Raw genomic sequence first — 122500 nt, 5'->3', positions numbered from 1 at the left:
TTAATATAATATTCAATACTACGACTACTCCCAATAATTATGATATTATACAATTCTATTTTCATATATGAGGAGTGGATTGCTGCATTTTACACTTACATGTAGATATCCCAGCTCCAACCATACAGATAATGTTCTTACCTGTTGATAGAAAGATATATCAACTATTTGACAGTTTAAAACATCTGACTATAAGACTTGAAATGATAACACAAAATAGTAGCGCTATTTGCACAGCAGCAAAGTGTTCATGAAGCTAATTTTCAAATCAATTTGTTAATGAATAGACTGTACATTCAAAATTAAGTCTTTTAAGAGCAAAAGATTAAACATTTAACTCTGAAAGTTAGGACCTCATCTGAGCAGAAACTCACATTTGCCACTCAGTATGTAGCGAGCAACTGAGTCCAGGGTTAACTCATCCAAGACTTTATCTCCAGGACTAAGGCCAAGTGTTCGCGAGAAAAGACTGCGCAAAAAATCCACTGAAAAAGAAGTATATCTTTAGCTAAAATTGCATGATTTTATGGACAGTATTTTTTTATGCATGACTTTTTAAGTACAGTGTTTGTCACATACTCTCAGTATCTCCTGAAGCGTCACCCTCGTCACTGCTATCATCTGACTGACCCTGCAGAAATATGTATATACATTTAAAATCATTTTATAAAATGCAGCTTACTGTGGTGAAAGTGTGACATATGAGCAATATTTAAACTTATATCATGTTCATGTCTTACATGTTCAGCTTTACATATAGATGTGTATTTTGTGTGAGCAAAAACTACTATGAGAACAAACAAACAAAAAAAAAAACTAGAAAAACGGTAAGGTATATATTTGAATGAAAATTTTACAATGATGTTGATGCAACCCTGCTGAAAAATCCAGCTTAAACCAGCCTAGGCTGGTTGGCTGGTTTTAGCTGGTCGACCAGGCTGGTTTTAGAGGGGTTTTGGCCATTTCCAGGCTGGTTTCCAGCCATTTCCAGCCTGGTCTTAGCTGGTCAGGCTGGAAAATGACCAGCTAAATCCAGCTAAAACCAGCTTGACCAGCCTGGTTTAAGCTGGACATAGCTGGTTTCGGCTGGGCTCCCAGCCTGGCTAGGCTGGTTAAGCTGGTTTTAGCTGGTCATCTCCCAGCCTGACCAGCTAAGACCAGGCTGGAAATGGCTGGAAACCAGCCTGGAAATGGCCAAAACCCCTCTAAAACCAGCCTGGTCGACAAGCTAAAACCAGCCTAGGCTGGTTTATTCAGTAGGGAAGGCAAAGGTGCAGGTACAAAATGAATTATTAGCATTGAAATATTATAGTACATGCCAACTAGGCTAATGTATCGTTCCCAGTGATGCTTTAGACAAGTGGTCCTCAAACTGTGGGGCTTCCTTCTAGTGGTACGCGGATAAATCAAATATGTCATATGTACATGCTATATTTAAATAAATTATCAAAAATGATTCATAAATGAATATGATGACATAAAGCCTATGGCTGATTCCAGCGTTATGGATGTGACATTTGCAGTAAAAATTCAAAACATAAATTCGCAGAGAGAGTATACGTTAACATTATATTGAATCATCTGTTTATATTTTCCAAAACAACTAACCACAGAGTTATGGGATCAAAAAAATTCAATCTGTGAACATTTTTATACTTTAAATGAGGAAAATAAACTAGCGTTATGGATGTGACAAAAAAAGTTGCGAGTTTACAGTATACAACATATTTCGTAGAAATTCTGTGAATTAAACTGCACAACCCAAAATAAATAATGCTCAACAAAAGGATAAGAGTTGGCTCTTTATAGAACAAAACTGATTGATTTTATTTTATTTTGACATTTTTGCATTTTTGAGGGAAAAGCTTTGTTATGGATGTGACACTTTTTCGTTATGGATGTAACGGATGTGATTTTGCCATTTGTGTGACTTTGGACAATCAAATATAATAGTTTGAAAACATTGACAGAGACATTTTTAAGTATTTTCAAAGTACTGTAAAACACTTGCCTGCGCAAAAAATGTAGAAACGGTTTCGCTATTTTGGTGAAAACATTTTTCTTTTCATGGCAAGGTTGACATTTTCATGGAATTGCTCCTATATTTATGAGGTCCAGGCATTTCCAGGTGCTGATAAACTAGGAGTTTTTTTTATTACTTTTTAGGAACAGTAACTTACCATTTTTAACCTTTAAAAGCACATTTTAATCTAAATGTTCTTAATAATAGGAATTATTATGCCTCGTTTTTTTAACTGTATAGACCTTTAGCTGCCTAATTGACCTAATATACTGTATTCCAATACTGCTCATTATGGTGGTACTTGCAAAGACAACAATTTTCTGAGGTGGTACTTGGAAAAACGTTTGAGAACCACTGCTTTTGTACCGTTTAAATGCGGTCGTGTCAATGGCCCATTTCCTGCTTGTTGTCATACTATTTCATAACTGCAATAAGAGACAATTCAGTCATAACCAAATGTAAACACAGTTGTCTGTTTGTCAATACGTGGATCTTTTTGGATTTCCTTAAGCTAAAGTAAAAATCTAAAACAGGAAACGCCTTAGGACTTGTTATTGTTTACATCCCTGGTCTAAACATGAATGAGCGACGTTACGTTCATTTTTGTGAGCTATTAAAATATTTTAAAATCTTTATTTACCTCGAGACCTGGTGTGTCAGCCTCCTCTTCTTCCCTTTTAGAAACCTCTAAAGGACACAAAAAAGGCTTGTCGAAGTATGTGATGTCTTAATTACATGCATCAATCACTAACAGCAAAAACTTCCGATAAATACTTAACGTTAGCTTTACTTATTTGCTAAAGGCTAACTGAGTCTGAAAACACCCATAACTTATACAGAAAGGCATAACGTTAATCACATTACCTTCAGACATCTACCCTCTTTAAAACTATAAGCCAGCTAAAAATACCAAAAGAAACACTTGAAGTTGAGATGGCACCACTGTTTTATTAAAGGGACGATAGCTCTTGTGAGTCGCTGATATTTCTTTGGGCGGCTCATGCTGATAAGTGGTAAACGACATATATGTGATATTGTTTTATTCCTCGAGGGGGCGCATGGAGGCTCACAAAGCCGACTGCTGTAAATGCTTTTTATAATTTAATTCAATTCATCTTTATTTCTGTATTTGTTTACTATGTAAATTGTGTCAAAACATTAAAGTTATAGTAAACTGAAACTGGGTCAGTCCAGTTTTCAGATTTGAAGTTCAGTTGAGTTCAGTAATTCTGGTTTAATTTTCACTGAAAGTCCAAACACTGAAGAGCAAATCCATCGATGTATCGAACAGAAAAAATATTTAAGTGAAGTTCTACTTATTAAGTGATTATTATACTAAAAACATCAATAAAATAATAATTAAGTAATACTGTTTTTTATAGACACGCATTTACTTTTTTGTGTTTTAACAAGACATAACAATGGATAACATCATGTACAATAATAAACAAGAAAAATCATATATAAATAAATAAAAATAATACTAAAAGATAATAAAAAACAGGAGAGGCTAAAAAAAATTCCTCATAAAATGTAAGTTTTTACACTTTTTTTGCTGAAAACATTTTGTAAAGTACCCAGTAAAATAAATGAATTGCTTATAAATTATGTTATTTGTCATGGGAAAAGTAACAAATTATATTCACACATAAACGCATTTACTTTATTGTTTTTATTTCGTCTTTTGTCCTTAAGACAATAAAAAATGACGTAACGACTTGATTATTTGAAAAGTAAATGCAAAATAGGTTGTAAACTCCTACCTGACCACGAAAAACATCTGAGAAGCCTGTCCCCGCCCAATTTGGATTTTGTGAAGATGCCTCATTTTTAATCCCTGCAATGTTTCTCCGTAATTTGTTGATAATATTCCGGGTGGAAACAGACTTTAATATTCGTTCCAAAATCGCGTCTAGATCGTATAACTTTATCAGAAACCATACATTTTAAGTTTAATTTGACAAGTAAATGAATAAATAAATTACCTTACATTGTACCTTCTCAGATTTCTTGATCCACCTTTCCTGTGCATGTGTCTCACTGTTTCTAACACTTAGACCTAATACTCACACCTCATAAAACGGATTATAGGATTTACTCCACCTAACTAATCTGACTTGACACCTGTTTTATTTTCCTTTTCTTTTTTATGGTACTTATATCATGTGCCGTGTCATTCTTATTCTGTGCCATTCCTAACTGTTCCTTTATCATTTCAGTTATTAAACTATAAAAAAAACTGTATTGGTCCAGCTCAGGATATTACGGTTTAGTATTTTTCTACAGAATTTTTTCACATTTTACACAGGCCAAATGTCCACCCTGTTACTGAACATTCTCGTATCTTTTAAAAGGTGTTTAAAATAAACAGTTACTGTAATTTTAAACATTATAAGAGCTAAAATGTCCATCACTTTACCCTGCAATAGTATTTTTAAAAGGTATTACTAGATTTATCTAAAAAAAAAAAAAAAAAAAGACTTATGGTTAGGGCCAAACAAAATCTGCTGACTTCTCTGCGCAGAATTGTGTAAAAAATCTGTGGATTTATGCGGAATGATTTCGGGAGTATCGTAGCTAAAAACTTGATATGTGAAATAAAAAATAATACCTTTTTAACCTTAATGTTTACAATGCAAATTTATCTAAATCTACTTATTTGGTAAACAAAGCACTATATAATATATCTTATAATGTCTAGACAGAAAATATGACTTTACAAATTGTATAAAAAAATATGAACATTTCCATATTAGTCGATAACATTATTGAAATTAATTTTAAAAATCTGAATATAAATTTACACACATTTACTCAAGTAAAAAATAGACTCAGTGATGAGCTAAAAATCTGCGGAAATCTATTTCAGTTACTATTAAAAGAAACTGCAATGCAATTAAATCCTGTTTTTAAGTGGCTTAATTTTGTTAGTTTAGTTTAGTTTTTTGGATGCAAGTAACCAGAAAAACGTGTAATATATGTTGATTAACAGGGTGGACACAAAGCCCCAGTCCCAATTCTACCCTTACCCCTCATTTTTTTATCACTAAGTTTTTAATTTTAAATAAATTTGCAATAATTTCAAAAACTCTTTTTTTACATTGTCGTTGTGTGTATTGTGTGTAAAATTTTGAGGAAATAAATTGAATCCATTTTGCAATAAGGCTGTAACATAAAAAAATGTGGAAAAAGTGAAGCGCTATGAATACTTACGCACTGTACAGTACATGACCTGGGACATGGCAATTCAGCTGCATGCATTGAAATACAGTACAGTACAATACAATTAACTGAGGAAATATTTTCAACTTAATTTAAGTTTTATCATTTTGTCCTATGGTGGATAAAGATAATCCTTTAAGACATGCTTTAAGAATTTTTTTAAATTGCATTTTTAAATATTCTGCATATAATACCTAGGACACACAAATGGCACTGAATAGTAGGAATGACCCTGCCACCAAAATCTCATAAAAGTAAAACAAATAAAATTTCACATTACAACACAAACTTTTATTGTGTTTGTCTCAAAACATTATATAATCTATATCTACAATAAAATTTGCAACAATCATGCACATAACATTCAGAACAACCCTTTGTTAAAATGGCAGAACAGTTGTTTGATGCTACATAAGCCTCCATTATGAACGTCTCAGCCCACTCTGTGTGGAAGCATCATCAATGTCTGTTGGCTCTTGTCTTTCTGGCTGGATCATGCCCTGCTCACTTTCAACTCCAATGACCTGACAGTGAGGTAGCATTTCCTCCAACAGTATCCGGACCAGACCTGGACACTGAAGTCGAGGAAGTCCAGAAATGTCCAGCCGTTTTAGTTTTCTGGGTGGAAAAGGAATACAATTTGATAGCTCAACAAATCTGCATATTTAAAACATTAAAAAAGTTTGTTGCTTTATGAATTGCATATGTGGGTATTGTGTATTTTTTATGCTTTCTTTATGTTTTTTATTAGTTTATGCTTTGACAGTAAGCTAATAATTGCAAATTTAGGGTAATTAGTTAATGGTATCACCACAAGTGCCTCCATTTAATTTCATAGGGCGTCTTCAGTGTCTAAGACTGAAGATCAACACATTTGAATTCTGATTCTGAAATCCAAAGACACAATGTGATCAGGGGCTGACTGGCCATTTTGCAATTCTGGCAAATGCCAGAAGGGCTGAACAGGGCCAGAGTGGTACTCTTTTTCCGCCCTAGAGTTTCAAGCCTCAGACCGGCCCACCTCAGTTTATGACTGACTATTAAAACAAGGTCATTTCCAATTCAGTTTCTAATTACACTATCACGTCTTTTTTTGAGAAAACAGCTGCTTTAGAACTTTAAATGTTCAACAACCCTAATGCCGAGTTCAGACTGCATGATTTTCAAAGTAATCGTGTCACAGATGTTTTCACACAGCATGACTATCTGGGCTAGGGTTTCGTCGCTGCTTTGTTTACACTGCAAGATTGATCTGTGACAAGGACTTTCACATTGCATGACTTTACTATAGGAAGAATCGCCGACAAGTTAGTCCAAACTACGTCTCACAGCCAAAAACACGTAGTATGTCTTTTGTTATTAACTACATAATGAGAAAGAAGCCTTTAATGGGGTAGAAAATGTCCATATTTGCTCACCTGGGTTTAAAGGGAAATAGCCATTTCTCCTTAACGTTGATAATAAACTAATTTCTTTATGTATAAACGGTCAAACAGAAACGGTTGCTCCTGAGTCCTGTCAAACCTGCACTAGTTTTTCCTCCATTTTGTGGGTCCAAATAAACAGAAAAAGGGCGCTTTTAACTTCTCCCCCAGCCTCCAGCTGGCCTGCAGCAGGTATACACACACACACACAAGTGAAAGCTGCTCTCTCATTGGCTGTAGGCGATCGCCAATGTTATTTTCAGTCAAAACTCAATTCACACGGTATGATTTGAATCGCCGACAGCTCCAGATATTTAGCAAGCCAAATATCTCGCAGGCATCGGCGACTCATCGGCGATTCTCTCAGGTCGCGTCTTTGATAGTTCATACTGTGTGATTGTCACTCACGTGCACGAGCAGCGATTTGCCTGTGATTTCAGGCATTTGTCGGCGATTTCTCAAAACCTGTCGGCGAGCCAAAATCAGGGCTAAAATCACGCAGTCTGAACTAGGCATAACAGTATTATATGTCTTAACAAAATAAAATAATGAAATCAATAAAAATGAAAAAAAAAAATAATAATAATAACATACTCAGACGAGGATCAAACCCAGATCGGCGGCATCGTAATCTAATGTGCTAACCACTGGACCACAACACTTGTAAATTGAGAAATGGCTCATCTGAGTTATATCATCATTAACCTGCAGGCTGGTTATATATACAAAGAGCAGAGCTGCGGTAAAATAATGAATAAGAAGACTGTGGTCAAGTAAATAAATAAATTAATTTAAAAAAGTGTGACTGCTGAGAGCAACAGATTCTGGAGCTAGGGACACCGGCCCTTGCGGCCAAAAAAACAGACCGGCCCACCGAGAATTCTCCCGGTCCTCCCGATTAGCCAATCCGGGCCTGGGGCCGAACCATTTTTTAAATGTGGGCCGGTCAGTTTAAAAATGTATTTTTTTTTTAATGTATTGTTTTTACATGCTGACAGCTTTTATCTCTTGAAAGATGTGAATATTATGATGATGATGATAATAATAGTAATAATAATAAGTTTTAATAATTTGGCCCAATCGGCGACAGCCAGCTGTTTTCGAGATGGGCCGACCCAATCAGAGGTTACGTAAACGTAATCAATATCTGGCAAGAATAAGCTTTTTTTGAGATTCGCCTCGCCTTGACTGCGTTGTAGGTGAGCAGGCGGCTGAAGTAAGAGGAGGGCTCAAAAAATACATCAGAAGTCTATCGGACACTGTCGGCGCCACTGGCCTAGTGGTTAGTGCGTCGACACATAGCACTGAGGTGCTCGCAGCGACCCGAGTTCTATTCCCGTCTCGAGGTCCCTTGCTTATCCTTCCCATCTCTGCACCCCACGCTTTCCTGTCTATATCTCCACTGTCCTATCAATAAAGGTGAAAACCCCTAAAAAATTATTAAAAAAAAAAGAAGTCGGTCAGACACTTCCCAAATTTCGCTGTTTTGCCACCTGGAAACCTCACCAGTAACGGAGATTGTGGTCAGGTTTTTTTCTTTCTTTTTTTTTTTTTAATCACAGGTAAATGACCTCAAGAAAAAATTACTATGGTAATTTATGGTAAATATTATAGTGTTTTTGAACATTTTCTTCAGTATTGGGTTATGTTTATTGTTGTGATACCATAGCAACTATAGAATTTAAATAGCCTATTCACCTTATTCTCAGCTGACGAGCGGGCGCTGCCATTTGAATCTTTTTGTCTCGCGACTTCCGGTCACATTCACTTCCATTCATTTTTTGACGTTAACAACTGTTGGTTACGCTGCTTGATGTTGCAATTTAATATTTTCTTATTATATTATGCTACTTGGTCTGTATAGTCATGCAAACATTTGTTTGTAGAGTAAGTAGTTTGGCCATTTTCTGCCGTTTATTATTCCTAGTCATTTCTCCCATAGGCGACTGAATCTGAAGTTCTAAGACAATCGCGAAAACAGGCGCACTTCCGCATTTTAGAATAAGGTCAATAGAATTTAAAAGGCTGCATTTAAAATGTAGATCTGTATATTCAACAGTGAGCCTAAATGTTAATAAATAAACAGCTTTTACAGCAAGAAAGGCTTCAAGAAATCTCATTTGGCTACATTATAAAGTAAGTAGCTAAACAGGCGGCTGCAGTAAGAGGAGGGCTCAAAAAATACATCAGAAGTCGGTCGGACACTGTCGGCGCCAGTGGCCTAGTGGTTAGTGCGTCGACACATAGCACTGAGGTGCTCGCAGCGACCCGAGTTCTATTCCCGTCTCGAGGTCCTTTGCTGATCCTTCCCATCTCTGCTCCCCACGCTTTCCTGTCTATATCTCCACTGTCCTATCAATAAAGGTGAAAACCCCTAAAAAATTATAAAAAAAAAAAAAAGAAGTCGGTCAGACACTTCCCAAATTTCGCTGTTTTGCCACCTGGAAACCTCACCAGTAACGGAGATTGTGGTCAGGTTTTTTTCTTTCTTTTTTTTTTTTTTAATCACAGGTAAATGACCTCAAGAAAAAATTACTATGGTAATTTATGGTAAATATTATAGTGTTTTTGAACATTTTCTTCAGTATTGGGTTATGTTTATTGTTGTGATACCATAGCAACTATAGAATTTAAATAGCCTATTCACCTTATTCTCAGCTGACGAGCGGGCGCTGCCATTTGAATCTTTTTGTCTCGCGACTTCCGGTCACATTCACTTCCATTCATTTTTTGACGTTAACAACTGCTCGTTACGCTGCTTGATGTTGCAATTTAATATTTTCTTATTATATTATGCTACTTGGTCTGTGTAGTCATGCAAACATTTGTTTGTTGAGCAAGTAGTTTGGCCATTTTCTGCCGTTTATTATTCCTAGTCATTTCTCCCATAGGCGACTGAATCTGAAGTTCTAAGACAATCGCGAAAACAGGCGCACTTCCGCATTTTAGAATAAGGTCAATAGAATTTAAAAGGCTGCATTTAAAATGTAGATCTGTATATTCAACAGTGAGCCTAAATGTTAATAAATAAACAGCTTTTATAGCAAGAAAGGCTTCAAGAAATCTCATTTGGCTACATTATAAAGTAAGTAGCTAAACAGGCGGCTGCAGTAAGAGGAGGGCTCAAAAAATACATCAGAAGTCGGTCGGACACTGTCGGCCCCAGTGGCCTAGTGGTTAGTGCGTCGACACATAGCACTGAGGTGCTCGCAGCGACCCGAGTTCTATTCCCGTCTCGAGGTCCTTTGCTGATCCTTCCCATCTCTGCTCCCCACGCTTTCCTGTCTATATCTCGACTGTCCTATCAAATAAAGGTGAAAACCCCTAAACAATTATTTTAAAAAATAATTAAAATAAACAGAAGTCGGTCGGACACTTCCCAAATTTCGCCGTTTTGCCACCTGGAAACCTCACCAGTGACGGAGATCGTGGTCAGATTTTTTTCTTTCTTTTTTTTTTTTTTTTAAATCACAGGTAAATGACCTCAAGAAAAAATTACTATGGTAATTTATGGTAAATATTATAGTGTTTTTGAACATTTTCTTCAGTATTGGGTTATGTTTATTGTTGTGATACCATAGCAACTATAGAATTTAAATAGCCTATAGAATTTAAAAGGCTGCATTTAAAATGTAAATCTGTATAAATCAACAGTGAGCCTAAATGTTAATAAATAAACAGCTTTTACAGCAAGAAAGGCTTCAAGAAATCTCATTTGGCTACATTATAAAGTAAGCAGCTAAATAGCAAGATGCTTTTGAGTGATAGGTCATGTTGTGCTAGTAATGTTCCTAGAATTTGGCATTTTATTGAATAAGTGGTCCGTTTCTATAATAAATGTAGACTTTCTATAGAGTGCATTAGAAGGTATAAAGGGACAGCAAACGGACTCACAGATAGTTTTTTATTATGTATACATTTTGTTATAAATGGGTTGTTTTTGTTCCAGTCACATACATTAAATGTTTAATATGGCACTGCCTATATTATTTCACCATCTGTACACCAATATAAGTAGTGAATGTGCGTGGGTGGGGCTGTGTCGGTGTGGTAATGTGGGCTGGTGTGGCTACAGGCCCAGGGCTTAAATTTTTGAGTCCAGAAATTTTTTCAGTCCACCCCTGACTGTGATGTATGCATGCAAATGGTCAATACACATGTGGTTCACCTGAGGTTCTGTAATGCAGCGAGCCCTCCTACAGTCACATGAGTGCAGTCAGACAGGTCTAATTCCACCAGACTGTCTCTAAAGACGTGAAGACGAGCAAGGAACCAGTCGTCCACTTCCGGACATCCTCGTAAGGAGAGAGTTTTCAGTTTATTCTGGGATACTGAGAAAAGAGAATTTGTTTGTATGAGTGAGGAAATAAATAATAAAGCACAATGATAGTTCATCAGTGGCACCTGTGAGATCCCACCTATTATTTTTGTTTTGAATATAGCTAATATTAGATTTCAGTGGGAACGGATCACAATTCTGAACAGACCCGTATGTGCATGAGAAGCAGAGAAATGGCACATGCAATGTGATTAAACATGATACTTTATGAAAAAAAAGAGTACATTTATACAAAACAAAAGGTGATTACTAAGGTTGCCGAGTCCATTAAGGTTTATTAGGGTGCCACTCAGATCCACTTCTTCAATTTGTCCATGAGGGGACCTCATAAAGCTGAACATTCCTGTTGAGTCTGGACGAAACCATTGAGACTGGCCAGCAAATCTATAGAGACAGAGTTGGGCAATTGAAATATTTTGTGGTCTACTTACACCTTTTAGGAAGACCAGTAGATAGTAAAATGTAGAGGTATTAGTATTTATAATAGTTAGACACTGTAGGACCCTGACTTGTATATTGATTTTGTTAATACAAACATGAATTGAATATATATATGTAGAAACACTTTTTTCAAATGTATAAAGCAATTGTTTATATATATATATATACAGTTAAAGTCAGAATTATTAGCCCCCCTGTTTATTTTTTTCCCCAATATCTGTTTAACTGAGAGAAGTTTTTTTTCAGCACATTTCTAAACATAATAGTTTTAATAACTCATCTCTAATAACTGATTGATTTTATCTTTGCCATGATGACAGTAAATAATATTTTACTGGATATTTTTCGAGACACTTGAAGTTACATTTAAAGGCTTAACTAGGGTAATTAGGTTAACTAGGCAGGTTAGGGTAATTATGCAAGTTATTGTTTAACGATAGTTTGTTCTGTAGACTATCGAAAACAAATTAGCTTAAAGGGGCTAATAATTTTATCCTTAAAATGGCTTTTAAAAATTTTAAAACTGCTTCTGTTCTAGCCGAAATAAAACAAATAAGACTTTCTCCAGAAGAAAAAATATTATCAGGCATACTGTGAAAATTTACTTGCTCTTAAATATCATTTGGGAAATATTAAAATAAGAAAAAAAAAAGGGGGGCTAATAATTTTGACTTTAACTGTGTGTGTGTGTATATATATATATATATATATATATATATATATATATATATATATATATATATATATATATATATATATATATATATATATACATATATACACACACACACACACACATACATACATACATACATACATATATACATACATTCCGTTTTATTTACTATTTCTACCCCAAATAAATAACGATAAAAGGTTAAGTGAATCTAGTTTTTTTTTAAACTGTTTTCATTATTATGACATCAGGATTAAGTGTATAACTGACATTTAAGGCTATATGTTTTAAATTAACTTAAATTAGCTTAAAAATGTGTATTTAATAAAAGATCACTGTACGTATTCTAAAATAAATGAACAGACACAAGTAAATAAACAGAAGAAATAAATAAAAATAAGAATCACATCATTGAGCCATACCTGAAGCTCCCTTTGATAGCCAGGATGTAATATGCAGCTCCTATTTGAGCACCATACCTCTTTTGCACATAACCAAAATACCTACAAAAAAAAAAGACTTTCAGTCAAAAGTTCAAATAAATAAAAAATAACATAGTTGTTTGTTTTAATAAAGACTAATATATATATATATATATATATATATATATATATATATATATATATATATATATATATATATATATATATATATACACACATACACATACACACACACACATATATACACATATACATATACATATACACACATATACATATATATATATATATATATATATATATATATATATATATATATATATATATATATATATATATATATATATATATATATATATATATATATATATATATATATATATATATTAAGGTCAATAAGTATTTGATCACCCTGTGATTTTTCTATATCCTCTACTAAGAAATCATGGAAGGGTCTAGAATTTTGGGTCTAGAAGGGTCTAGAATTTTTCCCGAAGGGTCTGGAAAAAGTGCATTTCCACTTTCAGAGACAGAATCTAAAAATAAAAATCCAGAAATCATGTTGGATCATTTTGTAACAACTTATTTGTAAATCACTATGTCAAATAAGTATTTGATCCCTTGCTTTTCAGCCAGATTTCTTACCCTCAAAGACCTGTTATTTTGCTTTTAAATAGTCCAGCTACACTCTGCTCATGACTTTAATTTAGTAGCCCCTGTTTGAGGTCATTAGCTGTCATAAAGACACCTGTACACCCCACAATCAGTCAAATGTCTAAGGAGCAACATGGGCAAAACCAAAGACCTGTATAAAGACACAGGAGCCAAAATTTTAGACCTTCACAAAGCTGGAAAGGGCTACGGGGTAACTGCCAAGCAGCTTGGTGAGAAAAGAACAACTGTCGGGGCAATTGTCAGAAAGTCGCAGATGCTAATGATGACTGTCAATGTTCCTCGGACTGAGGCCCCACGAAAGATCTCTACTCAAGGGGTATCAATAATGCTAAGAATGGTCAAGAATCAGCCCAAAACTACACGGAAGGCGCTGGTCAATGCTGTGTTGAGAGCTGGAACCACCGTTTCTAAGGCAACTATCAGTAATACATTCAGACGTCATGGTTTAAAATCATGCATCGCAAGGAAGGTCCCCCTGCTTAAGTCAACCCATGTCAAGGCCCGTCTGAAGTTGCCAGGGACCATCTGGATAATCCAGAGGAGTCATGGGAGAAAGTCCTGTGGTCAGATGAGACCAGAATAACTTTTTGGTCTTTACTTTATTTGCCATGTTTGGAGGAAGAAGAATTGTGTGTTTCATCCCAATAATATGCTCTGGGGGTGTTTTTCTGCACAGGGGACAAGACGACTGCACTGTATAAAGGAGAAGATGAACAGGACTATGTATTGTGAGATATTGGGCAAAAACTTCTTCCTGAGTCAGAGCATTAAAGAATGGTTGTGGCTGGGTCTTCCAACATGACAATAACCCAAAGCACACAGCCATGAAAACCAAAGAGTGGCTTTGTAAGAAGAATATTAAGGTTCTGTAATGACCTAGCCAGTCTCCAGACCTAAATCCAATAGAAAATCTTTGGAGGGAGCTGAAACTCTGTGTTGCTCAGCAACAGCCCCAAAACCTGACAGATCTAGAGAAGATCTGTATAGAGGAGTGGGCCAAAATCCCTCCTGCAGTGTGTGCAAACCTGGTGAAGAACTACAGGAACCATTTGACCTCTGTAATTGTTGACAAAGGCTTCTGTACCAAATATAAAGCATTTTGACTCAAGTCAAATTTTTATTTTTAGATTCTGTAGATTAAATTCTAGACCCCTCCATGATTTCTAAGTAGGATATATATATATATATATATATATATATATATATATATATATATATAACATTTATTGCATATAAAACATTTAGCCTGCTGCCAATGGCCTTAATTAATGTATCTGGCAATACACAAAATAAACAAACTTCTCTGATGACAAATACAAATGCACTTACTTATTCTGGAACTTGACCACTTTTGTCTTCCACCACTCTTTCAAATATAAAAAGCTCTCCACATCATAGAAATAGTGATCAAGTTTTAGTAAGAGCCTGGTGAAGACAGATGGTGTTGCACCAGAACGCAAACCCCTCCTTACAGTAACAGCACAGTTGTGTGCTAAACATCTCCTCATGGCATGCCGCTTTTGAAAGAGACAGATTAAAATATATAATTTGTAAAGGATATGGAATACAGAACCTTATTAACCTTTTAAAAAATATAGATTTGCAAGTGAAACCTAGATTATTGAGCAAAGAAATGTAAAACTAATGCAAACCACAAAAAAAAAGAAGAGAAAATTAAGTTTAGATAAAAGAAATTTTTCAAACAAAAATAAAGAACTGCATTTTAAAGAAAAGCTAAACTAAACTATTTGCAATTTCATACATGTACAGTATATATATATATATATATATATATATATATATATATATATATATATATATATATATATATATATATATATATATATATATATATATATATTTACAGTTGACGAATTATTAGCCCCTCTTTGATTTTTTTTTTTATTCTTTTGAAAATATTTCCCTAATGATGTTTAATAGATTCAGGAAATGTTTACACTACTAATGTCTGATAATGTTTTTTTTTCTTTTGGAGAAAGTCTTATTTGTTTTATTTCAGCTAGAATAAAAGCAGTTTTTAATTTTTTGCCTCTTTAAGCTATATATTTTTTTCCATAATCTACAGAACAAACCATCGTTAAACAATAACTTGCCTAATTCCCCTAACCTAGTTAACCTAATTAACCTAGTTACGCCTTTAAATGTCACTTTAAGCTGTATAGAAGTGTCTTGAAAAATATCTAGTCAAATATTATTTACTGTCATCATAGAAAAGATAAAATAAACTAGTTATTTCATATAACAACAATCCCAGATTAAATTTAGTCTTTCATAGTATATGAAACCGTAGTGCTAATTTCCCAAGACACTACATCTATACCTTAATCATGGCTATATGGTATTATGCAGATCATATCAGATGATAGGGTATAGTCATCTTTACAGTAACTAAATACATGCCGTAGAATTTTTTAACTGCCATATTAATTTTCTATGAAAATTACCAAAGAACACTTAACAATCAGCTTAATTTAATTCGTGACCATTTATCTGAATTTTATTCATTTTCAGCCCAACTAAATTGTCTTAAAAACTCATTTATTTGTTGCATTTGATGATATGTGTACAGGTACACACAATTGAAAAAATCCCAGTAGTTATTTACACTTGGGATTCACTACATTCCAAAAATATATTTTTTAACTGTTATTATAATGACGTAACAAACGCGCATTTCTATCCCGTTAAAGTCAAATTCTGAAATCGAGTATTTCTGTAATAAGACGAACGATTATAAATTATATTTTAGTAGATTATATCAGGAGCGTTGAACTCACCACCAAGGGGGCTGCCATTTTTGTTTTCTATGGCAGCTGCGAAGGTACAAACCAAAGAGCTCGTAAACTCTATGCTCGTAAAGCTATTTTTGCACAACACATGCACATTGTTTTGACCAGCAGATGTCAGCAGATGTCACGTTTGGTGAATCGAATGATTTTTCTGTTTCTCTCGTGACGATGTAGAGAAAACTATCACAGTAGCCTATGTGTGTAAGTATAGTAACAATATTATTAATGTGTAAATGTGTTTACAACCCCCATTTGTAAGATGCGTGAAAAAACACTCTTCTAAATGAGAAAGTTCAATGTAATTTATAGAAAACTATAAATAATGTGTAAACAGGCATTCTGGCATTCATTGATTGTTAGTTTTTAAATAATGTGTAGCTAGTGATATTTTATAGTGCTATGTGAAAAAGGTAACCTACTTTGCCAGCAGTATATTTATGCATAATGAGTTCTGTATTGAATTAACAACTAATGTTTTGGGCTTTAATGAAATCCATGCAGCATTTTTTATAAATTATACATACAATAATTTACAGTCACATTAACGTTAAAAATTTATGCATACAGGAATGATTTTCATATTAAAAGTATTTCACCACAAACTATTTCCTACACATAATTATCCTAAAAAATATGCTAACATGCTGCTTACGCACTGATAAACCATTTATTCACTTCTGACCGGACTGCAGCTCTGCCTCTTCATTTCTTTGGTTCTTGTTACTTGGCTGAGCCATTTATTATTATTTTTTTTTCAAAGTTTACTCTCCATTTTAAGTTTTAATCCATTGGCACTGTCTCGGTTGGTGCACAAGGGTGAATCACATATTTCAACAATGAATTTGTCAAATCAAATCATATTGTAACTCTGTCGGGGGACCCAAAAACATGACAAAGCCAACAATGTTTACGGAGATCTGATTTTTATTTTTATTTTTATAAACTTCAGTTAGTGCAAAATGCAGCTGCCAGAGTTCTTACCAGGTCAAGAAAATATGACCATATCACCACTTATTTATCCTCCTTTCACTCGCTGCCTGTTAAGTTTCGTATTGATTATAAAATACTGCTTCTTACCTTCATTCATTTTCATGTCGGCTTAGTCCCTTTATTATCCTGGGGTCGCCACAGCGGAATGAACCGCCAACTTATCCAGCACGTTTTTACGTAGTGGATGCCATTCCAGCAGCAACCCATCTCTGGGAAACACACACACACACACACACACACATACACTACGGACAATTTAGCCTACCCAATTCACCTGTACCACCTCTTTGGACTGTAGGGGAAACGGGAGCACCCAGAGGAAACGCAGGAAGAACATGCAAACTCCACACAGAAATGCCAACTGAGCCGAATTTAAACCAGCGACCCAGCGACTTACTGCGCCACTCTGTCGCCTGCTTCTTACCTATAAAGCTTAAACAATTCTAGCTCCTGTTTATCTAACCAACCTTCGGTCTCGCTATAATCCAACTTGCGCTTTAAAATATCAAAATCGTCTAGTAGTACCCAATATAGCAAAGTCTACTAAAGGAGGTCAAGCCTTCTCGTATATGGCACCTAAACTCTGGAACAGCCTTCCTAATAATGTCCAAGGCGCAGACAAACACTCTCAGTTTAAAATTAGATCAAAGTCCTATCTCTTAAGTAAAGCATACACACAATGCATCACATAACCATAGGTTACATGAGTGTGCTCCGTACAGGTGAGTGGGCTTGACAAACCACCTGTAGGACACACTCTTACTGTCTCAATACACCAGGCACTTTGTTAGAAATACTTATATGTTTTAGATGGTTCTTGCTATGTTTGTTCATATTTTTTTTAATAGCACTTCATTTTTACATTGTGATTGATATCTCTTGTTTAAATACATAATAAACAGCAGCTACGCTAATATTTTCTGTCCTCTAATTTCAACTCTGGACGCCCATCCTGAGGCCTCTAGAAATTGTGCAGCACCGTTGTTGGGATCCAAGACCTGCAAAGAGATGATGCCAAGCATCAAAGATTTATCAAAGACAACACATACACTGAAAACACAAATACACTTTATTAAACATGCACACATGAACATCACCTACATGCTACAGGTTAACAATGTCTAAATATAATGACTTTAACTGTTAAAAGTTTTTAGTTATAGTTAACTATTAAAGTTATTAGTAACTAATAAAATTATGGTGACTAATTTTTACAAATTGGCAATGCGGTGGTGCACTATGTAGTGCTGCCGCCTCACACCAAGAAGGTCGCTGGTCCGAGCCTTGGCTGGTTCAGTTGGCATTTATTTGTGGAGTTTGCATGTTCGCATGGATTTCCTCCAGGTACTCCGGTTTCCCCCACAAGACCAAAAACATGCAGTACAGGTGAATTGGGTAAAAAAAAAATAATTATCTGTAGTGTATGTGTGTGAATGAGAGTGTATGGGTGATTCCCAGTGATTTCCTAGTTAGAGCCGTAAAAAGAATTAAACCGCTCATCTCTCGAGTGCTCGGGTTTGAGTCATTCTGTCACGTGAACGACTTAAGAACCAGAAGACTTGAAAGGTGAACTAATTATCATGGCTCCTATCAGCTCAGACTGTGCACTTTGGTTGAGATTATATGCGGCTGTCAGTGTAACGTGATTGAACCACTGACATTTGAAGACATGAAGAGGTGAGCTGAGCAAAGAGACAACAATACCCTCATAGACAAAAGAGCAGGTAAACATTGAGTTATTATTTTCCCCTTCTTATAGTATTCTATTTATGACTTATTTGTCGTGTGATCAACCTTTTGGGCTAGTTGTAGATGTGTTTGGAAGCAATTCGTAACATTTTAATGATATTTTTGCAAATTAAACCAAATGACTCGAAAAAAAAGATTTGTTCATCTCGATGAACGAGACTCAAAGATCCGAGTCAATAAAATGATCCGAACTTCCCATCACTATTGAGCGTCTTACATTCAGAGAAATCGTTTATGTTCACACAACATTACACATCAACTAAAGTTTAAAATATGATATTGTAGTTGACCACCGCTTTAAAACAACTGAAATACTGTCACATTAAGATATTGTCACGGTTACAGCAATCTTATCAACCGTTCACAAGGTAAACCTATGAGGGTGAGCGATTTCACACATAATTTGTACTGGGGAACATCAGAAAGTGAGTGATCTTACACACAGTTCATCAGGTTAACAACAGATCTCCAGGTAAACACCAGAATAGCTTAGTCCCTTGCCTTATTCAGTTGTTTATGCATCCAAAGGTGAAATGCAGACATCCATGGAAGAAAAGAAGTTGAAGAAGGAGCGAAGGTGAAGTGAACCATCTGACTTCGATACCGGCCGATGAGTGAGAGGATAAGGTGGGTTCTTATAGTGTACGGTGATTGTGGGTGCAGGTGATTACCATGCTGGTGATTGTTCACGGGATTGGTGAGAGGGGGTTGGTGAGGGAGAGAAGCTGCAGGAACGAGCCGTGGGTATGACAGATATATAATCAATCAGAAAGTTCTTCAGACCAGGGGCCTCATGTATCAACGCTACGTATGCGCAAAAACTTTGCGTACGCCAGGTTTCACACAGAATCGCTCACATTTGGATTTACTAAATGAACGTGGGAATGTGCGCAGCTCCACGCCAGCTTCATGGCACACACATTTTTTGTGCGTGTCTGTTTTATTTCCATTGGCGACTCCTAGAGGCAGTTGTGTTAAATTGCACTCTACAAAGTGTCTTTGAGGCTTGCAATGGCAGCTGTATGAGACAGGTTCATCTAGCAGGTATATAAGGTTTCCATACCATACAGTTGACCAGCCAAACATTAAAGCGCAATTTGCAGCGGTCGCCGTTTTTCCCAATGTAATCTGAGCTATCTACTGCACACACATTGCTATAAAGACACCATCTGTAGATGAATTTGCATGCGTGAATCAGAAACATTTCCATTCAATAAATGTGCAAATAAAATATGATGCACAAACTTATTAATGATTCTTACTTGTCTTTCTCGTGATAAATAGTAGGCAAAATCTGATATGTAGCTGGGAAAAAAAGAAGAATGAGTTCATCAGACGCTGAATTCGAACCGAGTTTATGCTTGAATGTGTCAAAACATGTTGACATGCGTTCTACCAGCTGCACCACTGAGAGTGTTAAGGGTACTACAACATTTTACACATTTACATCGCACAATTTATTTTTTAAATCTACACAGTGCGATGTTCAGACCCAACTGTGTTAACCGCATCAGCTAAACTCTCCCCACTCTATTTTTTTCTTTTGTTGTTAATTCCGGAGGACAAACTTGCAAATGACACCATTTTTCTCTGGTCTTTCTCCGAAAGCAGCACCTCCAAATTACATTCTGTTCAAAGTTTCTCTTTTTGCTTGCTTTTGCCGTTGCTTTTTCGTTTGGTTTTGCCAAAGTAGAGTCATTAGCATATTCATACGGGGGAGGAGGCAGGGAGGGGTTTTGCGCTCATGCATGTTGCGCTCAGTTTCACGTTCATTCGGATGTACAAAGAATATGCGTGTGATTCGGCGAACGCAGTGTTTCATACATCTGAATTTTTTTCTGCGTACGCACATTTACAGCTTTGTGCGTACGCAATGTTTTAGTAAGATTTCCACGCAAGTCTTCGTACATGAGGCCCCTGAAGTTCACAAGTTAAACAGTTCAAGAAAACAGAGTGATTCTTGTTCCGAGTTCAGACTGCATGATTTTCAAAGTAGTCGTGTCACAGATGTTTTCACACTGCCTGACTATCTGGGCTAGGGTTTTGTCGCTGCTTTGTTTACACTGCAAGATGGAACGGCCAAAAACACATAGTATATCTTTTGTTATTAACTACATAACGAGAAAGAAGCCTTTAATGGGGTAGAAAATGTACATATTTGCTCACCTGGGTTTGAAGGGAAATAGCAATTTCTCCTCAACTTTCCTTTTTAACTTTCTGCATGAAACGTCAAACAGACACGGGTGCTCCTGTCAAACCTCCATTCGTTTTTCATCCATTTCTTTGATCCAAATAAACTGAAAATGAGCGCTTTTAACTTCTCCCCCCGCCTCCCGCTGGCCTGCAGGTACACACACACAAGTGAATGCTGCTCTCTCATTGGCTGTAGGCGATCGCCAATGTTATTTTCAGTCAAAACTCATTTCACACGGCATGACTTGAATCGCCGACAGCTCCCAATAGTTAGCAGGCCAAATATCTCACAGGCATCGACGACTCATCTGCGATTCTCTCAGGTCGCATCTTTGATAGTTCACACTGTGCGATTGTCATTCACGTGCACGGGCACCAATTTGCCTGTGATTTCAGGCATTAGTCGACGATTTCTCAAAGCCTGTCGGCGATTAAAAATCGGGGCTAAAATCATGCAGTATGAACTCGGCATTAGAAAGAACCAGAAGGCCAATGTGTTTCTGCTCCTCGGGTTGTGAGGCTATAAATAGCAGATTAAATTGAGAAAACATGAATTGCTGCACTCATTACCTTCCACCTGATCCACATGATGAGTCTACAGTAAACACTGTGAATGAAAAGAAACAGTTCAACTGTACAAACAATGCATTTTTCCCTAGCTTATGAGGGTAGTCAGGATACATTGTTGTAAACTTTGAACGAACAGCAATAAATGTCACGGTCATTGTCTGTCGTCATGGAAAGTTTTCATGCACATTTCCCAAACCACTTGTCACTACATTAGTTCAACAATAAATCTGTACATAGATAACTCTGGAACTTTTTAACAGTGCAGCAAGATGATAATCATAACAAGAGTTGAAGCTGAATCCATCTGTGATTATATGTTTGGCTTTATGGTTGTGCTTGCGTGCTCACAAAAGTCACGTTAATTATTCTTTCTGTCCAATATAGGCAATGTTAAATGATACTGACATCTAAAAAAGGTGGTCTGTGCAGATACTCAGATGTTTTTGTATGGTTTTAAACAAGAAGCTTGGTTAATTGTGCTGAAAAGCAATAGTAAGATACTTGCAGATTATAAAATATTTGTTTAAAAAAGACAGTATAAAGTAAAGATACATTTAAAATACAATCTTTAAATGGACCCAAATGAGTGTCTTTGGCCTCTCTGTACTAAGATATAAAAGTTGTTTTAATTTTGTTGTTTTAATAGTTATTGTTTAGATCATGGCTGCTCAACCCTGTTTCTGGCGATGGACCTTCCGGCAGATTTCAGCTTCAACCCTGATCAAACACAGCTGAACCAATTAATTAGGACTTGAACAGCACTTGATAATTACAGGCAGGTGTGTTTGATTTGGGTTGCAACTGAAATCTGCAAGAAGGTCGATCTCCAGCAACAGGGTTGAGCACCCCTGGTTTAGATACATCGGTAACACTTACAATAACAGTACATGAATAATGATGTGTTAATATGTAAACTAAACATTACTTTATTATGAATTAATGATGTGTTAATGCATGCGCTTATCATGAACTAACTTGAACTCATGTTGTAGTTAATGTGTGAATAACGGCTACCTTAAATACTTGTTAATAGGGTATATGCGATGCATGCTAATAGGACACTTAATTTGCCAGTAACCTGGGTTAAGCGCTTCCGGCGAACTGTATGCCAGTGCAAAAACCGGCACGTTTAAGGTCTGTTTTCTTTAAAAATCAGCGATATCCACTGGCTGAGTGATATCTGATATAAAGTAGGTCTCAGAATGTACAAGAAGCACTGTATTAAATTACATTTCCCCCCGCCATGTCTTTATAATATGAGCATTTATTTTACCCTAGTATATTGAATGGAGCTTCTGCGCTAGCCTGCCAATTCTGAAGGGCGCATGAGAGTAAACGGCTTTTGGTCTCGTTTTACTCTTGAGCAACTAAATGAATGCCAAAGTTTATTTAACTGAATGTATTTTAATGACATTACAACATCAATGCTGTAAAAAATGTATACAATGGAAAAAAGTTCACAAAAACAGGTCACCGGAAGTTTATCTGTATGGGAAAAACTCTAGCTCGGCATATACCCTATACATGACTGTAGAGGTGAAACCTCTGGATTGTTCTGATAGTCCTTGAAACCTGGAGACTCAGGTAAGAGAGTAAAGGGCTCGGAGAGTTTCATCCAAAAATAGCTTTAATGAGTGGGTATATTAGTACAGGTTACCCATTGTTGGTATAGGTACAGAGGGGAGGTGAGTGGGTGTGTGTGTGGTCTGGAACATAAAATAGGGCAAATTAAAAATCATTAAAATATTACAAGTTTACCAGTTAACTAACAACAGTCAAACATATCCATTCAGATTACAACAAAATAACAATCTTCAAATATATGAATACATTCACTGTCAAACTGTTGTTTCTAGAATTGACTCTAAATTGCACCATCAATCAAAATATATACAATAATCCAACAAAGAAACATGATGTAGCATAAATAGTTTGAAGTAGCATATTAGCTTCCCAACACAGATTAACACAGATTAAGTGGATGAATCTGTGTGGATTTTTGTCAATCGATAAAATTGGTTGGGTTTAGGGAAGGAGGAGGATGGGTCAGTCGATTGGTCGGCTGGCCAGTCGGTAATTCAGTCAGTCAGACAGACGGTTGGTCGACAGCAGCCTGTGGTGTGTTTACGTGAGAACAGTGAGCGCGAACAGCACTCGCGAGAAAAATTTGAGATATGGAAAAGCACACATAGCTGTCACGGATGGCAAGGAGGACCCAAATGCAGAATTGACAAGAGAACACAAGGTTTATTTTCAGGAGGTAAACAAGGCTATGCAGGAGGACAGTCAATAAAGCAGGACGATTTCAGGAGAACAGGCTGGTGAGGGGAGAAGACTCAGGACTTCAGGATGATACAGAGGGAAGTGTCTTAAGAGGGTAACACAGGCTGGTCAGGAAAGGGGAATTCCAAATTTCAGGCCAAGCAGTCAAAAGGTAGCTAGCCGAACCTCTGGTTAGGGACAAGGGTGGCAAACAGATCGCTCATCAAGGGAAGGGGATCCACAACCAGCGATGACTCAGGAGGGAAGTGAGACAAGCAACACAACAGGACTAGACGGCTGGGGAAACTAAAAAGAAGAGCAAGCAAAAAACAAACTAGAACTAAGTAAATATGAGAAATAATTAAGAGGGGAAATAAGAGCTCAAAAAACAAAATGAAGCAAATAAGGAACTAAATGAAACTACTGAAACTTAAACAAAAGGCTTAAAGAAATAAGCTATAACTAGAAATAAAACAGAAAGCAAAACACAGAAACAAAACAGGAAAAAAAAATAAAATAAATAAATTAACCAAATCAAAAGGATAAATTAATTCAAGATAAATATCAAAAAGACTTGTACAAGATTAGACAAAGGAAACAAAACTAGACTATATGGAAAAAAACCTCTATCATGCACTAAACAAGATAAGCTAGACAAGCACACGAAAGATAGTATGACGAACCGGCAAAGACAAGTGGAAAATGAACTCAATATAAAGGGAGTAGATAGCACAAGGAACAGGTGAACATAATTAGACAAACAAGGACTAAACAACGGGGCAAGGCATAGGAAAACAAGGAGGCAGGACAAGAGGAGCACATGGCCAACACAACAAAAGAGACAACCATGTGCTAATACACAAAACAAACAAAGAGACATTAAACACAGACAGGAGTGACAGGGCTGTAAGGGCTGGATCCTGACAATAGCGGCCTCTCGTGGATTCCCGAAAACAAAAACTGCAAAAATACGCACCTCCCCGGCCGTATTTGGCTGTCTTTAGAAACATCCGCTGGACTATGTTTTCAGAAAGAGCCTGGGTTGCTTTAGAAACACTGCTCAGTATTATAGAATTCTAAAGAGGAACATACATGCATAGTGCATTATGCGAAAATCAATTGAATGCAGTGATATCTGACAGTTTTATGAGTTAGTAAATTCCAAAGTAATCCCGGGATATTCCAAGACATGGTAATGGAAGTCATCGCTTATATTGCTCTTAAAACCACTCTCTTTCTTTCACTCTCTTGCTTGCTCTATATCATAAAAGCTAAGTAATATACAGCTGTGAATGTTTGCTACATACAGGTTCTTCTTCAGCTCTAGGAAACCAGGTCGCCTAGTCATGTGTGTGAATTATAAATCCTAGTCCACTTTATTATCTATTTATTACTTATTATCCCTAATGGCTATGTCATGTATGACATATCATACAGTGTTCAGTCCGTTTATCCTCCTGATTGGTCAGATAGATCATTTTAAAATGATCTAGAGCTTCTGAGCGACTCGGCTTGACTCAAACACTACTCTCACACAATACGAGATATGACCAAATAAGTTCTTACAACATCAGAAACTGCAAAGTGTACACCGCCCTTTTAAGACAATTAAGTGATTATTTGAATGTTGATTGAGCATTAATGATGAAACACAAAAACTTCAGACACAGACAAAATAGCAACATTAAATTGTAACATTAGGAAATAAAACATTAAGTTGCCAGGGCTCTGCCACCATGGTTGTGTTCTTACCTATTTTGGTGGCAAAGCTTGGACACTGCTTTGGTTTTGTCCTTGTCAGAGAGTCTTTTGGTGCAGTTGTGCAGATCAGTGTTTTGTTATCTCTTGAAATCTATTTGATGGTTTATTTTGCCCACCTGCTTTCCTTGTTGCCAGCCTGATTTTTGTTTTGATTATCAGCGATTTAGGGGTTGCAGATCGCTAAACGACTACAAATCCACCAATTTAGACTACAAGATCCAGTCATGCACCCAGGCCCGGCCCTAACCAATTTGGCAAGATTTTAGGTGGCGCCACTGTCACATCTCAGTAAATTCCACTGCTAGTGTATAATCATATGAAACTAAATAGCTATTTGATCGACTACTACAAGCTTGGAAAACGTCAGATAAATTTGTCAATGCAATTAACGTAATTGCTGAATAGATCTAATATTGACACATTTGCTTGAGGAAGGAATGATAGGGGTAGTTACATTTCTATTACTAATTTCTATAACATCTATGCCCTTCCATAACATTAGGTGACGTTAAAACTAACAGATAGCACTATTTAGCTATTAGCTATTTGTTGATTAGCAATCTGTTAGCGTTGGAATGTAAAAAATATGGGACAACAAATAGCTTCAAATGATCGCAAACATTAGAAAACATTGACAATAAAAATAAAAAGTTTAGCCTATTTAAATCAATGGCCTATACAGAAATTAAACAAGACTATATAATCTATTTTACTTTTAATTGTATTTGCATATTGATTAAAGTTACTATAGGTATTTAGTGAAGAGCAGCAAATAAATCTCATTGTGATTTGATCGATAACAGAGGTGTTAATGTAAGAATACACAGATCTATAATGAAAGCATTCGACTACTTTAGTAACTGTTTGTGCTCATTTAAGAAAAATTAGTTGTGTTTGAAATAAAAAAACGCAGAACAGAGCCAAAAAAAAAAAAAAAGACAGAAAAAAAGAAGCACTTTTCCGACGGTCCCTTACTGAGAGCTCTCCCGGCTAAATGCATATTGCGAGGGCTTAACCGGAGCGGTGGTCGAGCGAAAAATGAAGAAAAATGTTGAGCGAGAAAAAAGAGAAAAAGCTGTGAAACATAAGCAGCTTTGTCTTTTTGTAGGAAATACACTTTAGATCTTTTTAGGGTAAGAGGTTTTTGAGTTATTGCCGTCTATCACTGAATGTGTCAGATATATCGAAAACAAAACCTACTTAACCGCGCTCATTTCTGGCGCCCCCCTGGATGTACAGCACCCTTAGCATTTGCCTATACTGCCCATGCCACTGCCGGCCCTGCATGCACCAGACACACTCACACCGGTTCCTAATTCTGACTGATTGCATACACACAGCCGGAGGATTGTCAAAGACTGATTACATGGATTATTTAGGCAACACACACATCTTAGGGCTGAGTCTTGTTTATCTGTCTAAACATTATGACACGTTTACCTTGCCTTGTCCTGCCGTGTACCGATCTTTGTTTGTTTGTTTGTTTACGTTGCCTGCTGCCTGCTTGTATTGACCATTCGTCTGTTATTCAACCATGACTCTGGATGTCCTGTGTACCTCTGTTTGCCCTTGTGTTGACCGTTACTTGCCTGACCATTCTCAATAAACCTGGATCCTCAGCTCCTTTGCCAACGTCTCCAATGTGACAATTTCCTTCTTTATTTGTTCTTCATCTCTGTCCTTTGTTGGTCCATTCCCCATTATACCTTTCCACATTTAGTTCCTGCTCCTCCTTTAAGCACTAATAACAAGTGTGCTATTAGTTCTGTTTTTCCTAACACGGTGGTTTATGTTTATTTTTGTTTCTTTCATAATGAATATTCTCTTTTATTTTATTTGGGTTCTACAACTTCTGGGTTCTTCTTGGGTTCTCACAATCTCAGAAGAAGATCATAATTAACTCCATGAATCATTTATTACTAACCTGCTTGATTTTATTTCTGTCAGACGTCTACAAAGTCAAAAAGTGAAATCTACAAAGTATACTTTTGCTAGACCAGGGCTGTGTCCAAAATCGCATACTTCCATACCATATAGCAGAGGTTCTCAACTGGTTTGGCTATGGGACCCACATTTTTACATGGTCGTCAAGCCGCGACCCAAATTTTTAGGAACTATAATACAATTTTAGAAATTATACTTCATTTGTATTTATTTGTTAACATAAACAAGTAGTGACAGATACATCATAAGAACATCACCAAGATTAGTTTTTGCTGTGATTTAACAAAATGGATCAAATTATAGAAATATTACAAAGTAAAAACGACAAACACTGTTAATAATAAACTGCTAATAAAACATGTTTTCTGGTTTCTAAATGTTGTTTTAATTTAGAAGATTTCATGCTCTATGAGAGCACCTCACTACATATGACACTGAAGCTTTAAGTCTTTTGTGTCGTCAATATATATCTCCATACTTTCCATATTCGGGGTCGTACTTGCGCTTCGACATATTTGTTGCTATAATTAAATGAAATTTCACATGTCAAACGGTAGGGTTGTCGCGCACGCATTTCAAAATAAAAGTCAGGTATAAGCAAAATAAGTAAAAAATTCAACCCGGGCTCATTGTGGAAACGTAGCCCCGTGGACGTTTCTGCGGACCGCGATTTACATCTCGGGAGGTACGTATTCGAGCGTTTTTTGTTTTCGTGGATCCGCGAGAGGCCGCTGTGCGCGCTTTTTCGCGTCTCGGGCGCCTCTCGGGAGCGCGCGGCGTTCGCACCCGCGGCGTTTTCGCCCGCGCCGTTCTCGTGCGAAAAGCCGCGAAATAAAAAAAAAAAAAACAAAAGCCCTCGTCTTCGATTTCGACCGCGTTTTCGGATCCCGCCGCGTTCTCGCCCTTATTTTTCGGATTCCATTTTTCGTCTTACCTGATTTTCGGAACCGCTGTTCCCCGGATTCGATCCCGGTCGTCGTCCACCACGGCCGGCTTCAGCTCCTCCTCCGGGGCCTCCGTTCCGCCGACGCAACGCTGTGAGCTAAGCGGACAAACTGATTGCATCGGGAAAGCCCTCCACTCTGAGGCGAGCCGTCGGCCGGCAAGCGCGAAGAGGAGGGGCGGAGCGGCGCCACACCGCCCCGCAGCGTTCGCTCGAAAAAACCAAACGCGGCCTTTACGTACCTCTGGCCACGTAAATCGAGGTCTCCAGAAACGTCCGCGGGGCTACGTTTCCAGAATGAGCTTGGGTTGAAAAAAATTTACTTTTGTTGTTTTGTTTTTTTTTTTGACCACACACTCCGCGACTCACTGAAAATGTTCCCGCGACCCACTTTTAGGTCGAGACCCACCAGTTGAGAAACACTGCCATATAGTACACTCTACACTCTACAACAACTCACAAATGAATATAGAGTTTTTAGTCATGTCACTTTCTCACCATGTTTATAGTAAGATCTTAATATACTTTGGTTCCAAAGCATATTGTTCTCCATTATGAATAAATCTCAGCCTTTCTGGGATAAAGTATTCATTGTTGGACAATGTAAGTAAATACTGTCAGTAGAATACAGAATACTGAACCAAGCCAGGAGTCAAGACCGGCTTAAAAAGTGCAGGCTGCATGTGGCAGGATTACATAATCGTGTGTGTGTGTGTGTTAGACTGGGGGTTACTCTTGTCAGGAGAGCCTGTGTGTCCTTTCTGCTACCACTGTCACTGTGACTATATTGAGGCTGAGGGCTTTGTAGATGGTGACGTGGATGTGACCGGGGTCTTGGCATACCCCCTGCACGCTGTGGTTCTGCTCTGCATGTGTTGGCAGGGTTGCAGGCCAAACATGGCCACAGCGCAGTGTCGTGCGTTAGTGTTTCTGCCAAGCTGCCAGAGTGGGGGAAGTGTAGTGTGTGTGAGGCACAAGTGGCTGGTGCATGTACACTTGATTGGCATTTACAGTACCAGTTTAATCACCCCTCATCTCATTGATTTCCTATTTTTAATTGAAATATTAATATATGTATATATATATATATATATATATATATATATATATATATATATATATATATATATATATATATATATATATATATATATATATATATACACACACACACACATACATATATATATATATATATATATATATATATATATATATATATATATATATGTATGTGTGTGTGTGTGTGTGTATATATATATATATATATACACATACATATATATATATATATATATATATATATATATATATATATATATATATATATATATATATATATATATATATATATATATATTCAGTGCATACGGAAAGTATTGTGCTTGAATTTTCCACATTTTTTTGCTACAGCCTTATTCCAAAATTAATCAAATGAATCTATTTGTCACCGACTCGGTCCCAGTCATTCCCCTCGCTGGCCAGCAGAGGTCATCCTCACAGGACTATTAGCATTACATCATCCTCAGACACTGATTGCAACACTTCTGATGCACATCACACTGATCACCCACACACACACATATAAGCAGTCCAAACACTCACTCCAGTGCGAAGTCTTGTTCTACCTTGCTGACATTTCTGTGCGTGCCTTATCCTTGCCTGATCTCCTCGTTATATCCCGGACTGTCCCTTGAACTTGCCTTGCCTGCCGCCTGCCTTGAACCATGCCTTGCATATCGACTTTGATCCACGCCGCCTGCCCCTGACCCATCCCTGCTTTCACAATCCTTGATTGCCAGCCGCCAGCCTATCGACCCAGTATTACTACATTTGATGTGAGTTCGCACACTAGTGCATACTGTGTACTTGTTATTAAACTGTGTTTAATAAACATACTGCAAATGGATCATTGGATCACACAACACCCCATTATGACAATGTGAAAAATATTTTTTGAAATTGTTGCAAATTTATTAAAAACAAAAACCTGAGCATTTTCATATACAGAAGTATTCACTTTCGTGAAGCTCTAAATTGAGCTCAGGTACATTCTGTTTCCACTGATCATTCTTCAGATGTTTCAGCAGCTTAACTGGAGTTCATTCAGTTGATTGGACATGATTTGAAAAGGCATACACCTGAATAAATAAGGACTCAGGGTTGACAGTGCATGTCAAATCAAACCAAGCTTGAAGAAAAAGGAGTGGCCTGTAGACCTCTGAGACAGGATTGTCTCAAGGCACAAGGCTGGGGAAGGTTAGCGAAACATTCTGCTGCTCTGAAAGTTTCATTGAGCACAGTGGCCTCCATCATCCGTAAGTGGAAGATGTTTGGAATCACCAGGACTCTTCCTAGAGCTAGCTGGCCATCTAAGCTGAGTGATCGGGGGAGAAGGGCCTTAGCCAGGGAGGTGATCAATAACCTGATTGTCACTCGGTCTGAGCCTCAGCGTTCTTCTATGGAGAGAGGAAAACCTTACAGAAGGACAACCATCTGTGCAGCAATCCATCAATCAGGCCTGCATGGTAGAGTGGCCAGACGGAAGCCACTCCCTGCCTAAAATTTGCCAACAGGCATCTGAAGGACTCTCAGACCATAAAAAACAAAATCTCTGGTCAGATAAGACTAAACGTTACATTTGGAGAAAATCAGGCACCGCTTATCAAAAGGCTAATACCATCCTTACAGTGAACCATGGTGGTAGCAGCATCATACTGTGGGGATGTTTTTCAGCAGCAGGAACTGGAAGACTAGTCAGGATAGAGGGAAAGATGAATGCAGCAATGTACAGAGACATCCTGAATGAAAACCTGCTTCAGAGTGCTCTTGACCTTAGACTGGGGTGACGGTTCATCTTCCAGCAGGGCAATGACTCAAAGCACACCACCAAAATATCAATAGAGTGGCTTTACAACAACTCTGTGAATGTCTTTGAGTGGCCCAGCCAGAGCCCAGACCTAAATCCTGTTGAACATCTCTGGAGAGATCTGAAAATGGCTGTACACCTTCGCTTTCCATTCAACCTGATACAATTTGAGAGGTACTGCCATGAGAAATGGGCAAAAATTCCCAAAGACAGGTGTGCCAAGCTTGTGGCATCATATTTAAAAAGACTTGAGGCTTTAATTGCTGCCAAAGGTGCATCAACAACGTATTGAGCAAAGGCTGTAAATACTTCTGTGTCATAACTGTGTTTGTCCACCAGATGCCACTGTAGTTCACCAGCAACCCCCAGCGGACTACAGTGGCTTTAGAACTACATTTCCATACATTCTTTCGCGCACACACCCGGTCTGTCATCTACACTGATTTACAATCACAGCTGTCTCCGTTCTCCATTGATTACCTGGACTTTATATTCAGTCATTCATCCTCTGTTTGTCAGTTGGTCGTTGTCCTTGTTGGTATGTTGTTCTTGAGCTTGAGCTTGAGCTTGAGCTTGAGCTTGAGCTTGAGCTTGAGCTTGAGCTTGATCTTGCTCTTGTATCTTGTCTTAGTGTTAAAGTCTAGTTCAAGTTTAATCCATTTGAGTTGCTCGTTTGTTTGTTTATTTTGTTAATTTGTTACTTTGATTTTTGGATTTTGTCACTGTTGCTGCACTTTCACATTAAAGATCTGCACTTGGATTCTACACCCGTTTTTGTTCCTGTTTCAATCCTGAAATGTGACACTTCTGTACATGTGATGTTTCAGATTTTTTTTATTTGTAATAAATTTGCAATTTCAAAAAATCTTTTTTCACATTGTCATTATGGGGTATTGTGTGAAGGATTTTAAGGAATGAATTTAGTCCATTTTGGAATAAAGCTGTAGCTTAAAAACTGGAAAAATTGAAGCGCTATGAATGGATGCACTGTACTACTATAGAATACTAAAGTGTATAGTACAATGTATCTATAGGATTAAATATCTATTTAATCAAAAAAAGTACCCATCCAGAAGGGTGGGTTCCACCTGTCATTCACTTAAAATTCACCAACAGCAAACCACCTCGAGGACAAAATCAAACTCTGCCCTCCTTTTGTTTAATGTTAGATATTTAGCTCTGGTTTGACAATAGAGTGAAAAGACTATGGTAAATCTCATTTCAATTTTACTCCAAGGTGCATTGTAAGACAAAGCAATTTAAAATATAAAAAATAAAAAAGCAGCATCAAATTGCATCCTTATAGAGAAAACAATGAATGGTTTAAAACAGGATAAAATGACAGAGAAAGCAGATGAAACGATCATAAATGAAGACCATATGTATGACATACAGTTACCTACATTTTTTTTCCATATCTGTCTCGTATGAGGTCCTATTTTAGTTAAGTTAGACAGCTGTCTATGGCAGAAGGCAGTGAGGCATATCTGGTTTTGGAACAGAGCCATTAAAATCCATTCTGCGGCTGTGTAGTCTTTCTTGTCTCCTCTTAATGTTCCTCTAATTGTAGTTTTATGCTTGCCACCAAATTTTAATCATGTATGATTTGATGATTCTCGTTCTCATAATTTATGCCGTTTACTATCATTCATCACTCTCTTTGTTGTCTCTAGAGAACATTTCTTTTGTGATATGTGTTATGAAACAGGGGTTAGGATACTATATCACAGTTTAGAGCGAAACAGCCAGAAAATCAATGTTTTTTTCTTTAGAAGAATGTCATTATTGGCTTTCTTTTAGTAATCGGGTTTATATTATTAACATTAATGACACGGATCCGATATATTGATACATGTGTTTGCTTTCGGGCGCCACAATGGTTCAGTGGTTAACAACATCGCCTCAAAAAGAAGGCCCCCAGTTTTGATTCCCAGCTGGGAAGAAGAGAAGAACAATAGAAGCAATTGGAATGAGAGTTCAAGTTACTCTAACACATAAGAATAGTAGGGAAAGTATAGATATAAAAGCAAACACAATTTCAGGAACATATTTTTACATTTTTCTCAGTCATTAATTTATTGCATTTCAGTGCATGCGGAAAGTATTCATAGCGCTTCACTTTTTCAATTTTTAAGCTACAGCCTTATTCCAAAATGGATTAAATTCATTTATTTCCTCAAATTCTATAAACAATAACCCATAATGACAATAAGAAAAAAAGATTTTTTTGAAATTGTTGCAAATTTATTAAAAATAAAAAAGCTGAAACATCACATGTACATAAGTATTCACAGCCTTTGCTCAATACTTTGTTGATGCACCTTTGGCAGCAATTACAGCCTCAAGTCTTTTTGAATATGATGCCACAAGCTTGGCACACCTGTCTTTGGGAATTCCTGCTCATTCCTCTTTGAAGTACCTCTCAAGCTCTATCAGGTTGGTTTGGAGGCGTCGGTGTACAGCCATTTTCAAATCTCTCTAGAGATGTTCTATAGGATTTAGGTCTGGGCTCTGGCTGGGCCACTCAAGGACATTCGCTAAGTTGTTGTAAAGCCAATCCATTGATATTTTGGTGGTGTGCTTTGGGTCATCGTCCTGCTGGAAGATGAACCGTCGCCCCAGTCTGAGTTCAAAAGCACCAGGTTTTCATTTAGGATGTCTCTGTCTATTGCTGCATTCATCATTCCCTCTATCCTGTCCAGTCTTGCAGTTCTTGCTGCTGAAAAACATCCCCACAGTATGATGCTGCCACCACCATGCTTCACTGTAGGGATGGTATTAGCCTTTTGACGGTGTCTGATTTTCTCCACACGTAACGCCTGGCATTCACTCCAAAGTGTTCAATTTTAGTCTCATCAGACCAGAGAATTTTGTTTGGTCTGAAAATCCCTTAGATACCTTTTGGCAAATTTCAGGCAGGGAGTGGCTTTCTTTCTGGGCCAGGCACGTGCACACATAGGGCTCAACCTGTGTAGTGCACATGCCCTTTTTAGTCTTGGATAGAAAGTGCCCTTCCAAAATGGTCAAAGGTGCCCCTGTGACACCCCCCCTCCTATCGTCCTTCAGTAGGCGCACGACAACACCGCTCTTGAGTACGCGCGCCTCCCTTCCCCTTATAGTACGCGCGTGACAACACCACTGATCAGAACATGCGCGACAACACCGCTCTTCAGTACGCACGCGACAACAAACCCCCCCCCCACCACCCCCCCCCCCCCCTATTCAAAAAATTTATCCTGCACATGCCCTTTTGACAGTCTCTGCCAGGTCTGGCCACTCTACCATCAGCTTAGATGGCCGGCCAGCTCTAGGAAGAGTCCTAGTGGTATTAAACTTCTTTGACTTATGATGATGGAGGCCACTGTCCTCATTAGAACTTTCAGAGCAGCAGATTTTTTTTCTGTAACCTTCCCCAGCCTTGTGCCTCAAGACAATCCTATCTCGGAGGTCTACAGACAATTCTTTTGTCTTCATGCTTGGTTTGTGCTTTGACATGCACTGTCAACCCTGGGAGCTTATATAGACAGGAGTATGACCTTTTCAAATCATGTCCAATCAACTGAATTTACCACAGGTGAACTCCAATCAAGCTGCTGAAACATCTCAAGAATGATCAGTAGAAACCTTATGTACCTGAGCTCAGTTTAGAAATGTACGGCTGTCAATACTTCTGTACATGTGATTTTTCAGGTTTTTTATTTTTAATAAATTTGCAACATTTTCAAAAACTCTTTTTTCACATTGTCATTATGGGGTTTTGTGTTTAAAATTTTAAGAAAATAAATTAATTTAATCTATTTTGGAATAAGGCTGTAACATAAAAAAGTGGAAAAAGTGAAGCACTATCAATACTTACTGGAAGCATTGTAAACTTATGAGAGAGAAGAATGCTTTAAAAAGCACATCATAATGTTGGTTATTATACAATGTAGTGTTTATTGAGTAATTCTGCTTTTTTCAGTATTTCAGATGAATGATTATGTTCATAAATAATCAAAGGTGATTACAGTGACATTTACTCTCACTGTGGGAGATCAGATGATGTATGCGGCTGCAGGTGGTGATGCTAATATTCTTGACATAGCATGTAGGCGGAGTTTGCCATGATCTCTGCTCGTCTCTTAGGAAGTGACGCTCTTTCTCACCCATCTGTCCACACAATAATCCCTGTAGCGCTTAGTGATATTACTGCCTGGCTTATCGCCGTGGCAACAGGCCCTCAATCCCAATTTTAAAACCACGTGACTGCGGGCAGTAAAGGGGGTTTAGATGACACACACACATACAATAAAAGAAAATGGGCACACACTACCTAATGTCACATATACAAATCCATGACTCACATACAGTGCATGGTGCAAACAGTATTTTGTTTTTGCAGGAATGCAGTTTTTATGTTGTCATGACAGTTTGTTAGCTTTTCCAATAATAATTCTCAATATAATTATTGTTACTGCTATGACCACTGCTGTTAAGAAGCTGTTGATGTTGATGAACTCATTAATGCAGCTATTAACCCATTGGAAACTGCAGCTTTTCAAGCAGTTACATTATTAACTTGAAACCAAGTTCAAAATTATTAAGTTGAAACCAAAAGTATGAAACCACTAAATCAGTAGTGAAAATATTTCTCTTATTCCATTTTGCATGCATTGTTGTTAGCTGAACTGTACAATTTCATAATATATTAGACTTTAGGATAGCATATTGAGGTACAATCAACATTAAACTTCATTCATGTAAATTCAACATTTAGAAATGCAATTTTAAGATCAACATTTTATTTATTCACATTAGTTACTGCAGTGTGAACATATGCATATTTTCATTTCATAACGATAACAAAATTAATGAATGCTTTAATTAGGGATGTCCAGATCCAATAACGTGATCGGAAATCTGGCCTGATCATGCAGTTTCAGGGTGCTTTTACACCTAGACTTTTGTTTTGGAACCTGGCGTGTCTCCCCAGTTAGCACGATTCGTTTGGCATATGTGAATTCAGCAATCAAGCTCGCATCCGCTTCAAATCAATCGGCCCGAGATCGCCTGAATGAGGTGGTCTTGGATCGATTGAAATGAACTCTGGAGCGGATCAATTGTAGTGCGAAAGCAATACGATTCGAACCAGGATATATCACAGAGTATAATGGGATAATAGGCATATATATATATATATATATATATATATATATATATATATATATATATATATATATATATATATATATATATATACACACAGTTGAAGTCAGAATTATTAGCCCCCCTTTGAATTTTCTTTTCTTATTTAAATATTTCCCAAATAAGTTTAACAGAGCAAGGACATTTTCAAAGTATGTCTGATAATATTTTTTCTTCTAAAGAAAGTCTTATTTGTTTTATTTCGGCTTGAATAAAAGCAGTTTTTAATTTTTTAAAAACCGTTTTAAGGTCAAAATTATTAGCCCCTTTAAGCTATACTTTTTTCGATTGTCTACAGAACAAACCATCGTTATACAACAACTTGCCTAATTACCCTAACCTGCCTAGTTAACCTAATTAACCTAGTTAAGCCTTTATATGTCACTTAAATGGCCCTACTGTTTAGAAGTGTCTTGAAAAATATCTAGTCAAATAGTCCTTACTGTCATCATGGCAAAGATAAAAATAAATCGGTTTTTAGAAATGCGTTATTAAAACTATTTTGTTTAAAAATGTGTTTAAAAAAATCTTCTCTTCGTTAAACAGACATTGGGAAAAAAAATACATACATACATACATACATACATACATATATATATATATATATTTACATACAGTTGAAGTCAGAATTATTAGCCCCCCTGAATTATTAGCGCCCCTGTTTATTTTTTTTCACCAATTTCTGTTTACAACAATGTTGTAACAATTTTAATCCCTGTTCCGGAACCTATTCCTGTATACTATATATATATATATATATATATATATATATATATATATATATATATATATATATATATATATATATATATATATATATATATATATATATATATATATATATATATATATATATATATATATATATATATATATATATATATATATATATATATATATATATACATATATATATATATACATTCTCATTATTTTTTAACACATCTAGAGTTATGCGGTGGCACAGAGTTAGACCTTTTTCTTGACTTCGCACAGAAACAGCAATGTGTGTGGCATGACATTACTTTGTTGGAGAGACGCTATTGGTTAAATGCCAGCGAAGTAGAACACAGAAGCTTAAAGCGGAAAGCGCGAGTTTCTCTGCGATCTGGAGGTATCAGTTTATAAAGCCAACAGGCTAGTGCAGAAAATTCCATTGAAAAAAAAAAGGTAAAATAAACTGTCATATTTTAAGGAAATGGCGGGGGTAAAAAGAATTTAATGCAGTGCTTCTTGTCCAATTTGAGACCCACTTCATATTGTATACTGTATCTAACAGGCAGTGAAGATTGCTGATTTGTATAAAAATCTGATCTTAAATGTGACAATTTTGTAATAGAATCACAGAATTTACCAGAAGCCCTAGGGCTGCATGGCTGAAAGTTTAAAGTCCGTGACCGTATCGAAAGACATTATTTGTGCTTTACATGTGTGGGTGGTTTTATGATGTGCGTCAAAATGCTAAATTATTTCGTTTAACTCTTTCCCTTGAGTTTTATGGCAATCCGTGTTTTAGGTGTATTACGGTAGGGGAAGCCCTGACACATGTCCTATGTGTGACTATGTCAGATGCTCCGGGGAGTGAAATCTGAGAGAAAGTAAGATTGTGGACAAAAATAAAAGTTATACAACCTTCCTTTGGCTGAATCCCTACTGTTTCAAATCTTCTCTTGACAAAGAGACCAAAATAAAGACCTTTATTTTTATGATTTATGTGATTGTTTCAGATTGGACACCTAACATGGTAGGCTACCTAATATGGTAAATACATATAATTTTTTTTACATTAATATACATTTTTAATCGTAAAATTGTCCACAAATTTCTGGGAGTTACTGCCACAAAATCTGTCATTTTTATTGCCAAAAAAAAATCACAAAAAAAATTTAAAACTAGGGCCTCAGAATAACATCTCTCTCATATTATTTACTGCGTGTTGTTCTTTTGCTGCTTTTGTAAGTCAATTAGCATAAAAGCATTTGGCAAATGATTCATTCATTTAAATGTAAAATCTGACCTTTTGTACAATTTTTTCTTGTACCTTTCCTGAACTTAGAGTTCTAAGGTTATATAAAGCACACTGAACAAATATTAAATGGAAATGCAGGACTGGAATAAGAGACTACTCTACGTAGGCAGCAATTATGGCACACAGAAATATGAAGAAAGGACGAGTGACATCAATAGACACTGGCATTTGCATTATGCTAAGCAAACGGCTAAATACAATAGCCTAATATAGAAAATATAGTCTCCCAGTGTGGCCAAATGTTTAGCTGCCTGGTCTTCAAATAATGAGTTCAGACCATTAATGCATTTGAATTACCTCTCAAGTGAACAGTTTTTTTTTTTTTTTTCCAAAATACTGAGTCATATGCTCATAACATCATACCTCCACTTTACGCCTGTTTCACACCGCAAGCGTCAGCGGCGCGTGAGCAGAGCGTGAGCAGCGCGTATGTCGAGCAGTAGCAGCACGCAGGCGTTTGCCTTTCACACCAGCTGCGTCTGCAGCGCGCAGCTCTTCGGCAGCTGCTGCTGAGATCAACCTATCTCTGTCTATTCTATCTAGTTACCCCTCTATATACAAATACACTTTTTAAACTTTTCATCTGTACCAAGGCCCCTCCTATGCTGTTTCATTAACCTGCAAATGTTTATTTTACAAACTTTATAGATCAAATAGTACTGTATGCTTCTAAAGCTAACTTATATGAGAATTGTCTACAGTCAGAAGACAATCGTCTGTGATATCATGTCATTTGTTTTTTGATTATCAGGTTGCTGTAGACCTAGTTATAATCATATTTATACAATATAGTTATAATGATATTTATACATGATCAAACTAGTGTTAATTTCTCCGCTTCAGTGATGTCCAGCGGCAGAATAACAGCTCGTTAATTCATGCTCGTGCAGATGATGAGACGGACAAAAGTAATTAATGCATGCCATTCTTTTACTTATTTTCGTGTTGTCAGATTCACAGTGCAAACAGCTCCCGGTAGGAATAATTCGAGTGAACATAAAACAAAGCCGATTAAAACTTTCTTGCTCTGCTAGCTGCACAGAACACAGCGAGCTCACATAATCCAGCATGCGTGTCGAACAACACTACCCACAATACACTTCGCTATGGACTACAAATCCCATAAATATTCCATTTCCCCTCTCCTACAACACTAGTGTGCAACTTAAGCAAAACTGATACTAAAATTGTTTTACATTTGGTTTTGTAGTTTGGGCCTAAATAAATGTTTGTTGCCGTTTTTAATCGTTTTAAGTTCATTTGAATGACTATATATAAACCATTTGACATTATTAACGCATTTATTGGGTAAAATTGTTAGTTTTTACTGTCATTCAATGTGTTTTGGTCATTCTCAATGCACTGTCACTTTAATTGAGCGTGAGCAGCGCGTCAAAAATAGACCCAGCGCTAAAACTATCGCTGCACTGCTGCTTTGGCGACGTTCACGCTTTGCTCTGACGCGCTGCTGCTGCGTGCGGTATGAAAGCTCTAATCTGTTAACATGGACGCCGAAAACACACGCGCTGCTCACGCTCTGCTCACGCGCCGCTGACGCTTGCGGTGTGAAACAGGCGTCAGGCTTATTAAAATCATCTTGAATATTTTTTTTCTTTACATGTCATTAAAAATCTTACAAAATCAGTTTGTCATGTGATCATGCTGTTCATACAAACTGAAAGGTTTAGCCAATTAGTCCAACGACAATGTCTACTGGTGGATGAAGGTTCACTACGTGTTCGGTCTTTCCAGTGAACAATGTTAAATTACTTTTAATTTAACTCATATCTGACTCAAATTTGAATATGAATGTAACAACGGGGAGTGACACTGACAACAGAAGGTAGGATCCAAATGCAGGTTTATTCAAAGTCAGGCAAGCGATGGTCAACTAGGGATGGCTGACGTGAAACTGACGTTTCGACACAGTATCCCAAAGCGCAAGTGTTTCGAAACACTGCACCGAAGCATGATCCGAAACACCCAGGTCACGTGACTAAAATGTTTTGAAACACTTGGTCACGTGACAAAAGCGATTCAAAGCATCGATCATTTCAGAGGCGTTTCAAGACCCGGAGAATCTGCATTTGACTGGCATGATCTTTATTATGACTCTGTCTTGTATGGCCTAGTAGACCCTGCATGTGCACATTGGTACTGTATGTCATATTTGTTTTGGGTTCGAATCTCGACTAGTACAAATACTCCAAAATCATGATTTTATGTATTTTAATCATGTTCCTGTTTATGGTGTAGCCTAGATAGGATACAGCTGCGGATATGCCATCAATTTAGCATCATTTTTGTAACACTGTAAAACAATAATTCATATTTTTACAGTACTGTGATGGGTTTAGGTTTTGGATAGACGTTAATAAAATACAATTTGAAATTTAATTATTAATATAGATAATTATTGTTAACTTCTGGCCACAACTGTATCTGATCTAGTAACAACCCTGTTTTATGAACAAAACAATACAAATTTATTTACAAGGTGTTTATTCATATGTCAGAGCAATGTTGAAACAAAACGATACAATAACAAAGCATTACCAACTGGTATTAAAGCGTTTCAAAACAACTGTGTCAGTCTGGATTCGAACCCATTATTCCCACATGGTAGTCACAAACTCTAACCGCTCGACTAAACCATTTGATTATTTAAGGCTACAAAGTGGAGTTTAATACCTCAGTTTGCTCAACTGTTCTTTGCTGAAGCTGTTTCAGTGAAATACAAATAAAATGACCACTAGGTGTCACCGTAGAGTGGTGTTTCGAAGCTTCAACACATTTGCTTCGATAGTTTCAGTGTTTCACGAAGCCTCGCTTTGCCCACCACTATGGTCAACACAGGTGCAAACACATCTATACAGGCAGTCCAGAATCCTTGTCAAACACAGGCGAGAGGTCAGAAGGCAGGCGGCTAAACAGGAGAACTGGATAAACAAGGCTAAGATCAAAACACGGGAAAACAAGACTAGGATAACGCGTTGTAATGTCACCTTACAGATAAACAAGACTCGGCAACATGTGTGTGGAACAAAGGGGTATAAATAGTCCAAATAATCATTGTGTGAGTGGCTTCAGCTGTGAGAGTGCAATCAGTGTGGATCTGGAACCGGTTGTGTGTGTGTGGCATGACTGGGTGTTGTAGTCAATAACATGGCAGATATGTAGTTCAATGAGTGTGAATGTTTGTGTGTGAATGTTTACCCGCGACATCTGGTGGTTGTTCGCTGGTGAACATGACAATGAAGTGGTTTATAATATTAATATATTTATCCTAGTTTTATCTGACTCAATCATAAAACATTAAGATTATTTCAATGTCTAGTTTAAATGAATGTTTGAAGTGTTAGCCGGCAGCTAGCTCTCTGCAACTCTCACATGGTCGCCCACTGAAGCTAAGCAGGGCTGCACCCGGTCAGTACCTGGATGGGAGACCACATGGGAAAGCTAGGTTGCTGCTGAAAGTGGTGTTAGTGAGGCCAGCAGGGGGCGCCCAACCTGCGATCTGTGTGGATCCTAATGCCCCAGTATAGTGACAGGAACACTATACTGCTCAGTGATGAAATGTTAAACCGAGGTCCCGACTCTCTGTGGTTCTCGTTAAAAATCCCAGGATGTCCTTCGAAAAGAGTATGGCATCCCTGGCATCCTGGCCAAATCTTCCCACTGGCCTCTGTCCATCATGGCCTCCTTACCATCCCCATATTCAATTGGCTTCATCACTGTCTCCTCTCCACCAATCAGCTGGTGTGTGGTGTGCGGTCTGGCGCAAAATGGCTGCTGTCGCGTCATCCAGGTGGATGCTGTACACTGGTGGTGGATGAGGAGATTCCCCCCATTGTGTAAAGCGCTTTGAGTGCCCAGAAATGCGCTATATAAATGTATGGAATTATTATTATTAACATTATTTTATAGTTTTAACTCATTCACAACACTAATTCATTGAAGTTTCTATGTTGTTCACAGTTACACATCGATCACTCTTGACTATCAGTCAGAGGTAAGATTGACTAATACCTTAAATGGCAGCTCCCGCTTGCTCGATCTAAAGTAGGTTGATTAGTCCCCTTAGATGTGCACCCTTGAAATAAAAGCAATATCCTTTCTAATCAGACATCTTGACCATTAATATAATAACTGTCGACTATTGTTTTTCTATATTAATTTTGGTCCAGTCACAATTCATAGTTTCCCATGTACACTTAATTAGAATGACAATTACAGTTAATCAAGAGTGATGTACCCTATCTAGGATAGCCGTACAACACTTTGTTATCTTAGACGGAAAGACTCCTTTTCCACCTAAGTACATGCAACTAATATCAAGCGTTAGTCAGATTTCTACAGCTAATGTGCCCAATGCTTCATCTTAACTGAACTTAAGTCCATCACTAATGAGGAGACAACAAAATCTATTTAAAATAAATAGGAATAAAGAGTTGCCATGATATGTTCAAACATAACAATTTAATAGTCAGGTAAATATGTATTATGCCAATTATACAGTCAATTTGTAAACAAATCAATACATTAAATTCTCAAAGATATATGACTTCAAAATATGCATGATCTGGTTGCAGAATTGCCCTGAGCTTCTTGACGCTTTTTCTTATGCCGAGTTCAGAATGAATGCATGATTTTAGCCCCGATTTTGACTCGACGACAGGTTTTAAGAAATCACAGACAAATGGCTGAATTTACAAGCGAATCAGTAATCGTTCATGCGAGTAACAATAACAGTGTAAACTATCAAAGACGCAATCTGAGAGAATCGCCAATGAGTCGCCGATGCCTGTGAAATATTTGGCATACTGTTTTGCGATTCAAATCATCCCGTGTGAAATTAGTTTTGACTAAAAATAACATCGGCGATCACCTACAGCCAGTAGCTATGTTTCAATCCACCTATTTTATGCACATTTGCAAAAAAAACAGTTGATGGAAACACCATGATGCGCATAAATTTTGAAAATGCGCATAAAAAACGTATGCGCCTAACTGGGTAGGATAAACTTTTTATTCGATAAGAAAATATGCGCATAAACTGAGATGGAAACACTTTTACCGCATAAACTCCAGCATGCGCATTAAAAAAGGTCATGTGATTTTGTTAAAAGAGATCATGTGATGCTTAAAATGTGTGTGAATGGATAAAACGTCAGGCTGAGCACATTATAAAACATCTGAAATGTTGTTTTGGTAATTATAAAACACCTTAAAATTTCAGTATTAATGTTATTATATTATTAATGACCTCCAGAATCAAGAGCGCCTGTGCTCCGCGTCTGACACCTTCAAACGCCACTGCGCACTCACTGCTTGTCAGGATTGTCTTCTGAGGCGCATTCATTTAGAAAAGATTGATGCAGCTTCTCCTACTGCAGCAAATGCAGTTTTTACTGTTGATATTTGGCACCAGTTAATCAGGAAGTGACGATTTTGTTCGCTTTGACTCGTTGGATGGAAACGATGCTTCATTCGCACAACTTTTATGCAATAATCCAGTTTTGCGCATAAAGTTTTATTCGCATTTTTGGTTGGAAACATAGCTAGTGAGAGAGCAGCATTCACTAGTACGGGTACCTGCAGGCGAGCGGGAGGTTGGGGGAGAGGTTAAAAGCAGTCATTTTCAGTTTATTTGGACCCAAGAATTGGGGGGAAACCAATGACTGTAAAAAATATGGACGACGCGACAGCCCTTTTTCCCATTGAACGCCTTGAGGGCAAAACGCCTGCTTGACGGGCACAAACTGTCGCAAAAGACTGCTGAAATTGGAGCCAGACATGCGCAGAAGGATTGTCTGATGGAGCCAGAGGAGGAGCCGCGAAAATAAGCAGAGTCGAGCTTCCAACCAAACGCTTTATGTAAAATCAACTACGCCCCCCGAACTTCTCAGCATGCGTTTGCTGTCATATAAACACAAATGGATGTAATAACGTAAACAAATATGAGGGTTTTATATATTCAATCGCGCCAGCTCCAGGCCGCAACACATAACTTACTCGCGGAGTCGCGGGCTGATTCCGGCTCGCATGCGGCAGCGCCTGCTCGCTCGGCCGCCGCATCTGGCTCGATTGACTCGGGCTGGAATTGGGTAGTGAGTCCAGGCATCCGGAGTAGGTCCAGCAGAGGTAACATTAGTCAGTCTGAGCTCTAAGAGATAAGTCTCCGGCAGGCGAGAATCTAGCCGGAACTGTGTTTTGCTATCTGGGTGGCTAGGCGTGTATCAGCAAACTAATAAAGCCCGAAAAAAGCCCTGAACTTAGCGAATAAACAGTGTTCCACCAGGAACATGTATGTCAGAAACTATAGTTTACTGCTGAACTCATTTTGTCATGGTAAAATAACACAGAAATCGAATAATAACATTTCAGTCTACTTCAGTCTCCTGCTGAAGCTCAGACGCCGCGCTTTGAGAAACTGTCAATCACAGCTGTCAATCACGATGACACGCCCAGCATTAAATTACTGCTAAAAACAAACTGTTTACAAAAATGAAGATCTGCACCTATTTCAGCACAATAACCAGTGCCTTAATCAACCAGAACCATCTTTCGGGACATTTTATTGCAAGTGTAATATTTTTTTTTATTTGGGCTCAAGTCTCCTTCATTAACACGGAGGAGGCGGGCTTTATGACTTGTACTGCAGCCAGCCCCCAGGGGGCGATCTAACGGCCGAAACCTTCACTCAAACGTAGGCTTGCGGCACACTTGGGGGAAACACTTGAGTAAATTTGGCAGGAGCACTCATGTCTGTTTGACGTGTCATCTGAGCAATACCACAATAAAAGTTGAGGGGAAATTGCCAGGTGAGCAAATATGTACATTTTCTACCCCATTAAAGGCTTCTTTCTCATTATGTAGTTAATAACAAAAGAAATACTACATGTTTTTGGTTGTGAGACGTAGTTTGGACAAAATTGTTGTGATTCCTTCTGTTGTAAAGTCTTGCAGTGTGAAAGCCCCTGTCGCTAATCCATCTTGCAGTGTAAACAAAACAGCGACCAAACGCTAGCCCAGATAGTCATGCAGTGTGAAAACATCTGTGAAAGTAGAATTTTCATCTACTTTGAAAATCATGCAGTCTGAACGCAGCATTAGTCAACCCATAGTAAAATGTTCTCCTAGTGGGGGTGTCTGAAACAACATTGAGAACACACCTGCTGTGGGAATCAAGAGGTAATTTAGAAAAGAAAAAAAAACCCTGACAAATGACACCCCTTTTGTAGTGGGTCAGAGATTTCTAAACTTTCAAGTGTTCACCTAGATTACGCCTATTTCTGTGAGAACGAGACCGTTGTATCAGTGAGACATTTCATATGATATCAAACATGATGGAAAAAGTCTTGCATTGACTCAGAACATTCATACTTTGAGATGACCATTCTTTGTCTTTGTTTATTGAGTTGGATGAAGAGGAGTGTGGGTGAAGGCAGGGCCGGAGCAAGCTGAACTGCCGCTCTAGGCAGAGGACGATCACGCCGCCCTCAATCCCTATGTGAAAACGAAAGTGACCGGTTATGAAAATGAAATGAGGTGTCGCGGACCTCTTTTTCGGCGCACTATGCACGGATATAACTGAGGATGCGCGGGTGCTGAGGGAGGGAGGGAGGAAGGTGTCGCGGACACCGCGCTCTCTATTCTGCCGCCCTATGCGCGGATATAACTGAGGATGCACGGGTGCTGAGGGAGGGAGGGAGGAAAGTGTCGCGGACACCGCGCTCTCTATTCTGCCGCCCTATGCGCGGATATAACTGAGGATGCGCGGGTGTCGCGGACCTCAATTCTGCCGCCCTATGCGCGGATATAACTGAGGACACGCGGGTGCTGATGGAGGTGTCGCGGACGCCGCCCTCTCTATACTGCCACCCTAGGCGGCCGCCTAGGTCTCCTCTATGGACGCGCCGGCCCTGGGTGAAGGAAAGGGAGTGCGGGACAATGACCTTTCCCTCATTCTTGTTCCATGGTGTGTAGAGGCAATTGTCTCTGTGTTTATACAATAGACTGTAAGAGATATGGAAATAGTATCCGTGACATCACTCATAGGTTTCTGAAGAGTGCAAGTGAAGCAACAAGTAGGCATAGCCAACCATCGCCATTTTGTTCGCACCCACCTAGGGTGACCAAACAAGGGCAAAGAGGTGGAGCGTGAGCAGAGCTATACAAACACCTGCTAGCATTTTAAATAGACGGGTTTTTCTTTGGGAGGAGCTAATACTACATTACCTGCGACTTGTTTGTGTTCTGACCACATGTGCTTTGTTGTACGCTATATCACTAAAGTGTTTAGTCTTTTTTTAAAAATTGTTGTAAAACATTGAGCCACTAAACATTGTTCTTATGACATTTTTCTACAGGAGGAAAACGCAAATTACTTCCAGATACTTCAAATATAGTCAGTGTTAATAAATACAAGGCTGTTTATGAAATCCAGGCATAACACTGTGACATTTCAGATGACTGTTTTATAGCCTACAGCTAATCAATCTGTCAGATTCTGGAGTGCATTACAGGTCTAAAAAAATTATAAATGATAAATGATCTGAAGTAAAACAAATACATTTACAGAAATGATACGGGCCAGAGTGGGACTCCTTTTCAGCCATGGAGTTTCAAGCCTTAGACCGGCCCACCTCAGTTCACGACTGATCATACTAAAATAAGGTCATTTCAATTCAGTTTCTAATGACACTATCATGTCTTTTTCAGGTACACAGCTACTTTATAACTTCAAGGGCCCTATTATACACCCGGCGCAATGTGGTGCAAGGAGCGGCGCAATACTTGTTTGCTAGTTTCAGCTTGGCGCAAGAGTCGTTTTGAGGCGTTGCGCTACGCTGTTCAAATAGCAAATGCATTTGCGCTCATATGTGCGCCCACAGGCGTTCTTACACACTGCTTAATACACACAAAAGAACAATAGGCAAATTTATTTACATATGAAGAAAATTAAACATTAAGGATATATATAGGATATAATAAGAATAGATATAGAATATAAATATAAAGGATTAAAATATTACAAAACATTATTTTCTAGCCTGCATTAATATGAAAAACCACTGCTTTTATGTCTTCTTCTCAGGAGGCTTTTTCAGTTCATTCATAACAATTTGCTTTTGTATAATGTTATTATTATTAGCAGTATTATTTATTATATCCATATTTATATTTGTTTTATTAAAAACAAGCTTAGATTTGCCCACCTGTCTGGTTTTAGACTATATGGGGCACAGCATGTGTTTTAGGATATAACTCAGGTTTTTGACCACACTTCGTTATTATTATTCATTTATTAGTTTGCTGGAAATTAGAACTGAATTTAGAAATAGTTTTGAAACTAATATTTGCGCTTAACAAACGCAATTAATTATTTATAGACTAATTGATGTCTGTGCATAAAGGTTTCCCTATCCAGGAGCGAAAGTGAAAGTAGTTCCATTATCTCTCATTCTCACGCAGTTGATGCTCTGTTTAACTGTTTTCTGTTAAAAAAAAAAAAACTGTTAACTGTTTGCTAGTAAAATGCTCAGTTTTCCACTTTCTCACTTTACGTCCTGTAAATAGCGAATGCGCTTATGGCAGCTGGCTCTTAAAGGGAATGGGAGATGAGACTCTAAATGGTTTATTCTCAAAACACACCTATAACTCATTAAGAAAATAAACTCAACCCTTTTAGACCATGCGCCGCAAAGCGGATTTTCCTGTACTTAAATTAGCAAATGTGCATTCTGACACGCCCTAAAAGCTTTTGCGCCCTGAGTTTTGCGCTCTGCGCATGGACCATCAAAATAGAGCCCCAAATATTTTTCATAAATACGAGAACCTTAAAGCGTAGCTAAATCTCCAACACTATTCTTTAAAACATCACAATGTCCTTTCCTGCAATATCTGTATATATATTCTGTGCAAAATTCTTTATAGATATCTAGTCCTTTGAAACGGTGGTCACACAAAAAATAAAAATAAAATATGTACACCTACATAAGTAACAGTATGATATGTCTTAACACTAAAAATAATTTTAAAAATATTTAGTTGAGGTTTGAACTCAGGCCGGCGTCTCGTAACTCAATGTGCTGACCACAATGGCACTATTATGCTACTGTGTTTGGATTAAAAAATAAGTATTGCATTATCTACAAGACTCTTTTAACCACAGTATTACTTTCTATTAATGGCTTAAACTTTTTCTCCCATTTTAAGATTTTTGATCAAGCTATGTCAGATTTATTAATGTAGTGAATCATCTGATTTTCATTGAGCAGGTGTAATTTTCATAAATGATATTATTCAAATTCCTGTGTTCACTAAGGTGCCGCTGTCATCCTTAACCTGCAGGCTGCATTCTGCTCACGGGGCTCTTATCACGTGGGGCCCCTTGTCTGTGAGCACAATTAAGTGCATACAACATACTGTATTATCTGATACTTGTAGAATATAATTCCAAAAGGCAACTGACTGTGTAAATCCACATAAAACAGAACAAAATATGATGTATATGCCGAGTTCAGCGGCTTATCAGCCGGAATCAGCTTAGGTGATGTGATGGCAACCAACGAGACCTAGCTGTCACTCATGTGACCACCCCCTAATTATGCAGACTTAATAAAAATTCATTCATTTTCTTGTCGGCTTAGTACCTTTATTAATCCAGGGTCGCCACAGCGGAATGAACCGCCAACTTATACAGCAAGTTTTTACACAGCAGATGCCCTTCCAGCCGCAATAATCACACACACACTATAGACAATTTAGCCTACCCAATTCACCTTTACCACATGTCTTTGGACTGTGGGGGAAACCGGAGCACCCGGAGGAAACCCACACGAACGCAGGGAGAACATGCAAACTCCATACAGAACTGAGCCGAGGCTCGAACCAGCGACCCAGCGACCTTCTTGCTGTGAGGCGAACGTGCTACCCACTGCGCCACTACGTCGCCTCAATAAAACTTAATAAAAATTAAATGGATGAGTTATAAAAAATTCACCCCCTTACAGTTGTCATGAAAGGTAATATTACCTATATGTCCTAAAACCTTTATCTTTTATGCCAGGCTGTAAACATGTTTTTATCAGCTGTAAAATTGGCCAATTTACCATTGCAGTCAGAAATCATCTGGATTTCCTGGAGCCAGCCCCCAAAGGTGAGTCAATGAATTGCAGTTTTAATTACTTCCATATTGGCTTCCTGAGGGAGAGGACGAGGTTGCCGCTTGGTTTATACACATTGTTTGTATCGTCCATATGTGAAAGCATCAATGTATCCAGTGGCGTAGCGGACGAACCCGCAGGGCACTCACCGCGAGGGGGCCCCGCGTGATTAGGGGGCCCCACGTCGACGCGATTTTCAATAATTGAAAATCCAGGAACCGCAATAATCAAACTCTTGGGAACAACTGTGGTCGGAACCAAAGTTCACAGGTCTGTGTTCTCTGAACTCATCTCAAGCGGTGGACTACTTCATTCTGATTGTTTGCCGCCGAACCGCGTTATAGCCAATGAAGACGCGCCGCTGTTTCTCGCCGCCGGTTCTCGTTAAAAAATGAATGACTTCTGGCTACTTTGACGCTCTCGCCGCTTTCGTTTTGTGATCGCTCCTCAGTTTGTGAAGGATTTCCCGCGTTGTCGCTCCACCCCGCCTCCTTTCCCCGCTCCTCAATTTGTGACATAGATATATACACTAGATATCGCATAGGGACCCTGAGCATGCATCTATAGCTCCGCCACATTGGTACAGTGCTCCCAGGACAAGTGTCATTCAATCACACTAGTCAAGAGAGTGTTATTACGTGAAGATGCGGGACTTTAGCGCTGTCTACGGGTGTAGAAACGAGCAAACAAAGAAAACAAAGCAAAACGCAGAACATTTCATAGGTAAGATTAAGTTTTTTACGTTTTTGTATGTTCTGAAATTTGTGCTAAACAGGTAACGTTATGATGATAATTTAGTCACTTGCATTCATCATAAGGCAAAGTAGCTCCAACTCGCATTAAACACTCGGCTTATGCTAGTTTTGTTGAATAAAATCAGCAAACAATGCAAAAGAAATATGACAGCGAGATGCTGCGATGCCAGAAACTTGTATCATTGTCGGCTAAGGGAACGAGTCGTTCATAACGGAGATTCATTCACAAACAAATCGCTCCCTCCGTCAGTATGAGAAGTGAAAGCAGGAGAGGAGGTGTGTTTCAGGACACGGATTAGATCAAATTTAACAGGGAGGGTGAATAGTACATTTCTTAACACACAAACACAAGCTTTTTGTCAGGAATCCCTGTGCGAAATTATAATTTTCATAATTAAAAAATAAATAAATTGCATACTAACAGCCAGGAAAACTCCCCCCCCCCACTGGGGGCCCCGTCGGTGATCCCTGCAGGGGGGCCTCCGCATTTTGCGCTACGCCACTGAATGTATCTGAGATTTCTTAAATCTTAAAAAACATAACATCTAATCGTCAAAAGCCAGATCGGTTGATTTTTTTATACTGTACATACAAGAACACACTAAAAGACAGAGTTCATTCAAGGTGTTTAATTAAGTCATTGCACACAATCCACAAGTCAGAAACATATAGAAAGAAACCTTCAAAAAAGGTCAGTTACAAAATCGAAATCTGTGTTCCAAACAACAGACTTCCTTGTGGAAATTCGAAACAAGTAAGAATCATTCACTTGGATTCAATCCAGCAAAAAACTATCAAAGAAATCGAAACAGGGCAAAGAGACATAGTGGCATTTGTAGACTTGACGACTGATGTACAGCTGTCAGAAGAATCCATATTACAGTTACGCATTTAGCAGCACCTGTTTGATATTTCTGGAACATCACATTTGGGAACAGCACACTGATTTGAACAAAATTGTGCGTTGACCTTTATCTATCATTGCCACACACAAAATAAGATCAAATGAGATAAAAAAAAAAAAATCAGATTTAAAAAAACGTAATAAACCCTAATCAGTGCACACATTCTAGCCCATTTTAATTAGATAAAGTAAGCAGACTGTTTATTTTGCGCTGGATTAAAAGGTTGCACTTTGACCTCATTAATATGTATAATCTCTGAAGGACGTGGCTGAAACATTCAACCACAGGTAACAGTGTTCGCCACATAGAGTGGAGCAACGATGTATAGGCAAGTATCTGCTAAATATGACTCTTTTAATGACTAAAGAGCTGCTGACGATCTTTAGAAAAATGTAAATAAGTGGACTCGCATTGCATTAACAATGAATAACCAATCTTACACTGTAAAACCCAACAGTCAACTTTATCAAATCAAATGAGTGTAGTTAACTCAAAATGTACTGATAGTTAATTCTAATCATTTGAAAAGAGTTTTGAACTCTGTGTTGAAAGTAATGAGTTAATAAATACCACAACTTAAATGGAGTAAGTTCACAGTACGCAAATAGATTTGTTTTTTTTAACTTAAATAGTTTGTTGCAGTCGGTTTCCTCAAATGGTTTGAGTTGTCTTAACTTATTGGGATTTACAGTACTCAGTTGGTTTAAGTTTCTTCATTTATTAGGTTTTACTATGCTCAAATTACTTCATTTACTCAAATGAACTAAGTTCACAGTACTCATTAGGATCAGTTTTTTAACTTAAATTGTTTTTTGCAATGGCTTTGCTCAAATTGTTTGAGTTACCTTAACTTTTTGGGTTTTACAGTGTAGGTTTGCAACTGCTGCAATTATATTATCAAACCAGCTATCATGTCTTTGTCTATAGAAAAAAGTTTGTGTTAATATATTAAAGATGATCTGAAAGGGTTTATTGAAGGATTCGTGCACTCTAAAATCTCAGATTGGACAGATTGCCCACGTTGTTGTGCTTAGTTTACTGCTTACAACGTCTGGCGGGGGAAAACATGAGCCTGATTTCTCATTCTTTAGAAGTGCATGCACATTTGGTTTTGTCTTTTCTTCATGTAGATCAACCCTCAACTACAATAGTTGAAGGCAGATCATAGAAGAAGCATCACATGAATGTAATACTATATATATATATATATATATATATATATATATATATATATATATATATATATATATATATATATATATATATATAGTATTATAATGTAATATAATATAATATAATGATACAGACAATTCATTTCAGGTAGTTCATGTAGTTTTGAAACTTTTTAGACTTTTTACTTTTACAAATGACTACCTAGGGGCACTGTTGATGCAAATTAAGGGAATAGCTCACCCAGAAATGACAATTGTGCCATCATTTACCCACCCTTGACTTTTTAAAACCCTTTTTGAGTTTCTTTCTTCTATTGAACACAAAAGACAACATTTTGAGTATCGCTAGTTGCTGGCACCCATTGACTTTCATAGTATTTTTTCCTTCTATGGAATTTTATGGTTCCTACACTGCAAAATGATTTTCTTATTTAGATTTTTTGTCTTGTTTCTAGTCCAAATATCTACAAAGTCTTAAATCAAGAGGAATTTTCTAGCAAATTTTTTTTTTTTTTTTTTTTTTTGGGGTGTTGGGGGTGTGGACTTAATTCCTTCAAGAACAGTTATGTTTCCTGTGTTTTTTTTTTGTTGTTGTTTTTTTTGTGGGAATGAAAAACAGTTAACATGGTTAACAGGTAGGTGCAAAGCTATAAAAGCTTCCACTTGAAGCTTTCTTTTGTCACATGTTTTGATATTGAAAGTGACATAAAGGAGAATGTGTCTGAGACAGGATAATCTTGAGGAGGACCCTGATTATGAGGCATCCTCCTCAGATGAGAATGACACTCCTAGTATTGAACCTGCTGTCTTCAAACCACAGGCAGACACATTACCTTCCCAAAATGGAAAATTGTCATGGTCCCGCTCACCACTTGAACAACAGGGTAGACTTAGTCATGCTAATGTCATCTAAATGGTTCCAGGGCCCACCAGATATGCTGTCAGTCATGTTCAAGACATAAAATCAGCATTTCAGCTTTTCATTACACCATCAATTAAACATTATATACTTGAAATGACAAACTTAGAGGGGAGGAGGGTCTATGGGGACAGCTCGAAAAACTTTGGTGACATTTTCAAGCCTACATTGGGTTGCTCATTTTGGCAGGAGTGTACAAGTCCAAAGGAGAAGCAAAACCAAGCCTTTGGAATGCTGACACTGAACAGTCAATATTTTCGGCAACCATGTCTCTGAAGACATGTTTTCTCATATATCATACACTTTGATGACAAAGAATCAAGGACAAATGTGAGCATGACAAACTCGCAGCAATACAGATGTATTTAAGTGGGTCCAGCGATTGCCCTTTGTTTGAATATTATTTCTGAAAACAAGACAATTTGTTTTGCTTGCCTAGAAAATGCTTCTTGATGCAAATTTTTTATTTTTTTTTAGATATTTGGACTAGAAACAAGACAAAAAATATAAGTAAGAAAAGCTTTTTTTTGCAGTCCAACAACTGGTGTTCTTTAGGATATCTTCTTTTGTGTTAATAAAAAAGAAAAGAAGCGCATAAAGGCTCAAAACCACACAAGAAAGAAAGAAAACTGTGAGGTAATTTTCACTTTTGGGTGAACTATATCTTTAATGCATCCCAGCAGGCAAACAACATCATAAGACGTTCAAATTAGGTTAGATTAAGGTCATGACATCAGGTGACCGAAATTCAATGTCTACCAAGCATCTAAGGACAACGTTATTTTGACATCCAATAACAACGTTAAATTACGTTGATATTTGGTTGATTTTAGGTTGTGTTGGAAAGTAACCAAAATCTAAAGTCCGGTAGATGTCATTGTAGTAACGTCCGCACAACATCAAGGTTTAACATGATCAGATGTTGATATTTGGTTGATTTTAGGTTGTGTTGGAAAGTGACCAAAATCCAACATCCGATAGATGTCATAACGGTAAGGTCCACACAACGTCAATGTGTAACATGATTAGACGTTGATATTTGGTTGATTTTAGGTTAATTTTAGGTTGGACGTAGGACATTAACATCAGCCTGACATTGTGTTTTAACATCAACCAAATTTTCATTTCCGAACAACATCCAGCGTTCTCACAATGTTGGGGTACGTCAATATGACGTCATGTTGACATCCTGTGCCTGCAGGGATGAGACAATTCAGTTTTCCATATTCTAAATAACAGTAAGCAAGGAGGCAAAGCTTAGCAAAAGGTCCACTGTATTTAAACAGTTACTTATGCATCATGTTTTCAAGGTTAATTGAAATCACAAATTGCAATGGTTTGAAATGTATTTTCAGCTCTGCAATAAAGTTTCCCTGTAGACAGAATGGACCCTGATTTCTCTTGCTGCTCTATCTCTCTCTGTATATAAATATTGATTTTAGGATTGATGCTTTTTGCGCAGCTCCTGAGTCATGGTGGCATGTGTTGATGTGATTTGTCCTCTGATGGTACAGGTACAAGGGATTGATGATTCGCCTGCCCTTTTGCGTATGCCAAATGCTAATCCAGTGTTTATATGGCTGTCTAAGCAGCTGGGAGTGATTAGGAGCTGCAACTCTTCTTATTCCTGAGAGATTAGTACGGCTTGTGTGGCGGGTGTCAAACAGGAGTTGTAATTGGTTAAAGCTGCCCTTAACTTTAGTCCCAAACTAATTTCGTACTGCCATTTTATTTTACAAAAAAATGAAGATTATTAGCCCTAGATAAGGTTAAATGTAAAATAAATGGCTTCTCTGAGCTGTTTGGAAATATAGCAGTGTTTATTCAGCAAAGGACATCAGATTAAAAATGCATCTCAATTAATTGTCCGTGCCGAAATGAGGGATTGGTCATGAGCCAAGGCAGCCAAAGCTTTAGAAGACAACCAGGGTTTGCAATGGAAAAGTATGGCCGGGACACAGGCTCCGGTGACAGTGGGTGCTGTGATTTTTGGCAGACACTCAGAGAGCATTCTGGGACATTTGATGATCATTCAAAAGGGATTAGGATGAGATTAGAATGATTCTTTTTTCCTGAGCTAAAGGAATGAACTTCACTCTGTTTTATTCATTACTTAATATGTAAATCTGGGTAGAATGATTGCTGTAAAAACCTTTTGGCACTGCCAGGAGAGATTCGACTGAAATTATTTTCCTGCGTTGTATACACCCCCCCTAAAAAACAGATTGTAAGAAATGTACTACTTGTATGAAACAATTCTCAATTTATGAGTTGCTTTATAACTCTACAAAACATGGGCAAAACATTCAGCTGAATACTGAATAATATTCGAAGAACCCTTGAAAAATGCTGTCACCTGAGACATTTCCCCCCACATGCATTGGTCCACTGTGTTCTCTGGGTATTTAATTGCCATTATGATTTGATGAAATATCAGCAGTTAACAAATTAGATATGATGGACTACACAGCACAATCCACTAAGTAAAATTGACTAAGTTCAGAGGGAATTTAGTTCATCTTTAAATAAGGGCAAACAGGTTGGTAACAAGTAAAGCTGCTGTTTGTGGAGTTGCTTATTGATCCTCTGCTGAGATTTTGAGAGATTCAATATATTATATTTCAGCAGATTTCATCTAAGGTTGCAACTGAAGTCTGTTGTAGTTTTGTGTTTCCCTTCTGTGTTTCTGTTTATCAATAGCACTTGTTCATCTTCATCAGTGCTCAATCATCACCTATTTCATCCTTTCATTGTCTCATTACCTTGAGTAGCTTGAACCAATTTAGAAAGGAACCAAATACTTGATGGATTTAAATCCGCCCCAGCATGGATCAACATTTATCCTTTTTCTTATTACTTTATTAATACGATTGATTGAATTATGAATTAAGTTTACACATTGCTTAATATAAGAATGTTCAGTGCTTTTGCCTGACTCTATTTTCAGGAGCCACCAAATTAGGTCAGAGGTCAGACCTCGAGTAGAACTGAAGGGCTTGATGATTAAAAACACTTATACAACTGTTTTCCTATTTGTATTGCTATGTGTTAATACTGTCTAAAGTGATTTTGATATTATAATTACGTGTTAATTTTGCTTTGTTAATTGTGTGTAGTAAGAATATGGCAGCCTTAATGCTGTTATTACCAGTTTTGAACTAGTTTGGTAAGAAAGGTGAGAGTACGAAGAAACAACCTTAGGTTTTTATAACAGATTGTCCCTTGCCTGTGTATATGCATCCGATGGGTCAGTTCTACTGGTCTGAGACCAGCTCTTAACTGTCTACTGGCGACCTGACCCAAGCCTCCTGTCGCCATCCCTAGCTGGACTCAGATACGACCCCGCATTGACGTACATATTTAGAATTGTCTATCTTTGCCATGACCAATCGTAACGCCTTGTTCACACCAGACGAGGAAGAAGAGTCAACCGTGAGTGTTTTACACGTTAAGTCAATGCAAAGGTATGACTAGTCATCCTGCGGTGTGATACGCGCGACTGAGGCAGCGCAAATGATGCGATTTACACTAATGAAGTACGAGTTGAGTGTTGTGCATTTGCGTAAAATGCTCAAGTTTGAAAATCGGAACTACACCGGACTTTCGCACTGCATCCAATCAGGAGCTTGCTCTTGTTAGGGGCGTGATTATGATGTAGCGCCTGTTGTTGGTGTCCCGGGGGAAAATCCTCCTGCTGCACAGACAACAGTTCATCAAACTGGGCTCGGCTCAGTCATGTCATTGCTTGTCTAGAAAACTCTTCTTGATTTAAGAACTTTTAGATATTTGGACTAGAAACAAGACAAAAAATCTCGGTAAGAAAAGCATCTTTTGCAGTGTAGGTGCACCCCTGAATGAATCTTGTAGACTCAGACACGACTCCAAACAAGTTGACGCTGTTTTTCAGCCTTCATAAAGCACATAAACGCAATTATTTTCTCAATAAAATCTATGTTAGCCATTTAGCAATGAAGCTTGAATCACCGGCACAAGCCCTGCCCATCATGCGAATCCGCGCCAGTTGTGAAGTGAGTCTGACGAGCGAATAAAGCGGATCAACTCAAAATGTTCACACGTCTATTTACAAGCGAATATCGCGATGTATCCGTGCGTTCCGCACCTGATGTGAACACAGCATAACAGTTAACAAGAATCACACCCTTTCTGGTCTCGTGTAGATTGTATAATTGTTGTTTATTTTGTGATTGTAAGCAGAGCGGGCAAGAAACTCATTGCGAGTGTTGAAGCTGGCTTTTGCTGCAAACTATCTTCAGTTAACTTGATTTGAATCTCTGACTCTGGCTCTTTGTCATCTGACAGACTGGTCATTCTTTGGGTTCAAACTAAATTATCCCTACAATCTAAACGGAGTAAATTTTACTCAGAGGATTTTGCTGTGTATGGCAGTGGAGTATCATCATAATGTCAATTAAACAAGCAGGTAGATTACTGAAACTTTTTTTTTTTTTTGCTGGCAAAACATTTATTATTATAATTTTATACAAAACTGTCTGGCAGTGACTGTGTTGCATGTGATAATAAAAAACATTTCCCTCATTTCAAAACGTTGTGCTGAAATTGGAGCTTTGCATATATATGTGTAGACTGCAGTCTATGAAGTTCTGAAAACCCTAAAATAATTTGTCAATGGCCCATTAAAGCTTAAAAACCCCCAATTCAGTCTAACCATGCCTTTACTTGTCCCTGCTACTCTGTTTCATAAAAAATTGAGAAAACAAAACCAACAAAAACGTGCATTCCATGTCAGTTATACATGCTTTACAGTAACCGAACAACCCCATCCACTGAAACCCATTTAGTTGCATATAACAGAACTTTGGCAAGAAAAGCCACATTTTCAGTTTAAACTATAACTCTGGTCCCCATGTCATCACCGTTAACCCTCGTATTACAGAACTGTATAAAAGAAAAACACACATATACACAATTCACAAGTTGGAATAAATAATAACACAATAATAATAATAAAAAACAATCCAACATTGTTCTCTTTGTCTATTAATCAAACTTTGATATAGGATTTATAAAAATATACTGAGGAGAAGAGTGGATTAATGCAAGCACATGAAGAAGTTCTCACTTGGGGAAGCAATCTTCATAATCTCTGAACTGCACTTGAAAATGATACGCTTAATTGTAAAAGATGCCCTTTTATGCTGCATAGTTACAGAGGTTATGGTTTTGGTAGTGTCACTGTTCCTTTTTTAAGATCTGAATAAAAGTAACTGGAATTCTCAAACACAGGAGAGTGTACAGTGTAAAAAAAGAGACATGTTCCTAAGAATAGGGGTGCATATTGTTTTTAGCCCACACAATAATGACTATAAACTGGTCCCGATTATTATATCTGCAAAATATATATTTAAACTTTGGTGTCAGGAAAGCCACATGTAGCCACAATGTTATCCCAGTGGCACTATTATACATTAAATAATGCTGAATGCACAGTTAATGCACAACTCACAGAGATGTGAATCATTTATTAATGATTACTAAATCAGCAATAAACATTATATATTATTAAAAGATTAAATGATCTATAAACTGTCAATAGCCAGATGTTTTGAACTGTATTTAATCCCTTATAACATACAGTTGAAGTCAGAATTTGTTTTCTTTTTTTAAATATTTCCCAAATGATGTTTAACAGAGCAAGTAAACTTTCACAGTATGTCTGATAATATTTTTTCTCCTGGAGAAAGACTTATTTGTTTTATTTTGGCTAGAATAAAAGCAGTTTTAAATTTTTTTAAAAACATTTTAAGGTCAAAATTATTAGCCCCTTTAAGCAATTTTTTTCCGATAGTCTACAGAACAAACCATCTTTATGCAATAACTTGCCTAATTACCCTAACCTGCCTAAACATCTAGTCAAATATTATTTACTGTCATCATGGCAAAAATTCAATAAATCAGTTATTTGAAATGAGTTATTAAAGCTATTCTGTTTGAAAAATGTGTTGAAAAAAATCTCCCGTTAAACAGAAATTAGGAGAAAAAATGAACAGGGGGGCTAATAATTCTGACTTTAACTGTATATTATTAACTAAAAGTGAAAATTTGTTGATCAAGGTCAGGGATTTCCGCTGTCCTTTAATTGCTTTAATTAATCATTAGCTAAAGATTTACAAAAGGAAGCATTGTGTTTTGGCTTTACTCATTTAAGCACAGGACTAACTAACTAATTCAGAAGCCATAACCACAATGACACAATTAATACATTATGACTAGGCCCATGCGGAATCTGGGAGCGCAGAAATCCATATATTTCTGCAGATTTGTAGCCCATCATTGACTTTATTTATTTTCTTGTTTAAATTTGTGTAAATTTAAATTTATTCAGTTTTTAAATTAATTTTAGTAATATTATTGAGTAATCTGAAAGTATTTATATGATTTATTTACAATATAGTTTGTAAAGTCATATTTTCTGTGTTTTGGTAGATAGATTATATGACAGACTTGCTTTGTTTACCAAATATATGGATCTAATAAGATTTGCTTTATAAACATTAAAAAAATTCAAAAGGTATTATTTTTTTATTTCATATATTAAGATTTTAGTGACGGAAAATCATTTCGCATGAATCCACAGATTTTTTTTTACAAAATTCTGTAAAGAAATAGCAAAAAAGTCCACAGATTCTGTTTGGGCCTAATTATGACTCATTTCGTTTAAACCAATTTATTGATTACTTAATCCAGAATTATATAGAATGTTCGGTTGTTTGATGCAGTATGAGACATACATTTACTCAGCATTAGCTACAGTAAGCATTATGTAATGCATATTAGTGCACACATATTGTAAAATGTTACCGGCACAATAGACCCTTTTCACATTTCCTTGTTTCTCAGCAGCGGAAGTTGTCATAGCTGGGTAAGCTATTGAGCTCTAAATATATAAATCAATTTAAAACAACACTTTTTGGTCACACTTTATTTTAAGCTACACCATTAACTAAGAACTTTAGCTTAATTAACTACTAATTTGCTGCTTAGTAATAGTTAGAATGGTCATTTTTGAATTCATGTACTGGGTAGACTGTAAAAAAAAAAAATCCATAATTTTTTTATTTATTTCCGGCAGCTGGGGTGCTGAAAAACCCCCCCGTAAAATAATGGTTGTTAAATTACAGAAATTTACTGTAAAAATACCAGATATTAAATTACAGAAATATACCAGAAATGTAAATTTAGGGAAATTTCTGTAATTTAATATCATTTTTTTTACAGTATGTTTCTGTAATTTAACAGCCGTAATGTAACGTTTTTTTACGTAAAATTAAATATATACCGTATATTTAAAAAAATAAACTTTAAAATATATATATATTTTTTTAGAGTGTAGTATTAGGGGTGTAAAACAAGATTGGATAACACTTTATTTTGATAGTCCATATGAGTATTAGACTGTCTGCTTAATACATGTTGATACTGCTCCTTCAACAGACATTTAACTGACTGTAAGAAATGTACATGTCAACTTAACTACAACAACCCAAACCCCAACCTAGCAGTCTACGTATAATCTAATGAGAATTAGTTGGCATGAGGGTGCAATGTAAATTAAATTCAACAAGCAAACCATCAAAATAAAGTGTGACCTAAGATTATACTTCATTAGTATTTATACACAGCAAATATTTTAATAATAGGCAGATAATAACCCAGTAGCTAATAGTTTAATAAACTAAATTTTTATTTGCACAGTTTGAATGGCTTGAACCATGACTTCATCATTGTTGAGGTTCCTAATATACTAGCGAGAAACTTCGTTTATGTACTGATCAATCAAATTTGCCACTTGATGAGATTTAATTCTGGACTGTAAATGTAAGCATAGAATTCCTGGTTCTTATCTCAGAGGCAGCAAGGTTGTGTAAGAAAGGTTTTACGAATCATTTATGAGCTGTTTACATTTGAAGTAAAACAAATCTGGCATTGCGAGCCTCAAACGTGACCTATTTTATACCTCTCATTGAATTTAGATGTGTGAGCAACGATATCCATCCTCAAACTAAATTCTGGCCTGAATCAGAATTGTGGCTAAACTACATGTCATGCTAAACATAAACACACTTTCCAGTGAAAGTATTTTTCTTTTCTAAATCAGGACACATTGTGTTCCTATAAAGGGCCTCTGCAGTTTCCTCTCTTTCTCTCTGCATCTGTGTTTTCTGTGTCTGCGGTACGTCAGCTAGCTGTCCTGTGTTAGCTGCACTGTGTTCTGTCTACACTGGGTTCATGTGCACTTGCAGAGTGGTGTCAGGGCTGTGTAGGCACAAGTACTTTCCATAGTGGGTCTAAGCTAGTGCTAGTGCTTGCTGAATGACGACTCAATGTTATCTGGGTGATTTTGTTAGAGAAGTTACACCCTGCTTTAACCCACACTGTGTAAACAAAGGCACACAGTGGATCACAGCTACATATACATACATACAGTACCTACAAACTTATAATTGATCTTTTTTTTTTTTTCGAAAGGCTCACTTTTCCACCGCTAATGTCCTTCCCAGAGTGAGTTTCTCCTTTTATCCACTCTTCCCATCCCACAAAGTGCAATGCATACATGTATTTTTTCTAAGATTCATCTTTTCTTAATAACAAAGGCATGCCGATAAACACGTGACAAGAAGGAGAAGCTAAGAAAAACACTCTAAATTGTTCATTTTCCTAATAACAAACACTGAACATCAATTTGCATCTCAACAGATACGGCTTTGTAAACATGCCTTTGAAAGATACCATCTGATAGAAATATGACTTATGAAAACGTCACTTTTTTTAGCTACAGGTTTCTCCACCATGCATAAAAATGATCATAACAAACAATATTACCTTTGTCAATCATGATCACCAGAATCGCCATGCTGGTTACCTAACATTTCATTGTTTTTGATTCTGCTTAAAAGTGTGGGCAGCTCCACCAGTTATAATAGCAATAACCAGCTATTAAGCCTCCCTTGGACCAGCATGGAAATTCTTTTCAGCGGAATTGGCTTCCATTCCCAAAAAGAGATTAATATTCTAACTTTGTAACAATCTATCTAAGTAATAATCTGAAATAAACAGTCGTTTAAATCAATGGCACCAATCTTTGCGAGAAAAACAAAACATGTGACTGAAAATGAACACGAAGGAATCTGCAGTCTCGAAATTCTTTCAACTTTGATCACACACATACATATAAACACACATTCGTGCACCACAAGAGGGAGGAATACTTGACTGGAACACATAATCGCGGGTGTCTTGGTGGAAGGGCACACTTTGCGCAAAGGTAATAATCATCTCTTAGGCTTGTACAACAACCAGAAAGAGATTATAAAAAAAAAAGATGTTAATGCTTGTTCAGTCGTGTGTCAAAGTGAGGGTGCCACTGCTGGAACAATGTTTATATGTCACCAGTTGTTTGTTTTAGGCAGATATACTGCCAAGGAGAGCAAACCTAAACAGTACTCTTCTTCTCGCAGTGACTAAGGTTGAGGGAAGTGGGAGAAAAGTAGTCATGGTGTGCTCTCCTTTTCTCATCCTTCCTCTTTCCTCAAGATCCGAGTGTGAGAAAAGAATCCAAGTGCCTTCCCCTTGTCACCCTTGTTCCCAATTAGACACATCACCAACATTTCTTCTCTTTACCACCATACTGTTGTTGTATGCCACAAAGAGGGAGGGAGTGGCTTATGGGAAAGAGTATGGCTATATTGAGCCCACCCCCCCTCTCTCTTCATTTTAAACATTTACACAAGTACCTTAACCAACTTGACATTTCAGCGTTCCACTCTTCAACTCCTTGCGACGCCATATTTGGATGAATGGAGATCAAACATAAGCAGACTCGCTGGACTGGGTCCTGCCCAGGTTTGGCGGTTGTGACAGGTGGGCCATGTCCTTTTTGCGGATCTCACAGATGGACTTCCTGCGGGCTTGGACACCTCGAATGGCAGCTTTGATTTTTCTCCAGCCGAGGTGGTTGAGTTCAGCGAGGTTCAGCACAACGCAGATGCCACTCACTGCAAACATGAACACTAGGAAGACCGTCTTCTCAGTGGGTCGGGATACGTAGCACTCCACTTCCTTCAGGCAGGGGTATCGGTCACACTCGAAGATGCCAGGAACGCTGAAGCCATATAGAAAGTACTGCCCTGCTAAGAAACCTATCTCCAGTGCATTGCGGAACACTACCTGGATTATGTAGAAGCGAGAAATCCCCTCTTGTCGGCGTACCTTTGAACTCTTGCCATGCAAGAGGCCTCTTGGAGCATTTGGGATCTCCTTTACCTCTAAGCAATCAGGTTCATCCTTTCCACCGCCACTTTCAGAGTGCTGCACCAAAATGCCGTTAATGTTGCGTAGTTTACGCGTACCCTCACGACTGTAGTCCTTTTCCATTATTGGGTAGAGGAAGGAGTAGCGGCGGTCACGCTGTTTGGCTGACTGGTGTACTGAATAGGTGATGAAGCACAGGCTTGGTGTACAGACAAGGATAATCTGGAAGACCCAGTATCGGATGTGGGAAATGGGGAAGGCTTTGTCGTAGCAGGCCTGGTTGCAGCCCGGTTGGAGGGTGTTGCAGATAAACATGGTCTGCTCATCCTCATAGACGGTTTCACCAACAATGGCCACGATTAGGATACGGAATATCACCACAACTGTCAGCAAAATCCTGGAGGAGAGAAAGAGAGGGATTAATTTGGCTTGCGATGTGAACAGAGCAAAGCAAAATCCTCAGTTTCTTCCATTGACGTAATTTGTCCCTTATTTAGGCTACCAGCTAATTAGCATCGCAGATGTTCACATTTGCTATTCAAATGTGCGTTTTTCACGTTCAAGAGCAACTTTGCCGATTTAATCAAGAGCTCTAATTGGAAACAGTTCTGCTCTCTCAGGCTCTAATTATAGCATCCTCTGTGCCAGTAAACTCTGTTAACATGGTAATCTGTATTGCTGATACAGTAGCATGTGTCAAAGCTCGTCTTTCTACTGCTTATTAATTTGGTAGTATGATAGCAGTCAAGCCCATTCTCTTCTCTTTCCCATAGCAACAGTTTAGATTTTACACCTCAGTTGTCACTGCAGTTAGGGCTATTTCTGTACCAGTGTTTGATTGAGAGAAAGAGGGATAGGAGAAGGGGGGGTGGACAAAGACAAGGATTACATATGTTCGTAATGTTAGACAGGAGAAGATGACTGTCATAAGACAGCTTTTTATGTAGGGCATTTACATATCCTCTTTTAGGTTCTGTAAATGTGCGCCTGTTGATTGTTTTGAGCATACAGGACAGGGGTCTCAAGCTCAAATTGGCGGGGGGCCATTTCAATGACTGACATTTCATAGAAAGCCCGTTTTAACATTCAAGCACAAGAAAAAAGTGGAAACCTGACATAACTGATGCATCTTAAGTCAACAGACATGACGTTTATATTTCAAGCATTATCTGTCACTCGTGATAAAACAAATCAGCACATTTATTGTGTCACACATCATTCATTCATTCATTTTCTTGTTGGCTTAGTCCCTTTATTAATCCAGGGTCACCACAGCGGAATAAACCGATAACTTATCAGCACGTTTTTACGCAGCGGATGTTCTTCCAGCTGCAGTGTCACACATCAGCTGCTGAAATATATTCAATTCAGCTTTATTTGTATAGCGCTTTTACAGTGTAGATTGTGTCAAAGCAGCTTCACATAAATGGTCATAGTAACTGGATCAGGGTAGTTCAGTTTTTAGTGTTTAAGTTCAGTTCAGTTTAGCTCAGTTCGGTGTGGTTTAAAGTCATTACTGAGAGTCCAAACACTGAAGAGCAAATTCATCGATGCGTTGCTCTACCGATCCTGAACCATGCAAGCTAGAGATGACAGCGGAGAGGGAAAAAAAACTTCACTGATAGGAGAGTGAAGAAAAAAACCTTGAGAGAAACCAGACTCAGTTGGACATGACCATTTTAATTTCTCCGCTGGCCAAAATATATCAAATATATCTGTGGTTGTTGTGTGTATGGCCGAGCGTTAGACACACTCAGTCATCCTTCAACATAATATGCAGGCAAAACTCTAGCTTTTTGTTTATTGTTTGTACATATTGAAGGGCTAGTTAAAATTGCTATGAAAATACAAAAAATAATAGGCATAATAATTATTATTCTGTCCCAACCAATTGTATTGTCCCAATAGCATAAAAACAGCAAAAAGAGACTTTTCAGGCAGTTATTCTTCTCGATATCTTTCTTTTTTTGTAAAACTACATCAAAGAGAGGAAAAGTATGCACATATTCACATTTACGTTAACAAGTTCAGTTCAACTAGCAGTACAATTTTACTAATGCACAAAGTTTTTATGTAAGTCTTTCCTTTTAGGAAAATCTATTAAATGAGACCATTTGAATCGAATATTAGCAAAATTATCATATTTGTTACACCACCAGCATAATTTGTAAGCCATGAAGTGTTTGTACAACAAAACACAAGTGCTATAAAAGTGTTAATAATCAACAGACCCTTGAATATTAACCAAAAATAGAGCTTTAGTAAAAAAAGAGCACTTACGGTCATATTAAAACGCACACAGAATTAAAACGCATGTGAGTTACTATCGAACGTACACTGAGAAAAAATTTAAGAAAAACTAATCTGAATGCAGTACTTTAAATGTCGACTAGGTGGCAGGTCAAAATCACAAGTGGCTAGACACGACTGCACGACAATGATCGTTGTTCAAAATGATATGTTTTGGTGGTCCAAATCTTGTTACATTTTTGACGTCAGTTGCTGGCCAGAGGGAGAAATGGCCTCCAGGCCCGCACTTTGAGACCCGTATTATAGAAGGTAAGTTATAAGGTAAATATTAACCCTGCTGAAAAAAACCCCTTAAACCAGCATAGGCTGGTTGGCTGGTTTTAGCTGGTTGACCAGCCTGGTTTTAGAGTGGTTTTGGCCATTTCCAGGCTGGTTTCCAGCTATTTCCAGCCTGGTCTTAGCTGGTCAGGCTGGGAGATGACCAGCTAAATCCAGCTTGACCAGCCTAACCAGGCTGGGAGCCCAGCTAAAACCAGCTGTGTCCATCTTAAACCAGGTCAAGCTGGTCAAGCTGGTTTTAGCTGGATTTAGCTGGTCATTTTCCAGCCTGACCAGGTAAGACCAGGCTGGAAATGGCCAAAACCCCTCTAAAACCAGGCTGGTCAACCAGCTAAAACCAGCCAACCAGCTTAGGCTGGTTTAAGCCGGAATTTACAGCAGGGAAGTCACACCCCTTTCAAACTTATTTCTTTAGCTTGAAAGATTAGTTAAACCTTGTCTAGTTTATAGACAAATTTGAAGTTATGCACATTGCGGTGGCAGAAAAACAACATTACATGTTATCTATGATGGAAACAGGCAAGACAACCCTCTGAAACCCTCTGACTTGTCATTCTGTTGAATGTCGGAATAGGAATAGCTAAAAAAAAAAAGGGGTTAATTTTTTAACACCACATTGTTGAAGATCCTATTTTATGGTAAACATGTGGTTGTAGGCCATTAAATAGGAAGACCGGGGTGATGAAATAATCTCAAATTTTCAGTTTCAGCATAATCTATTTCATGTTCAAAGAAAGCATTCAAAGGTCACACTTTATTTTGATGGTCCGTTTGTTTGCATCTACAAACCAACTAATTCTCATTAAATTATAAGTAGACTGTTAGGTTGGGGTTAGTGCAAGTTGACATGTACTTGCAAAGTTTCTTATAGTCAGTTAAATGTCTGTTGAACGTCAGTATCAACAGATATTAAGCAGACAGTCTTATTCTCAAATGGATCATCAAAATAAAGTGTTACCTATACAAATTGTTTTATTATTTTCCATCTGTCTGTTTTCGTTACCACACTGCTGTAATAGCACACATTTGATTGCTTTGTGATTGGCAGTACAAGTCAGCTGTTTCCATAATGGAGAGACAAATGAACTGTATACAGTATATAAAGGTTCACAAGGTCATATATTTGAAGTATTGATTTTTTTTCGTTATTCTTTTCTTTAATGAGTTATTGTAGTCAGTCAAGGGAAGTATTGTGCCTAAATGATTAGCACTTTCGCCTCAGAGCCAAAAGGTCGCTGGTTTGAGTCATTGATGGATCTTTTATAAGTGTATAACTTTTTATTAATTTTGAGCATTACAAACTCTAGATGATGGATAATAAAGCCCAAAGTGTCTTATTTCCAAAGAACTGTGAATGTAGACCAAGTTATTCAGCAATTATTAATGTTAATGTAATTATATTGTTAGTTTAGCAAGGTCAGTTTTGTCAAAAAGCCACTGATGGTGAGGGAAAGAGGAACACCGATATAGTCTCAAAAAACGTTTACAGAAATCTTATTTTGCATGCTTTCCTCATCAAATTTGAAATATAAACTCATGAGACAGTTGGCCTTCAAGGCATATTTTTTTAGGGTATTACATAAATGTTTTCCTGTGTTTGTTTGGAAAAACAGATATTGAACACAATGCAGTTTTTTCCTCATGACTTCACAATGTATAACTTTCATGTTTTTGAGCATGAAACTTCTGCAAAGCCCAAAGTGTCTTTTTCCCAATGATACCTAATTTGTAGGGATGTAACTGTATTGTAAATACCGTCATACCGCAATATAAATTTTTTCCGATATTACCGAACTCGCATGACTCAGTAAAACTATAGGTCTTCTGAGAAAATTTTCTCAGGCGAATGAAGCGAACGGGAGGTAGCGAAAACTACAATTCCCATCAGCCCATGCTTGACCATCATCCCTTGCGGTCTGTTGCCGCTACAGATCCAGTAATGCGGAAATGGAGTGTGCAGCTAGAAGCGGGGATGAAAAAGAGCTGTAAAACTCTAAAGCGGGTGTTGTCGCCGCGCGCGTACTGAATAGCGGTGTTGTCGCGCGAGTTCTTATCAGCTGTGTTGTCGCGCCCGTACTGAATAGCGGTGTTGTCGCGCGAGTTCTTATCAGCTGTGTTGTCGCGCGAGTTCTTATCAGCTGTGTTGTCGCGCAAGTTCTTATCAGCTGTGTTGTCGCGCGTGTACTGAATAGCGGTGTTGTCAGCACACTGTTCAGATTGATGCAGACATGAGACCTCTATCTTACTCATGGTTTGTCCTCTCAAGTGGGGGAAAGACAATGCACAACGTTACCCACTGCTGTCAACCTGGGCCAAGTCATATCTCTCTTGTCCCAGAAACCTCAGTCCCAAATGAGAGGGGTTTTTTTTCTGTTGCAGGGGACATTTTAAATACCCAGAGATACCAGCTTTTACCAGATTATATTTATAAGATAATTTTCCTTTAAACCCATCTCTATCTAACTGAGTGAGTGATTAAATGTTGAATGTGATGAGTTTTCAACAATACTAAATTGAAACTTTATTTTTTTACATGGTTTAATATTTTTTTTGTTATTAAAATTGAAGTTCCTGTTTCAAAGCTTACAGATAGATGGCTAATTTGTATGTCATTGACACTTTTGGCACTTTTTTGGAGTATTTTCATAAGTTTTGTTTTTTCCTGTAAATGATTCAATAAATACCGTACCGTGACATTCATACCGAGGTATTACCGTACCGTGAAATTCTGATACCGTTACATCCCTACTAATTTGTGTTTGTAGCTTACTGAGGTCAAGAACTGTTACTATTTAAAGTCAGGTAGATGTAAATCCCCAAAAGTGAGTGCTGGCTAAGGTCACACTGGACTTTTCTCCCCATAGACTTCCATTCATACGCACACAAATACGTCAGACCAGAAACGCAAGGTAATGCATCAAGTTTCGCAGTTTGCCGTGTTGGAAAGTTCAAGCTTGGTGAACTCTGACCTACGAAAATCACATCATATGATTGCGTGAGACCAATCGAGGATCAAAATATTACCTCTCTGGACAGGAATTTAAAACGGACCAATCGCTCACGTTTTTAATGTCTAATCATCGTGTTTAATCCCACGCCTTTTCACAGCACTGTACGACAGCATTTCGCAAGCTCAAACTCTAGTGTGATAACACTAACATTTAACAGGTTAAATATAAAAGAACCGGTGCTGTGGTAATTAATGCTCCCCACCAGATTATGTTACCAACACTCTATTTGTATGGGTTTATGGTAGGGGTAGGGTTTGGGGCTCTTTAGGCCTTAAAATAAATAAAGAGTATCACACTGGTCTTTTGCTGGTAAAACTTTTTGAATAATTGGATATGGTGTCCAGATAATCCATATTCCCAATCAGATTTTAGCAGGAAACAAGTGTATTAGAGTACATTACTTTGGCTGCGCCCACAAAACACATCATCGCTGTTTGCAAACACAATATAGGTCGATTGGGCTGACTTTACAATTTGTCCTTCTGAAGATAACAAATTATTCGATCAGAGACCCTAACCAAACAAGATATTTCAATTTCAATTCAAAGTCATTCAACCAAGCACTGTAGCTTTTCAAAATAATTATTGTTTCAAAGCAGCTTCACAAAAGGTGCACATTATTGCATTACAATCACATTAGGAAAAGTAATTAATGTTAAGTACCGTTAAAGTAATTATTTATAAAGATGAGGCACATAAAACAAAATAAAAACCTCTCACTCAAGGGTGCGTTTCCAAAAACCATCATTAGCCAACTAGGGTCTGAAGTTTCGCTGTTACAAACATAGTTCGTTGATTTGGCCTTTCCCAAATCCATCGTTCCAACAAACATTTGTAAAATGCGTGGCAAACTTGTACATTTCCAACTACACCTCTAGAGCTGTAGTTAGAAGCATAGTTCGTGGCTGCGTTCTATTCCCAGTTATCCCCCTATGCCCTATTCATTTAGAATGTTCCAACATTTAAACTTGGAATGATTAAAAAAAAAAAAAAAAAAAAAAATATATATATATATATATATATATATATATATATATATATATATATATATATATATATATATATATATATTAAAGTCATCACTCTGAGGTGTAATTTGCTTTCTTAGTATTTTTACAGTTTGGCTTTAGCGATCATAATATTGACAATTGCGCTCCCTTTGCAGTGCACTTTGAAAACATTTATGCCATTTTGAACGCAGCCATGGCTCATAACGAAAGCTATTATTTAAAGCGGATTTTAGGTTACGTCTCCAAACCTTCTGAAAACAAAAAAAATACATAGCATACATTAATGCTTTTAATTTACACTAGGCCATTTATTAAGAAATGTATTTGTACGTAGGCCTATATGACATGGGCCTCTTGGTTAGAACATTTCTGCAGTAGTTTGAATGTCAAATTGTACTTAAAAAATAAATAAATACAATAAATAAATAAATAATATCCTACTTAATAACAGTAATAATTATTATTATTTTATTATTAATTTACATATATTTTAATTAATATGCCAAACGATTGCATGTTTTTACCAAAATAACATTGGATTTTTTTTGAACGCGTGTTCATGTAAAACAATATAATTAGCAGAAAAAAATTAAGGGGTTTTTCTCTAAAGAAAAACTGTTACTCCACCCTGTTTAGAGCGTCATTATGGACGTTTTACGTTTTAACTAACATGGTTCAAATGATGGGTCTGCCACAATGAAAACACTCGTCACTAAATTGTTCTTTTTCCAAACGATGCATTGTGTATTGTGTAGCCTACAGAACTAGACTGAGAGACCATGTAAATGCCTTTGAAGGTGTTTTGAGTTAATTAGTTGATTGGAGTGTGGCACCAGGGCTGCGTCCGAAACCTCATACTTCCATATTGTACAGTACGCTAAAATCAGTATGCGAGCCCAGTAGTAAGTCGAAAATCAGTATGCAAGAAGTACCCGGATGACCTACTTCTTCCGGCGAGATTCTGAAGTGAGCATCACATGCAAGCTGCGCTATGAAGTCCCGCAAGAGAATTCATGAACGGAAGTGAATCGATGCAACTGACGCAGGTAGGTCACGTGACCATGACAAAATAGCGGATGTAGTATGTCCGAATTACAATCATACTTCTTACATTCATTCTGTATAAAACATACATTTCTAATAGCCGAGTTGTACATCTTTTTTACAAGATTCGAATGTTCTGAGATACGGAATTTGAGGTTTTTATTAGTTGTCATCAAAATCAAAAGAAATAAACACTTGAAATATACCAGTCTGTGTGGAATGAATGTATATACACACGTTTTATTCATTCATTCATTCATTTTCTTGTCGGCTTAGTCCCTTTATTAATCCGGGGTCGCCACAGCGGAATGAACCGCCAACTTATCCAGCAAGTTTTTTACGCAGCGGATGCCCTTCCAGCTGCAACCCATCTCTGGGAAACATCCACACACACATTGACACACACACACTCATACACTACGGACAATTTAGCCTACCCAATTCACCTGAACCGCATGTCTTTGGACTGTGGGGGAAACCAGAGTACCTGGAGGAAACCCACGCGAACGCAGGGAGAACATGCAAACTCCACACAGAAACGCCAACTGAGCTGAGGATCGAACCAGCGATCCCAGCGACCTTCTTGCTGTGAGGCTAACATTTTGAAGATATTTAAATATATGAACAGCACCTGTACTTCAGTAATGTACTATACATTTTATTCTGTTTATTCTGTTTATTTCTAGGAATCAGAACTAGAAATACTCTAAAAACTTCATTTCATTTTATAAAAAGTACCTTCTTTACATCTTTACTCGTCTTTTGATACAATACACCAGCGGTTCCCAAACTGTGGTACATGTACCTAAAGTAGTACGCAGGCTTCCTTCTAGTGGTACGCGGAGGAATCGCTAAAAAATTCCAGTAAAAAAATAAACACACTTTTAACCCTTTGACGTGTACGATAACAACAATGTGATCAGGAAATTTATTTCAATAGGCTAAACTTATTATTTTATTTTCATTTTTCTAATGTTTGTTGTGTATTCTGTCATTTGAGGTTATTTTCCTCCCCATACTTGTAATGGTTGTTGGGGGCATATCTCGTATTTTTATATCCCAATGTTGACAGGTATAGTTTAATCACTTGCTTCTCTGACACACATAGATTACTCTAATGCGCAGTAAGCAGATCCAATTTCTAATTTAAATATGTAAATCCAACTCATATGTAAAATATAAGATAACGTTTAGATTTCAAAGACAAACAAATAAGACTTATATACATGCAACATATTTCAAAATTTATCAAACAGAGTTATATATGAACATTATGACACTGTATAACCTATAATTAAGAGGTCCAAAAAACATTTGCAGGTTTTGATGAATAGGCTACTTTATGATACTTTACACTTAAGTACAGCAGTTTTCTTTTAACTTTTTAAGAACAGTGCCATTTTTTAAAATCACATTTTAATTTAAATGTTGACATTGTATTTATCTCTTTTTTTTAACCTGTAAGTGTGTTATTGTTAAAACCATTTATTATGTTTAAAGTGGCTGACAATAAAAAATATTCATATTAATAAGAATTAATCTTTAGTTTTGTAGTAAGCTGTAGTTGCTTAATTAGGCCTACTATGTATTTCAATACCAGTCATTATGGTGGTACTTGGAGAGACAATTTTTTCTGAGGTGGTACTTGGTGAAAAAAGTTTGAGAACCACTGCAATACACAGTCTAGATGCATGTAATTTCATTCATTAATTTTCTTGTCGGCTTAGTCCCTTTATTAATCCGGGGTCGCCACAGCGGAATGAACCGCCAACTTATCCAGCAAGTTTTTACGCAGCGGAAGTATCTGGGAAGCATCCACACACACTCACATATTACGGACAATTTAGCCTCACCTGTACCGCATGTCTTTGGACTGTGGGGGAAACCGGAGCACCTGGAGGAAACCCAAGCGAAGGCAGGGAGAACATGCAAACTCCACACAGAAACAGCAACTGAGCTGAGGTTTGAACCAGCGACCTTCTTGCTGTGAGGCGACAGCACTACCTACTGCGCCACTGCCTCGCCCCGCATGTGATTTATTAGATTATTAGATTTATTAGATTTATTTTTTAACAATTCAGTCAAATAAGCAAATGTTTTAAGTGGACTCCTTTTCACTCTGTACATCCAAATTACTATGCTTACCTATATGCACAAAGTAAAAAAGGAAGCTTGATGAAGTACTTAGACATAATCAATAGGAAACAACACTGCCTACTGCATTCATTTACTGTATTTTGGGGGTGTTTTCTGTCCCTGTGGTTGGTGTCACATCAGGTTAGTGAATTGTGTGATTGAAGCCATCGCTTATTGGATTTATGCACTGCGTTCCTGTTCCAGCTGTGAGGTCAAAGAGGCAGCTTTAATCTGCACCCAATCAGCAGCAATGTTTCTTTTTGTCCAGGAGCGGTCTGTGTCGGACAGCGGGTGAAAACGTGCAGCCAAAGAAATTCAAATGTGCATCATTTCTACATTGCAGGTGTGTGATTGTCAACAAAATTTACATTTAAACACTGCCTGTTGTTTCAGACTGAACATTTTTAGTTCTTTGTCTAAGGATTTCATTATTAATAATATTATTCCTTCATTGTCCTTTAGCTTAGTCCCTTTATTAATCAGGGTTCGCCACAGCGGAATAAACCAACTTCTCCAGCATATGTCCAGCAGGCAAAAAACATCATAAGACGCTATTATAAGGTTAGATTTAGGTATTGATGTCAGATGACCACAATTCAATATCTAGCCAGCATCTAAGGACAACGTTATTTCGACGTCCAATAACGACGTCAAATTACGTTGATATTTTGTTGATTTTACGTTGTGTTGGAAAGTGAGCAAAATCCGACCTCTAGATGTCATAGTTGTAAACCCCACATAACGTCAAGGTGTAACATGATTAGACGTTGATATTTGGTTGATTTTAGGTTGATTTCAGGTTGGACGTTGGACATTGACGCCGGCCTGACATTAGGTTCTGACGTCATCCACAACGTTGAGGTGCAACGTCAATATGACATCATTGTTGACGTCCTGTGCCTGCAGGGTGTTTTACGCAGCAGATGCCCTTCCAGCTGCAACCTAGTACTGGGAAATATCCATGCACACTTACATGCACACACATATACACTACGGCCAATTTAGTTGCTTCATTTCAACAATAATGCATGCCTTTGGACTGGTGGGGAAACCGGGGCACCAACACGAACACGGGGAGAACATGCAAACTCCAATTATTATTAATAGTATTATTTATTATTATTATTATTCTCACACTTTATTTTGATGGTCCGTTTGTTGAATTTATGTTACATTGCATCTACATGCCAACTAATTCTCCTTAGATTATAAGCAGACTGTTAGGTTGGGGTTAGGGTTAGTGTAAGTTGACATGTACTTACAAATATTCATATAGTCAGTTAGATGTCTGTTGAAGGAGCAGTATTAACAAATATTAAACAGACAGTTCAGTAATATTCAAATCAAAATAAAGTATTACCTTATTACTATTATTAGGATTAGGATAAACTTTATTTGTCCCCGAGAGGAAATTTATCTGGATGAAATGTCCTCCATTGAATTATTAGGAGCAAATTTCAAAAATCAAATATCTCTGAGGTGTCATTGCAAATATGAATAAATGGTGGTATATTTTATATGTACAAGAGGCCAGAGAACATGAGGTTCTATAGTTTAAATGTAATGTCATCTATTACTCATACTTCACTTGCTCCACAAAAGAGCCCTGCAGGCACAGGACGTCAACATAACGTCATGTTGTCGTTGTACCTCAACGTCATGGGGACGTTGGATTTTGTTTGGAAATTAAAATTGGGTTGACGTCAGAACCCGACATCAATGTCCAACGTCCAACCTAAAATCAACCAAATATCAACATATAATCATGTTACACCTTGATGTTGTTTGGACGTTACCACTATGGCATCTATTAGACACTGAATTTTGATCACTTTCCAACACAACCTAAAATCAACCAAATATCAACATATAATCATGTTACACCTTGATGTTGTTTGGATGTTACCACTATGGCATCTATTAGACACTGAATTTTAATCACTTTCCAACACAACCTAAAATCAACCAGATATCAACGTAATTTGATGTTGTTATTGGACGTCAAAATATCATTGACCTTAGAGGCTGGCTAGACATTGAATTTTGGTCACCTGACGTCATGACCTAAATCTAACCTAATATTAACGTCTTATGATGTTGTGTGCCTGCTAGGAGGATAATAAAAAGTTGGAAAACAGCAACCATAATATTTTTGCTCCAACTATGGAGGCCAATGGCTGATGGTTTTGTGCTCAACAAGAAAAAAATACTCATAAATATTTAGAACCACATAAATAAAGTGAGTAAATGATTGTTGTTATCAATCCTTTTGATTAATAGTCTTGTGTCTTTAAATCCCTCCTCTTAAAAGCACCACTCCTCAAATGTTTACACTAATTAGAAAGTCAAGATAGAAATGACTTAACGCATAACTTGTATGTGATAAATACTAAGCAAAAGGTTTTAAATCAGCTCAGTTGCAGTGTTTCATTGCAGGTTTGCTCAACATTTCATCACATGAATCCAAACCCACCAGTGGCTTTGCTAAGGTGCGCAATTGAGAATATATTCTACGATTTAAACTTCTGCAATTCATTGCAAGCACTGTGCATTTGGTTGGTGTTTGTTGTCTTTATGCGCTTTATGTGTAGGCAGCAAGACTGATCAAAAGAGTCGGCTGAATACTGGGAAATGAAGAAAGGGATAAGCTGCAATTCCCAGCACAGTTTTTCCCTTTCCACGCACAAAGAAACCAGCAACACTGACAACTAAAATTAGATTTTTGTGAATAAAAACTGCCAATGTGGTCAAAATTTCATCAGAGGATAAATTATATAATAGCTTCCAAACGCAAAACCCACAACCTCTAATCTGTACTAAAGCCAATAGAGGGATTCTTGCATTACGAGTTCTTTAATGCCATCCAATAGCTTTAGATTATCTATTTCCCAACCCCCACCTACTCATCACACTTTCGCCTCTCTGTCGCTTCTCTTCTCTTTAAATTTTCCCTCTGTCTGCTTCACCTTCTTACTTTCTCTTTTTCATTTGTTTCTTGTCAATCCAGAAGTTCATTTCAAAAGGCACTAGTCTGAAAAAAATGTACAGTGGTTATTTTCTTCCTCAGTTTCTGTTTAAAGAAGATTTTTCAACACATTTCTAAACATAGTTTCAATAACTCATTTCTAATAACTGATTTATATATCTTTGCCATGAAAACAGTAAATAATATTTGACTATCAGCACCAGTGGTGAACTAGTTAGTGCGTCGACACATGTACTCATGCATTGTTTTTAATTTAATTAATTAATTAGGTAACACTTTACAATAAGATTCATTAGTTAATGCATTTACTAACATGAACTAACTACACTTGTACAGCATTTATTCATTATAATTGAACATTTACTAATGCATTATTAACATTCAAGTCCATGCATGTTAACATCATTCAATGCACCATGAGTTAACATGAACTCACAATGAACAACTGTATTTTCATTAACTAACGTTAACTAACATGAACAAATACTGTAGTAAATGAATTGTTCATTGTATGTTCATGTTAGTAAATGCATTACTTGACATTACCTAATGAACCTTATTGTAAAGTGTGACCATTAATTTATTTTATTTATTTATTTATTTATTTTGAGGGGGAGCTGTGCCCCAGACGAGCTTTGTTTCTAGCAACACCCCTGTTGACAGAAACAGAATTGAACCGATTCAGGTGTGCGTTTGAAACGTCAGAGCTCATCAGAATGGTCCAACCTTAAAGAGCTCCAGACTATTCAAATAAAATAGTCTATTGTTGCACAAAGGTGTGAGCATTTTAGTGACTTTTCCACATGCAACATTATGTATTGTAGATAAACCGTTAATGACGATACTTCCGTTTACGAACTACAGTGGCACCGCCAGTATTTTGGAGCCATAGTATCAGGATGCTACCACAGTACCGATAAACCGTGCAACCCTAGTAGATAAGTGAAGTTAACAACCCAAGCTCATTCTGGAAACGTAGCCCCGCGGACGTTTCTGGAGACCGCGATTTACGTGGCCGGAGGTACGTAAAGGCCGCGTTTGGTTTTTTTTCGAGCGAACGCTGCTGGGCGGTGTGACGTCGCTCCGCCCCTCCTCTTCGCGCTCGCCGGCCGACGGCTCGCCTCCGAGTGGAGGGCTTTCCCGATGCAATCAGTTTGTCCGCTTAGCTCACAGCGTTGCGTCGGCGGAGCGGAGGCCCCGGAGGAGGAGCCAGCCGCGGTGGACGACGACCGGGATCGAGTCCGGGGAACAGCAGCTTCTGGAAATCAGGTAAGACGAAAAACGGAATCCGAAAAATAAGGGCGAGTACGAGGCGGGATCCGAGGCGCCCGCCCAAAACAAAAAAATGCTCGAAATACGTACCTCCCGATGAGCCCGGGTTGGAAGTTAATTTATAAACAAACTTCGAGAGGATCACGTGCTTATGATTGCTCACAGCTGTTCCAACTTTAGCTCATGACTAGTTATCCTATCAGACGATCCTTAACTTACTATAAATAACCAGACTTTTCTCATCTCAATATCTTCGTCTCGAAGAAACCCCCCCCCCCCCCCCCCCCCACACAACCCTACTTTCCCTCCTTTCAAACGGCGACACGGTGGCCGGTGATTAGCGCTGTTGCCTCACAGCAAGAATTCCCCTGGTTTAATTCCCTTCCAAACCAGGCGACATTTCTGTGCGGAGTTTTGCTCGTTTTACCCGTGCTCGCATGGGTTTTCCCCGGGTCCTCTGGTTTCCTCCCACAGTTCAAAAACAAGCACCCTAAACAATTAATCCAAAATATTTTAGCCAAGCTGAGTATACCTTCTCAGCATCCATATCTGACACTTAGCTACAATAAGCGGGGTGGAGTCATCGAGATCTACCTGAGCTCAAACTCCCCTCTCGCCCTGCAACGGAAGGGAGCCCAGGGCTTGAGGATCTTATAAGCTCAGGGCTCTCTCCCGGGACAGCATGCCATTCATTTTCTTGCCGGCTTAGCCCCTTTATTAAACCGGGGTCGCCACAGCGGAATGAACCGCCAACTAATCCAGCAAGTTTTTACGCAGCGGATGCCCTTCCAGCAGCAACCCATCTCTGGGAAACATCCACACACACATTCACACACACACACTCATATACTACGGACAATTTAGCCTACCCATTTCACCTGTACCGCATGTCTTTGGACTGTGGGGGAAACCAGAGCACCCGGAGGAAACCCACACGAAGACAGGGAAAACATGCAAACTCCACACAGAAACACCAGCTGAGCCTCGGTTTGAACCAGCGACCTTCTTGCTGTGAGCCGAAAGCACTACCTACTGCGTAGGTAGCTTTATCATCAATCATCAACTAAGTGTGAGCTCTTGAATTGGTAGTTTACTGAGCTAAAAGTCTTAGTTAACGGTTTGTTAATAGTGTGAATTCTACCTTAGAATAAAATGTGTCCATTAAGGTCACACCATTGTATGATTCATGCAAATGAAACAAGCTGATGTTCGCAAAAATTGGTATAAACAATTTTAACACAAGACAGGAAGATTGCTGGTTCGAGCCTCGGCTGAGTCAGTTCGCATTTCTGTGTGGAGTTTGCATGTTCTCCGCGTGTTCGCGTTGGTTTCCTCCAGGTACTTTGGTTTACCCTACTATAGGTGAATTGAAAGAGCTAAATTGGCCATAGTGTATGTGTGTCAAAGAGTATGTTTGGATGTTTTACAGTTTTTGGTTATGGCTGGAAGGGCATCCACTGTGTAAAACATATGTTGGATAAGTTGGTGGTTCATTCCATTGTGGTGACCCCTGATTAATAAAGGGACTAAACCTAAATGAATGAATGACTAAATTTGAACACATTGAAAAGTCTGCATTATGGAAAATTCCTGATCATGTGTACATTTGCCAAACAATGGTAAAAGGGACTGTGCATTTATATATATATATATATATATATATATATATATATATATATATATATATATATATATATATATATATATATATATACAGTTGAAGTCATAATTATTAGCCCCCTTCAAATTTTTTTCTTCTTTTTCAAATATTTTCCAAACGATGATTAACAGAGCAAAGAAATTTTCACAGTATGTCTGATAATATTTTTTCTTCTGGAGAAAGTCTTATTTGTTTTATTTTGGCTAGAATAAAAGTAGTTATTAATTTTTTAAACACCATTTTAGGGACAAAATTATTAGCCCCTTTAAACTATATTTTTTCTCGATAATCTACAAAACAAACCATCGTTATACAACAACTTGCCTAATTACCCTAATTACCCTAATTAAGCCAGTTAAGCCTGTAAATGTCACTTTAAGCTGTATAGAAGTGTCTTGAAAAATATCTAGTCAAATATTATTTACTGTCATCATGGTAAAGATAAAATAAATCAGTTATTATAGACGAGTTCTTAAAACTATTATGATTAGAAATGTGCTGAAAAAATTTTTCTCTCCGTTAAATAGAAATTGAGGAAAAAATAAATAGGCGGTCTAATAATTCAGAGGGGCTAATAATTCTGACTTCAACTGTATATATATATATATATATATATATATATATATATATATATATATATATATATATATATATATATATATATATATATATATATATATTTATTTTTATTTTTTTTTAAATAATAAAAATAACAAACTATGGTATGAAATGCTTTACATGCTTTAAAATTTCAAGATTAATGCTCTGATGAATCAATACAGTAGATGTGGAGAAAGTACATGCTATTCCCTCTACTCTATCCTCTAATGCCACTGACTGTGTGTGTGCTTTTATAGTAAGGGCTGTGAAGGCTTTTGATTCGTGAGGGAAGAAACCCCCCAAAAAGTCCCCCCTCCGCCCTGTCTATACTACCCACATTATCACTCTGCCTCCCTCTGCCTGTTGCCACGGCAACAACACAGGGCAGAAAGCTGGAGAGAACAAGGGGAAGGCGAGTGAGAGAATGATTTTCTTTTAGTTGTGTGATAAGAACCTGCTATTTTGAGACATTGGGATCTATTCATCTGCTATTTCAGCTCAAGCAGAGTGCTGTTTCACCACCTCAGATAGCAGCAATTACACTGGCATGCTGATTAAGAAATCAGAACAGAGCCGAAAGGCATGAATTTTTTTCTAATGCAATACAGCCTCATGTAGCTTCATTAAAAGAGTGAAAATGGAGACAAAACGAAGAGGACAAATTAAAGCACTGCTGTTGTGTCTGAATTGATGAAACCTGAAAGCTCATGTTCCAGTGCACTTTTACCTTTGGCATTTTCAGATGAGCTGCAGACTATGAAGTTTGACTTGAATCGTTATTCATTTATTTAATTTACTGCTGCTTAATTACTGCATTAATTAATTAATTAATATGCTTAATATTTAATAATCATTTTCCTTCATGCTCATTCAAGCCATAGTATTAAAATGCATATATTATTATTAACCAATTAAACTCTGCTGCTATTTGGGGATTTCCGCCTGGATTTTGCCTACCCAAATTTAAATGCTTCCCAAATCCACATACAGAGGTGTAAATGCAAAAATTTGGTATCATTTTAAAGAAAACCCGTTGAATTTTCATAAAACACTATTGAAAGTGTTTAAAATAGCTGTATATGTCGTCTGTGTTATTATAAACACCTAAAAAAAAGAGGCGCTTTTTGTATTTTTTTTATAAACTCAAATTTGAAAGTGTACCTTTTAGGTTCTGTGTGGTCTAGCGTGCTGTAATTAATTTTGGTGGTTCCTGCACATGTCTGTAATCATAGGAAAAAAGAAAAATGTCTCCACCATAATCTATGCAAAAGTTATTGCATTCCAACTGATGAGAGGTGCTGTACAAGCCACAGGGACCAATCCTTGTTTACATATTTCACTATTCTTTTGTTTGATCAAACATAATTCACTGTGTTTGGACCACATCAGACATATAAAAGGATTACTTATGCACATCACCTCAAAAACAGAGGAGAATGGCCCTTAAGGGCACAGCATAAGGTAAGAGATAACAGCTGTCTGTGCTATCTGGGGCTGCTTATTGATCATGAATGTATTGTTTACATTTCTGCGCCATGGAAACACCATCATTCATTCAACAACTGTTTGACATATGACTATAATTCAGTAAAAAGATTGCTAGAACTGTATGGGCACCAGCAAGAGCTTTCATTTGAGCTATAACTTGTACATGTGTCACATGAAAAAATATGAAAATGAACCAATGTAAAATACCTAGCTCGGGTATCCAAAATACTGTGAATTTAAGTGTAAATAACTTTTTTACAGTAGAATAAAAACTAAAGGGATGCATATGTGCATAAAATATAGATTCTACACTTTCAAACGACACCACTTACGGGGGTCTGGTGCAACGCTAGCCCTTTAAATCTGAAAGCGAAAGTCGATGACATCACGGTACCGGGTCCGCAGAGTTTAAGTGGTTAAAGGAAACTGTATACATACACACTTAGGAAGGATTCATTCATTCATTCATTTATTCATTCAGGGGTCACCACAGCGGAATGAACCGCCAACTTATTCAGCATATGTTCTACACAGCGGATTCCTTTCCAGCTGGGAAACATTCATGCAAACTCATTCACACACATACACTACGGACAATTTAGCTAACTCAATTCACCCACAGCACATGTCTTTGGAGTTATGAGGGAAACCGGAGAACATGGAGGAAACCCATGCGAACACAATGAGAACACCACACAGAACTCCACACAGAAATGCGAACTGACCCAGCCGAGGCTCAAACCAGCGCCTTCTTGTGAGGCGATTTTGCTACCCACTGCGCCCCCATGACACCCTAATTTAAATTTAATAACTTAATCCAGATTTCAGCATGGATTGCCTTCTTAACATCCATCAAGTAAGATGAAAAACAATTTCAAAGCCAGGCTGTTCACTGAACAGTATAATGAATAGGGCATAAAGAAAAAGCAGGTACTAGTTATAGAAAGTCTTTTGCTTATGCAGGTGAGGAAACAAGGAACAAGGACTCAGGAAGTGTACTAAAGGGATCCCGTTTTGTTTGTGCTTTGCTGATTGATAAAACTTTCAGTTTAGATTTTAAACTTCTTGGTCAGATAATTATTTAACAATTACTGAGCTGTCTACTAGTAATGAAACAAAGTATTTTGATTTCTGTCATGTATACAGACGTTACTACACTCACTCACTCACTACTCACTCACTCACTCACTACTCAGTCACTCACTCACTTACTACTCACTCACTCACTCACTACTCACTCACTCACTAACTCACTCACTACTCACTCACTCCTCACTGACTCACTCCCTCACTCACTAATCATTCACTCACTCACTCACTCACTACTCACTCACTCACTCACTACTCACTCACTCACTAACTCACTACTCACTCACTCACTACTCACTCACTCACTAACTCACTCACTACTCACTCCTCACTCACTCACTCCCTCACTCACTCACTAATCATTCACTCACTCACTCACTCACTACTCACTCACTCACTCACTACTCACTCACTCACTAACTCACTACTCACTCACTCACTACTCACTCACTCACTACTCACTCACTCACTCACTCTTCACTCACTCACTCACTCACACACACAATCACTCACTCACTCACTCACTCACTCACTCCTCACTACTCACTCACTCACTACTCACTCACTCACTCACTACTCACTCACTCACTACTCACTCACTCACTAACTCACTCACTACTCACTCACTCCTCACTCACTCACTCCCTCACTCACTCACTCACTAATCATTCACTCACTCACTTACTCACTACTCACTCACTCACTCACTAATCATTCACTCACTCACTCACTCACTACTCACTCACTCACTCACTACTCACTCACTCACTCACTAACTCACTACTCACTCACTCACTACTCACTCACTCACTCACTCCTCACTCACTCACTCACTCACTACTCACTCACTCACTCACTCACTCCTCACTCACTCACTCACTCACACACACAATCACTCACTCACTCACTCACTCACTCACTCACTCACTCACTCACTCCTCACTCACTACTCACTCACTCACTCACTACTCACTCACTCACTCACTCACTACTCACTCACTCACTCACTCACTCCCCACTCACTCACTCACTCACTCACTCACTCACTACTCACTCACTCACACACTCACTCACTCACTCCCCACTCACTCACTCACTCACTCACTCACTCACTAACTCACTACTCACTCACTCACTCACTCACTCACTCACTCACTCACTACTCACTCACTCACACACTCACTCACTCACTCCCCACTCACTCACTCACTCACTCACTAACTCACTACTCACTCACTCACTACTCACTCACTCACTCACTCCTCACTCACTCACTCACTCACTACTCACTCACTCACTCACTCACTACTCACTCACTCACTCACTCCTCACTTCTCACTCACTCACTCACTCACACACACAATCACTCACTCACTCACTCACTCCTCACTCACTACTCACTCACTCACTCACTACTCACTCACTCACTCACTCACTACTCACTCACTCACTCACTCACTCCCCACTCACTCACTCACTCACTCACTCACTCACTACTCACTCACTCACACACTCACTCACTCACTCCCCACTCACTCACTCACTCACTCACTCACTCACTAACTCACTACTCACTCACTCACTCACTCACTCACTCACTCACTCACTACTCACTCACTCACACACTCACTCACTCACTCCCCACTCACTCACTCACTCACTCACTAACTCACTACTCACTCACTCACTACTCACTCACTCACTCACTCCTCACTCACTCACTCACTCACTACTCACTCACTCACTCACTCACTACTCACTCACTCACTCACTCCTCACTTCTCACTCACTCACTCACTCACACACACAATCACTCACTCACTCACTCACTCCTCACTCACTACTCACTCACTCACTCACTACTCACTCACTCACTCACTCACTACTCACTCACTCACTCACTCACTCCCCACTCACTCACTCACTCACTCACTCACTCACTCACTACTCACTCACTCACACACTCACTCACTCACTCCCCACTCACTCACTCACTCACTCACTCACTCACTCACTACTCACTCACTCACTCACTCACACACTCACTCACTCACTCACTCACTCCTCACTCACTCACTACTCACTCACTCACACACTCACTCACTCACTTTTTTTTTTCACTCGCTTTCTGTCATGTATACAGACGTTACTACACTCACTCACTCACTACTCACTCACTCACTACTCACTCACTCACTCACTACTCAGTCACTCACTCACTCCCCACTCACTCACTCCCTCACTCACTCACTCACTCACTCACTACTCACTCACTCACTCACTCACACACTCACTCACTCACTCACTCACTCACTCCTCACTCACTCACTACTCACTCACTCACACACTCACTCACTCACTTTTTTTTTTCACTCGCTTTTTTTTTGGCGAGGCAGTGGCGCAGTAGGTGGTGCTGTCGCCTCACAGCAAGAAGGTCGCTGGGTCGAACCTCGGCTCAGTTGGTGTTTCTCTGTGAAGTTTGCATGTTCTCCCTGTCTTCGCGTGGGTTTCCTCCGGGTGCTCCGGTTTTCCCCACAGTCCTAAGACATGCGGTACAGGTGAATTGGGTTGGCTAAATTGTCCGTAGTGTATGAGTGTGTGTGTGAATGTGTGTGTGGATGTTTCCCAGAGATGGGTTGCGGCTGGAAGGGCATCCGCTGCGTAAAAACCTCCTGGATAAGTTGGCGGTTCATTCCGCTGTGGCGACCCCGGATTAATAAAGGGACTAAGCCGACAAGAAAATTAATGAATGAAAAACGACAAATACTGTTAACAGTGGTTGGTGTAAGGAAAGGTTCAGTTACCATGAACTACACTGAACATTTAATAAAAAATTAACACTGATCCTCTTGAACAGAACCAGCGAATTACAGTAAACTGATTAAAATAATCATAACCATTTTTATAATAATCACCAGTTATTTGCTCTTCTGCTATTGTGTGGGCTTTCTTGGACTTTGCTAAATGGTGAGCTACATAGTACGATGCCTGGAGTGCCTGTACTTGTTTTGAACATGAAGATGTTCGGCACTTTTGTGATGCCCTCAGCTATTGGAGTCGTCTTTGAAAATAGTCCACAGGTTTGTCCTTGCAACCGGGGTGTTTGGTTTCTAAATGTCATTCTAATTCAGAAGGTTTCATGCTCTCTTGTGAGAGCACCTCACCACATATGACACACTGAGGTTTTTTTGTCATCAATATATGTAAATCTATAGTTTACATACTCGGGGTTGTACTTGCGCGTCGACATATTTGTTGCTATAATTAAATGAAATTTCACATGTCAAACGGTACGGTTGTCGCACGTGCATTTAGAAATAAAAGACCGTTATAAGCAAAATAAGTAAAAAATTAAACTGTTGTTGGTTTTTTTGTCCACACACTCCATGACCCACTGGTCGCGACCTACCAGTTGAGAAACACTGCCTTACAGTATAGTATTATTGTTACTATATTACTAATGACCTCCAGAATCAAGAGCGTCTGTGCTCCAAGTCTCACGTACGCCTTCAAACATCCCCCGCCCCCATCCCCGCGTTCACTCCGTGTCAGGACTGCTTTCTGAGATGCAAGCCATTTATTAAATGAAAAAAAGATTGACGCAGCTTCTCCTACCACTGAAAATTCGGTCTTTACTGTTGATATTTGGCGTCAGTTTATCAGGAAGTGACCATATTATTCACTTTGACCCGTTGGATGGAAACGCTGCTTTATTTTCACGTCTTTTACACGATTATCCAGTTTTGCGCATAAAGTTAATTTACATTGCTGGAAACATAGCTATTGACATCCATATTGGGGACAAAAAGAACACTATGGATGTCAAAGGCTTGTACCAACATTTTGTTCAGTAAATCTTCCTTTGTGTTCAACAAGAAAGAAAATCTAGGTTTGGAACAAGTGGATGGTGAGTAAAAAATGACAGAATTGTCTTTTTGTTTTCAAACTATGCCTTTAAAATAGACCTCTGTTATGACTTTTCATTTCATATTCATAGTATTAACTTATATTTAATTTGATATCAAGTCAAACTAATATACAATGAAGCTTAATATTGAATCATGTATTGTTGCATTATTATTTTATTAATTTTTATTAATAATTTATTAATCCGTGGTTGCCACAGCGGAATGAACCACCAACTTATCCAGCATGTTTTTACGCCGCGGATACCCTTCCAGCCGCAACCCATCTCTGGAAAACATTCACACACACTCTACGGACAATTTAGCCTACCCAAATCACCTATACCGCATGTCTTTGGGCTGTGGGGGAAACCGGAGCACCCGGAGGAAACCCACGCGAACGCAGGGAGAAAATGCAAACTCCACACAGAAATGCCAACTGAGCCGAGGTTCGAACCAGCGACCTTCTTGCTGTGAGGTGACAGCACTACCTACTGCGCCAATGTGTCGCCCATTATTATTTATGTAAAAGTAATTATTGTAAAAGTAATGAAGGAAACTGGTCAGCGATATAATGTGCTTTTGCAAAAAAACATGACTTAACCTTACACTTTATTTCAGTTCATTCTAAATCTCAATATTTTGTCCGTAATTTTGTAAATTCTCCAGAATGGGATTAAAACAGATAACACATTGGTAAAGCAGTATTCCATTTGCAGGACTGGGATGTTTGGTACCATGGTTTAATCAAAGAGCCAAGGTGTTTCATCACTGTAGTTCTTTGAGGAACTTCCTTCCACAAACCCATGAGACCCACATGTCCTTATATAGGGAAACAGAAGATGGCTAGTCTCCATATCTCTCCTCTCTTAGCAGAAGGACAGAGGAGAAAGAGAGGAGAGGAAGGTCCCCACGCACACTTTTGTGCCAGTAAAACCATCCGTTTACCCGCACTGACTTCCAAATATCTGACACACACACACACACGCACAAAGCCACAAGTCAGCAACTTGATATTTCCATTGAGTTTCTTGGTTACGTGTATTTTTATTATTTACCCTGTACTCGATAAGATTTTGAATCTACTTTAACTGAGCAATGATATGAACATTTAAAAGGTCTTTATCTGTATTTATGCGAGGCTTTAGTAAATCTTTAAGAGTAATTTTGGCAGTGATTTATATATGTACTGCATAACCTAGATCCCCAATGTTTAGGATGTTTTTCTCTCTCAACCTTTATTGTTAAAAACCTGCTAGTCTTAAAAAGGCATCCCTTCAGGATTACACTGCTTTGCTGATGTATGCTGTGTTTCTGTGTCGCCGAGTGGAATTATACAGGCTTTATGCAAATCTTGCATCTCTTACAGTAAAGTCACATCTTGCTAGACCTTTGCTATGTTAAGCCCTGATCAGATCACACGATTTTGGCAAGATTCCCTTGACGTAGGGTGCCATGGGGATTTGTAAACGACAAATGGGTGTCGTGACACAAGATTCAATCATTTCTTCTTGTGTAATGTGGCATAGTTCACGACAACCGATACCATCCCTGCGACACCTTACGACACCAGAAAGTCTAGCATGTTTAATTTTTCTCGTTTTTCACGATGAGTTTCATCACGTGAGAGACACTGAGCAATAGGAGCACATCATTTCTCGGTTATATCAGCGGGTGCTGCCGTTATTGCGCCAGTCAGGTAGTCAAAAATTAGGCTGCATATTTACTTATGAGTGGGTCTCGGATAAGATCAATCATTGGTTATGCAAACTTGAACTACCTTTTCTAAAATATTAAGGTGTTTTAAGCAATTTTATCTGACAGACTGGCACAAATATGCAGACATCTTAATTCTCACGAGTTTCTGAGTTCTCTCATCCTTCCAACAGAGTTTGATCCTCTGAGGTAATCTGGGAACATGTTCAGTGCTGCGATTATTTTGCAAAAGCATTTCCTGCCTTTTTAGATATGTCATTAAAAGTGAAAACTGTGAATATTTCACTTTCATTTTATTTAGGCTAGATTATTATTTTATTTAAAGGGCACCTATGGTGAAAAATCTACTTTTAAAGCTGTTTGGACATACATGTGTGTAAGTATAGTGTATATACTGTCATATTGGGGTGATATAAACACACCCAGTTTTTTTTTTTTTTTTATTTAACAACATAAAAACGGTGGACCAATTGGAGCGGTTTTCAGATCGACCGCAACTTTACGTAGGAGTGCGCTGCCGCCCACCAATATTGATTGACAGCTGCGCGCATTAACATGTCTCCGTAGTAATGCATTTAATCATATCAACAAGGCAGAACGAGCGAAAAGCAACTGGGAATAAAAGGTCTGTTCAGTTTGCTAGGATCATCAATCATCATCAGACGTGATCAAGAGTGAGTTTTACAAATTTACATGTTTTAAAACAGTGCACGTGTGTAATAAAGTACAGCGATTTACTTCAGATTAACTTCATCAGCACAGCCGCTTGTCTCTCTCACTGTCTCTCTGTGTGTGTGTGTGTCTGTGTGACTGTGCTATGTGTGTGTGTCTGCGTGTCTACACTATGTATGTGTGTGTGTCTGTGCTACGTGTCTGTGCTATGCGTGTGTGTGTGCTGTGTGTGCGTGTATCATTGTTGCAACTCCACAAAAAAATGCATCAAATACTGATTGGTAAAGTTCTTACTAGTATTTCTCACAAACGTTACGTGAGATCTGCTTGCTGAGGCAGCCGAGGGCGGCGATTGAGGCATGCTGCTGACAGGCACGTGGGAACGGTGGGCAGGGATGACTCGCCTTAAAGGCCCAGTGCAAAAAAACAGCAACAACCTTTTCCTAGCTATTATACAGACACTTCAAACAGTCATAATAAATACTCTGATGGGTGTTTTGAGCTGAAACTTTACAGACACATTCTGGGGACACAAAAGACTTATAATAAATATGAAAAAGGGGTAACCTTTGTGCCCTTTAACAAACCAACACAATCTCACGGCAATTCGGTGTCTCTGCTCATAAAGCGGACTTGTTTTGAAGCGATTCACCTCAAATGTTATTCGTTATTCTTGTTTATAGATAATGGACCAGCAAAAGAAACATTAAAATTAAGTTAAAAATTAGAACAAACTTCGTTCCAAAAAAGAATAAGAGTTATATTTTTGTTTGTGCCCTTCCACTACTCAACTATACGGGTGGATGATTTGTTTCGCTCTGTGGAAGATAAGGATCTAATGAATGCTTCACTGTAATTGTATCACAAATCTTAGTTATATATTTAGAAATGTTATAATATGTCAACATTTTAAAGGTTATGTCTTGAGCATCTTGTGCAATTTTCCTTGCTGCTTCTTATGTACTTCGTTTCTCCGTCCCACTCGCAGCAAGTTTAGGTGAGGGAGTGTTTAATATGCAATCCATGGCAGGAAAATATACATTTAGATTTTGAAGAAAAGATCTTTCTATTAAAAAGAAATCTTCAGTTTGATCCTATCCACACTGAAAACAATGCAAGGTTCCACACAATTCCATCATGTTGTCCCAACACAATTCAATTAAGTTAACTTAATCGTTTTTACAAATTTAAGTGGATAGAACATAAAACAATTAAGTTGTCCCCGAAAAAAAACTTAAGAATGTGTTGTTTCAGTTGCTAGTAAAAAAGCGATAACCAAGAAATGGTTGGAAGAGATTCCACCAACAAAGGATGAGTGGATAGCAATTGTAGATAATGGGCCCTATCATAAACCCGGCGCAGTGTGGCGCAACGCAAGGCATAACGCAATAGTCTTTTGGTAGTTTTAGCTTGGCGCAAGAGTTGTTTTGAGGCGTTGTGCTACGCTGTTTAAATAGCAAATGCATTAGCGCTCATATGTGCGCCCATAGGCGTTCTGGTCTAAAAAGGAAGGCGTTCTGAGGCGGACCACTGGCGCATTGCTATTTTGAGAAAATTTAATAGATTTTTCATTAGACCAAAACTAACCCGGTCTAAACTCCGGCGCCTCGCTTACACACTGCTTAATACGCACAAGAGAGCAATAGGCAAATATCTTTATATGAAAAAAATTAAATATTAAGGATATATATATAGGATATAAGAATAGATATAGGATATAAATATAAAGGATTAAAATATTACAAAACATGTTATTTTCTAGCCTACATAAATATGAAAAATCACTGCTTTTATGCCTTCTTCATCTCGGGAGGCTTTTTCAGTTCATTCATAACAATTTGCTTTTGTATAATGTTATTATTATTAGCAGTATTATTTATTATATCCATATTTATATTTGTTTTATTAAAAACAAGCGTAGATTTGCCCACCTGTCAGGTTTTAGACCATATGGGGCAAAGCATGTGTTTTAGGATATAACTTGAGCACATTTTGCTATTATTATTCATTTATTCGTTTGCTGGAAATTAGAACTGAATTTAGAAATAGTTTTGAAACGAATATTTGCGCTTAACAAACAAAAGTATTTATTTATAGGCTAATTGATGTCTGTGCATAAAGGTTTCCCTATCCAAGAGCGAAAGTGAAAGTGATCCCTATCTGTCATTCTCATGCAGTAGATGCTCTGTTTAACAGTTTTCTGTTAAAAAACTGTCAACTGTTAACTGTTTGCTTGTGAAATGCTCATTTTTTCCACTTAGACTTACTTTGCTTCCTGTAAATAGCGAATGCGCTCTTGGCGCTACGCAGCTGACTCTTAAAAGGAATGGGAGATGAGACTCTAATTGGTATAACTCATTAAGAAAATAAAGTCAACCCTTTTAGAACATGCGCCGAAGCGCAAGGCAGATTTCCCGTCCTTAAATTAGCAAAAACGCGTCCTGACACGCCCTGAAAGCATTTGCGCCCTGCGTTTTGCGCTCTGCGCATGGACCGTCAAAATAGAGCCCAATATGTTTGAAATGGAGAAACTCACCTTTTCTTTAAGACTAAACATAGATAACTGTTATAGAAAATTGGTCAAAATGGTTTATATATAAGAAAACAGAAAATATATAATTTGCTAGGAAATGCTTTGCATTGAGTGCGAACCCCCCTCCCCTTATTTATATTTATTTATATTCTTTTATTTGTATTACTTTTTTTCTATATATATATATATATATATATATATATATATATATATATATATATATATATATATATATATATATATATATATATATATATATATATATATATATATATGTATGTATATTATATATGTGAAATGTTTTGTTTGGACCGCACATTACAGATTATAAAAGACTAAACCATATGGACTTTAAGGAAACAATGTTGGTGTTTATGCTTATAATACAGTACCTTTTGCGGGCTGGTTGGGGTGGGGGGCTAATGGGAGAGTAACCTGTACTATAAAAACGACTGTATAAGAAGAATGTAATATTTGTATGTGATGCCTCTGATGATCTGTTTGTTCCGTTATGTTAAAACGAATAAAACAAACAAAAGCGTTAAAAAAAGAATGTGTTGTTTCAACTCATTTACATTTACACAAGGCTTTACATTTAAAGATAGGGATATCCATACTTGACATCTCTGACTTACAGCCAATTGATGGGGTAAATAATTATTTGATTTGTGCAACTTACCGATGCATTTTATTTGTAATGAATATTCCTAAGCAATTAACTGTGTGGATCTCCTTGGGTGAGCCTCAGCATGATCAATGATTATTAGTTTCCTTAAGAGTTTGAAAACGAGACGTTCTTTCATTAAGAAGGAGTTCTAACCATTCGGAAGTATTTTATAGTGTGCATTTTATGACTTTAAGTAGATATGTGTAGTACATGTTGCCATTGTCATCACCCACCAGTATTAGTTGTGTCGTTTTACTGCCATTCACAAATCCTCCACCGATGTACTGTTTATTATAAGTACTCAGTTTCAGATGCCTCTCTGTAATGAAGATAAATGTGTCAGTATCTAATGAGGTTAACAACAATTTATAGATTGTCCAAGGCAGAAGCCCAATATTAAAATGAATCCAATAGGAAGGATGGTTAGGATGGCTGACTTGAATTAGCCGGTAACACTTTACAATAAGGTTCATTAGTTAATGCATTTACTAACATGAACTAATCATGAACAACACTTGTACATCATTTATTAATCATAATTGAACATTTACTAATGTGTTTTTAACATCCAAACTCATGCTTGTTAACATTAGTTAATGCACCGAGAACTCACAATGAACAACTGTATTTTCATTAACTAACGTTAACTAACAGGAACGAATACTGTAGTAAATGTATTGTTCATTGTTTGTTCATGTTAGTAAATGCATTAAGTAACATTAACTAATGAACCTTGTTGTAAAGTGTGACCAATTAGCCAGTGCCTTACAAACTCAATAGTAATTGCTAACTTATCCTTTATTTTTATTTTTTTTTGGTCTTTCATCTCGTTTAATGCTTAAAAAACTAATTGAATGCTTAAGTCTATTTAACTGAATATATTTTGATTACATTACAACATCGATGCTGTAAAAGGAACGTAATGAAATTGAAAATAGTCACGTTAAGCTTTTACTGGAAGATTAGCATTATTGGCTGATAAACACTACTGTGCATATACCCCACTAGAATATAATTTCAATATTGTTTTTAAAAGTCAATGTGCCGTTCAATTTATATATGTTTACGCTCATATGTGCACAAAGAAAATCCCAAAGTAATCTATGAAAATAATTATTAATTAACTGCACAGAAATGACTGAAAAACATTTGCAATAACACCAGCATCTGCTTTAAGAATATATATTGACAAATACTATGGAAGTCAATGGTTACAGGTTTCCATCGTTCTTCAAAATATCTTCTTTCCTGTTTAACAGAAGAAAATGCTTAAAACAAGTCAACGTTAAGAACATTTTTTTTGTGTGTGAAATATCCCTTAAAGTGTCAGCACTTTCTCTATTTAGACTGCTACAGTTTTACAACAGTGCCACATCAACTGCACTCTGCCACACACATATTCACTTCTTAGTATCTAGTGACCTTTAATAGCAATGTCTGAATGAAACCAAATATAGTGATAAGGGTCCATTGGATTGTTACTATGCGAAAATATTTCTGCCAGCCCTCCTACATGTTGGCAACAGACATGAATGTGTAAGCATGTGTGTGCATACTTGTTAAATTACGTATATAGCACAACAGGAGGCTGACGTGCCCCTGAAAGAATGGTTGTCTTGCTAATGTGACATTAGTAAGTGGTGACATACTGTTGGTACAAACGGCTCTCTTGGTGTGAATATGCCTGGGTGATGATTGCGTGTATTTGTTTTGAGTTTCCTTAATATATTGGGTTTTACAGTGCTGTGTTTGTGTTATCGTCATTTATTAGGTTTTACTGTGCTCAAATTGCTTCGTTTACACAAATGGATTAAGCTCACAATACTCAGTAGGATTAGTTGTTGAATCAGTTTCCTTAAATTGTTTGAGTTACCTTAACTTTTTTGGGTTTTATAGCATATTATAAAAACAAAGACAACCTCAATAGCAGATGATGATGATGAAATATATGATATGATATAATGAACCAACAATTTTTTTTACACAAGCAGAGAAGCACATGTGTATGCAGAAGGTTGACATTGTCATTCACACAACTACTTAACACCATCATAAAAAATACAGCAATAAAAATGATTTTAACAACTTTAAATTAAACAATTCTTTAATGTACTCAACTGATGAGAAAAAAAGAAGATGGCAATGGCAAAAAATTATTAGATATTAAACTTGTTCAATCTTGTTAAATCTTGTTCAGCTCCAACTTTGAAGGAAAACTAAATATGTTTAGATGAAAAACCTAAAAACAAGCTGAGGTTAAATTTTTTATTTTAAATTAAAAAGTCCACAGCCAAAACAAACAAACAAACAACAAATAAATACAAATAAATAAATACAAATAAATAAGAATAAATAAATTAATTAATTAATATAAATGAATTAGTATAAATTAGAATAAACAAATAAATAAATAAACAAACAAATAAATAAATAAACAAAGAAATAAATAAAGTGGTTATTCATGAATACCCACATTATTTATTTATTTATTTATTTATTTATTTATTTATTTTGTTTGTTTGTTTGTTTGTTCGTTTGTTCGTTTGTTTGTTTATTCTAATGTATACTAATTTAAAATATAGTAGCTAAGGAAACTTATTGCTGACCAGGTAATATTTTACAGTAACACTTTTAGTATTAGTTAAAATCACTGCCATTTTGTTTTTATAGTGTGCAGTTTTTAGACTGGTTTTGTATTTATTGGTTATTGAAGTGTTTATTTGACAGATGTTCTGTTTCTCAGCCTTCAAGTACATACTTTAGAATAAACGGATTTGCGTATCAGCCTTCAACCTTGCATTGTGGTATATCGGTTTTGACAAGCATCGTGTGTGTCTCTTGTCCTCACACAACCCTTTTATCTTTCTTATTCCATCTTCCACGGAGCAGCTTGAGGTGTCAATGCACACAATTTGCCATCCAAAATTCCCTAGGGTAAACTGCCACACATTTCAGCTTCGAATTGTGGTTGTGAAAAAAGTGCATTGTCGTATTATTATTATTATTACGTTTTTCACAATAATTGTGATTTAATTGCCTTTTACACATTTACTTAGTGATATGGTACCATACATCATCAAGCTGTTTTTACACATTAAACACTGTGAAAGCACACTTCTACAGTGACATCTAAAACTAAAATATGCACAGAGGAATATTCAATTACTGCGCAGCAAATTCAAGGCAGAATTTTTTTTTTACGCAGAACCTAAGGCAGGTCAGGGCTGGCATGGTTTTGTGTCTCAGCAAAGTAACGATGCCACATTAACATAACCAATAATAGCTCAGGCATACAATTTTATCTTCTCATTTGTTGGTTTTAAGAAACCTTAGAAGCAATGCGCTGTTTTAAAGAGCCCCTATTTTCCATTATAAATATTCTATAGTCATATTTTGGTTTTGGGGGTCTCCAACAACAGGCTGATATGCATGCAACATCAAAAAAACTTTCGTTGTCTTAAAATGTGCATTTATTTTTACCTAATTCTCCCAACGACTCCCATATGATTCATTCAGCGATTCATTTATTCCCAAACCCCTCCTTAGCACAAAGCTAATCTGCGCTGATTGGTCTGATGACCAAGTCTATTGTGATTGGTCGACTGCGTTCAGCGCAAATGCCCAGCATGGCTATGAAGTAGCAGAGAGTATGTGAGAGCCCAATGCAGCAATGCAATAAAGCAATGCAGTTGAACATCAGCTTATTACTCTTAACACTAACAGCTAATACCAACGACACACAGTCAGCATTAATCCACACAGTGGCAAAAGTTTAACTATTTTTAAAACTGACCGTGCCACGTGTGTAAGGAACAGCTGACGGTGGCCATTGCAAAGACAAACAGCAGAGGATTGTGAGTTCATAAACGCATTTAAATTGGTAACGCTAAAGGAAGAAGCATGTGTCGCGTTTTTACCTGAGAATTATAGTACAAGCACTGATCTATAATAGATATGTAATTACAAGCCGCGCGGGCCGATTACAACTTAAAACACACAGTTAAACACATATTTTGCAAACAACACTAAACGAGGCAACAATTCTTATTACATTTACATGTTATGATCTGAAGGAAGAAGAAACTGGTCCTAAAGTCTGACAAAGTCCCATACATAACAGTGTCAGGGTTCTGCCACTCTGGTCTTGTAAATTCTTGTTTTGTTGGTCCAGACACTAGCTCTGTCTAGTCCTGTCCTGTTGTGCTCAGCTCAAGTTTTCTTGGGTCGAGCACTTGTTTTGTCGTGTGTGTGTGTCTCTGTATGAGCGGCATTTTTGAGCGTGCATCCCTGCTGAAAACTCCAGCTTAAACCAGCCTAGTCTGGTTGGCTGGTTTTAGCTGGTCAACCAGCCTGGTTTTAGAGGGGTTTTGGCCATTTCAAGCCTGGTTTCCAGCCTGGTCTTAGCTGGTCAGGCTGGAAAATGACCAGCCAAATTCAGCTAAAACCAGCTTGACCAGCCTGGTTTAAGCTGGATATAGCTGGTTTTGGCTGGACTCCCAGTTTGGCTAGGCTGGTCAAGCTGGTTTTAGCTGGTCATCTCCCAGCCTGACCAGCTAAGACCAGGCTGGAAATGGCTGGAAACCAGCCTGGAAGTAGCCAAAACCCCTCTAAAACCAGCCTGGTGGACCAGCTACAACCAGCCAACCAGCTTAGGCTGGTTTAAGCTGGATTTTTCAGCAGGGATGGACTGTGCGCGTCCCCGCTCGATGCGGACGCCTTAGGTCTTTGCGTGTTTGCAGGTGTGCGCTCCCGTCCGGGTGTTTACGTTCATCTGTCTGCAGCGTGGTGTACAATTCCCAGAGTCTTAGTCCAGTTGGTTTCAGTTTCAGTTGGCGCTGGGATGAAACATGCACGCTGCGTGTGTGAGTGCACGGTAAGTGTTTTCATTCATCGTGTACTTGTGTATTGCGTTTAGTCTTCTGTTGATGTTGTGTTTAGCACGTGGTGCATGTTTACATGCACCGTGTGCTTGTGTTGTCATGAACACGCGGTTAATGAGTTCTCTCATTGGCTGCGTGTTCTAGTCTTGTTTTATGTGAGCACATGGGTTGTGTTGTCTCTTTGTGTCATGTGCTCTCCCGTCTATTGTCTAGTCCCACCCTCCATGTTAACCCATCTTTAGTTAATTGTGTTCATATATTTGTATGTTAATTTACTTCTGTTTATATTCCCCTCATGTCTGCTGTCCTGCTAGTTCGTCGTCTGTTTTCCCCTGTGTTCCTGCTCCAGTCCTGTTTTGCCAACCCAGCCTAGTTTGTTTGCCTGTTTGTATCATAGTTATGTTTTCCCCCTCGGGGTGGTTTTTGTTGTCCTTTTTGTTTTATTTTAATTAATAATAAACCATCTTCTGTTACATTTGAGTCCTCGCTCTTTCATCCTTCCTGAACCGTGACAAAAATAGTCTCTGCTGCTCCTACTTTAATTAGCAAACGGCTGACGAGTCCCGCTTTGCAGCGTAGGTTATTGTATCAAAAATCAGAGAAATGACAGGAACAAACACAGCACACGGTTGGCTATACTGTGGTGCTGTTGTGAAAATAAACTTTAACCCTTTATTCCCTACAGCCAAATTTCCATCTGTCAGTAATCGTCATCTTCCCGTCATGATCAGTCCTGTGATCCTCAGTGCTCCGCTAGCGTCTGAAGGGAAATCGCGTTCACATTTTACAGAATCTGGAACTACATATTTGGTGATGTACTGTATCGACGTTGACGAGTTCAAGCAAAAGATCAGAATCCAACTCGATTCATTTATTCGACTCTGAGTCGACTACTTCACTAAAGAATCAACAGTTTTAAACTCGGTGCACTTTCAGATTTAAACCTCAGCTGGATGTTTTCATTTACTCAGTGCTGTGTTCCACACTGCATGAAAGCTCATTTTCAAAAGCCCATAATAGAGGCTCTTAAATGTTGACATGTTTTGATGTTGGCTTGATTTGAATTAAAAGGATAGTTCAACCAAAACTTCTGTAATTATAAAAGAACATATTTTATCTTAAAAGAATAAATAGTAGCTAAATGATTTGTTTAATAGCCTTCTTCAATATGTCTACTGTTGTTTTTGAGAAACAATTTATGTTAGACTTTTGTCTGTTTTAGTAAAGCTACAGCTTTAGTCCTGATGGAAAACAGAATTTTTCTCTTCTGTGTTTGAGTCATACCTAAAAATTCAAAGTTTGTCATCATGTTCTGAAATGCATGTTACTGCAAAGCTGTTAAACATTATTTCTTCTATGGAACATAACATAGATAATAAACATTAGTTTAGTTTCATATAAATGACCAAAAACTAAACATCATTATGAGTCGTGGGCCAATGTTAAATATAGACCATTTCGAGAGATGTAAACAATAACAATGGTCTCAACATATTTTCTGTTTTACATTTTTAATTTCCATAGCTTATGAGAATCCTAAAAGGTCCACATATTGATAAATACCGTCATGACAGCTGTTTTAGTGTTGAGATATGTTTGAATTGCCTCATTACAGTTGTTAAAATAGTTTGACAACAAGCAAGAAATGTTCATGGGCCAATGGCAACACTACATTGAAATTGTCTACACCAAACTATATTACATTAAAGTTGCCCTGGGTAATTTCCTAATATATTTCACAGTATTTAAAAGTAAAGTTGAAAAACTTTACTTTAAATCGTATTAACTAATGCAGCATGACTTTATGACTTTACTTTATTATGATTAAACACGGCTGGTTCTGAATTAATGTGCATGATCCACCAATCAGGCCATTCCTAACCCACTATAAAGAGCCGGGGTTTTTTCACTACAGTCATCTTCGATTTGAAGAATCCCCCCTTCCACCCCTACCTTTTCACCTTTCCCTCCATTAGGCAGCATGGTGGCCCAGTGACTAGCACTGTCGCCTCACAGCAAGAACGTCACCGGTTCTAGTCCTTTAACAGGCCGGTGGTCGTTTCTGTGTGTAGTTTGCATGCTCTTCCCGTGCTTGCGTGGGTTTTCCCCGGGTCCTCCGGTTTCCTCCCACATTCCAAAAACATGCACAACAAGTAAATTGATAAATCTAAATTTTGCAATACAGGTAATCTCATAATGCAGCATATCTTTTAATAGTATTCAATTTTTAGTCATCAGTTCTTTTTAAGGGGCAGTTGTCGAGATCTACCTGAGCTCGAGGCTCCCCTCTCTTCCTCCAAACGGGAGGGAGCCCAGGGCTCTCTCCCGGGACAGCATGCCAAACTTGCTTATATTCAATCATCAACTGTGAACTCTTGAAAAACATAACACTGAAGAGTGGAATTTTAGGCTGGTCATTCTGACATTTTGGGTGTTTAACAGTCTTTGGTTTCATGAATCAATTACTTTTGTTCTAGTCTATGTTTTGGTTAAGCACAAAGTTATGTTTATTTAATGTTATTTAATATTTCCATGTTAAACTTATTAAATGAAATAAAGGTGCAGTGCACCCAGAAATTAAAAACTGGGGGGCAGTTTAATGGTTATTTGTTTTTAATGATTAAATCGAAACATCATAGCACTGAACAGTCTGAAAAAAACTGGTTAATTTGTGTACTTCACAAAATAATTTCTCCATAATAATAATAATAATAATAATAATAATAATATGTATAGTGTGTTTTTCATGGTCATTTGCAGTGCTGTATTTAGATGCACAGTAACTGATTTTTTCCCCATGTACACAGTATGGAAATGTTGAGAATACATTATTATACTGTGAAAACAACAATATATACAGTAACACTGTGCACAGCTTATACAGTATGAAACTGTTGAGAAATGCAGTAAAATACAGTGAAAACAACAGGTATCATTTACAGTGTAGTCAAGCAGAATCTGCCTTTGCCTTGAGTTGCTCATCAAAGTCTCTGCATTGTCCCCTATCCATCAGGTCACAGTATGTACATTTAAGCTAAATCTGATTTAACTTACAATATTTATTTAAAACAATTATTTCAGTCAGCTTTTAACAATAAAACAAACAAACTAAAGGTTACATTAGATTTGAAATGACAATCTCTAAACCATGCACATCATTCTTCCTCTCTTCTTAGATGTCAAATCAACGGTTACCATGGGCCAACTTTTGGCCCTAGTTTGGGCATCTTTGGTTTAAACAATTTTGGTAAAAGTCCCTTTGAATTACATCGTATGGGTTAAAGAAACATCTTTTATGTTCCACAGTGAGCACAGTAAAATAATACATATTTTTGGTTATTGTTTTTTAACAGTTTTCCATAAAAACATTAGAATAATTACATTGTATGGGTTAAAGAAACATCTTTTGGGTGCACTGCACCTTTATTTCATTTAATACGTTTAACATGGAAATATTAAATAACATTTAATGAACATAACTTTGCCTCGCATGGTTCAGGATTGGTAGAGCTACGCATCGATGAATTGCTCTTCAGTGTTTGAACTCTCAGTAATGATTAAATCACACTGAACTGAGCTAAACTGAACTGAACTGAACTTAAACACTAAAACCTGAACCACACTGTTCCAGTTACTATGACCATTTATGTGAAGCTGCTTTGACACAATCTACATTGTAAAAGCGCTATACAAATAAAGCTGAATTGAATTGAATTGAAGCTGAATTTGAATAATTTTTCTTGAGATGTCCTCATTCTCCTAAATCCTTAATTTAAAACCCCTAATCGCCATTCGGCAAAACGTCTGTCTTCACTGTATAATCTTCCTGCAACAGATTGAAGACGATTGTGTCTCCAATATACATTTGTGGTCTCTAATCTGGATGAAATCTGTGTTGATGTTGAGTGGCAAACGGACTGATGATTTGGAAATGTGTGTCAAAACACATCTCCTCTGAGGCTTCGTGTTCTTTCTTTGCACAGAATCGAATACATAAGCAATATAATCCCAGGGCTAAAACTGGTGAAGAGATGAAAACATGGAAAGAGGGCAGAGAGGGGGGACTGGAAAAGCAGGACGGACAACAGCCAACAGCCTGTGGTTCAGGAAGTCACGGTGTGAATCAAGTCACGCATGAGTGTGTGCGAGTGAATAGAGCTGTAATGAATCTGTAAATGAATGAATGATAAAATAAGGATATAAATAAAGGAGGGAAAGATGGCTGTATTGTGTGAAGGACATGCAGAGTGGACAGCCAAATCTAAAAATACAAGCGGATGCACATTGAGAAACACTCATGATGTCCATAAATCTGTGGAGCTATAAATATCCCATTCAAAAGTGAGGATCCCTGTGTGCAGAACAACTAAACTGAGGTGTGTTTCCCAAACAACGACGTAACTTGCAGCTGAACTTTCATAGTATTATGCATCATTTGGGAATCATTTCATAGTATTATGCATCATTTCCCAAAACCCGTCGTTTCTCTGTTGCAGATCCATCATTTGAACCATGTTAGTTGTAACATCAACCGCCCAAAATGATGCTCTAAACGAGGTGGAGTAACTACTTCTTTAGAGAAGAACCCCATCATTTCTTTGTGTAAATTGTAATTTTTTCCACGCACACGCATTAAAAATAATACATTATTAGTTTTGGTAAAAATATGCATTCGCTTTCTATATTAATTGATTGAAATATGTAAATGGAACATGTAGAGCCTGTGTTTCCTTTACAAAAAAAAAAAATATATATATATATATACAGTTGAGGTCAGAATTATTAGTCCCCTGAATTATTAGCCCCCCTGTTTATTTTTCCCCCCAATTTCTGTTTAATGGAGTAAAGATTGTTTCAGCAAATCTATAAGCAAAATAGTTTTAAAAATCAATTTCCAATAACTGATTTATTTTATCTTTGCCATGATGATAGTAAATAATATTTTGCTTGATATTTTTCAAGACACTTCTACACAGCTTAAAGTCACATTTAAAGGTTTAACTAGGTTAATAAGGTGAACTAGGCAGGTTAGGGTAATTAGGCAAGTTATTCTATAACAATGGTTTGTTTTGTAGATTATCTAAAATAAATTGCTTTTATACAGTATTATATGTCTTAACAATAAAAATGAAAAAAAAAAAAATCACTCAGACGAGGATCAAACCCAGATCGATGGCATTGTAACCTAATGTGCTAACCACAGGACCACAATAGCTGTACAATAAGTGGTCACTCATCTGAGTTATATCATCATTAACCTGCAGGCTGCATCATGCCCACAAGGCTGCGAGAAAATAAATAAAAAGAGCAGAGCCGGTAAAATAATGAGTAAGAAGATTGTGGTCAAGTAAATAAATAAATTAATTTAAAAAGTGTGACTGCTGAGAGCAACAGATTCTGGAGCTAGGGACAACGGCCCTCGCGGCCAAAAAGCGGGCCGGCCCACCGGGAATTCTCCCGGTCCTCCCGATTAGCCAATTCGGGCCTGCTCAAGAGTGTAACAACGGGGAGTGACACAGACAACTGGGGTTAGATCCAAAATGCAGGTTTATTCGTTGTCAGGCTAGCAGTGGTCAAAGCAGGTGCAAACGGGTATGTACAGGCAGTCCAGAATCGTAGTCAAACACAGGCAAAAGGTCAGAAGGCAGGCGGCTAAACAGGAGAACAAGGATGATCTAGGCTAGGGTCTAAACACGGAGATACAAGACAAGGAGACCGCGTTGTATTGTCATCAACAGATAAACATGACTCTGCAGAGTGAAAGGGTGATAGTGTGGCTTAAGTAGTGTCTGCAATCAGTCTCTGACAATCCTCAGGTGGTGCGAGTAATCAGTCTAGATGAGGAAGCATGTGTGAGTGTGACCGGAGTGCATGTATGAATATGTAGTCCAGAAATGGCGGAATTGTAGTCCATGGTTATTGTTGGTGAAATCCAGCGATCTTATAGAGTACGATCGCTGATAATCGTGACAAAGAGTAGCAAGTAATGAGTATTATGCTGTAAATAGCTGATGCGTTTACATGTAATTTGTGGATGTGCGTAAACAAAACATTATGTAGTGGATTCAGTTATTGCCCAGCAGGCACACAACGTCATTAGACGTTAATATTAGGTTCGATTTAAGTTGTGATTCAATTCAGTGTCTATTCAGCATCTAAGGACAACGTTATTTTGATGTCCAATAACGATGCCAAATGATGTTGATATTTGGTTGATTTTAGGTTGCGTGAGAAATGGACCAAAATCCAACATCTTAAACCAGCGTCATATTGACATAAAATACTGATATTTTTTTGTCAGGTATAACAACTAAAATCCAAAATCTGATAGACGTCGAAGTGGTAACTTTCACACAGCGTCAAGCTGTAATATTGATATGTAGACGTTGATATTTGGTTGATTTTTTGGTTGGACATTGGCATCAGCCTGACATTGAGTTTTGACAATAGCCTAATTTTTATTTTCAAGCAAAATGCAATGTCCCCACGATGTTGGGCTACAGATTCAATCTGACGTCATGTTGATGTCTTGTGCCTGCTGGGTGGTTAAGGACATTTCTGTCTTCATACAGTGAACATCTGTCATTTTTTCATCAATGACATGCATCTAAACAGTCTGTGTGTAAAGATTTTAGACATCTAGGAAACACTAAATACTTCCAAACACTTTGCTGCAATTATAAATTGACAATCATAATTGACTGGACAGGAATCACTGCAGTGACTGCAGGTTGAAGGAAAGTAGTGGAGTAAAAGTACCAATACAGCACTAAAAATGCACTCGAGAAATTACACATTTTAAAACTACTCGCTAAATTACAACTCCTGAGGAAGAACAGTAGTTTGAGGATTTGTAATATGGTACTTTAAACCACTGATAGCCAGTGCTGTTCTTTAAATGACACATTTACAATTGTATTATTTATTTTTATCTAGTTATTTGGTTTTATGATGGAAAATGCCAATTCCATGGCACTTTTACATTGTCAAAAAGGATCATACTGTACTGTCAAAAGCAAATCTTCTCCACCAAGAGAGGGAATCACACAAAATATTAGTCTGTAATGACCCCAAGAATAATCAGGGGTGCGTTTCTGAAAACCATCGTTAGCCAACTAAGGTCTCAAGTTGTATCGTTACAAACATAGTCCGTCGATTTGATGTGTCCCAATTCGCAAACTGCATTGCAAACTTCGATGCTTCCAACTACACTTCTGGAGCTGTAGTATGAAACATAGTTCCTGGCTTTGTTCTATTCCCACTTATCCCCCCTATGCCCTATTTGTTTAGAACATTCTAACATTTAAACTTGGAATGTTTTTATTTATAAAAGCATTAAAGTCATCATTCGTAGGTGTAATTTGCTTTAACAGCATTTTAAATTTCAGTTTTGGCGATCTTCATGTTTGCAATTGCTCTCCCTTCGCATTGCACTATGAAAACACTGATGTCATTTTGAACACAGCCGTGGCTCATGATGAAAGCTATAGGTGACCTATTATTCAAAAGGGGAATTTATGTTACATCTCCAAAGCTTGTGAAAACAAAAAACACAACATACGTTAATGCTTTTAATTTATAGTAGGTTATTTAAGTGTCTGTACTGTATCTTACATGGGCCTGCTGGTTAGAAAATTTCTGCAGTGGTTTACATTTGTCAAATTGTAAAAGTAGACTTTTCTAAAAAAAATAAAAAATAATATCAATAATAATAATAATAATAATCGTTAACATCACCATCATTAATATTACTATTGAAGTATGATCTTTTCATTTCCTAATAAATAATAAATATTACATTTAATTTCTTAACAAATAGCCTCATAATTTATATGATTTATATATGAGATTAGAATACATGTTATTTTTTGTAAGTGATTTTATGTTAATTTAGAATAGAATAAATAATATTCTTAATAATATTGTTTTTTTTCCAGAGTTTATAATTGAATAATCTTTTTTTTTTACTAGAGTATGCAAGTAGTACACAAAATGTAATCACATACAAAGAGAACAAAACAACAACAAAAACATGAAAACACAATGTGTGAATGCTTGTGCGTGCATGTAAAGGTAACCAGGTGGATAGTCTGAGTACATGCATATGGAGTAATATATATATATATATATTTATATATATATATATATATATATATATATATATATATATATATATATATATATATATATATATATATATATATATATATATATATATATATATATATATTTATATATATATATATATTTTTTTTTTATATATATATGTGTATATATACAGGGACGGACTGGCCATCTGGTAATTCTGGCAAATGCCAGAAGGGCCGGACCATTTTTTAAATGTGGGCCGGTCAGCTATTTTATTATTTATTTTTTATATGTATTGTTTTTACCTGTAGGCAGCTTTTGATGATGGTAATAGTAAGAATAATAATAATAAATGTTAAGCATTGGCCCAATCGGCAACGACCGGCTGGTTTCGAGATGGACCATCCTAATCAGAGGTTACGCGGAATGTAATCAAAATCTGGCATGAATGTCAAACAAACAGTAAGTGCAACACAAGCTAATTGTCAGAGATGGACCATAAAAAAATAAAGGCAGTGCCGAAAAGCTCAAAGAAAGCAAAAAAAAAAAAAAGGCTCTAAAATCAGATATTTCCAAATGCATAAAATGAACTGAACTATTCTTGCAAGGGGGCAGCGCAGTGGCGCAGTGGGTAGCGCTGTCACCTCACCTCATAGGTGAATAGGGTAGGCTTAATTGTTCATAGTGCATGAATGTAAATGTGTGTATAGGGGTTTCCCAGTGATGGGTTGCAGCTTGGAGGGCATCTGCTGCGTAAAACATATACTACATAAGTAAGCGGTTCATTCTGCTGTGGCAATCCCAGGTTAAAAAACGGACAAAGCCAAAACGAAAATGAATGATTTCATATATCAATTTGTTATAAATGGGTTGTTTTTCTTCCAGTCACATACATCAAATGTTTAAATATCTAATACATATGGTACTGCTTATATTATTTTACTATCTGTACACCAATATAAGTAGTGAATGTGCGTGTCCATGGATGGGGCTGTGTCAGTGTAGTAATGTGGGCTGGTGTGGCTACAGTGCCAGGGCTGATTTAAAGTCCCAGTCCGCCCCTGACTTTCCCAGTACTTTAAAATTATAATTAAAAAGTAATGAAACTACTTTTACTAAGATAATACTTGTTAATTTTACAATTCGTTCATTATTAAACATCCATTGTGAGCTGCGGAAGCACAGCCACCTGTCTAATCTTGTGGTTTCTATTTTAAGATATCTTTTGTTGAGTAATAGCTTGTAAATGATTACCCTGTTTAGAACAAATACTAGTCATCCACATTCCCGCACTCTCTTCCCTACATAAGGATTTAATTAAAGCAGTCTCCTAGTACTGCAATATCAATGACACATTAATTATAAAAGTGTTTGTGTGATTCAATTAGCTCAAAGGCTATAAACGTAATTAAAGCATTTGAAAAAACTGAATTTAAACTGGACTGTCATTAGAAAATCTGCTGCCATGATCCTCGCGTTTTGTTGCTGGATACCAATGAAAGTATATATATGTATTATATATTTATTAACTAAGGTGCTCAGAGCAGTTTTTAGCATTTCACTGTGCAGTTGCCAAGGTGTTCTGAATGGTTGCTAGAGAATTGCAAGGCAGTCGCTAGGAAGTTCTGAGTAATTGCTTGGTGGAAAGCGTTCAACAAACCAAAGTATCAGCTTAATATTCTTGATATTTTGCTGCAGTATAAAATACAAATTAAACATTGTATGTGTGTGTGTGTGTGTGTGTGTGTGTGTGTGTGTGTGTGTCCAAACGCTCAGACTTTTTAAGTGTTGATTTGGAAAGGGCATTCTAAAAAGATTCATGTATTTGTCTTGATTTTATTAAGTTTGCAAATACCTTTGAATCCCTTCGCATTAAAGAGATGGTTCACCAAAAATGAATTTTTTTAAATGAAATTTAAATAAATTTATCATTTATTTAAGAATAAGAATGTTTGGGTAGGTGGTGTGATGGCACAGTGGGTAGCGCTGTCATTTCACAGCAAGAAAGTTGCCGGTTCGAGCCTCGGCTGGGTCAGTTGGCATTTCTGTGTGGAGTTTGCATGTTCTTCCCATGTTTGTGTGGGTTTCCTCCAGGTGCTCTGGTTTCCCCCAAAGACATGCGCTATAGGTGAATTGGGTGGGCTAAATTGTCTGTAGCGTGTGAATGAAAGTGTGTGGGTGATTCTGAGTTAGGGGATGTGGCTGGAAGGGCATCCGCTCTGTAGAACATTTGCTGGATAAGTTGGTGGTTCATTCCGCTGTAGCAACCCCTGATTAATAAAGGGACTAAACGCTTTATTATACTTTTGTGTCATGCACACGTGCACCCTTCGCATGGTCGCATAGCTGTGGCTGACGTGCACCTCTCAAAAAATGTAACTACACGTTGCAGCGACACGTAGCGCAAGCTCTGTGATAGGCCGGTTTGGTAGCGCTGACGAGTGGGGGCAAAACTGAGAGCCGTGCAAACCTGATATGGCTGATAATAGTTTTTCTTCTGGAGAAAGTCTTACTTGTTTTATTCCGGCTAGAATAAAAGCAGTTTTTCGATTTTTTAAACACCATTTCATGGCCAATATTATTAGCCCCTTTTAGCTATATATATATTTTTGATAGTCTACTGAACCATCCATCGTTATACAATAACTTGTCCAATTACCCTATCCTGCCTAGTTAACCTAGTTAAGCCTTTAAATGTCACTTTAAGCTGTATAGAAATGTCTTAAAAAATATCTAGTAAAATATTATGTACTGTCATCATGAACATAAACAGAGGGGCTAATAATTCAGGGGGTCTGGCTAATAATTCTGACTTCAACTGTATGCTAGTTCCCTTAACAATTGCTACATGGAAAGGTTGAAAATAAATAACTGAATACAATGGGTAGATGACTAAAATACCACTTCTTAGTTTCTTTCTTACCATATATATATATATATATATATATATATATATATATATATATATATATATATATATATATATATATATATATATATATATATATATACACTGTATATATATATATTCATTTTCAAAGGGGGTGTACTTATTTATGCTAATCACTATATATATATATATATATATATATATATATATATATATATATATATATATATATATATATATAGTGATTAGCATAAATAAGTACACCCCCTTTGAAAATGAATATCTATTTCTCAGTGAATATAGCCAATATATATTGGTTCATCAAATTTGATTTCATTCAGTATGAAAAAAAATAAATAAAAGATTAGGCAAGTTCCCTCCATGTTGAGACAAAACCATTAACCTTTTTGTAACAGCTCATAAACTAACTAATTAACTCACTAACCAAATGACTAACAAAATACATCACCTCTGTGATGCTGAATATGATGAATGAAACAATCCCTTGAGACATACTCTGTTAGGCATAGAGTAATTCACCATTGGCAGCCAAACAGCCTGTGCTCACCGAAGTGTGAGTGTGGAGGCAGCGGCTGGTGAATGAGATCTGATCAAGATAATCATTCATATTCAGCCCAACAGCACCTCTATTAAGCGCGCTAAATGTCTGGCCAGCCAAATCGATGAAATCAGAGCTGACATGTGCAACAAAAACGCACGCCAAATGCAAACCTTTGTTATTGTGAATGGAAGAGAGAGTTACACAAATTGCAGCATCTGTTGCCATGGGATCTGTGCACATTCTGGGTTGTAGCATTGCAATGAACTGCAGATTCAGCAAAACACGACATACTGTATCAGTCTAAAATATGTGCCATCAAATGATTTATTACTCAGTGTAAGCGAATTACCAAAAACCTACACTAAATACTAAGCATTGATGTTTTTTGGATGTCTAATACCATTTTACACACCATGTTGCTGAACAGTCATTGCGTTTGAACTAAATTGAGATGACAGCCTGAGACAAATTAGTGCGTTTCTTAGATTTCAGTACATGACACTGAGAACAAATTGCAGCTGACAGAAAAACAACGAATGAAACCAGCAAATATCACATATAGCTCAAACAAGCACCATTCAACGAGTCTATATAAAATCAGTATTTGTTTGAGGTAAATCTGGCAGATATGGCGGGACATTTGTGTCTGAATCACACGAAAAGAAAAGAGTGTGAAATCATCACCCGAGCAGGCGATGTCACTTGAGGTCTCCCAAGCTTCAGTGGTTCAAACATTGGATCTACTGAAGCTTGAGATCGGCCAATAGGAGCTCACAGTGCCAGCAGGATTAACTAAAAGCTCAGCAGCTAGGTTATTCTTTCTACACCATAACCCACCATTATGTGCCGATAATGCTGGTTTGAGGGACTCACAGGTCTGCACATTGTATATTTCTCCCTACTTTAAAGCACATTGATCTAATTGTCAGTTCATTTTGTTCAGTTAATGTGTGTACCAGATAGGAAATACAAAATATGCAGTTATGTGGTGCCTGAGTGCAGGATTAATAACCACTGCACAACAATTTTTCATAATCTGTCAATTCATGCCATTTTTGAATTCATTTTGAAATACATCTCAGAACAGCATGCACTTTTATTTTGGAGTTCAATTTAAAGAGCCCCTATTATGGGTTTTTGAAAATTATCTTCTATGCAGTGTGTAACACACAGTGAAGTGAAGGCTTAAATATGAAAGTGTACAGTGTTTAAAACAATTGATTCATCTATAAAAGAGTCGACTCATAGTGCTTCATATGAATCATCTTGATAACGAGTCTTTAGCCGTTTCGGCATGATGTTGATACGTAACTTAAGCCCCACCAACTTGTTGCGCACGCAAACTCGGGAAAATTTAAACCTGTGGCCCCGCCCACGAACACTGTAGCAGATCCCGATTGAATCAAGTCATGAAGACGGTGTGTTCAGCTGGATATTATTGGAAGTGTGAGGGAAAATTTGTGTTATTTTCTCTACCCAAAGATGAGGCTGTGAAGAGTCAGTGGTTGAGGTTTATTTTTGCAAAAATACCTCAGCATTATAGCCCCAGCCTTGTGCTGTGTTCCTGTCATTTTTTTGACGAGTGCTTCTGGAATCTACAAGCTTACAACGGGGGACTCGTCTGCCATTTGTTAAAGGAAGGATCAGAAAAGACTATTGATCTGACTTTGTCAGACCCGACCTGACCTAAACTTTATCAGTACAAAGTTCATGGACCAATTTGTTCCTCCACAAGTAGTAGTAAGTGCGATTAAAATGGTTGCCTTCTCGTTTTCTCCAGCTTGCAAATTATGTATTTAATTGTGTTTTGTTACTTGTAACCGCTTGTACTGTATCTGGTTAACTCTTTATATTCTCATATCGCATCTAATGCCATGTTGAAAACGCGTCGTGTGCTGCTTTGGTCACGGATTTAAATGCGTTTGTGAGCTCGCGTTCCACTGCTGTTTGTCAGCTGTTCCTACAGACGTGCGACGGTCAAGTTTCAAATTTGAATCTACAGGAGTTTTCCGGGATAAATAACAAAACGGGAGGGTGGCTGGGGCTCCCGGGGAAAACAGGTATGGCAGGTATGCTCACACATACACTCTGCACCACTTCAATATTGTTCATAAGCCGTGGTGACCATTTCACTCTGTACCGCGATGAACGCTGTCGACCAAACGCAACAGGCTGTCATGGGTCCAATCAGCGAAGATTAGCTTTGCGCTAAGGAGGGGTTTGGAAACAAATGAATCTCTGAACGATTCATATGGGAGTCGCTGGGATAATTAGGTAAAAATAAATACATAATATAAGACAATGAAAGTGTTTTTTAACCTTGCATGTGTATCAGCCTGTTGTTGGAGACCCTTAAAAACAAAATATGACCCTTTTTAATGTATAATAGGGGTTCTTTAAAAATTGTATCATTATCCATGTGAAAATCAATTAGATCAATCAAGTGTAACACTCAAGTTTGGAGGTTTAGACAATAGGGTGGATATAGCATCCACCCTAAAAAAAAAAAAAATCCACCCTAAACCTCAAAGTTAAACAGCCATCACTGGAAGTAAAGAGATACCACATATTTTTAATTTAATTTAACTGCTAAAGCGCTAGCAACAGTTGCATTAATAGTAGTTTCTTCGAAGTAACAGAACTAGATCATTTAATTTATTTTGTATTTCTTACCTTCCGATCATAGTAGAGTGCTGCTGCACAGCGGCCTCCAGGAGGCGCTCTAAAATGGTCCACTCTCCCATGGCTGGGTGCTGAAGACATCCAGGGATCAATAGACACTATAATAGACACCGAGCGATCCTTTAAGTAAACCTCCAAAGATATCTTACAGTCTCCGTGGCTTCTCTTTGAGGTAGTCAACAGGAACTGCAATACTTTGTTCCTAAAAATAGTTCCGCCGATGGCACGAGTACACACGTGCACCCATGTTTTCTCCTTATCTGCCTTCTCAGTCTCTTTTTCTTGGTTTGCTTTCCTTCGTCGGGTCTTCAGTACTTGGACGGCAGTTACATTAAGCAAAATCTTTGAGCTTAGCTTGTCCCTGGATGCCCTGGCATCCTCAAGTGCTTCAACTCCCTGGACTATCTTTTCCAGTTCCTCAGGCAACTCTCCAGCTGCACGCTTTTCCAATCTAAACACGCACACTCGCGGACAAGCTGCACCTAACCCTTTTGTTCACCATTAAACTCACACACTCTGACACACACACACACACACAATCGTCCTCTTCTTGATCTCTCATAATCCACCAGGCACGTTTTCCTGGTGGCGCAGACAATCAGAGCCGCTACACAAACACACTCCACACTGTGGTTTAAGCACAGCCAGTTGCACATCACACACACATTTGGACAGATCACTCAATTGCCACTCGTTCTCTGTACTTCTTCATTCTCGCTTACTAATGTTTCTATCTAGGCTTGGCAAGCAGTCGGCGTTCTCCTGTTTTTCCTCCAGCAACCCAGCTTCAGCGTCTCCCCTGCATTTTCCCCCGTCTCTGTACTCTCTTCCCCTGCACGCTCGCTCTACCTCTCTCTGCCCCTGCTGTCACTATGAGCTGCTTTCTTGCCACACTCTCGTTTTCAGCTTTGCTCTCCCCCCTCCGCTCTGTTCGCCTGCCGTTCTCTCTGTCACTCTTGATAAGTGTGCTGCCTCCCCCATCTCTCCCTCCCTCTCTCTCTCTCACATACACACACACACAAGTGCTCTTGAACTGTTGCACGAGTCTGCTCCATGAAGGGGCTCAAGCCAGTCCCACTCTTTATTTAAATGGTTTGTCTCTGAATTACCCCCTCTTCATTCACCTTTCACTCTACAAGCCTCTTTCCCAGTCTCGTAGGCACCTGGCTTGTGCGTGTGTCCGGAGGATTAGTGGGAGAAATCATCACGCCACCCCTCCTCTCCCTTCCCTCTCATCACAAGCCATACGTCCAACCAAACTCCTCCTTTCATGGCCAATGCCAATCCTGTTTTTGTCAGACTTCTGCAAAGGACGAAAAACAGACATGTTAAACAAATATCCTGTTGAATGGTGGTGATAAAAATAGACAGAGGAGACACAAAAGCAAATCATGTGGAAACTGCTTCAAACACAACAGCTTTAAGTGACACAACATAGCATATTTATTCATTCATTTTCCCTCGACTTAGTCCTTGATTATGAGGGGTTGCCACAGTGGAATGAACTGCCAACTATTCCAGCATATATTTTATGCAGCAGATGCCCTTCCAGCTGCAACCCAGTACTGGATAACACCCATGCACACTCAATCACACACACACACTCATACATTACAGACAATTTAGTTCCTTTAACACACCTGTACCGCATGTCTTCTGTGGGGGAAACCGGAGAACCTGGAGGAAACCCACGAGAGGACGGAGAGATTATGCAAACTTCACACACTGATCCAGCATCCTTCTTGCAGTGAGGCAACAGTGCTAACCACTGAGCCACCATGTCCCCCATAGCATATTTAATGCACCTTTATAATACAGAATAGAAAAACTGTACACCACTCACTGGATCACAATGTACAGGATTAATTCATTAAAGAGCCCATATTACACATGAAACAGGGTCCAACAACAGTATGATACACATGCAAGGTCAAAAAAACACTTTCCTGGTCTTATAATTTGCATTTATTTTTGCCTAATTATCCCAGCGGCTCCCGTATGAATCGTCCAATGATTCATTTGTTCCCAAACCCCTCCTTAGCACGAAGCTAATCTGCGCTGATTGGACCGATGACAGTCTGTTGCGATTGGTCGACACTGACTGCCTTATGCGACAGACAGAGTGAAATGCCCAGCAGCAAATCAACAAAATAGAAGTAGTCACTGTGCATACACGCGCGATAGTGTAAGGCGTGGAGTTTAGCTGCTGGTGGATGAATGTAAATACAGATGATGGACTTGAAAATACTAACGACTAACTATTTTATTGAGCAAAAACTCCCAAGAACTGGCGAGATCTTCTAGCTTGTCACATTCTGCTTTTTTCACAGACACACACATACACACATATTGCCCTCGCCCTCGCGCATGCGTCCACACAAACACACACACACACACATGACCCTCCTCCAGACGACATCGCGCACACACACACACACACACACATAACCCTCCTCCGGACGACAACGCGTGTGCACGCACACACACACACACACACACACATTACCCTCCTCCACGGAGCTCTGTAAACAAAGCGGCTCGCCCCGCGTTTTTAACGTGGCTTTGCACGCGAAATGAGAATATAGCGAGTTGCTATCTCCTGATACAGTATACAGTATTACAAGTAACAAATCACAACTAAATACATTTGCAAGCTAGAGCAAACGAGGCAACAACTTTAATCCCACGTACTTACACTTGAGAAATGGAGGAAGAAACTGATCCATGTCCTGACATGTTCGATCAGTAGTCTTTACTGATCCTTCCTTTAACAAACGAAGTATTCTTTGTAGCATGTAGTTTTCAGAAATTTCCAACTGCTTAAAGCTGGGCTTATGCTGAGGTTTCATCTTTGGGTGGAGACTCAATAATATCCATCTGCAGTGTGACTTCATTCGATCAGCATGTTTGTGTGTGGGTTTCTGTGTTAGAGGGCGGGGCCGCAGGTTTCAAATCTCCCGGGTTTGCGCGTGCACGTGAATAACTTGGTTTCGTTAGTACGTCATGGCAAAACACCTAATGAGTCGTTATCAAGACGACTCGTTTAAAGCACTATGAGTCGACTCTTTTATAGCTGAATCAACCATTTTAAACACTGTACACTTACAGATTTAAGCCTTAGCTGGATATTTCACTTCACTTAGAGCTGTTACACACTACATGGAAGGGCATTTTCAAAAACCTATAATATGGGCTCTTTAAGTATATGTACCTCAGTCTACACTTTTATGAAATGCACAAAATACCTGGCACTTGTTATGTTTCATAACTGCAATGCTATACATGCTATACAACTGCTATACATGCTGCAGGGATAGTTTCATTGCACATTTCAGATGACATGCACTAGAGGGCATTGTGGACATTTTTGCCAATCTCAAATATTTTGGGTACATTTTGCTATAATTTCAGAAACATATCCCCATCCCCTCCTGCAGAAGGACCATTGACCCTCTGGGGTCTGAGAGGGTTAGATACTGAGAAGTGTTGACATATCCTATCCAGGGACAGACGAGTCTTCGCTGAGGCCATCTTCCAGCCTCCACCACGGTGACTGAAGCTCTGCACAAGACTTTTGGCCAGCGGAGAAATTAAAATGGTCGTGCCCAACTGAGTCTGGTTCTCTCAAGGTTTTTTTTCTTCACTCCAATCAGGTGAAATTTTTTTTCCCTCTCCGCTGTCGCCACTGGCTCGCATGGTTCAGGATTGGTAGAGCTACGCATCGATGAATTTGCTCTTCAGTGTTTGAACTCTCAGTAATGATTAAATCACACTGAACTGAGCTAAACTGAACTGAACTGAACTTAAACACTAAAAAAATGAACTACACTGTTCCAGTTACTATGACCATTTATGTGAAGCTGCTTTGACACAATCTACATTGTAAAAGCACTATACAAATAAAGCTGAATTGAATTGAATCCTGACATTTTTTTTCAATTTCTTATAAATTTAATAAAGGCTAAAATCTAATGACACTGTATTTAGCGCAAACTGTGCTACAATGATACAAAAGCAGCATGTATGTATGATGTTTCATTTTTGCTAAAATAAAAATATATATAATAATAGGGATGTGGGTATTTTTTATCACTGAAATACGACTAAAATTCGATAGTAGATATGTAGATACACAGGCTGTGGTGACTAATAAATAAAGGTTAGAATTTTGACCTGAAAATAACTGTTTACTCCAACCCAGGCTCATTCTGAAAACGTAGTCCCGTGGATTTTTCTAGAGACCGCAATATACATTCCGGGAGGTACGTATTTGTGCAGTTTTTGTTTTGCGATCTCGAACGTCGAATGGTGCTCGCGCTGTTCTCGCGTGAACCCACCAGAGGCCGCTGTCGAGTGACCGACTGTCATCTGACTGACTGACTGACTGACTGACTGCTTGAATGATTGTCTGGGTGACCGGCCAATCGCTCGCCCACCTGCCCGCTTGCTTCCCTAAACTCAAGCAACGATTTACAAAAGCCATCCAGAAAAAGAAAAGCCCTCGTCTGATTTTGACCAAGTTTTCGGATTTCACCATATTCTCACCCTGTTATGAACTCGATCACTTTTTGATTCTGTTTCTGTCTTACCTAATTTCTAGAACTGCTCTTCATCGGACTCGAACACACCGTCGTTGCGGTCAGCTCCACGTCTCTACTTTGCCGACGTACATGAGGAGTTAACAAACTGGTTGCGGCAGGAAAGCCCTCCACACAAAGGTAAGCTGTCAGCCAGCGAGCACGAAGAGGGATGGCGTCACACCGCCCCGTAGCGTTCGCTTAAAAAATTTAAATGCAGCCATACGTACCTACGGCTACGTAAATCGCGGTCTTCAGATACGTCCGCTGGACTACGTTTTTTAGAATGAGCTTGGGTTGGTTTACTCAATCACTTTAAACAATATATTGATTTGCATCAGGCAAGAGACTTATTTTGTTAGAAAGATTTTATACCTGTAGAGCACTTGTCACAAATATTGACAATTCTCACACTTAAACAAAAAAGAATCTCACACTCAGGACAGAAAAAGACCAGCCCCTAACACCCCATTCACATGGCGTCAGAGTCAGCGTTTGACAGAGGGCATGTCTAAAGTTCGAACTGCCTCAGCCAATGAAGTAAGTCCGTAATCGCCAACTGTCTGAGCTGGGGTATTTGCATAAAGCAATATGATTGGCTGACACTTCTATTGACGCTTGAAAAGTTTAGAAATTCCCAACTTCTGCAGTGAGCAACCCACAATTCAGTTCGGCAACGCTTGACGTCACCGATTCAAAGTGAATGGGAAGCGGTGTCTTCAGATTATTTACAACTTAGTCCACAATATAAATACAAATATAAACAAATACAATTTAAATATAATCAGGGTTAAAGACTCACAGTGATCTGAACAAAGCCTTGAATATTCACATCCATTAATGCCAAGTATCTGTTCAACTTTTTTCAAGGGCCTTGCTGATGCTTTTGCCATGGATTACTCAGTGATTTTGCTCACCTTCAGCATGCAGAACAATATCGTCCACTATACAGAGCTTAATTATGCTGACAATAACTGTGAGTCTGACACAACTATATCAATATTGTTCTGGTCGGGTCACTTTTAGCATAGCTTATTCATTCATTCATTCATTCATTTTCTTGTCGGCTTAGTCCCTTTATTAATCCGGGGTCACCACAGCGGAATGGACCACCAACTTATCCAGCACATTTTTACACAGCAGATGCCCTTCTAGCCGCAACCCATCTCTGGGAAACATCCACACACACATTCACACACTACGGACAATTTAGCCTACCCAATTCACCTGTACTGCATGTCTTTGGACTGTGGGGGAAACCGGAGCACCCGGAGGAAACCCAAGCGAACGCAGGGAGAACATGCAAACTTCACACAGAAGCGCCAACTGAGCCAAGGCTCGAACCAGCGACCCAGCGATCTTGCTGTGAGGCGACAGCACTACCTACTGCGCCACTGCATCGCCCCCAATTATACTACAAAAACAAAGCAACAATAACAAAAACAGTTCTTCAAATCTTTTTTCTTCTTCTTGAGTTCTGAGCTTCTGAACAAAGCTTCTAGTAAAAAAAGCTTGGAGATAGGGCTCTCCACCAGTCCTATCTTGCTGTACAGCACTTACAAATCCTTCCTTGTTTGGTTAAGTCTTTATTACTCTTCCCATGACCCATAATCCATGAGGAGTATTGTTATCCATGACAATGCCTCCTGTCAAAATGTTTTTAGGCCTTGTCCACCAACCTCTTAGAGGCTTTGCTGTTCTTGTAACAGCGGTAGGTACTTTTTGGTCCACCTCTTCAAGAACAAATCCAAAAATATTGAGCTTGCCTCCTTTTTTTAACGTAACAATCACTTTCTTGAAAAAAGTCCAGGTGCAAGCATATATTTTCCATTCAGTTAGTAGGTGTGTGGGAGTGAGATCTGCCAGGACATTAATGTCATCATATGCCTTAGTGATAGGACAGACATTAAGTATGACTCTTATCTCACACAGGATTGTAGGAAGGCTTTCATGCAGGAATGAACTCAAGAATCAAGAATTTGACTATCTTATTGAGGCGTTCATAAGCAATGCCACGATGTGATACACCTGGAGTGTTGAAGTCATTGCCTCCTTTTAGCAAAGCACCACAAATCTTGCTGTGATCAGTCGCTGCATAAGCTTCTTTCAACTCTTGCACTGCTCTAACCACATTAGTGCCTTTGTCTGACCTTAAAACTGGGGCACACCAAGCCGATGGTCAGTCAGTAGACTGCATTGGGCCATCAGTCAGCATTCATTTTGCTAGTTGGTTTTGGTGTGTCTAAACTGCATATCAATGACAGTTTTAAAACAATGACCCTTGACATACAGTATGTGGACTGGTATCTATGCACTCTCAAATTATAAGCCAGCAAACTGCTCACCTCCAACCAACACCACGCTCCCAGACTAACTGAACAACTTCTATGCTCAATTGATCCTTCGCTAAGCCACACCCAAAAACCGCCACCCACCATTCGTGTCTTGGCAACCGTAGCTGGGGCTCTGTCAAGCTTTCCAGCGAGGGAAACAAGCCAAAGCCATGTGCATATGGATTGTGCGAATCTGACAACCCGTATCCTTAAAGTTTGGACAGGGTGGTGGATTTTTATCCCTTTTCAAAACCTAAAACCCAAGGGGAGACATGTGATTTTCGTGATTTAGAATGCACCACACATTCTCAGTTGGAGACAGGTCTGAATTGATTGTGAACTGGTGGATGCACAATTAGTTTGTCATATTACAAACATGCAATGTCACCTCTTTATCAAGATGCCTTCAATTCTGAAAGTAATTCTCGCCTTTGCCAGATGATTTCAGGGAAGTCCTTTTTTATAAAGATGCCAGAGCATAAATTCTTTGCTTTCTCCAGAACTGCAAGTCTGTCCTTTAGCTATTAAAGTTGAACTTTGCAGACCCGGATCCGTGACGTCATCAACTTTCGCTTAAAGATTTAAAGGGCTAGCGTTGCACCAGACCCCCGTAAGTGGTTTCGTTTGTAAGTGTAGAATCTATATTTTATGCACATATGCATCACTTTGGTTTATATTCTACTGTACAAAAGTTATTTACACTTAAATACACAGTATTTTGGATACCCGAGCTGGGTATTGAACATTGGTTCATTTTCATATGATTCATAAATGACACATGTACAAGTTATAGCTCAAATGAAAGCTATTGCCGGTGCTCATACGGTTCTAGCAATCTTTTTACTGAATTATATTCATATGCCAAACAGTTGTTGAATGAATTGCTGTGCTTCCATGGCACAGAAGAGACAACAATACATTTATGATCAATAAGCAGCCCCAGATAGCACAGACAGCTGTCATCTCTTACCTTATGCTGTGCGCTTTAGGGCCATTCTCCTCTGATTTTGAGGTGATGTGCATAAGTAATCCTTTTATATGTCTGATGTGGTCCAAACACAGTGAATTATGTTTTGATCAAACAAAAGAACAGTGAAATATGAAAACAATGATCGGTCCCTGTGGCTTGTACAGAACCTCTCATCAGATGGAATAAAATAACTTTTGTATAGATTATGGTAAAGACATTTTCTTTTTTCCTGTGCAGGGACATCCAAAATTAATTTCAGCACCCTAGACCACACAGAACCTAAAAGGTACACTTTCAAATTTGAGTTTATAAAAAAAAATAATAAATACAAAAAGCGCCTCTTTTTTAGGTGTTTATCATAACAAACACAGACAACATTTTGACCTTATTCTTCGCAGACAAGCGGGCGCTGCCATTTGAATCTTTTTGGCACGAGACTTCCGGTCTCATTCACTTCCATTCATTTTTAGACATTAAAAACTGCTCGTTTCGCTGTTTGATGTTGCAAACTGATATTTCCTTGTTATATTATTCTACTTGGTCTGTATAGTCATACAAACATTTGTTTGTAGAGCAAGTAGTTTGACCGTTTTTTGCCGTTTATTATTCCTTCTCATTTCTCCCATAGGCGACTGAAACGGATGTTCTAAGACAATCGCGAAAACAGGCGCACTTCGCATTTTAGAATAAGGTTAATACAGATATTTTAAACACCTTCAAAAGTGTTTTATTCAAAGGGTTTTCTTTAAAATGATACCAAATTTTTGCATTTACACCTCTGCATGTGGTTTTGGGAAGCATTTAAATTTGGGTAGGCAAAAATCCAGTCGGAAATCTCAAAATAACAGCAGAGTTTAACTGGTTAAAATCAAATAACTATCGGTCTGGGCTTTTCTAAAGATACTATGGATTTCCCAACTCTGTGAGCCCAATCCAACTTTTTCGGTGATCAAGTTGCAATTTTTCACTGCAAAAATATTCTCATTTTTTTTTTCTGATTCAGACTCTCAACTTGCCTTCCAGATACCCTTTCTTGTTTGAAATTGTGAACAAACCTTTACATTTTGCATCCTCATCTGTTTTTGTTTCCTTACAGTTAGGCAAGTTTTTATAGAAAATGTTAAGATCATAAAGGGATTTTTTAGACTGACCACAAAATCATTTACTGGTTTTGACAGATCATTCAAAAGAGTCAAGAGCTTGACATGACCATGACACTGAGACTACTCTCAAAAAATTCTCTCTCAATACTGGATCCAATCTGTAAATATAGCTGGTTTTCTTTACAGTGACTACAGCTCTCAACATTGAAATGTCTTCTTTGAACAATACTTACGGAGTTAACCAAACAATGGCAGCCTCCGCTCTGTATAGATCACTTACAGAAAGTGGTTGCTTATCAATTGCTTTTCTAACTTTCCTCCTCTTCTCTTTCTCCTCCTTCAGTTCCACAAACAAGCCAAATTATTTTTCTTTCTACTTCCTTAATACAGAATCGATTTGTGCTACAGGAATCAACCAAAGAAGATCTTGTGCTTAAACAACTCAGAAAAAAAGAATCAATGAGCTTAGTGGTTGCAACTTCCACAAGTGTAATGACAATCACCAAGACAAGACATCTCTTTTGACCTCTGGTCCTTTTCTCTCAGGAATTCAATCTTTTCCTGTTGAGAAACTTTTTTTTTCAGATCTGTAAACCGAATCAACACTTTTTTTACAGAAGAGGCAACATTTCCTACCTTACCCCTTACCTTCCCGTACTCCTCTCCTTTCGGATAAGTTGTTAAACCGAGGTCCTGACTCTCTGTGGTCATTAAAAATCCCATGGCACTTCTAGTAAAGAGTAGGGATGTAACCCTGGTGTCCTGGCCAAATTCCCTCCATCGGCCCTTTCTATCATGGACTCCCAATCTTCCCCATTGTGAATTGGCTCTATCACCGTCTCTCCACCTATAACTGGTGTGTGGTGAGCGCACTGGCGCCATTGTCCTGTGGCTGCAGTCGCATCATTCAAGTGGATGCAGTGGTGGTGTGGAGAGACCCCCCCTCATGACTGTGAAGCGCTTTGGGTGTATGGCCATACATGATAAATGCGCTATATAAATACATATTACTTACTTACTTACCTAAGCACATGATGTCTTGCATATTGTGGCCTTAGGAGCTTCTTTGGCAATTGTAACTGAGATGTAAGAAATAAAGCTACTACCTTTGATGCCAATCTTTGGCTGTTTTGTTCTTATTCGTTGTTTATGAAATGTTAGTCTGTAAATGTGTGTCTGTAATATCACCAAAAATTGGATGAGACAAAATTTAGCCTCCAGAAAATTCAACAATATCTACAAAGGTGGCTCTAAAGCCTCGTCGCTCTTGTAGTTCACAGGATGCTGACCTTCATCTCTTCCGTTACTTGTATGGCTTTTGCATTATCACATGCTTCATGTTTGACAAGATATTCAAATTGACCATATTCTGCATTTCAGCCAGAATGTTGCAGCAAACCAATGAATGCAACCATGTCATCTTGATTTGTTTTAAATAGGATATTTTACAGTCATTTATGTCATTAAGCTCATGCTGCCACAGAGTATAAACCACCCACATTACAGCAATAACATTTTCTATAGTGTGTTCTTGTAGTTACAGAAGCTACATCACTTTAAATTCATTTAAAAATATATACACCTTTTCTTTTACACTATTATTTAAACAAAATTATAGTTGTATCCTAATGCTACATATATACAAACACAAACAAGCCACTTTAAGAGTACATAAAATTCAGCATTTTGTAATATAATGTATAATGCACAACATTTTCATAATAACAAGAAACGTATGCAACCATTTCAACAAGCCTATTCTGAGGATCTTTCTGAGGAACACCTGAACACATTTCAAATGATCCAAATTTTGGCTGTTTCAATAGTGTTACAATATATTGCTTTGTCTCTTCAGGACTGAGATCACTGTTAGCCTTGCATAACAGCGATGAAACTGAATCACCAGTATAAAATGTAAACAGCTAAAGCAGTTTCTTGGTCATGCTGAAAATTTAAGTAGAGTTAAATTGTTTGAGGGCGAGGCAGTGGCGCAGTAGGTAGTGCTGTCACCTCACAGCAAGAAGGTCGCTGGTCCAAACCTCGGCACAGTTGGCGTTTCTGTGTGGAGTCTGCATGTTCTCCCTGCCTTCGCGTGGGTTTCCTCCGGGTGCTCCTGTTTCCCCCACAGTCCAAAGAGATGTGGTACAGGTGAATTGGGTTGACTAAATTGTCTGTAGTGTATGAGTGTGTGTGTGTGTGTGCATGTGGATGTTTCCCAGAGATGGGTTGCGGCTGGAAGGGCATCAGCTGCGTAAAAACTTACTGGATAAGTTGGCGG

General features: G+C 37.9%; 3 protein-coding genes and 3 long non-coding RNA genes across 16 annotated transcripts in view; 2 read left to right on the top strand and 4 right to left on the bottom strand.

Annotated features, from left to right (window-relative positions):
• Nucleotides 1-4813, bottom strand: part of sirt2 (sirtuin 2 (silent mating type information regulation 2, homolog) 2 (S. cerevisiae)) — a 23007-nt gene extending 18194 nt beyond the window's left edge. Inside the window, exons 1-6 of one of the 8 annotated variants that reach the window (XM_087282437.1) lie at nt 4021-4105; nt 3787-3935; nt 2664-2710; nt 580-631; nt 375-485; nt 100-141 (exon numbers count right to left, since the gene is read on the bottom strand). In XM_087282437.1, coding sequence (XP_087138563.1) covers nt 100-141; nt 375-485; nt 580 — 154 coding nt within the window. In that variant the 5' untranslated portion in view covers nt 581-631; nt 2664-2710; nt 3787-3935; nt 4021-4105. 8 annotated transcript variants of the gene reach the window in all.
• A 701-nt stretch (nt 4814-5514) lies between these two features.
• dmac2 (distal membrane arm assembly component 2) lies at nt 5515-19401 on the bottom strand. Of its 2 annotated transcripts, none has more exons than XM_087282290.1 (6): nt 19294-19401; nt 14573-14760; nt 12548-12628; nt 11259-11392; nt 10838-11000; nt 5515-5863 (listed from the first exon to the last, which is right to left on the bottom strand). In XM_087282290.1, exons 1-6 carry the CDS (start codon nt 19381-19383, stop codon nt 5668-5670), a joined length of 852 nt encoding a protein of 283 aa, XP_087138416.1. In that variant the 5' UTR covers nt 19384-19401; the 3' UTR covers nt 5515-5667. The 2 variants fall into 2 exon arrangements, with proteins under 2 accessions (XP_087138416.1, NP_001373217.1); NM_001386288.1 differs by lacking the exon at nt 19294-19401 and adding an exon at nt 16042-16105.
• Nucleotides 8941-16072, top strand: LOC147833573 (uncharacterized). Of its 2 annotated transcripts, none has more exons than XR_015508999.1 (4): nt 8941-9404; nt 9507-9676; nt 10324-11504; nt 15279-16072. It is a non-coding gene; the product is annotated as an uncharacterized LOC147833573 (long non-coding RNA). The 2 variants fall into 2 exon arrangements; XR_015508998.1 differs by lacking the exon at nt 15279-16072 and adding an exon at nt 11832-12089.
• Nucleotides 19402-43250: 23849 nt separating the features above from the next.
• LOC147833572 (uncharacterized) lies at nt 43251-49707 on the bottom strand. Its single transcript, XR_015509008.1, has 4 exons — nt 48361-49707; nt 47117-47290; nt 46318-47049; nt 43251-46228 (listed from the first exon to the last, which is right to left on the bottom strand). It is a non-coding gene; the product is annotated as an uncharacterized LOC147833572 (long non-coding RNA).
• Nucleotides 49708-52941: 3234 nt separating this feature from the next.
• On the top strand, nt 52942-55202 carry LOC141378014 (uncharacterized). The gene is made up of 2 exons (XR_015508984.1): nt 52942-54743; nt 54780-55202. It is a non-coding gene; the product is annotated as an uncharacterized LOC141378014 (long non-coding RNA).
• Nucleotides 55203-57945: 2743 nt separating this feature from the next.
• gjd1b (gap junction protein delta 1b) lies at nt 57946-112113 on the bottom strand. 2 transcript variants are annotated; one of them, XM_087283663.1, is made up of 2 exons: nt 111231-112113; nt 57946-64156 (listed from the first exon to the last, which is right to left on the bottom strand). In XM_087283663.1, exons 1-2 carry the CDS (start codon nt 111299-111301, stop codon nt 63313-63315), a joined length of 915 nt encoding a protein of 304 aa, XP_087139789.1. In that variant the 5' UTR covers nt 111302-112113; the 3' UTR covers nt 57946-63312. The 2 variants fall into 2 exon arrangements, with proteins under 2 accessions (XP_087139789.1, XP_087139790.1); XM_087283664.1 differs by lacking the exon at nt 111231-112113 and adding an exon at nt 66739-67187 and having other exon boundaries at nt 57946-66343.
• Nucleotides 112114-122500: the final 10387 nt, after the last annotated feature.

Source organism: Danio rerio, chromosome 15, assembly GCF_052040795.2.
Source record: "Danio rerio strain M-AB ecotype USA chromosome 15, GRCz13ab, whole genome shotgun sequence".
NCBI classification, from domain to species: domain Eukaryota; kingdom Metazoa; phylum Chordata; class Actinopteri; order Cypriniformes; family Danionidae; genus Danio; species Danio rerio.
Note: the sequence above shows the minus strand (reverse complement) of the source record. Positions and strands in the feature narration are given on the sequence as shown.

Excerpts from the sequence above, each read along its gene's own strand:
- dmac2 (XM_087282290.1), bottom strand. The coding sequence starts at position 19,383 with ATGGTTCACTTCACCTTCGCTCCTTCTTCAACTTCTTTTCTTCCATGG. Across the intron at positions 14,761-19,293 it reads TGCATAAACAACTGAATAAG|CGGCATGCCATGAGGAGATG; the intron begins GCAAGGGACTAA and ends CTCTTTCAAAAG. Across the intron at positions 5,864-10,837 it reads GCTGCATTACAGAACCTCAG|AAAACTAAAACGGCTGGACA; the intron begins GTGAACCACATG and ends TTTTCCACCCAG.
- gjd1b (XM_087283663.1), bottom strand. The coding sequence starts at position 111,301 with ATGGGAGAGTGGACCATTTTAGAGCGCCTCCTGGAGGCCGCTGTGCAG. Across the intron at positions 64,157-111,230 it reads CACTCTACTATGATCGGAAG|GATTTTGCTGACAGTTGTGG; the intron begins GTAAGAAATACA and ends TCTCTCCTCCAG.